This window comes from Tachysurus vachellii, chromosome 22 (assembly GCF_030014155.1).
Source record: "Tachysurus vachellii isolate PV-2020 chromosome 22, HZAU_Pvac_v1, whole genome shotgun sequence".
Taxonomy (NCBI): domain Eukaryota; kingdom Metazoa; phylum Chordata; class Actinopteri; order Siluriformes; family Bagridae; genus Tachysurus; species Tachysurus vachellii.
In genome coordinates this window covers 8,051,061-8,176,806 of record NC_083481.1, presented here as the reverse complement: position 1 = coordinate 8,176,806, position 125,746 = coordinate 8,051,061, and the positions used below count along the sequence as shown (strand labels likewise).

The 125,746-nt window shown below is 37.6% G+C and overlaps 2 protein-coding genes across 3 annotated transcripts; one reads left to right on the top strand and one right to left on the bottom strand.

The window, feature by feature from the left end:
- The first annotated feature begins 6,443 nt into the window (after positions 1–6,443).
- Positions 6,444–84,696, top strand: stab1 (stabilin 1). The gene is made up of 69 exons (XM_060857611.1): positions 6,444–6,717; positions 6,914–7,041; positions 7,805–7,920; positions 8,021–8,106; positions 8,651–8,720; positions 9,237–9,332; positions 10,522–10,632; positions 11,397–11,587; positions 11,752–11,882; positions 12,766–12,893; positions 13,041–13,111; positions 14,966–15,112; positions 15,197–15,331; positions 16,661–16,732; positions 16,867–16,980; positions 17,077–17,130; positions 19,409–19,489; positions 20,569–20,727; positions 21,333–21,395; positions 21,611–21,709; positions 22,523–22,609; positions 23,289–23,400; positions 24,836–25,022; positions 25,494–25,587; positions 25,944–26,102; positions 27,004–27,099; positions 32,070–32,165; positions 32,813–32,860; positions 32,953–33,080; positions 33,729–33,837; positions 33,931–34,008; positions 36,289–36,390; positions 38,465–38,569; positions 38,666–38,800; positions 38,900–39,028; positions 39,445–39,498; positions 41,853–41,966; positions 42,591–42,786; positions 43,747–43,842; positions 43,965–44,010; positions 44,095–44,174; positions 45,953–46,078; positions 47,184–47,257; positions 50,420–50,491; positions 51,519–51,638; positions 51,761–51,808; positions 51,914–51,994; positions 53,627–53,773; positions 53,869–54,003; positions 54,320–54,379; positions 54,623–54,799; positions 57,000–57,086; positions 57,368–57,514; positions 57,633–57,689; positions 58,144–58,318; positions 59,278–59,427; positions 62,320–62,424; positions 62,623–62,730; positions 63,572–63,765; positions 63,870–64,014; positions 67,407–67,540; positions 74,432–74,594; positions 74,700–74,806; positions 75,585–75,704; positions 77,509–77,658; positions 82,187–82,294; positions 82,755–82,910; positions 83,911–84,018; positions 84,137–84,696. Exons 1-69 carry the CDS (start codon positions 6,661–6,663, stop codon positions 84,197–84,199), a joined length of 7,677 nt encoding a protein of 2,558 aa, XP_060713594.1. The 5' UTR covers positions 6,444–6,660; the 3' UTR covers positions 84,200–84,696.
- A 12,678-nt stretch (positions 84,697–97,374) lies between these two features.
- ccdc71 (coiled-coil domain containing 71) lies at positions 97,375–121,880 on the bottom strand. Of its 2 annotated transcripts, none has more exons than XM_060858438.1 (2): positions 121,781–121,880; positions 97,375–100,377 (listed from the first exon to the last, which is right to left on the bottom strand). In XM_060858438.1, the coding sequence occupies exon 2, from the start codon at positions 100,343–100,345 to the stop codon at positions 99,299–99,301; it is 1,047 nt and encodes a 348-aa protein (XP_060714421.1). In that variant the 5' UTR covers positions 100,346–100,377; positions 121,781–121,880; the 3' UTR covers positions 97,375–99,298. The 2 variants fall into 2 exon arrangements, with proteins under 2 accessions (XP_060714421.1, XP_060714422.1); XM_060858439.1 differs by lacking the exon at positions 121,781–121,880 and adding an exon at positions 105,200–105,222.
- Positions 121,881–125,746: the final 3,866 nt, after the last annotated feature.

Here is a 125,746-nt window from a genome sequence, read left to right as displayed (position 1 = left end):
GTAAGTGCATTTAATAAACTCTAGTTCTATACCTGTATTAATACATGACAAGCTCAAATAATAATCCAGGTCTTAATCACCACAGACAAAACGCTGCTCTCGTGTTAAAATCAGATTATCCATATAATGTTGACCACAGGATGTTAATTATTTACCTGTGATTACAGGAAATGAACTCCTATTTTGGAGCAATGTCCAATCTAATCCACAAAGGGCTGGTGTGGGTGCGGGGTTTCATTCCAACCAAGCAGAAGCCACACCTGATTCCACCTGTTTAATCAGTTGTTCTTGGCTCTTAGTAGGCTCTGGTGTGGTTTCTGCTTGGTTAAAATGAAAACCTGCACCCACACCGGCCCTTTCCGTGAAAGATTGGACACCGCTGGTCTATAGATTTTCTCTGGTTACTCAGACAAGCCACATGGGTCCATTCGCCCTGATGGTGGCGCTACAGCACAACATTGTACTTTTTACTGAATATCTCAAGCAACCTGATATTCCTTGGCTAATTTGTATCGTACATTGTCGTCCATTTATTATCTTCCTGTCATTAATCTTTGCCTATTTAGATTTTAAAATACTTTTCATTTTATTCTAAATCTACTTTTGCTAGGGTTTTTGCCATATCTCTGCAAAACTGGTGACAAATGACTCAGTATTACATGTGTCTGTAGCATTTTTCTGATCTGGAGCTGATTTTTGATCAGCTGACTGAACGTCATCAGTCAGTCGGCTTTCAGCAGGCATTGATAGTGTAAACGCTCAGCTATCATCATAAAACTGGGAGGTCTAAAGTCCTGCTAGTGATTGATGTAACCACTGGGGGCACTTTTCATGTTTTTCATATGAAACAAACATCTCTTGGAACATATGGTGTACAGAGAAGACTTTTTTTGTCCCACCCACACATACTTATGGTAATTTGCATAAAATGCAAGCATGACACAATTAAGGCAAATTACTCATCAAGGCCTGAAGTGCAATGTTATCAAAAACACACTGAGACGTCTAAACAATATGACCTTTACATGCCAATCATATCTAATGAGGCGGCGCTTCGTGTGCACAAATTGCTAAAGGTTGCAGGAATATTTGCATAGATTTGCACAAAACTTGAAAAGCCAGTTTAAGTACAAGTATTGTACTGCTGCTTTGATGAACAGCCTACCTTAACAAAAACAATCCAGCTCTGTGGTCAGAAAGCGACATGTGAGCTCACAGCCGCTAAATTTGAATTAACAAGGTGAGCCAATGTGGTAAAGTGGAGCAAATAAACTGCTATCTCAGTGTAAGTAAATTGCTTTCTACATGAAAGCAAATGTGTATCAAAATCGCATTGTCTGTAATTTTTTTTATGTATTTATGCATTTATTTATTTATTTTTAAAGAGCTATAGACATGTGTGCTGCAGTTAGGCTCAATAAACATAAAATCTTCTACTCAGTATTTTAGATTGTTACCCACAAACTCGCCATTCTAATATCTACTATAAAAAAGGGACTATAAAATAAAGTGTTATGTCTGAATGCACACCAAGCATATTGGTGAACAATGCACTAACAGGATTCACTCTCGGATTATTTTGCTATTGAACTTGGAAGGAATTTTTAAAAAAGTACAAATTTATGGGAGTGAGATGTGTGATGTTGGGTGAGAAAGCAATGCTGGGCATCGTGTTCCTTTTGACCTCACTGCATCCTGTTATTCCAGGGAAGGTAGAGTGCACTGTGGTAAAGGTCAGAGCGTGGAGCAGTGTTCAGCCCTGTCACTGTGCAAATATTATTTTGGCCATTCCATTTCCTAAAACTTAAACCTGTGCCTTTCAAAGTTTTTTATTTAATAGTCATGGTCATGTGAGTGTCTCAGGAGAAGCATAAATAGCTGAATCATGCTAGGGTTAGATAAGAACTCTAAGAGCTTTTAAATAGACAGGAAGTGAATAATAAATTTATTAAGAAAATGAATGATTAATTAATGAATTAATTACATTTAAATGAGTCCGTGTACTTATCTGAGGGTCTGTGATTTAAATGTATTTTTAAATCCATGCTAAAGTGGTAATGAGCACTAGCAACTGCTAACAAAGTTATATTTGTTGTACGGGGGTGAGTCAAAGGAACTGTAGAAAAGTCAGTTGATTAAATGTGTAGTTAGAAATATAAATATAAAATATGCTCCTGATTCACTGTTCTCAAAAGCCTTAAAACCTTTGTGACACCAATTAAATAATGTTCTTTTTTATTATGCATTATAGGAAAATAATTACATTTACAGCAGACACCCTTATGCAGAGTGACTTACAATTTCTATAATTGAGGGTTAAGGACCTTGCTCAGAGGCCCAGCAGTGGCAGCTTGGTGGACCTGGAATTCAAACTAATGACCTTCCAATTAGTAGTCCAACACCTTAACCACTAGGCTAAAGCGAGGGTATCCCACATGGCATTTTTTAGCATGTTGAAGTTTTAGAAGTTGATCATTTTCTATACAAAAAAAGCTTGCCATGTATAATAGAATAGAAGCCTTTATTTTGTCACATATACATTATAGCTCAGTGAAATTCTGTCTTCACATATCCCAACTTTGGAAGTTGGGGTCAGAGCACAGGGTCAGCCATGATATAGCTCCCCCTGGAGCAGTTAGCTTTAAGGGCCTTGCTCAAGGACCCAATGGAGGCAGCTTGGCAAGACCGGGGATTGAACCCCCGATCAACAACCCAGAGTCTTAACTGCTTGAGCCACCACTGCCCCATGTTACAGAGAATTACTAGAAAACACAAAGCCCTCTGTCTGAAAAACTTTCTCATGTTAGCAAACTTTCTGTAACAAAGTGCTGACACTGGAGACTCCTTCAGTAAGATGTAAATAAACATCCTTTCAATCAATGATTATATGTCCTTTGTTAAAGAATGTCTTATAAGGTTATGTAGCATGTCCACTATGCTAACTACAGAAATAATAATGTATTAGAACAAACACATTAATATAAACCTACACTTTTAATTCAAGCTGGAACTATTGCCAAAGCTGTTAGGGAATATTAATCAACACCTTCTGAACAGATTTAAGAACAGCACAATGGCATAAAATCCTAAACAAAAAACTCCAGGGACTATTGTCAAAGTTTCTGAAAAGAATTTTCCACTGAAGCAAAGCTAAATAGCAAAACTATAGAAAATCAGTTGCCGAAATGACTGAGAAATGTCCATTTTTTTAATATATTACAAGAATTGTAACTCAGTTGTAACTCAAATTCCTGTTAATAATAGTGAACTTGTGAACTGGCCCACTTTGGCTGATGACAGCACATTTCTTACTAGCAAAGTGTTCTGTTAAAACTGGGAGCAAAACAATGTCAGGAAAGGAAAGTAATATTCTGATTACACAGCACTGGTTTATACTGCCAAGGCCGATTTTTTTTATGTTGTGTGTTGTTTTTTCCCCAACCAAATCACATATTTGTGATGCTTTTCTGACGATCATGCAGTTTACATATCTATTGTATTTCCTGTTTTCTTAATAACCATGCCTTTTCACAATTCAACTAGAATGTTCTCTGAATGTTCAGTTGCTTAAGCCTTTAGATGTTTCCATATATTCATTTATTCATTCACACTTACACTGCAAAACATTTTGCTGCAGATTTACTTTACAATCCTGCCTGCCGAATGTTATTGTACACTACTTATACAGCTCTGTTACTCAAAATTAATTATTAACTATTAACTATTATTGAAATAATAATAAGATGAAATACAGTAACATCATTTTACAGTATTAAACTATACTAGTAATATATTATATTATATATATATATATATATATATATATATATATATATATATATATATATATATATATATATATATATATTTGCAACCATTCTATAAAAGATACAGCAGGTTGCTGTTTTATGGAGAGAGTATACTGTTAGAAATAAATTTACTGTAAAGTGTTTCATTGTAGGGACTGTTTTTAAGGGAGAGTCACCGGTTCACATGCATGTGTTTGTGAGATAATAAGAAATGGAAGAAAAAAAAATTTTTTTGTGAAAAATTATTTTTTTAAGTATTAAAAAAAGGTTTTGGTTTGTAATGTTAGTGACTAAAATGTATTAACGGTGAAAATTTTCTTAATACGAAATTAAGAATTACGTAAATAACATCTCCTTCATGCCCATTTCAACGTCATGCCTTGCTCATGGTGATCACTTGATCCTTTTATCTTTGGACCAGTGACTTGGTAAAGCATGCAATTTGGTTTGATAGTATCTGAAGGATATATGGCATATATATGACACCTGGAACACATTTCCTTAAATATTTGATCAATTAAATATAGAATTAATTTTAGAATGTTTTGAAAGCTCTTTACATTTTCATGGTGGATATTTGCAGGGAATAGACTGTACATACAATGGATATAAAAAGTCTACACACTTGTTTTAAAATAGCATATTTTTGTGATCTAAAAAATAGAACCAAGATAAATCAGAACCTTTTCCACCCTTAGTGTGTAATTACAGTGTATATAAATATTAAGTGGAAAAAGTATAAGAAAAAATATATAAAATAAGAAAAAAGAATAAGAAAAAAATGACAAGAACCTAGTTACATAAGTATGCACACCGCAAGCTAATCAACGCACAATTATTGGGCTGTACAGTATATGACTGTAGAAAGGTCATTAATCATAATAATACTCTTTGGTGTTTATAACAGTTTATAATCACACCCCAAATGAGGATGATGTTCCCTTTTGAGTCCGGTTCCTCTCAAGGTTTCTTCCTCTTCCATCTAAGAGAGTTTTTCCTCACCACATTCGCCTCAGTCACCCCGGGTTTGTTCATTGGGGATAAATACAAACACAATTAAATATAAGTCTAATATTAATCTTAAACATTTGTATAATTTTAATCTTAGTATAATACATTTTTGTACTGTATTTCTTCTGTTCTGTAAAGCTGCTTTGAGACAATGTCTACTGTTAAAAGTGCTATACAAATAAATTTGAATTGAATTTGAAACGCATCCATCAAACTAATTAACTGTTCCCCTTGTGCGGAGTTTTAAGTCACCCCACAGATTTTAATTTGGATTCATTATTAAGTCATTCTCTTAATATAGGTGTATGCTTTGGGTCATTGTCATTATTCATTCATTCATTCATTTTCTACCGCTTATCCGAACTACCTCGGGTCACGGGGAGCCTGTGCCTATCTCAGGCGTCATCGGGCATCAAGGCAGGATACACCCTGGACGGAGTGCCAACCCATCGCAGGGCACACACACACACTCATTCACTCACGCAATCACACACTACGGACAATTTTCCAGAGATGCCAATCAACCTACCATGCATGTCTTTGGACCGGGGGAGGAAACCGGAGTACCCGGAGGAAACCCCCGAGGCACGGGGAGAACATGCAAACTCCACACACACAAGGCGGAGGCGGGAATCGAACCCCCAACCCTGGAGGTGTGAGGCGAACGTGCTAACCACTAAGCCACCGTGCCCCCCGTCATTGTCATTATGAAAGGTAAAATTCCTCTTATCATTATATTTTTAGCTTACTATCAGACACCAACAAGACAGGCATTTGTAGCTATTCATGAATCCCTCTAACTTGAAAAACACCCCATTTCTGGTTAAAGAAAAGCATCCCTATAGCATGATGCTGCAACCACCATGTTGGTGTACGGTGGTTCTTTGTGATTTTTGTAATTTTAGAATTATTATATCGTTTATCAGATCATAACACATTTTGCCACATGGTTTGGGGTGATTTAGCTGAGCCTGGATGTTTTTGTGTGGTTTTTGTTTGTATCCATCACCCACACACTGGAAGAATACCAGAGATTATTATCACATGTAGAGAGTAATCAGTACTTGCAAGATATTTCTGTAGCTCCTTTAATGTTACTCTAGGTCTCTCAGCACTCTCCCTGGTAAGTTTATGTCTTGTCTTTTTATATATTTTAGAGGCACATCCTGTTCTTGGTGATGCCCTGAAATATTGTTTTCAGGGAAAAAGGTTGTTTTTCACCTAATTCCATTTATAACTTCACAACTGACAATCATAGATCTTTATTTTTTTTTTTTACATAACAAAAGCCTGCTATTTTGTAGTGTATAAACTTCTCTACAAATTCACCTCATGTTGATATACATGATCAATAAATCTATGTGTGCTAGTTTTCCTGGCTTTCAAAGATTTAAAAATAAACAAGAAGTTTAAAGGTATAATCTATATAAAGATATATTGCTGGACATGTTTGAACAACGATTCGGCTAATTGTCACTGGCAGTTGGTGTTTTGCTGAACCTCTCTCAGCAGTCAGCTGACAAGTACGGATTTCCTAACAGACATAGCCGAGGAAATCCGTCCATTTTCCTGTCAGGAAGGGACGTTTAATCGTTCTCCTCTCTTTCGAAATAGTGCGTAGTCAGTTAGAGAACCTCCCTTGCTCACCAGGAACAGACTGACACCTCATTCTCCAAAAGCAAGAAGAATGTTAAAGAACTTGGTGGACATGAACGCGTGAAACTTCTCCATCAGGCCTCACAACTCATGGTTTAAGGGCGTTTCAGGTGGATTTTTTCATGCATTCTTATCTTTAAGGATTTTAGGAGTGCCCAAGTGTCCTTGATCTCAGAAAGCAGCCATGCGCTATCTCTTCATTTTAGGATTCATAGTGCTTTTATGTAGTTTACAAATCGAGGTAAGTTGTTTTGAAATAAAGTATCTGTAGTATATAAGGTTTAGGTTTTTTATATAAGTTTTTTTTTTTTTTACAGTTTCTAGTCAACATGTAGCCAGATTTTTTTTCCCTTCAAATTCTCACTGTAACCTCAGATCATAGACAGTTTTCAGTGTACTTCATGCTTCCATTATCTGATATGTTGATTTCGTTTAAGGCTACCTCGAATCGCTGTGATGAGCCACGCACTGTTCGCCAGTCCACAGTGTGCACGTCCTGCGCTGCTGCACCTGCTATAGTCTGCCCACAAGGCTTCAAGAAGACGTTGACTGATGCTGAGTGCCGGTAAGTGACAACGTCTTATTCAGCTTGTACTAGAAATCTGCAAGATTTTTGCTCCAACACTACCAGCTGTAATGCTCAGAGCTTTGCAATAAAGAAACCCTGTTTATCAAAGACACGTCATAATCTCATAACTGCAAAGTAAACATTTTGTGATTTTAAACAGCAATACAAAATGACCGTTCAGTGGTAAAGAAAATAAAAACAATATTCCTCATACTAGACATGCAGTTTGCTTCTTCTCGGTACTGTTTGTTACTCCTCTGTACGGTAGTGTGGCTAACTTTGCTAAAAAAAGTTTTAGCACAAATTAGTGCAAGCTGCATGCCTAAATCTTTACACACACACCACAAAGTGCAATAAATTGTGCAGTTATTAAACAGACACATCGTTTACCTGATTCCTGACACTCTATTGCACACATTTATCTTTAAAAAACTGTCAAAACAAGCATCACTGAGCTAAAAATAATATTAAGTTGAAGCTGGATCACTCTGAGTTACAAAGCATCAGGTAGGAATTGGAACTGTATGAAACACATCCTACAGATAATATAAAAATAAGATTTTAACAAATAACAAATGGTATTATTGAGTTAAACGATGTCTTAAGATGTAAGCGTGTGATTATTTGTGCAATGCTCGCTATCTTGAATATAGTCAAATTCATTTAGCATTTCCTATTTTAAGATTACGGTAAACCTATTCTATGATTAATAAGCCCCTTGTGTCTATCTAGTCAGAGCGTGTTGTGTCTGATTTCTCAGCTACAAGGTGCAGGTTGGTGACCGCCTGATGGAGCTTCCTGGCTGCTCTCGCTTCTGTGAGAACGTCGCTCTCATCAAGCGATGCTGTCCTGGCTTTTTTGGGTCTCTGTGTTCATGTGTGTTTGATAACTCTATATCAAATTCTGTTCCAGATATTGTCTACATTGTTCCTATTGCTACTATGGACTGTATTAAGGCACTGTTTTATCTGTTCAGCATGTCCTAGCGTGTCAGGGAAAGTGTGTAACTGGCATGGTACCTGCATGGATGGTGAATCGGGGAACGGCACCTGTGTGTGTGAGGTAATTTATAAAATGTTCTTTAGACTTACATTTACATTCTATGATGTATGATATTATGATATTCATGAGATGCCTCAATGAACACACACAAAAAAACTTTGATAGTAATAATCATAATAATCATTATGATGATGATGATGATTATTATTTGTAGTATTAGATTGCATAACTAAGAAATTACTGCTGCATTGTTTTTTTTTTTTGTTTTTTTGCCATTTTGTCAGCGTTTCCGTATCCAGGTGTTTTTCCTGATGTCAGTTTATCTGCCCTCCATACAAAATGTTAGGAGGTTAAATGTGTTACTGAAGTGAAATCTTTATGAACAGGGAAATTGGATAGATTTTTTTTTTACAGAGTGTAGTATTGAATAACTAATATAGGGTGAATTTGCTGTGTAGAATTTTGCTTGACGAATGTCATCGGAAGCGTTTTTACACCATAGCCCCTTGTATCTCTCTTCTTTCTTGTCAAGTAAAGAGCCTTCCAGGTTCCCTTGTGCTGTTTGTACTGTACAGACCATGTGTGTGACTGTGTGTATTTGCAGGAGGGCTACACTGGGTTTGCGTGTGAAAAATGTTCTAATGGGAAGACCTATGGTGAGCGCTGCAGCTCAGGTATTTGACACTTTTAATGCTAACCTCTTCTTACTGTTCTGTATTCCTCAATATGCATTTATGGTATCCTCCGATCGTGCCATTGCACTTTAGAGTTCATTATTATGTCGTACAACTAAGTGTCTCTTTACAATATAAGCATAGTCACATAATATTTTAATAAAATGCACCTCTTGTCCTAGCTATATTGTGTGTGTGTGTGTATATATATATATATATATATATATATATATATATATATATATATATATATATATATATATATATACGTATACATAACAACAGACATAACAACACTATATATATATATAGTGTTGTTATGTCTGTTGTGCCAAGATTTTTACCTTATTATTATGCTACCTTAAAACTTTGCTTTGTAACTGTATGTGAAATTAATTCAATCATTCTCACACAAACAATTACTCAACAGTATGGACATATTATTAACAGGTTCTGCTATACTTGTTGTTGTTTTTTTTTTGTATCTTTATGAGAAGTACATTATCTTTGCTTTAGTGTGCGATTGCGGGCACGGAGAATGTAATTCTGGTCCAAATGGAGACGGACGGTGTTACTGTCAACCACCATATTCAGGACCAAAGTGTGACCAAGGTGAGGTTGGTTATAGCTCTATTATAGAAAAATAAATAAGTAAATAAAATCCATGTGCATACCGAATGTAGTTAATCAACCAAAACAATTCTTTAGTTTCTGTAGTTTTGCACTAGAGCTATAACAGTATAATTTTGGAAGCAGAAACTAGCCCAAAAAGGAAAAAAACTAGCCTTTCAGTTTTTATAATGTTAACAATGAATTATTCAAATTAAACTGAAAATCACTTCTAATAACTCTACTATGTAACTCATGAGATCTCCTGCTTGTGCTTCACTCTGCCAAGGTCAACATATGCTGAATTATCAGCTTCATGATTTATACAACAGGATATACATCAATAACAAGAGTAAATAAAATGACTATTAGTTTCTTGTGAACGTGCCTTTTACAGCAACATACAGCTAACTTTGCTATATCATCATAATCAGAACGTTATAGATGAACCCAGCTAATGAAATCACTGCCTTAAGTCCTGCATAGAGCCCTTCATTAATGTAACATATTCTATTCAACCAGTTTTAGCTCAAAGCATATTTACACTGTAAAACATTGATGATTAAACTTAGAAACAAAAGTTCACCTGTTGACTTAAAAACGTGAGTAAACTCAACTTCAAGATGAGCTTTGTTTCAATTCACAGGTACTCAAAGTTACTTTAAAAGTTTCCTACATTAAAACTTATCAACTTGAGTTCATTATCCAAAGCTTTTCATGATAATTGGAGTAAAAGAGATATAGTGCAGTACAAACAAAAATTAAGCAATAGCAATTCTGGTTTCCGCTTGCAAAAGTTGAAAAGAGGATTTATTCAAAGCTCGATGATTTGTTGTAATGTGACATGCTTATACTATTATGTAGTTAACTGACAATGATCAGAGATATGTTTAGGACCGAGCTGGAACAGGAAGTAGAACAGAAAGCAAAACAAAGGAAAAAAGAAGGCAAACGAATAAAGCAGAATGTACACAGAAAATCTGTGATCATTGTTCAGCGTATAGCATATGCAAAGATTTTACTGAATTTGTCAATTAGTGATGTAAATCGCAGCATCTACTCAGCATGAGAATATGGGTCTGTTAACAAATTACCTGAACATGATTGTCATCATATTTTTATATCTTGACATGGGTAGTTATGGAAGATAAATAAATGTATAATCGTATCTGTTGTGTCTTTCATTATGCAGTTACGTCCTCCTGTTCAGATTGCAGTCCCTACTCATATTGTAAAGGAGAGGGTCCGAGTGCTCAGTGCGAATGTCTTCCATCATTTTCAAAAGTTGGACGCACCTGTGTAGGTGGGTCTCTTTTACACGATAGACATTTTAAATTACGCATTGCATGTCATATTTGTGAAAATACATATATATTTTTTAATAGATTATTTGGTTGACAAAATATAGTGATGAGTAATGTGATCCAATTCTTCCGTATTAAGATTACAGATATTTTAATAGTAAACAATAAACATAAGTTGGTAATTAATCCCACCATAGATTTTTTCCCAAGCTTTATGATATTTTGATCATTTAGATTGCTGATGTGTTATTGTCTAAATCTATGCTTACTAGATCCAGCCATCTATAAACAATGCCAACAGGCTTCACAATTGGATGATATATCATAGCCTAAAACTGGATAAACTTTGTGTTTGAGTGAAGCAGTAGGACAATAGTCACACTATGACATTTTGATATTCACAATACCTCGATTAATGAATTCTATCTAGATTTAGAAATTTGGGAACAGCAAGTGAAAGCCAAAAATATCCATTATATGTCTACCTGAACTGCACACCCAGTCAGTGGACGAGGGAATAAAACTGACAAGTACTTCTTTCTGGTGGTATTAAAGGCAATGGAAGGGGGTCACCAACTACTAGCAGAATCAAGCTTATGAAAACATATCTCTGTAGTTTATTTGATCTACAAACATAGAAAAACCCTAAAAATATATTTTTAGTTTGTTACATTCAACCGATTTTGCTTCCTAGTGTACAGACTAGACAACCCTGATTATAGAATATTGTTCATGATATTGAACCGCTTCCATCCAATTTCAGGTGTTTGCACGAAGGATGTTTGCGACATAAATGCAGATTGTTCGTATAAGGGTGCAGGGCAATTTCAGTGCACATGCAAAACTGGCTTCGAGGGAGATGGCAAATTCTGCACCCCGATCAACTCTTGTTCTGGGGATAATGGAGGCTGTCCGACAAACTCCACTATTTGTGAAAACACAGGACCAGGCCAAGTGAGCACTGGCTTTATATACATATTTAAATATTATAAATTTTTACATCAGCACGTAAATATTCTTATAGATTCATTTATACACAATACATTTATGATCTTATTTCGACCTTTGGTCATGGCCTGTTAGTTTTCTGATAAATATGTGTATGTCTGGCTTGTCAGTCAATATGTGTATGTAAGAGCGGGATGGAAGGAAAAGACCCTCGTGCTGGCTGTAAGCTGAAATCTGCCTATAAGGAAAACACATGCCACAGGACTGCACGAGCTGAAACTGGCCAGGATGGAACAGTCAGGTCTGCTGTAGTTCTTTACTCTCTCCAATTTAGTGGCATTTCCAATTTCTGCAAATTCCCAATATTGACGAAACTTGAGATTAGTACAAGGCAATTTATTGCTAAAAAAATAATTAGACTTTTGTAGGGTAACTGCAAATTCAATATTTTTTCACAAATCAGAAAGAAAACAGATAAATCTAGTATCTACTAGTTTTTTGTGTCACCACTTTTTTTTAAAAAAATAATTTTAATACATCATCTTGGGTTCGATAATAAGCTATGGCCCAAATTTACTAAGATTCCAAATAACAAGTTATAATTTGTGTTGTAGGAAAAAAAAAGATTGATTTGCCTTGACATCATTCCATATTTTGTGGCTTTAGGAATGCAAAATGACCCAAAAACTAATACATTAACAGCCAAAAAAAACTCATAAAAAAATGAAAAAAGGTTCAAATAAAAAAATGATTTAAGTTACCTCTACTTTTACTCACTTATGATGTATGCACTGGAATGAAGGCTCTAAATGCTTGCTTAGAATGAGAATTTGCATTCTAAAGTGACTTTCAGGCTTAATAAAATAATTGTGGGTGTAAAATAAATTGATTTGCATTGACACCATTCTGTAATTTGCACTATTGGACCCAAATAGTATATTCAGATACTGAAAAATGCCCTGTCTTGCAAAATGCTTGGTTAAGATTAGATTTCTCCATTGATGGACAGGGTAGAAGTGCATGAGACACACATAGGCAGTCAGAAATGGTACATATATACTGGTGCTATTACTTATTTGGGTCCTTATCATTGAAGAAACTGGATTAACATTCAAAATCCTCAGTGATTCATGAGACATGTTCCTATGTATTTGTAAAATTTTAAACCACTGCTGTTTTTTTAGATGTATTTGCAATCCTGGACAGATCGGCGATGGGTGGCGCTGTTATGGAGATATCATGGAGCGTGTTTTGGAACTGGATCGGGAAGGCCTCCAGGCAGGAAACCTCACCGGAAGCATTGCATTGTTCGGTATTTCTGCTGACGTTATGCACAGATTGTCTCTTCTCTATAGAACTTATTCACTTCTATATATTCACTTATATATATTCACTCTATAGAACTTATATATTTTTAATCATAGCTAATGTAATTATCACAAATGTTTTGTTTTTATAGAGAGAGGATGTAATCTCATTCTGAGCAAACATGGGCCATTTACAGCTTTTATCCCAGTGGACACATCACAAGTGAGTAAAATTAGTAGTAAATTTAGTTGATTTTCATTTAAATTTGAGTTTGGTTTTGGCTGTTTATTACTAATATATACATGTACTTTTAGATTTAGTCATTCGGCTAATAGTCATTTATATATATATAAAGGGCCATGTAGGCCATTTTATTTTCCCTTAATAATAAAAACCTTCATTTAAAAAATGAATAATATAATAAATAATATTATTTTAATAAAATAATAAAAACCTTCATCTGCATGTTGTGTTTACTTTTGTTATATTTGACTAATATTTAAATTTGTTTGATGATCTGAAACATTAAAGTGTGAAAAATATGCAAAAATAAATACTGTACATATATATATATTTTTTGGCAGTTGTGCAATTTTATGGTCACAGTTTTTATTTTAAGGCAGGTTTTACGAAAAAGTGTAAAAAAAAATAATATGAAAAATATATACAGTGATACCTCGAGATACAAGTGCTTGGACATACGAATTTATGTAAATTAATGTAAAGAAAACAGAAATTGTAGCAATTAAGTTCATCACATTAGTTCTGGCATGCCATGTCGCTTCGCTGCTGCTGCGATTTAAACTCCCTCCTCCAACCCCGACTCCACCATGCCGGAACCTGTGTTCGTTGTACCAGTTTACGTCATAAATCTCCACATATTTTTCTCTCTCTCCCCCTCTCTCTCTAATTATTTAATTATTTATTTATTCATTTATTATTTTACTTTCCTATTTTTAACTCTATGCATGATTAATGGTTCTGTTATACGGGGGTCTATTCTATTTTCTAGTTGCTGCTCTCCCCGCTCTAAATGAAGCTTAGTTAAGTTCCATTTAAGTGTAAAGTAGCATTAAGAGAACGAAAGTGAAAGTGTAATTCCTCCTAACTCCTCCGCCTGTTTACTCCTCCCTCGACCTCCGTGCGCATCTTCCGTAAAGTAAAACCAGTTTATTTTTTTAACATTCTCATTTATTACTGTATGTTTTTATACAATATTTGTCATTTATAAATACAGGTACTGTACATTTTTCATATTCAAAACACAAACAAAACAACTGGAGTGGAATTTTGCGAGCTGGAACGGATTAATGGGATTTCAATTAATTTAAACGGGGAAATTTGCTTTGAGATACGGGCAATTTGAGATACGAGCAAGGTCATGGAACGAATTAAACTCGTATCTCGAGGTATCACTGTATTTTTATTGTTTATTTTAACAATTTACAAAATGCAAAATATGAGCGAACAGAAGAAAAATCTAAATCAATATTTGGTGTGACCACACTATGGCTTCAAACCAGCATCAGTTCTTACACTTGCACACCTCTGACATGGAAACAGGGTTAAGTGACTCAATGAGTCTGATGAGTCAAGACATATTTGACATATTAGGCGGTAGCAGGAGGCAGTTTTTGAGGTACAATGATGATTGTCTGCAGGCAACATCTGACTGGCACCAAAATTATTCAGCAGAAGGACAACAACTCTAAACATACACCCAATGTCATTAAGAACTACCTTCAGTGTTAAGAAGAACATTTAGTCCTGGAAGTGATGGTTTGGCCCATAGAGTCCTGATTTCAGCATCATCGAGTCTTTCTGGGATTACATGAAATGACAGAAGGATTATAGACAGCCTACATCCACAGAAGCTCTGTGGTTAGTTCTCCAAATGTTTGGAACACCTGCCGAGTTCCTTTAAAAACTGTGTGCAAGTGGACTGAAGAATTGATTTGAATTGTTTTGCTAGCTAAGGGTGGTCACACAAAATTGATTTGAATTGGATATCTTTTCTGTTTATTTACTTTCCATTTTTTAATTGATTGTGTTTGTGTGTGTGTTGATTGTTTAAAGATATCTATTGGCAAACTTAATCAGCCAAGAAGAGCAGAAGCCATCTGCAAACACCACCTCATTCTCGGCCAACGTCTTTACAAAGATTTGGAAGGTCGAGATTTATGGACATATGGAGGGGAACTTATGAGATTTAAACCAAACAAGGTGAATTACCATTATAAAATTATTATTTTCTTCTACATATAATTGTCTGTGTCTATTCACAGCATTTTTATTTGTTCTTTGCAGAAGTTTATTTCAAAAAATGATCCTGATACACTGTTCACCATAATCAAAAGTGACATACCTGCATCCAATGGAATTATCCATATAGTGGACAAAGTGTTTACTTTTGCAACTGTTGACACCTCAGACAGCGTTGAGGTAAAACAATGAGCGATATTATGTTTTAAAGAACACACATGACTCCCCTTACTCCAAATGTATTTGATCAGCCGGGACATTTTTGGTTCCTGACATTAGCATTTTTTTCAGTTTGCAAATAGTAGGCTAACAAATAAGACTTAGCGGTTAGCATTGCGCAAAGTAAACCATCATGCACTTGCTGTAATCTGTGCTGGATTCTTGAAAAACTAAATAATAAAGGATGATAGGGTGCACTGATAAATGAAAACTGTCATCAACTGTGTGATATGATCACCATGAAATTTATGTCTCTTACACCACTAGAATTGAAAAGTTAACAATTATTATTTATTAAAGAACGACATAATGTTTTTATGCTTTTAAAGTTATGCATAATGTACAAAAAGTGTTTTATAAACAGTTGTACTCTCAACAGCTTCTATATTATATCTATCTTGAGGATTCAATTCAATTTGATTTTATTTGTATAGCACGTTTAACAAAGGACATTGTCTCGAATGACAAAATTAAAAATTAAATTCATATCTATCCATAATAAACAAGCTTGAGGCAATTGTGGCAAGAAAAATCCTCCATGAGACGATATGAAGACAAAATTCTGAGATTAACCAGACTCAAAAGGGAACCTGTCATCATCTGGGTGACACCAGGTAGTGTGATTATAAATTAGTCAAGTGGAGTTGTGTAACCTGGATCTTTGGAGTAACATAGAAATCAGTGTCATTTCTGAGTTCTTTATGAATTTAATACTAATTTAATACTAATTTCTTCCTGCTGAAGCCATCAAATGTTCTAGATAATCAGACAAAAATTGCAGCTTGTCATGTTACCAAAAAAAGTCCCAATTTCCCGTGTCAGAAAACTGACAGCTACAAAAATTACAGCTGTCCCTCTGAGTGCTGCTATTGCTGACACTGGAGAAAAAAGTGCTGTTTTCACATAAAAAGATGCCATGGAGTATTTTTAAAATCTGTTTTATCTAAAGTGCCTACCATAGAAGTTTCTGTGAAGGTGCTACTATAAAAACGATAACGTATTTGAACAACCGCATTAATATAATCTTGCGCTTTGCCTTGTGACAGGAACTACTGTCAGCCAGGCTGTTATAGCAAAAAACTGTTTTCAGGGAATCTAATAAATGGACAAAAAGTCACAGAAAAAAATCTGAGTCAGGCTGAAATAGAAAGTTTAACCCAAAATAAAAGATGATTACTTTATCTTGGCTGACCAACTACATTTGAGTTACAATGTGCATTGTATCATTCCTTTCATTAATCATTAAGTGGCTTATATTGTTTTCTAACTCATATTGTTATGCAACTACAGTTTTCTTCAAAAACCATCGGCGACATTCTTGCAGAAGATGCCAGATTCAATAGATTTGTATCTCTGATAGATGTGAGTGTTCTTTCCATTTTTTTCTGAATGATCGGGATATTTATCGTCTTCAAATACAATAAGATGTGTGTTCTTCAGGCTTTTCCTACTGTAAGTCATTTGAAGCTTCCACCTGATTTGAGTTTGTGTTATAGAACTGTGGAGCTCCAATGCCACTCCAAGGTCCAGGGCCACTCACACTGTTTGTCCCAACCAATAAAGCTGTGGACAGATCTAGGGATGGTAGTATTATATACATGCTAAAGGATGTAAGTGTTGGATGTGAATATCTAATAATTTTTGTTTTAGTTCAAGTCAGTATTCAAATAATTTTATTGCTCAACATATATGCATTTCTTCCAAAGGCCAAGCACAAACTTCAGGAGCTTCTGAGGCACCATATGTTCTCTCAGGCAGCAGTAAGGCTCGGTTTGCATTTTAGCTATTAATATTGTAGGTTAATTTTTTTTTAATTGAACCCAAATGAATTCTAGATGAAATGCATCTCTGACGTTCATCTTCTTTAGTTCTACCCTAAAGCTTTGAATCAAATGTAGTAAACAAGCCATTTTGACAGATTAACAGATTTCTTAATAGATTTGAATTCCCAAATGTTAATATTCATGTTTCAAATGACTCCTTTGTAAAACCCCACACATAACCAGTGTGTAGTCTGTAAAGAGAAATTATTATAATCAACATAACTTCAGGCTTTCTGACAGAATTCTCCCATTAATTATCAGATCTAGTGAGCGGAATAATAATGAACTGAAGTAACCTCTGCTTGTCCATGAAGTTACGGTGTTCATCTACACAGTGAAATTTGATTTATGTTGTGTGACATTTTTGAAGAACTTGATAAGATATACTAAAAATATACTAATGTAAGCAACTTACAGTTGTGTTCAAAATTATTCAACCCCCAATGCTGTAAATGGTTTTAGGGAATTTAGTGTACATTTGTAATTGTATTCAGAATGAAATCCTACAAGGACTTCTTAAAGAACCATATGCAACTAAAATGACATCAATTAGTTTTGTAATACAGTAGTAAATGTTTCTTTTGTGAATTCTTCATTGACATAATTATTCAACCCCTTAAAGACTACCACTCTGAAGAACAGAGGTTCAATGAAGTGTTTTCAATCAGGTATTGAAAACACCTGTGGATATCAGGGAGCAGCAATAAAGCCTAATAAGCACCAATTAGGCAGCTTTAAAATGACTGTGATACTCAGCTCCTTCTAGACATTTACTGGTGTGGTTACAAACATGGTGAGGTCAAGAGAATGGTCCAGGAAGACAAGAGAACAGGTGATTACTCTTCACAGGAAGGGCAATGGCTATAAGAAGATTGCAAAGATGTTAAACATACCAAGAGACACCATAGGAAGCATCATTCGCAAATTCAAGGCAAAGGGCACTGTTGAAACGCTACCTGGTCGTGGCAGAAAGAAGATGCTGACTTCGACTGCTGTGCGCTACCTGAAGCGTAGAGTGGAGAAAAGTCCCCGTGTGACTGCTGAGGAACTGAGAAAAGATTTGTCAGATGTGGGTACTGAAGTTTCTGCTCAGACAATACGGCGCACCCTGCGTAATGAAGGCCTCCATGCCAGAACTCCCAGGCGCACCCCCTTGCTGTCCCCAAAGAATAAGAAGAGTCGACTGCAGTATGCCAAAAGTCATGTGGACAAACCACAGAAGTTTTGGGATAGTGTTCTGTGGACTGATGAAACAAAATTAGAACTGTTTGGGCCCATGGATCAACGCTATGTTTGGAGGAGGAAGAACAAGAAAAGAACACCTTGCCTACTGTGAAGCATGGCGGGGGGTCAATCATGCTTTGGGGCTGTTTTGCTTCTGCAGGTACTGGGAAGCTTCAGCGTGTGCAAGGTACCATGAATTCTCTTCAGTACCAGAAGATATTGGATGACAATGTGATGCAGTCCGTCACAAACCTGAGGCTTGGAAGACGTTGGACCTTTCAACAGGACAATGATCCCAAGCATACCTCCAAGTCCACTAGAGCATGGTTGCAGATTAAAGGCTGGAACATTTTGAAGTGGCCATCGCAGTCACCAGACTTAAATCCGATTGAGAACCTCTGGTGGGACTTAAAGAAAGCAGTTGCAGTGCGCAAGCCTAAGAATGTGACTGAACTGGAGGCTTTTGCCCATGATGAATGGGCGAAAATACCCGTAGATCGCTGCAAGACACTTGTGTCAAGCTATGCTTCACGTTTAAAAGCTGTTATAACTGTAAAAGGATGTTGTACTAAGTACTAAGATTGAATGTCACTTGGGGGTTGAATAAAACTGATAATGATGTGAGCTCAGAAAAGACATTTGTGGTTATTTCATTATAAATGTTATGTTATATTTGTCTGACCTACATGTGCCTCTTTGATTTAATTGTAAGCAGGATGACTGAATGATCATAATCAATGTCAAACCGACCAAAACAATCAATTTCAGTGGGGGTTGAATAATTTTGAACACAACTGTAAGTTGAAATAGACCTCTATTACTTGTTAGTCACTTTAGCTTCATATCTACAATGCAAAACTAGCAAATGTAAGACACCAAAGTAAAGGAAGATTTGTGTAAAATTGCTTTTATTTGCATGAAAAAATTTTGTTGGATCTTAAATGTTGCATCTTATGTACTGTATGTATGCTGCATATGTACATTTTTGTAGGTAACCGTGGACCAGTTGGCAAGCATGACAGAGATCCAAACCATGGCTAATCAAGTCATACTGATCAACGTCACTGGTGATGTAAGTCACTGCATTTGTTTAAGGTTGTTCTTGAACTACACGTGTGCTGTTTCATTATGAAATCATGATAACTGCTAAACATCTTAGCACTATATAAAACAAAGAACATATATGTTACAATTAATGCTAGTGATTGTAATCGCATTAAAAACAAATAATAAAAGCGCATGCCCTACATGTTAAAAACTGATCACACACCACAAGTCAAGTCAATCATTTGGAAAGATTTTCATTAGACTGTCAAATTAAATAAAAAACTGTAATACTTCACAACAATACTACAGTAACACATTAAAAAGCAAATAAAACCTTCCAGATACTACAGACATTATCTTAAGAATGCTGCCCAAAATAAAATGATGAGTCCTATGAATGGGGTAGTTCATTTTTTTATATACCTATAATATAGTCAAGTTAAGAATCTTTTATTTTTATTTCAACCATGTATAGCTAACACAGTACATAGCGAAATGAAAGAACGATTCTCAAGGACCATGGTGCTACGTAAAACCACAGAGGGCTACATAAGACAACACAGAGCTACATAAAATAAATCACAACACAGCTAAGGACTAAAAAGTAAAGTGCATAGTACAGTATGCAACCTAGTGCAAACAGTGCAAGACAGACAGACAGGACAGATACATATAATATAGCGCTGACCGGTGTACAATATTGGCATTGCGCAAATAGAGATTAGTAAGAGGGTTTAAACATATGTTCACTTCCAATAGCAGCATGACTTAATATGATTTACAGTATGTAATGTAAACATGCCTTGCTGCATTATTGAATGTAATGGACCTAAGAAGTGTGAGGCATTCTCATACCTCTAGGGTTGGAGGTTCAATTCTCACCTCCGCTCTGTGTTTTTATGTTCTACACATGCCTCTGGGTTTTCCTCCTGATTCTCCAGCCTCCTCCATAGTCCAAAGACATTGCTATAGAAATCGGCTACTCTAAATTGTCTGTAGTGTGTGAATGGGTGTTTGAGTGTGTGGGTGATTATTGTTCCCTGTGTAACAGTACGGAAAATGGATGTATTCCAGCATTAAGTTTTGTCTTCCTTTTCACCTCAGGGAAGAGTTTTGCTTACTGAAAAAGGAATTCACCTTGATGTGAAAGATATTGTTGCATCCAACGGAATTATTCACATGATTGATGGACTTCTTGTGCCGCCGTCCATCGTTCCGATCATGCCTCATCGGTGTGATGTTAATGAGACCACCATCATTACGGTATGTAGGTGAATTTGGGATAAAGTGATATAACATTGATAAAACCTTTATTCTCTTGTTGTAGTTGTTATCATTTGTTATAATAATATATATTATATACTATATTATATACTCATCTAAATAAAAATATACTTTTTGCAAATACCCTTTTAAAGGTGTGTATATTCATTTTTCAAGAGCAAGATGTATAAAAAGGGTACAAAATAGACTATTTTTAATAGTACTACCTGAGCTGCAAGGAAAAATACAATTTGGTAACTTTATTTCTGAGATTGTATTTAATAAAAACATCAGTAAAGCAATGGTAAGAGAAACTATATGAACTAATCACTGAACCCAGATATTTAATATATAAGCTGAAATACTTTGAACCAGGTATTGAGCCCTGAGGAACTCCTGTAGTTAGGCTGTGAGGCAATAATTATAAACCTCTTCAGGATCGTAATGATTAATATTATTTTCTTGAAGTATTAAAACTGTGATGTATTAAAATCAATGGCATTGGATTTTATGGGTATTGTTCCACTTTTAATTTTAGAGCTGATATTAAAAAAAAAATTCACATGTTCATATGTTGCTTTTAAACCCGTTTACCTTATTTGCAGAGTCCATGCGTAATGTGCAAATTCATTGCTGAGTCACACTGTCCACCTGGAAGTGAAGAACAGGTATATTTAACATGCTATAGAAGAGATATAGTGCCTCTGTAATGAATCTACTGTATTACATAGTGGTACAACAGAAGCTTTTTTATATCTCACACAAAGTCTTATACCACTTATTCAATTGTATCATTGTGGTTAGGAATAGAATTGATTATTGATTAATTAAACTGCTGGCATATGGTCCATACATGCTGACTTGCACTTTTCTGTTATAATAGACTGTCCGCTTTCATAATTGTGATCCTCTTCCTGATCCACGATGGAATGATTTTACCAGCATACGAGGGTGTGCGAAATACTGCAAAGCAAAACGAACGGTACGAGAGCAATAAGGGTTGCATAGATATGATAGATATCTTAGAGTAAAATTGCTTAGAGTAAATAAAGATTTGGGAATAACACATGAGAACAATGATTTCTTTAAAAATTCATTCATTCATTCATTCATTCATTCATTCATTCATTCATTCATTCATTCATTCATTCATTTTCTACCGCTTATCCGAACTACCTCGGGTCACAGGGAGCCTGTGCCTATCTCAGGCATCATTGGGCATCAAGGCAGGATACACCCTGGACGGAGTGCCAACCCATCGCAGGGCACACACACACACACACTCATTCACTCATGCACTACGGACAATTTACCAGAGATACCAATCAACCTACCATGCATGTCTTTGGACCGGGGGAGGAAACCGGAGTAACCGGAGGAAACCCCTGAGGCATGAGGAGAACATGCAAACTCCACACACACAAGGCAGTGGTGGGAATCGAACCCCCAACCCTGGAGGTGTGAGGCGAACGTGCTAACCACTAAGCCACCGTGCCCCCCTTCTTTAAACAAGAATACAATAACAATAACCTTGTCACATAAGTCTGTACACTCTTAGGGTGTAGAGAGAAATATAGTTAAAATTAAAATGAATCAAGAAAACAACTGCTAAAATATTTTTAAGCAATTCTGATTAAATTATCAGTTCAATAATGAGCATCAGGTTGTCACATATATTATTGTTGTGAACTTTCACCAATTTTTTAATTGAAATGTTAATTAATACTTGCTATTTAGCAAGAATATTTACTAATATAAAAAAACAACAACAACAAAAAAACATTGTGTGTTTTAGAGGGCTGAATGCTGCAAAGGCTTTTTTGGGCCTGACTGTAAACCCTGTATTGGAGGTTTCCAACACCCGTGTTATGACAAAGGCACTGTAAGTAGAATGCCTATTTTTCTTTTACAAAAATGTGTTGTTGTCCCACAACTCATCACTGAGCTTCAACTCAACAAGGTGTATAAACTTCTTCTTCTTCTTCTTCTTCTTCTTCTTCTTCTTCTTCTTCTTCTTCTTCTTCTACTTCTACTTGCTGTCTCTGACTGCACATCCAGAATATTTATTGGGTTTCTAAATGAATTTCTGGTTTATTATTTTATATACTTGCATGCTTTACACTGTTTCAATCATTTGCCATTGCTCTGCAAACACCAACATGATTTATAGTAACACAAATTCCACCCACAACCTCCCCCCACATCCTTGCCAGTTAACTGCAAATTACGATGGAGATGATAAACAGTTTCCTCAAGCTTATCTAATTAGCCAAAGAACCAATCTCAACAAAACATATCCTTTACACTGATAAAGCAGCTATTTCTCCCAGTGCCTCTGTTGATGATCTCTGATTCTGGAGCCCACTTACTCCTTTGATTCTCACATTCACTTGAAATTTCTTGCTCCTTGAATATTTTTATTTTACTTTTTTATTCGGTTAAATATTTAAATCATTAATGATTTGCTTACTCAGTGGATAAAGGTACATACAAAAACAAAACTGTTGTCGTATTGTTGATTTTATTATTATTATTATTGTTATTATTATTATTATTAACAGTGCTCTGATGGCATTTATGGAGATGGCTCATGTAAATGTAACCCAGGCTTTATGGGCATTGGGTGCCACATCTGCTCTAACCCAAAGAAACATGGAGAAAGCTGTGATGAAGGTAATAACAACTGATTCTTAATCTGTGTACTTATAACTTTGGCTGCAACATAATGGCTAAAATATTTATTTGAATTGCTTACTCATTCATGCAATTACCTCATCTGCTCAATCTGCCTCATATGCAGTGTAGTAGCAGTGCAGTGCATAAGATGTGGTAGCTCAGTGGTTAAGGTGTTGGGCTACTGATCGGAAGGTCATGGGTTTGAACCCCAGACCCACCAAGCTGCCACTGCTGGGCCCCTGAGCAAGGCCCTTAACCCTCAGTTGCTCAGTTGTAAGTCACTCTGGATAAGGTTGTCTGTTAAATGCTGTAAATGTAAGATCATATAGATCCAGGCAGCAGCTTCAGCTCATGTTCACATCAGAATGTAAACATTAGTTTGACTGTGTCATGAATGTTAGTGCAAGATGGGCTGGTTTGAGTATTTCTATAACTGCAGATATCTTCGAAATTTCAAAGTCTCTATGGTGAAAAGGATATATATCCAGTGAGCTGCATATCTTTGGATCTAATTGCGTTACTCCCATTCTTTAATATGTAATTGTGCTGAGCAGAAAAGTATCTCAGAATGTACAACACATCGAATCTTGACACGAGTTACACTTCTGTCAGCCAAGAACAGAAATCTGAGGCTGCAGTGGCAACACGCTCACAATAACTGAGCAGTTGAAGATGTAATCATAGAAAAACAGTCTTGTGTGATGAATCTTGATTTCTTTTGAGTCACAGAAATTGGTCAGAATTTGTTTTCACCAACATGAATTCATGGACTGAAACTATCTTGCACTAACAGTCTAGGGTGGTGGAGGTGGTAACAGTGTGGGGAATACGTTTTCTTGGCACACCTTGGGCTGTTAATACCAATCAATCACAGCATAAATGCCACAGCCTATTTGAGTATTGATGCTGAGCATGTACATGCTTTCATGCACACAATTTATCATCTACTGGCTACTTTCAACAAGAAATGCACCATGTCACAAAGCAAAAGTCGCCTCAGATTGGTTGCTCGAACAGAACAATGAGTTCAGTGTTGTTCAGTAATCTTCCCAGTCACTTATGAGATGCGGTAGAACAGAAAGGCTAACAGAACAAAAGTACACCTAAAAATCTGCTGGAACTGAACAATGCACTCATCTCAACATGCAACAGAATCTCAAAGGAATGTTTCCAACCTCTTGTAATTGGAACCACGCCATGAAGAATTGAGGCTGTTTTGAGAGAAGGGACACCCTACATACCATTAGTATAGTGTTCCTCTATTATAGTGTATAATAAGGGCTGCAACGATGGCTAAAATAATAATCAGTAATTAAATGCTTAAAATCTTTTGAACAGATAATTCTATATAAATCAATAATAATAAAGAATTAGTATTACTACGTGATTGTCTACGTGATTTTACTGCATTTCTCTCTGTTTGTTTTCACAGATTGCCGTTGTGTTCATGGCGTGTGTGATAACAGGCCTGGCAGTCAGGGTGTGTGTCGTAGGAACTCCTGTCAGTCTGGATACACTGGAGAGCTTTGTGATCTTACAGCCACGCCCTGTGATTCAGACGGTGCCTCTGAACACTGCCATATCCATGCTTACTGTACACGCGTTGATGGCATAAACACGTCAGTTACACTGCTGTATTTACACTATAAACTTGTTTCTTACTTTTATTTAAACTTCTGAAGTAATATGGTGCATTTATTTCTTAAAGCATCTCACATAATTTTGCAAATACTGAAATACAAAGGACATTAAGTTTACACTCTGTTAAAATTAGAGGTTTCTATTAAAAAAAGATGCATCATTATAGATCACCATGACATGATTGGTCATTGGTTTTGTTTTTACCTCACAAAAATCTACATTTATAAAGTAGGTGTGTAGACTTTTTATATCCACATATAAATATATATGTATATCCACATATCTAAATTTACACATTTTTACACATATGTTCATTCAGTACTTATTCACTGCTTATGCATACTATGAAGTTACTATCAAATGAAATGGTTTCTGAATGTGCAATCATTGTGTCTTTTCTTTGAGTACTTCTGATAATTAACACAGTAGAAGTTGATGCCCTGTTCTAGGTGTGTATGTAAGCCGGGATATGATGGCGATGGATACTCCTGCACTGAAGCCAACCTGTGCCTGAAATCCGACAGAGGAGGATGCCACATAAATGTAAGTCACAGCACTATCTTTCATTTTTCTGCTCTTTCGAAGAGTTTCTGAAGCTCTAATAGAAATGTGAGCGTCTGAAGTACATAACCATGTGAATGAGTTGTTACGGTAGAAAGGATAACATATTTAAACTATTGTAAGAGATATGCATTATAGAAAATGAATCCACACCAATGCAGATTTTTAGTACAAATAGCTTACAAATGTCCTTTATCTAAATGTGAACAAGCCCAAAATGAAGGCTTATAATGTAAACATGATTATCACTGTAGATTACTGATATCCATTGGAGACATTAAGACAAACACATGACATTTCTGGGCAGCTCAGCAGAAATGTATTTTATGTGTTTATAGGCACAGTGTGTATATGCAGGCCCTGGAAACGTGTCATGCGTGTGTAATAAGGGATGGAGGGGTGATGGTGTTGTGTGTGTGGAGATCAACAACTGTTTAACAGAGAATCGTGGAGGGTGTCATGAACAGGCTGAATGCACCCACACCGGACCTGGCCAGGTAACTTATAAAACTTATACATATATAAACCTATATATATTACACTAATTGAATAAATATAAACAAACTTGCATTGTATTAAATCATATCAGAATGTCTTATGTATTAACCAGTATTATCCTTTTTTCTTCTTCTTCTACTTTCGGGTTTTCCCGTTACGAGTCTCCACAGTGAATCATCTTTCCACCTAACTCTATCCACCAATTACCTTCATGTCCCCTTTTTACACATCTATATATATCTCCTCTTTGGCCTTCCTCTTGACCTCTCACCTGGCAGCTCCATCTCCAACATCCTTCTACCATTATAACCATCTCTGTACATGTCCAAACCATCTCAATCTAGCCTCTCTGACCTTGTCCCCAAAACAGCCAACCTGAGCTGTCCCTCTGATGTGCTCGTTCCTAATCCTGTCCATCCTCGTCACTCCTAAAGAAAACCTCAACATCCTCATCTCTACTACCTCCATCTCTACCTCATGTCTTTTCATCACTGCTAGAGTCTCTAACCAATACAGCAGAGCTGCTCTTACTACTGTCTCCTATATTATATTAAAAGATTATATAATTTTTTTTAACATTATAATCTTAACTTTTTTAAAAGTCTGTATGAAAGCAAGCTAGTTATTCATATTTAATGTTTTTATTATCTCTTTATTAATACATTATTTCTTTATAAATATATATTAATACCCCATATTAAGTTAGAATATTTAATAGCTCCTACTTTTGTAATATTAAAAGTCTAATCTTAAATAATCATTCATATTATTTGTATGCAAATTATTCTTTGTATGTAATTTTTTTCTTTTATTGATGGCCTTGTCTATCCTTCAAATATCTTTTTTTTAGACTATTTGTACATGCACTTAATTAGCGTAGTTTGCTTGTTATTTCTTCAGAGTGAATGTGCCTGTAAGGAAGGATTCATGGGAAATGGCATCATGTGTCAGATCGTTAATCCCTGTCTGACAGACAATGGAGGCTGCCACGCCATGGTTTGTATTCAGTAATACACACATTTCCCCACTGAGATCCCAGATGTGTGTATGTCAGAAACACCACTCTAATCTCTACAAACTAGGTATATCATGGGTATTTTGTATTTATCTGAGACTGCATGAATAGTTAGCAGGCTAGTGTGTAATTTGTTATAGAGACAAAATTCTTGTAATGATAGGTCGTGAGACGGAGGATCCATTTGCACGCTTTTTAATTCAAGCTCGGTTTGTCTGGATGAGCTTGGTGAAACTCAGCAGTGAGTGAGGGGTCCAGGATGTCTCGTGATCTCACCCACGACCGTTCCTCTGGGCCGTATCCCTCCCAATCGACCAGGTATTCGAGTTGGCCGCCACGGTGTCTGGAGTCTAGAAGGCTGCGAACCTGGTATGCCTCCTCATCCCCGATCAGCAAGGGCGGTGGCTCTGGCAGGTCGGCAGTCGCCTCTTGCTCCCTTCTCGGACCGTTGGCTGGCTTAAGGAGCGAGACGTGGAATGTGGGAGAGATGCGGTAATGGGGTGGAAGCGCCAGGCCGTATGACACAGGATTAACTTGTCTGAGAACCTTGAATGGACCCACGAACCTGGGGCTGAGTTTCTTGCATGGGAGATGGAGTCGCATGTCGCGGGTGGAGAGCCATACCCACTGTCCCGGTTGAAATTCTGGGTGCGGTCTATGACGCCTGTCGGCTTGGAGCTTCTGGCGGCGGATGGCTCTCTGTAGCTGGCGGTCTCCTCGCTCTTATGGAACCAGTCATCCACCGCAGGCAGATCAGAGGGTTCACCGGACCACGGGAACAGGGGTGGCTGGTATCCGAGGACACATTGAAAGGGCGTGAGACCGGTGGCTGGTTTGATGAGTGAGTTCTGTGCATACTCTGCCCACATTGGATACTTGCTCCAGTCAGTCTGGTTATCCTGGCAGTTGGAATGGAGAAAACGAGTGAGTTCTTGGTTTAGGCGCTCGGTTAGATTGTGGGTGATATCCCGAGGTAAGGCTGATGTTGATAGTTAGTCTTTTGAAGAAGGCTGCCCACACTCGGGAGGTGAACTGTGGCCCCCTGTCTGAGACGATGTCCTCAGGGATGCCATAGAAACGGAACACATAACTGCACAAGGTTTCTGTGGTCCCGAATGCCGTGGGTAGCTTGGGTAGAGCTATCAGGCGGCACGCTTTGGAGAACCGGTCTACGACTGTGAGAATGACGGTGCAGTTATCGGATTTGGGCAGATCGGTAATAAAATCGATGGCGATATGGGACCAGGGGTGCTGAGGGATAGGTAGTGGTTGTAGCAAGCCTGCTGGGAGCTGATGTGAAGATTTGGACGTGTTGCAAATGGCACACTTTTTTACGAACTCTTGGGTGTCCTGGGACAGAGAGGGCCACCAGAAAGTGTTCTGCGCCAGACGGATCGTGGCCGAGATGCCGGGATGACCGGAGCTGGGTAAAGCGTGCAACAGTTGTAGCAGGGTAGAACGTAAGTTCTTGGGCACGTAGGTTTTGGTAGCGGGGCAGTCGTTCGGAGGTGGAGAAAGCGCATTGGCCTGGGAGATCTGGGTAATGATGTCCCATTGGATGGGAGCGATAATTTGAGCCTCGGGAATGATGGGCTCTGTCTGAGAGGGCTGGTCAGGTTCATTGCCCAGGCAGGAAAGTGTGTCGGCTTTGATATTCTTTGATGTAGGTTACCGTGAAGTGAAATTGTGTGAAAAACATGGCCCATCGTGCTTGATGGGGATTCAACCGCTTGGCCGAGCGTAGGTACTCGAGGTTTTTATGGTCTGTGATAACCGTGAACGGCTGCTGAGCGCCCTCTAGCCATTATCGCCACTCCTCGAATGCCTCCTTCATGGCCAGTAGCTCACGGTCCCCTACGTCGTAATTGCGTTCAGCGGCAGATAGTTTCTTCGAGTAGTAAGCACACGGAAACAACTTGTTAGCCGGACCTTGTCGTTGAGAAAGAATCGCTCCGATGCCTGCACTGGAGGCGTCCACCTCAACTACGAACGGTCGAGCCGGATCAGGGTGGTGAAGGATGGGAGCTGTTGTGAAGCACTCCTTCAGCAGGTGAAAAGTGCTGATAGCTTCAGGTGACCATGATAGACGGGGCGATGTTTTCTTCATCAGTGATGTGAGTGGCGCAGCGACCATGCTGAACCCACGAATGAAGCGGCGATAGAAATTCGCAAAGCCGAGAAAGCGTTGTAATTCTTTGACAGTCTGGGGCTGGGGCCACTTTAACACTGCCTCTACATTGGACTCGTCCATGGCGACCCCTCCGGCGGAAATGACATAGCCCAGGAATGACATAGAGGTCCTGTGGAATTCACATTTCTCGGCTTTAGCATAGAGCTGATGTTGTATCAGTCTCTCCAGCACTGCACGTACGTGCTGGATGTGAGCCTCCATGGTTTCAGAATATATTAATATGTCGTCAATGTACACAATTACCCATCGATCCAGCATGTCTCGGAACACGTCGTTGATAAATGACTGGAACACTGACGGAATGTTAGCTAGGCCGAACTGCATGACCAAATACTCATAATGTCCGGACTTTGTGGAGAAGGCGGTCTTCCATTCATCCCTCTCTGATGCGGATAAGGTTATAAGCACTGCGTAAATCCAATTTGGTGAAGAACCTGGCTTTGCACAGCTGTTCCAGGGCTGAGGGGACCAGGGGGAGAGGGTAGTGAAATTTGACGGTAATATCTCGTCAGAGCTCGATAGTCTATGCAGGAGCATAGCCCCCCGTCTTTCCTCTTTACAAAGAAGAAGCCGGATGATGCTGGTGACACAGAATGCCGAATAAACCCCTTTTTTAGTTCCGCTTCGATATATGCATTCATGGCTTCGGTCTCCGGCTGTGACAGCGGGAAGATTCTGCCTTTTGGGGGCGTGGCGTTGGGTAGAAGTTCGATGCTGCAATCACCGGGACGGTGAGCAAGTAGCTTGGTGGCTTTGACCTTGCTAAATGCCTCTACGAGGTCGTGATATTCAGCCGGGAGGTCGGGGCTGACAGGAGTGGCCGGCGCGGTGGTCGCGGAGTATAGCGGAAGTAGAGCCTCGGAGATTTGGTTATGTGGAGCGCAGGTCTCAATCCAGGCTATAATCCGTGGCTCTTTCCAGGAACTGACCGGGTTGTGGAGCTTTAGCCAGGGTAACCCCAGGATCAGAGAATGACGAGGAGAGGTAATAATGTGGAACCGGATTGTCTCGCTGTGATATGGACCCACCAGTAGCTCGATCTCTTCGGTGACGACCCTTATCCGTCCCTCTCTGAGGGGTCGACCGTCTATCGCTTCTATGGCTGCGGGGACCTCACACTCTGTTATGAAATTTCCAGCGGCGCCGGAATCAATGAGAGCCTCCAATTCAATACCGGGCAGAACCGGGCACAGAACCGGGCACAAGTCTGAGTTCGTGATGCGAAACTGGCAACACTCACTAAAGTACTCTGCTCGTTGTGTGGTCTGATGGGACCGGAGGACAGACGATGCCCAGGCGCACCGCAGTATAAACAGAGCCGGTTATGTATGCGACGTGTTCTCTCCTCGGGGGTGAGATGAGCGTAAGCATGGTGTGTGGACTCAGCATATTCAGAGGACGGGGAGTGTGTGGGTGATCCCCGGGCTCGGATCAGATTCGGATAGACAGATCCATAAAGTCAGCTAGGTTTCTCGACCTTTACGATAGAGGAGCTTGAGGGGTATCTCCTCCCAACCTGCCTGAGCTGCGAGGGTGCGGAACGTTAATGCATATTCCGCTGCGCTGCAGCTCCCCTGGGAAATATTCAGAAGGCGCTCCTCTGCGCTCTCTCCTCCAGTGGCATGATCGAATACGCTGCGGAACTGGGCGAGGAAGTGGTTGAAGGAAGGAAAAGCTGATCCGTCCTCTCTCCATACGGCGGTGGCCCACTCTAGAGCCCTTCCGGTAAGCAGGGTGCAGACCAGTGCTATACGGCTGGCGTCCGTGGGATAGAGAGATGGTTGTTGTGTCACAAACAGTGAACACTGCATAAGAAAACCCCTGCATCTTGCCGGGTCTCCATCGAATTTCTCCGGGAAGGAAAGCCGTGGGTTAGCGATCTCGGGGATCATGCTGGAGGCTGTGGAGATACTCTGCAAGCTTTGCAGGGCTGTGACAAGTTCACCCGTGAGTGATGCGAGATGAGCCAGCTGTCGGGAGTGGTCGCTGACTGGCTGAACCTGGGAGAAGAGCTGCGAGGCAGCGGCTGGATCATATGGCGGCAAAGTCTTCTGTAATGACAGGTCGTGAGACGGAGGATCCATTTGCACGCTTTTTAATTCAAGCTCGAGGTACAACAGGCTTAGGTCAGGATCAGCAAACACAATATCGAAGATGAGGCAAAAATCAGAAACGGTAATACAGGCAGAAGGTCGGGGCAGGCGGCAGACAATCATAGAATGGAGCAAAATCAAAACAGAGTCAAAAACCAGGAATACACAGACAGACAAATGCTCGGACCGATAGCAGAGGCAAATCGAGACTTCGCAGTGAAAGGGAGTTCAAGTTCATGCTTTATAGGAAGCAGGTGATTGAAAGCAGGTGGTGGTGATAATCATGACAGGAGCGGGGGTTTGTGGGAGATGTAGTGCAGAAGCTGCTAGAACTCAGGTGAAGGTTCCCTCTGGTGGCGGTCGGGAGACAAGGCAGGTGTTTCATTCATAACAATTCAACTAATACAGATAAACCTAAAACGTAATGCTTAGTTAATAGCTTTTATGGAATGAATGGTAATTCAAAATAGTAACTGAAAAGAATTCGTAACTAGCTTGCTGGTTAAGTATTCATGGCATCATGGGTATTTTGTACTCTTTTGAACCGATATAGCTGATTAATGAGCTTTACTAAATAATTTATCTAACAATATCTGAATATCTGACTCACATTACTATCCTCAATAAAATACATTTATATACAAAAAATACCTTTTTCCACCCACAGGCAAAATGTTTGTTTAATAACAGCGGCATACACGAGTGTGTTTGTCCAGAAGATCATGCAGGAGATGGCTTAACATGCTATGGGAACATACTGATGGTAAGTAACTTTCTCAGAATAATGTATTATTTAATAAAAGTTAAATCCCTGACTTTGTGCTAGACTTCTGATAAGATTTAAGAAGGTTCTTTTAATCTAAAAAGTTATAAGTTATAAATGTGCAGTTAACAGTTTAAACTATTATCATATTTTTTAAAAACTTTTCTACAAACTAAATAATTGTTCAATAATTCTAAGAAAATTGATAAGTGTACTAAATAAAAAATGTCCTAATAAATATAATTTTATCTGTGTATATGTGTTTACAATGAATTCACTTAAAAGCCTATGTAACTCAATTCATGCTCTTCCTTAACCCATTAAATAATACACATAATTTATTAAATAATTCTGTAAATTGTCAGTTACCCCAGGCAAGCTATTCTAACATACGTTAAAATGTAATTAAATAATATTGCTAATTCTTGTTTCTTTCATGACTAAAAATAAGTCCACATCCATCATTAGTTTACTCAAGGAAATAATTAGTGTAAATAATTGACTAATAAAATAAAAATCAGAAACTAGTTTACATTTAAATGGCGTAAGTGCTTTAAAAAATATATTTTTTAAATGCTATCTAATTAATAAACATCTGATTAATTAATGTTAATTTCATAACCATACTATTTTCCCACTCTTTCCAGGAAATAGATGGAAACTCAGATTTCTACACTTTCAACCGCTATTTACAAGTTTGTACAGTTTTATTATGTATATAAACCAGTTACAAAATATCTACTGTTTTGCAAAGCAAGTAACGTGTGTTTTGTCCTTCAACCTTTAGAGACACCCAGTGATCAGTGCTGAGAGCAATGTGACTGCTTTAGTTCCATCCAGGGATGCATTTAATAATCTGACTGATGCAGAAGAGCTGTTTTGGACCGATATGTACCGTCTTCCTTACCTCCTGCAGTATGCTATGATTTTTCTTATACGTCCATGCTGAAGTGATTGTTTCTGTACCTATTCAACTACAAACACATTTCCCACAGTTAGAATTATTGCTGCTTAGTTAAGGGTTGGTAATGTTGTGTTAAATGATTCTTTTGGAATGAATGGTAAGGCATATTAGAGGCTATGAATTCATAACTAGCTAGATAGCTTAAACTTATTAATATAGCTAGCTTTGGGAGGTAAAGAAGACGCATGAATTGGTATCTAAGAAAAAAAGAGAAGAAAACTCAAGCTGTTTGAGATTTTTGAGTACAAAAAGAAAAAGCAGGGAGTAAAACATATCTCATATATGTATTTGATTAAGTATTTAGTTTTTGAGAAAATTACAAATCATCTGAAATAATACTCAGTAACAAATATCAATTACCCAAAATTCTTTATCCATTTCCTATTCCTTAAAAGAATGAATGAATGTAAATGGATCTAAGTGCAAGATATTTTGTGCTTGAATCTTTGAATTTCCTTGTTTTCTCTGAAACAATTGGTGTTAAAGTTTAATTATTAAAGTGTTCAGTAATCTTTAGACACTGAAGCACTGTACACTTTTCCAACAGTCTTTTTATTTTAGTGTGTGTGCGTGTGTGTGTGTGTGTATGTGTTTTTCAGAGCTCACTTCTTGGATGGCATTTACACCTATGATGACTTGACGAAGCAGGTCAATAAAACAGTCCCAACTAAATCCAAGACAAAATGGGAGATCACGATTAACAATGGGGTAACAACTGATACATCTTTCTGATATGTAGGTTTTTGTGTATTTACTTTCTTTTCTCATTGCAATGTGTGAAACTGTGGTTTTCTTCTTCAGGAGCTTATGATTGATAATGCTGCTATTCTTGTCCCTGATCTCCAAGCAACCAATGGGTTCATTCACATCATCAATACAGTAATTATACATTTTAATTTCATGTAACAGTCCTTTTGGTTGAGTCCACCAACCTAAGACGCCTTGATTTGGCATTTTTATTCCACTTATCTTTGCAAAAATGCTCCAGATCTATTAAATTGCTAGGGGATCTTCATGTGCACCCTGCTCTGCATGTCATATCACAGAGTTTTGATAGGATTTATATCTGGGCTGTGACTGGGCCGTTTGAAGACGTTGATCTTTTTCTTCTGAAGCCATTCCCTTATTGACTTGGATTTGTGCTTTGGATACTTATATATTGTTATGCTGGAAGGCTAACATGTTGTCAGGGATGGCAGGCGATTTCAAATTAAGAGTCTTTAATGTAAGCAGGCTCGAAACAGGGGAGGAACAGTTCAATAAAACAGACAGTCCAATAATCATAGATCCAGGCGAACAGGGCAATGCACAGCAAGCAGCTAACAAAGACATGAACAGTACAGTAGTCAAAAGTACAGGCAAACACAGCAATGTGGAGCAGGCAGAAAACGGGGTCATATCAGTTCAATAATCCAAGCAACAGGATAAAGGGGCAATGTAGAGCAGGCACAGAAAGCAGGGTCAAAAACTGTCAATAAATCGGATACACTAGCACATGGGGTAATGCAGGGCAGGCAGTAATCCAAGGGTGATGAGACAGGGTGATGCAGAGTAGGCAGAATCAGGATCCAGGAATAGGCAGGGTCAAACCAAGAGAGAAGAAACATGAGGCAAGGCAGACTGATGAGACCATCTGTTGAGGAACAATGTTTCAGCAGAGTGCTTACATAGTGCAGGGCTGCATAAAATGGCCAACGACCCGGACGTGAAAATCCAAGATGGCTGCCGACCCAGAAGTGACGTCAATAAAACGTGGAAGTAAATGTCGTAAACCCGGAAGTGCACAGAAATTTGCTGACACGTTTTCTTAATCTACAGTTGTCAATTTGAGGCCTGCAGGTTTTGTGGCAAAATGGTCTGGTCTTTGGAGCTATCCATGGTTCCCTCATTTCTCACTAGAGCTCCAGTCCTTGCTTCACCATTGGTACGGTGATCTTTGTTTGATAAGCTAGCATGTTTTTGCACCATATATCTACTACCTTGACCTCATCGAACCAGAACAGATTTTGCAATATGATTTGGAGTTATGTGTGTTTTATCAAAACATACATACAAAATGCAGGGCTTAAATAATTTTGCCAAGGTACTCCATAGCCCATAATACAAACAATACCAATACAAGAGATTGTTGTCACATCTAGGGAGTGACCAGTACTTGCCAGATATTCCTGTAGCTCCTATGTTGCTGTACACTTCTCAGCAGCTTTCTTTTTGTCCTTCTGACTATTTTGGAATGACGTTCTCGTTCTAACATCAGTGTAATGCCCAATTTTCTTAACTTGTTCAAAGCCATCAATGTGTTCCAGTGTTTTGAAAACTCCTGATGAATTCCTGATCAATACTTTCCAAATTCTTGTATTGAAACAACAGGATGCAAGGAAAATGAACACATACTTCACTGAAACTGGTGCACTGTGTGTGTGTGTGTGTGTGTGTGTGTGTGTGTGTGTGTTTGTGAGAGAGTGTGAGAGAGTGTGAGATAGTGAGAGTGAGTGTGAGAGAGGGAGAGTGTGAGAGGGAGAGTGTGAGAGGGAGAGAGAGGGAGAGGGAGAGAGAAATGCGATCAGGAGTCCAGCGACTGTGGTCTAAGAGCAGGTGTGTTATGAGACATAGAATCTGATGTGGCCATGTTTGTAGACTGTAGTGTGTGATAAGAACACAGATGGAGTTTAGTAATCTGACGACCTGTTTTTATTTTATTTTGCCACCTGAAGTTATTTGCTTGTTAATAGAAATTGATAGGGGTCACCCAAATGTCATTTAGGCCCTGATAAAAACTTGAAGTACGGTGTAAACCCTTCATTCCTCCCACGATACATGTGCAATCAGGTTATTGTAAAATACTTCTGTTTGCTTTTAATTAAATATATCAAATTAAAGGCACAAACAGATCCGACAAGATTTATATTGGTTTCATAATACACATCAGAAAATACTGCAGTTTTAACAATGTGTATAGACTTTGTATATCCACTATATCCACTGTGTTATTGTTCTTATTGTAACTCCTGCCTTCATTTTATATATATCACTTTAATGCAAATACTATTACATTTAGCAAATTATATTGCATTTTTTTCAGTCTAAATCTAGTACTGAATTGTATTTTTGGTTTGCTGTGATATGGTTCCTTGAAGAAAGCACTGTGTTTTGTGTCAGGTTCTGAAACCACCCCTTTCGGACATCCCCCCTCCTCCCCCTGACCTGATGGAGGTCCTCAATAAGACTCCCTCATTCAGCCTGTTCAGAGAAGCAGCACTGGTAAACACACACATGCACGCGCACACACACACACAAACCAGTCTCTACATGCACTAAACTAAACACGTAACTAAAACATAAACCAGTCTATATACAGTAAATTAAACACAAACACATACACACACCAGTCAACACACTAAAGTAAACACAAACACTCCAGTCTGTACACACACACACACACACACACACACACACACATAATTACACCCCCCACACACCAGTATATATGCAATAACCGAAATATGAGCCAGTCTATTTACAGTAAACTATATACACACACACAACCACACACACATACACACACCAGTCAACACACACACTGTGCCTAACAAACACGCATCAGTTTTTTACATACAGTGAACAAAAGTACTCCAGTTTATACACACTATCCAAAACACACCACAATACAAACCAGTCAATTAACACTGTTATAAACACACACACACAAATTAAAATAAATATTTGGATATGTTTTTGATATCCTGACATGCTGACATACAAATTTTGTTTACCTCTGTTAAACAAACTAGCATTGTGACTCCAATCACATACCCAATTCACTCAAATCAATCACTGTACTATTCAAGAACTTTTTGTTGAATACTACTGATAGTTAAATTTTCATATAAAAACTGTCATGTGGGTCTGTTTGTGCTCATGACAACAATCAGTGATGACAGCAGAAATGTTTAAGTATGACAAGAGCTCATCATTGTGTTTAATGCTAAAAAAAGCTAAATATGTTACAGTTAGACTTGGAAACCTGATGGACTGGGATGCTTTGTCTTTGATGTGCCATCTAATGAATGTTGCTTTTCAAAATCTTCTGCAATAAATGCAGCGAGTGAATAACAATGCTGCTTGCATTATTGCTGCTTCCATATACATGCAGAATAATACAGCACACATAAACCATGCTGCATCATGTCAGACTGTAGCACACCAACCCAGCATGGATTATATACATGATAATACTGTCCAGTGTCACCCAAATGAGAATGGGTTTCCTTTTGAACCTGGTTCCTCTAAAAGGTTTCTTATATCTTCTCGGAGTTTTTCCTTACCACCATTGCCTCTGGCTTGCTCATTATAGTAGCTTAAATTTAAACTTTAAAATTTTTATTCTGTTTCTATGTCTCTGTAAAGCTGCTTTAAGACAATGCCACTCATTAAAAGCGCTTTACAAAGAGATTGAAATTGAGTTGAAATAATTTTCCTATAACAAACTTAAGACTTCCTTCTAGACTTTGCCCGTACTTGCACTATAAATCCAATACACCCTAATTCAGTACATACACACGTTAGCCCACATGCTAACTACCAACATACGCAACAACTGACACACATTACCAGTGTATACACTAACTCTTACAAACACACACCAGTCCATACACATGCTAGCATATAATCACTACTGCTAAACACACCAAAATGTCACACTACCAAAAAACTACATTATATAGACTAGTGCACTTATTATCCATAATGTTCTCTTCTCTGTTTAGTTTAGATTCTTATATTTTTATGTTTTTTTCTTATATTTTTTTATTTTTATGTTAATCAGTGAAAGATCTTTTGACACATTAAAAACCAGACTGTTTCTTTCAGTCTGAGAAACCTAAACGAAAAGTTAGCAGGTAAACACAAGCTAGTTAGCTCTATAACTCCACAAATGGATGCATGTAGGGTCAGTGTTTGTGCTGTTGAGTTTATTTTTGTGTGTGTAATGTAGTAGGTTTAAAAACATGATCATTAGTGTATTAGATATTTATCCCCCCAATCCTTACAGTTCCAGAGAGTCTATGGAGCAACAGAAATAAGAATAATGATTCATATTATAGATATTGATTTATTTTTTGTTAAATCGCAGTAATGGTCTCAAGTGATTTGTTGGTGATTTTCATCATTATATAATCATTAATAAATAAATTAGAAATGGCTCTGCATGTGGTGGACAATAGGCATGGATTTGTTAAACAGATTTAATGAATCTTTGAAAAATTAACAATCAGGATTACTGGCTGCTTCACTGATGTGATTTTAAAGTAAGGACACAATTCTCTTTTTTTATTAGCTGTACAATTTAACAGAAAACATCTCAACGAGGTACTTCACTATCTTTGTTCCATCTGACAGAGCAGTGAAGGAGTACTTGGAGAAAACTAATTCTACATGTCTGGTGAGCTATCCAACAATTTGGTCCTTCACATGTCCTTCTCTACGACAATGTTTTTACTCAGTAATTTTGACATTAATTTGTTTCGTCTTCTAATAGGAGGAAAACGTTGTGAAATATCATGTCATTACGAAAGAGCAGCTTTTCCCTGAACACTTGACTGATGGGACGTTAAAAAATACCCTTCTTGGAAATGACTATCAAGTCATGATTCACTTAAACAGTGAAAATAAGGTATGTAAAGTATAACATTATTATATATTACACTCTTTGCATTATAAACTCAAATGTAGAAATATTAAAACGTTACTGAATATCATTTTCTTTTCTTAGACACTCATTAATGATGTAGCATTGGATGGGAACTTCACCGAGATAAGACTCGGTGTCCTTATCAGCATCTCCCAGGTTTTAACGATTCACAAAAACTACTGCAGCAAAGACATGTACATGAAAACCTTTGTAAGTCTTACGGAGAATCCAAACTCATTGGCAGTTTTTTATTTAATGCAAATTTCTAACAATATACACAAGATTAAGTTTAGGGTTATGGGTGAAGTTAGTACTAGTGCCTTCTCTTCCAACTTAATTTGTATAAAACTGAATAAAATACACCACCAGCAGCATCTTTAATTATATATATTTTATTTTTTAAATTTTAAAATTTTTTTTAAATTGTTTTTTTCATAATAATCAATTAAGTGTACCAAAGTACAGTTAAAACAAAGTACAGTTACGTATTATTCACCTCTGCAACTATGTATTCTCCACATGCTCCAGTTGTCCTCATATTGTTGCCTTAGAAATTGTCATTAATTAAAAATTCACGAATAATTTAAATAAAAATATCTAAAGTTATTTACAATCTTCTCACACAGGGACGGTGTTCTGCGTGTGACACGGCTCCCAAATGCTCGTATGGCAGCAGGCCTGTAAGATAACACCCTTCTGTTCCACATCACATGCTTCATTTGATATATACATGGCTTTTGTTCTCAGTTCTTAGGGGACTGTGTGCTTCTTACCACTCTCTCTGTCTCAACACACCTGCGTCTGCTGCTAATTATCAGGCCTTCATGGATGGAATCAGGCAGATTAGTAAAAGGAACACACAGTTCAGCAGTCCCAGAGGACAGAAACTGAACACTTTACACAGCTGAGTCATTATAGGCTTCTTCTGCCTCAGTAGCTAGGTGCTGTTCATGTGTGATTATTCATTTATTTAGTAAATAACATCATCTATACTCTGTGATTATACTTTATCAAAAATGCATACGCAGTTTACCTCTGATTCCATAACAATACACACTTAGCACTTACACTCACTGTCCTACTATTTATATGTACTGCCACATCAATCAGTGGAAAAAGAAGCGTCATGAGACCACCAATAAGCAGATATTATTTATGTGGTGATTATTTGTGTGGTTATTTGTGCAAGACTGTCCATAGATATTGCCTATTTTGCTCAACCTGAAGGTTGAGTAATACAATCCACAACTACAGCCTTAACCACAGAGCCACCTTGTCTCATATGCAGTGTTGTTATTACCTCATTGTTAACTCAACTCCAAGTACGCAGCTATATGCATGAAAAAAAAAAATAGCTATAGTCTCTAACTGCACACCTTGAGTATGGAAAAACAAGCTATGTCCAGCAATACTGCTGTGCCTGATACCCCAGCACACCTGCACCTCATACATGAATATATGCAGAAAGATATTTTAGAGTCCTAGATAGCTGACAGAGAATGGTCTTTACATATAGATACAGATAACAGTCTTGAATGCATTTTTTATCTTCTAATTATAAGATACACTCACCAACCACTTTATTAGCACCTGTACACCTGCACATTTATTTATCCCAGGAGATCAGCAATTTCTGAAATAATCAAACCAGCCCATCACACTTTTTCTTCACTCTGATATTTGATGTGAGACGTAACTGAAGCACTAATTGGATAACTTCATAAATTAGCAGATGTACTGGTGTTTTGTTACTGTTACCTGTTAGTGTATATTTGTTTACACTTATTTGTTTACAAGAACCCAACAGTGGCAGTTTGGTGGTGCTTTGATTTGAACTCAGAACCTTTTGTTCAATTTCCCAAAAGCCTTAGCCAGTGAGATCCCTTGACATTCAGCAGAGCACATCATTATTTGCATTATATATCGTCTGGTTACAGGCAGCCTCCTAAGACAAAACAAAACAGATGCATAACCAGGTTGCTGATGACCACACAGATGTAAACCATTCTTGTTGACTTGGTCATTCTTTTAGACCTATTCTTCTTTCCACAGCTGACATATCTTTTAATTTGCACGTGAAATCACAGAACTTAAATTGTCTGTTGTTCAAAAATGTGTTTAAAAGCGGTCTTGTGGTCCATTTTCATTGCTGTTTGAAGTAAAGGGGTGTCGACAAATTAAAGAGAGATTAATTGTTTACCTACAGTGACATATATAGTAGGTGAAACTGATAAAATGGCTAATGGGTTTAGGTTTCAAGTCAAGTCAAGTCAAGAAGCTTTTATTGTCATTTCAACCATATAAAGCTGTTGCAGTACACAGTGAAATGAGACAACGTTTCTCCAGGATCATGGTGCTATATAAAACAAAGACAGGGCTAAGGACTTAGTAAGTAAGTCTTCAAGATAGATGTATGTTTAACTTATTAAACTGCTTTCTACCAGATTCCATATTATATACAGTACATTAAATCAAACAAACCTTTGTATAAAGAACATCATTTACATTTACTGTCCAGTGTCACCCAAATGAGGATGGGTTTCCTTCTGAGCCTGGTTCCTCTCAAGGTTTCTTCCTCATATCCTCTCAGGGAGTTTTTCCTTGCAACCTTCACCTCAGGCTTGCTCATTAGGGATAAATGGTAGAGATAAATAGTAACAATTGTAAACTTTCAAAATTTGATTCAGTATTTCTTTACTACTCTAAAGTTCTACTCTAAATGTCCATTGTTAAACGCGCTATCCAAATAAGTTGATTTGAAAATATCTGATTCCCTATTGGATAACTCACAATATAATGTTATACATTGTGAATTCTAGTCTATATTATCTACTGCACTTTTACTTTGTATTAAATATTGATTGCTGGTTCTGTAATTACTCAGTCTTCATCACAATGTCTTACCAAGTTGTAAATAGAAATTTTTGGATTAACCAGTCTGAATTAGCCAAAAATAATTTTCTTTCAATAAGTATGCTTATTTTGTATCATGTAATGAAATTGTATTAACATACTTATGTATTCCATTTTTAAGGTGAAGGACACGTTCCCTTTGAATATGAAGCCCAACTGTAAATACAGGAAGAGAGTAGGAAAAAGGAGAAAATCGGTGCCAGGTTGCATGATAGACTGTGTAAATAAAATAAAGGTAAGATCTTTAGTGTGAAGTGTCGGTATAATGGCAATACTAATAATTAATCAATAGTAAGGTAAAAATATTTATTGATATAATCCTCAGCATCACTTAAGACACATTGTAGGTCTGACATTTTTAGTTTTGCACTGGTATTTTTTTAGGCCAATTTAACAGGAAATCTGTCACCAGTTTAAAAAAAACTACTAAATACGTACTTAAAACTTCCAGGTGCTTGCCTGAAGTAACATCTTTAAACGATGTATTCTTTTTTCCCAGATTTTTTTCCCATTTTAATTTCAATATATAGAATTTAGAAAACGATCCTATTTAGATTTGAATTCGATTTTTTTCCTCCTCAGATCTATTCCTTTAAAATGTGTTTGCAGTGATGATAGATTTCAGCATATTAAAAACAATTGCATTTGAACTGTGTTTTGATCATCCTCTAAATATTAACTGGCTGTAGATACTTGGAGGATTCCATTCCACTTGAAAATACATTTTGCTCTCATTTATTTTGCAAACAAAACTGTGAGAAATGACATCAAACCATAGTATAAACCAGTTATATAGATATCTATATTAAGGGACAAATCACATTAACACACGTGATATGGGATCATGTGTTTTTCAAAGGATCATTCCTGCTGCCCTGGGTACTTTGGACTTAACTGTTTTAAATGTCCTGGAACTGTGGACAACTGGTGCTCGAACAACGGCAAATGCCAGGATGGCATTTTGGGCAATGGGGAGTGTCTGTGTAATGAAGGGTTTCATGGCACAGCATGTGAAATGTGTGAGCCTGGAAGATATGGCAAAGACTGCAAATCAGGTAATATCCACATTATATGATCTCACTTCAGTCTTTTTATAGACAGTTGTGTTTCCCTAGTAAACTGAAACATGTGACATTAAGTTCCAGAGAGTTCCATGGTTGTACACTTGAGTGCTTTGTAATCTTTCTTCCTTCTCCTTTTGTTGTTGATGTTTCTATTGTTGTTCTCAAGCAGAAAAGAAATGTATAAATTGTTTAGAGTTTAGCGTATAATGTTTTCCAGCTCATGTAAAGTGAGCGTATGAAGATATGGTGTAACAAATCATCCACATTGCAGTTTGAGATGTTTTTTATTGCATTACATGTGTGTGAAAAATCCGAGGAATTAAAAATTTGAGGAATATACTTCTCCTCTTCACATGGCTTTTGGCCGACCATTGATATATTTAACATTTGTGCATAAAGAGTATTTAATTAATGTGCATTGTTTAACACTAAAAAGTGTCCTATAGACTATGTAGGCCTCATGGAGGTGAATGATAAAACAGGAATGTGACCCAACCCTTCAACCCTTTGAGAAGACAACTTGTATCACACACTGCCTCTGTGCTGTGACAAAATCATACCTGCTGAACACAAACTTGTCCCGTGTCGCTAAACAGCTGTCAATATAAAAGAGCTTAACATGGATCAAAAGTGCAAATGCATTAGCAACTAATTACGTCCAAACGGGGCTTTAGGTGTCTTCTAATTCAGCATTCTTACTTTCAATTTTCATTTCTGCAAACGTCATGTATATGATATTTTCCAGTTTTATGAATAGTCTTTGATGACCTTGTCTTTGTTTGTCTGTGAGCTGACTACCAGCTTCAATATAGCCACTAACATTCAAAGAGTCTCTAGAGTAAATTTAATGCTGGGTAAAAGTACTTTAAAAAATCTGTAATGTCCTGCTTTTATAGAAATGACATTTATAAGTACAAATTAAGCAAGAAAACATATTTGTCTCATGTTTAGAATGTTATTGTGAGCATGGAAAATGTCTGGATGACATAGATGGGAATGGAAAGTGCATCTGCTACAAGGGTTGGAAAGGAGTGAACTGTTCCGTCGGTCAGTGCTGCAAATACTTTTACAATATTTAAAAAAATATATCCAGTGATTTAAATGTTGTTAGTAATGTTCCTTGTTCAACCGTGGAAAATCTCGCATAAAGTAACAATCTTATTTTTCAGAGATCGTTAATGATGAATGCGGAGGCATTTGTGATCAAAATGCCAAGTGAGTAAATAAGACAGCACACAGGATTATAATCTGTGAATAATTTGTGAACGATTTTCTGTGTCTGTTTAACTTTTCTTTCAGCTGTTTTTCTCCAAGTTCAGGAGTGAAACCAACATGTGTCTGTGCAGCAGGTTACCATGGAAACGGCACCTTCTGTCAAGGTCTTGTTTTAAAAGAAACAAAATATATATATTTTTTACTATTATGAGGAATAATGAGAACATGATTCATATATACTGGCCACTTTAATAGGACCACCTGTACCCCTGCCCATTCGTTATCAATTATGATGTAGCAGCACAATGCGGATACTGTACAGGTCAAGAGCTTGAGTTCATTTTGATTTAATGTTCACAGCAAACATTATAATGGTGGGACATGTGATCTTAGTGATACGAATGGGCAAGAGTATGTTTTTTCTGTTCTTCACTTATACAGTTTTGGTGGAACTTTATGTGGTAACTCATCCATTCACCTTTGTGGCTGACGTGTTGAATGTTCTGAGATTTTTCTGCTCATCAGCCAATTTCCACCCAGTCATGTCTTCCCTATCATATAAGCACTACCAACTGAGGATGGTGAAAGCTGCGATGCATCTTTTAACCTGCTGCTCATGCTGTGTCACTGGGCATTGTAACAGAGAAAAGTGCTATCCCCCCTTTGAATTCCCACCCTCTGTGCATGAGCTAGTAGATACCTACAATTGGCTAGTGTTGCTGTGATTAACCCAGACAGCACTCCTGGCTCTGGCATTGTCAGGATTCTAACTCACAATCACTGGACAATACAGTGAAAGCTTTTACCTCAGAGTTTCTGTCAGCTCAAACCAGCCTAAGCATTTTCCTTTGACCTGTGGAACTTTCACTCACTGGATGTTTTTTGCATCATTCTGTGTAAATTGTAGAGGCTTTTGTGTTTGATTGCTAGTTTCTGGAATCCTTAAACCACATGATTGGCTGATTGGTTAATTGCATGAATGTGGAGGTGTAGAATAAATAAGAATAAAAAGTAGGAAACAAAAAAGCTCAGATCCTGTGGGACTTTCTGGTCCAGGCAGATAACCAAGTAATAGCGACCCATCCAGACAGCCCAAGTAATAACAGATAAAGAGCAGAAAACAGCAATGGTGATAAGTGTGGCAATCCGATGTGACAGCAATATCCAAATACAAGAAATACAAGGCACTGAAAAAGGAACTAAAGAGAATATGGAAGCTGAGATCTAAGACCTTTTAGTGACAGGAGACTCAATGCCATGAATGACAGTGGTGTTCACAAAAGTGAAATCTTGGAAAATGATGGAATTATATACAAAATTTTTTTTTTTTTTTTTAATTTAGCTAACTTGCCCCATCCCCTGCCTCTTTAGACATATTTATAGCTCATTATTATTTGGCTGTTGCTATGATTACATCTCAGCAGGCTTTATCATTGCTCATTGGTTTTAATTAAAACATGCACAGTGCACTGTTGCCCATAAAAAATTTCTTTCTGCATAAGTAAATAAAGTATTTAATAAAAAATATTATTAACGTTAGTGTAGGGTGAAGAAAAGAAAACCAATCAAATAAAATGTATTAATGAAAAATATCCCACACTGAGTTTAGCACACTGAGGTTCGATTGTGTTTTTATTGTCATTTGCAGGGAATTCATTCTAAGAAGACAGCTAATGACTATTAAATGCCACTTTTCATAATTAAATGCATAAATACAAGCTGAAACTATCATTACTGTATATATCTTGATTACATTCTTGATTACAGCTTGTGATGAGATTTGACTCAGAACTGTGATTAAGGTTTTGCCTGAATCTACATTCGAAGCGTGTGGAAATGATCAATAAATGCACATCTGCAACCGGGGTGTAAATATAAAAATAAATCTCACTCATCCAGGGTTTTATATGTTTAATTTTATTTTATTTTATTTTTCCCCCAGAAACGAACTTGTGTGCCATTAATAATGGTGGCTGCTCAGAACATGCAATATGCACAAAAATCTCACCTGGAGAAAGGAGCTGCACATGCAATAAAGACTACACTGGAGATGGAACTGTGTGTCTGGGTAAGAGTTTTTTACACATCCACAATATTCAGTATACTGCACAACATGGGAAAGACCCTGAACATTCCACTGTACTTATTCCTTGTTGTAGTTGGTTGAGTATATTTTATTATCGGTTTTTAAGAAAGCATTGTTTCACATTTACACGACTTGGCAGACAACCAAGAGTGACTTACATTTATACAACAGAGTAGTTGAGGGTTAGTTGACTTGACACTCAAGTGCCCAACTAACAACCTTCCAAGCAGTAGCCTGCCATCTAAAACACTAAGCTACCGCTTCCATACAGGGTTTAATCCAGTTTATATTTTAACAGTCCTCCGACTAGCTCCTTATGTCTAATCCTAAGTCTTTACTTAAAAATGAATGGGTAAGACATTATCTCAATTGTAATCCAGCCTTAACAATTATTTAGCATGTCATTGTTATAGTTTACCCCATAAAAATGAAACAGTATTATTTTTTATTTTTTTACATGATATACATTTTGCCTGTATTTACATTAATCTTGTCCTCATATAAGACGTGTCTTTACTAAAAGTTTGTGGACATGTGACCATCACACCAACATGTGCTTTTTGAACAACCCATTCCAGATTTAGTTCCCCTTTGCTGTTATAATAACCTCCACTCTTCTGCAAAGGATTTCCTCTAAATTTAGTAGCAAGTGTTCTAGATGATCCTGAACGTGTTAAGTGGGGTTGAGTTCAGTTGTCTGTTCACCATTCGAAACTTGTAAAATCATGTCTTCATGATTTTGTACAGCATTGCAGCATTAATCATATTTGGGTCACTTGGAAATACAAAGACGTTCTTTACAATTGTGTTCAGACTTTGTGGCAACACATATGGTTGTGATAATCAGGTTTCCACATGCCTTTGGCCATATAATATATAAATGGGGTAGACAAAATAACAGAAATCCATGATAACAAAAACTGATGAAATTTCAATATCACATGATTGTTTGTTGCATACATTCCATCATAATAGTAATATAGCAGTACTATAGCCAAAATAATAAAGTTATCACTGCTGTCATATTTACTTTAATTTGGAACCAGGGTCTGCATCCTGATTATTCCTCTGTGTTTTTGTTTAACAGAGATGGACCCCTGTCTTGTTAATAACGGAGGATGTTCTGAAAATTCAGATTGCATCAAAACTGGACCAAACACAGTAAACAGTATTTCTTATAAACATCATCACTGTCATAACATTAATATTATAAACATATTAAAATGTATAAGATTTCTGAATGAAATTGACATTCAGAAATTGAAATTAAAGGTAGGGTCTCCGATTTTTGAAAGCCAATGTTGACATATAAAATCACCAAAACAAACACGCCCCTAACCCAAATGGGTCCCACCCCTGTGTTGATAGCTCCGCCCACACATACATACGTAACCCAGGCAACAAATGGAAAGAAATGTCTTTATCATAGCTGAAGAGAAGAACAATACGGTTGCAGATAAACAAATAAGTAAAAATGACACACAAGCATAATCATGCAAAGGACGGCATATTTTAGTTCTGTGTAACAAAGCAAAACCAAAGTTACTCACCTATCGAGAAGGAAAAAAGTGCCTTGGTGTCTTAAGTAAAGTTGGCCACATATTCACAGATTGGAGTTTCCCGAGTCAATAACTCCTGAGCTAAACACTGTTACTAGCAAATGCAGTTGTAGCTGCCTCTCTACATTACTACAATAGAAAAGAGGTGTTATTTGTGTTGTAACAGCATTTAGCTCAGGAGTTATTGACTCGGGGAAACTCCAATCTGTGAATATGCGGCTAACTTCCTGCTCCTTCAGATCTCTCCAGCGCTGAAAGCTGATCCTATATTAACACGGGTCCTAATTCTTGCCTTATCGTAAGCCTTTCTTCGCTTTCTTTCTTTTTATCCGCCATGTCAATGTTAAAACCGCTTTCTGCTAATGTCACACATTCGCACTGAACACACTCTCCACCCATTGTTTATGAAAAACAAAAAAAAAACATTTATGGCTTGATTTATTAGACCCAACATCACAGCTACTCCACGTGGCTGACTGGGGACCTCCTAATTTTGAATTTGACCCATCTGCATTATTGCAGTGTTTAAAATATGTAAATTTATACTTACATCATACTCGGATAATTGTATGTGAGATGAAATATGCTGAAAACGGTGAAACAGAGAATCTCAGTTACACACAATTTGATTTTTATTTCATGTCCATAAAAGATTAGAGTATGCAGGTTAAATGTAGACAATGAAAATGGGGAATACTAGCTAAGTAAAGTGAGATGTAACCATAGCAGATGACAGAGTGTCCGGATTATCCATTAAACTGTGGGTTCAGTATCTTTGGAGATGAGAACCACAGGATAGGCACAATTAGTTAATTTTCCATTCAAAATAACTTGAAAGGATAGATAATATTCATGAAATGTTTAGTGCCTTTTATTAAAGGAAAGGTGTAGAAGACAGTAGTGAGATCAGAGACTGTAGCAGTAAGGAAAAGACATGAGGCAGAGATGGAGGTAGCAGAGATGAGGATGTTGAGGTTCTCTTTAGGAGTGACGAGGATGGACAGGATTAGGAACGAGCACATCAGAGGGACGGCTCAGGTTGGCTGTTTTGGGAACAAGGTCAGAGAGGCTAGTGTCATGATGTGGGACAGAGCAGACCCAAATGCAGGATAGCTAAAACAAAAGGGATTTATTAACAAGTACACAAAACAGGAACACGGACTCGAGACAGGACTAAACAAAACTAAGACCACAGTAGATTCCACGCTGCACAAGGCAACGCGGCACAGTTAAATAGACAAAGGGTAATCACGATGGGAAACAGGTGTGTGGACAGGGAGGAGCAGACGAAGGCAGGGCAGACACGTGATGAGAAACGTAAACACATGCACGTGGCCAAAGTCCTGAGTGGCTGAGTGGCAAAGTGGCTGAGTCCTGACAGAGCCCCCCCCCAAAGCGCTAATCCGTCCCGACAGTCCCGACCGGTCCGGGAGGGGGGGAGCAAGGCACACGGCGAGGCAGGTGGGGGGAGCAAGGCACACGGCAAGGCAGGTGGGAGGAGCAAGGCACACGGCGAGGCAGGTGGGGGGAGCAAGGCACACGGCGAGGCAGATGGGGGGAGCAAGGCACACGGCGAGGCAGGTGGGGGGAGCAAGGCACACGGCGAGGCAGGTGGGGGGAGCAAGGCACACGGCGAGGCAGGTGGGGGGAGCGAGGCACACGGCGGCGCAGCCAGAGATGGCTGAGTGACGTCCACAGCCGAGCAGGGGGAACGAGCGACGTCCACAGCCGAGCAGGGGGAACGAGCGACGTCCACAGCCGAGCAGGGGGAACGAGCGACGTCCACAGCCGAGCAGGGGGAACGAGCGATGTCCACAGCCGAGCAGGGGGAACGAGCGACGTCCACAGCCGAGCTGAAGGGCGAGCGCAACCCCCGACGCACCGCGGCCAGACCCAACCCTCTCAGAAACCAGGAGAGGGGAGGGAGGGCGGGAAAAAACTCCACAGAACAGAAAAAAACCCCAAAAAAAACCTTGGTACAAAACATGGGCCTGCAACACCCCCCGCGGACAGGAAGTGGGGCGACGTCCTCCACAGAAACCAGATGTGAAGCGACGCCCCCCACCGGACAGCGGACCCAAATGCAGGATAGCTAAAACAAAAGGGATTTATTAACAAGTACACAAAACAGGAACACGGACTCGAGAGAGGACTAAACAAAACTAAGACCTCAGTAGACTCAGTGCAAAGGCAATGCGGCACAGTTAAATAGACAAAGGGTATTCACGATGGGAAACAGGTGTGTGGACAGGGAGGAGCAGACGAAGGCAGGGAAGACACGTGACGAGAAACGTAAACACATGCACGTGGCCAAAGTCCGGGCTGAGTCCTGACAGCTAGATTGTGATATGTACAGAGGAGGGAGATGGTTATATTGGTAGAAGGATGTTGGAGTCGGAGCTGCCAGGTAAGAGGTCATGAAAGAGGAGATATATAGATGTGTTAAAAGAGGACATGAAGGTAATTGGTGCGAGAGTAGAGGATGATGGAGTAAGATGGAAACAGACGATTCACTGTAGCAACCCCTAATGGGAATCTATATTTTTCACCCTGCCTCATTTCTAAATAAAAACACCTAGACCTTCAAGTGAAGCACCTACATTCTCATTTCTAGCACTTAGTAAATGTTTTAGAATTTGTCTTCATCTGGTAGAAACACCCTTCCATAAGTTTAATACTATGTCTGTTGGTCACAGTAATGTAGTCACTGTTCCCATAGTCAAAAATGTACCTTGCTGAACTACAGTATATTATCTTTTTGCAGGCTGCATGTGTTTGTAAAACGGGCTTTGCTACAAAAAGAAATTTCTGCATACCGATAAATCTCTGCCTAAAGGTGCGTGATTCAAATATATTTCAGATATAATAAAATATATAATGTATAATATTATAATATATAATAAAATTTATGTTTGGTTTTGTATTGACTGTAAAATTTGCAACTGAAGCCACCTGACACGGTACATCACAGCATCTGGTTATGATTAAACAGGGATGTTTTCAAAGAAGATATTAATATTAACTAAAGTATTAAGTATTAAAAGATGCAGTGAAAAACAGACTTGTTAATGAGAGCACTCTTAATCTGAATATTTGCCTCATGTTATCCATGATTTACTTGTCGTGATGAATTAAGAGTCAGAAGCAAATTCATTTGATAGCGGCTACTTTTGGGGTGGGGGGGTGGGGGGTATGGGGGGGGGGATCTGGAGGTGTGTGTATTTATATTTTTTTGCTATTTTCCTGAAACTAAGCCTAAAGATATGTTTTTGTGAATTCTTACCTCAGTTAGCCTTCTACAACTAATGAGGATTAAAACAAATATAGTACATAAAACCTGACTGGGCTAATCAGCTACATTTGGAGGAACAACTCTTTTTTTAATTAAAAAAAAACAATAGAATTTTTTTATTCTGTATAAGATTTTCTATATAATTTATCTTAAATAATCTGGCCCCATTTACACCTACCAAAGACAATGCTTTATTCTTATTCTTCACAATTAATGTTCAAAATCATGTCATTGGGTTATTTTTGTTTTATCTCTTTAATTAAGGAATTTATTATATAACTGTTTATAACAAGGAGGCTCATTTACGTGGATTAAGACTAAGTGAAAACATATATTGCAATATTATTATTATTATTATTATTATTATTATTATTATTATTATTATTATTATTATTATTATTAGTATTATTATTACTACAGCTATTCATATTGTCTCATGTAAGTTACAAATCTTGTAGTAGAAAGAGCAATAGAAATACCAAGAGAACCAAATGAATGCCAGTAATGTCTGCCACGTAGGTTGTCTAGGGAATGATTAATATGCCACTGAGATGTTTTAATTATTATGTAGGACAATGGAGGCTGTAGCCCCAATGCTATGTGCCAATACAGTGGCCCGGGTGAGAGGAACTGCACATGTCGATATAACTACAAAGGAAATGGTATTGAGTGTATGGGCTCTGTCAGTAGAGTGAGTATCCTCTGTTAAAGAGACAAGACAAATAGAAAACTCTGATAAATAATAAACAAGCAACAAGTCATTTGAATTTATTCATGCCACTTAAAAATTAATATCTTTATTGCTTGAGGTAGGAGCTTCTTCACAATCCGGCTGCTAATTGGTTCCGGAAAAATCTTGCAGTAAGTCTCAAAGCGTTCTATACAGTTTTTTATTTTTCCTATTTGTTTGATTAAGTAATAATGGAATTAAGGTTTGAATTATATCCAACGTCTTATTTTGTATAGCAATCAGGAGTCAAGGATTTGTACAGTAGAGGGCCTTTCACCTTGTTTGTGCCTCACACAGATTACAGTGGAAATTATTCGGTAGGTCATTTTAAAAAAAAAAAGTTCTTGCACAAGTTTGATATTTCTGATCACGTAATGTTTAAGTATTGGTTTGGGCTCCTGGTATTGTAATGCACAACTGAACTTATTTTTGTGGTGATTATTATGCTGAAAATCAGTTTTTACCCATCACAGCATGATCAATCAATGTATATTTATATTCATCATCATTCATCATATTATTAGACAACAGACATCATGTGTTAATCAGAATATTGTCTTCTAATATACCGATGCTTTGTAAATCTTAAATCTGCCTAAAATCTTAACTGAGCCTGAACTGAATTCTGCTTCATTTTAATCTCCCTATGAATCCAAACTGCTAATTTTATTGCATAGAATTCGAAATTATGGTAATAATCTCATGAATTAATACACAGAGAAATGTTAGCTCATAGTAATGCATATACACACACACACACAAATCAGGCTTTTATAAAACAACCACAAATCAACTTTGATGAGGACTTATATTGCATCATATAGAGAAAAGCTCCTAGCGCAGCCAGTTTCAGCCCCAAATCGGCTGGCTTTTTGAAAGATACCAAATATAATTGTAGGCCTCAAATGTGGCTGCTTACAGTTGCACCTGTTTTTGGTGACACTATTGGCTTCTGCTAATTCAACCATATTTTACTTTAATTATTTTGCTCTCTGCAATTTGAGACATGATTTAAGAGTATAAATGTTACATTTTCTTCTTGCTGTAGTTTAGCAGGTAGCAGCATTAACTCAGTAGCAATGCGAACCTTTTCAAGCTTGTTTTTATTCTGTTTAAAAAAAACTAATATGTCCGAACTATTAATTTGGGCTGGGGGAAATACTATATTTTTATATTGATTAGCTAACAATAACAGATGCATGTTAAGTGTGAAGCATGATTAGCCAGACAAAACTTTGTTCTTCATAATAATTAAATATGACAGAAATGTCACTTGGCAGGAAGCTTCAGATGTAATCAGGGTAAATCACAGTAATCAGCCAGTCTGGATTTTTCAGTGGAACAAACCGACTATCCAAAAAAATACTGTAGCAAAGCTAATTAAGAAAAAAGAATCTATGGCGACTTCAGCGACAGTAATTTTCATTTATCAACATATACCAGTGTAGCTTCAGTAACTATTCACATGCAGTTATGTATATGATTTAGCTAAATCCAGCTCAGCAAACCAAAGTGTATAGCTACAGAGACAAGAGACATTAGTTTAGAAAAGATTTACAGAATTTTTTACTTTTAATTTATTTTTTAACTTCTTTTGTCTGATTAGCAATCTAAAAATGTAAAAAAAACTTAAAGATTGTTTAGATGAAATTGGAGAGAGAGGTATGCCCTTATTCCTCCTGTATTAAATTTAAATGTCCATGGTGCTAATTGAAAGTGACAATGATAACACCACTGAGATACAAAACATAACCTCTTTGAATTATTTTATACATAACCAGGAATTAATCACCGAAAGAGTTGAAATGTAATGTGATTGATATTCAGTCATAATATTGCACACCTATGCTACAGTACAAGACCTGTGTTGGTATACATTTTCCTTCAGTGTCTTTGCTTTAGATTACACATATCTGAATGATATTTGATGTTCTTTATTTTCCAAACAGCTTGATCTATGGGAGCATAAAAACCGCAGCCCAGATCTTTTGCGATACCACATTGTAGGCTGCGAAGAAATATCTGAAACACAACTTAGGTCTATCACACGTGTGGTCGCTGCTTCTGGGCATGTGTTGAATTTCAGCGTACGAGATGTAAGCCTTTAACATTTGAACCAAATTATTGTCATTTTGGCTAAAGTTATCCTTTTTAGTTTTTACTTCAAATGTATATCTTTCTTTTTTCCAAGGGTGCTGTGTACATTAACGGCAATGCAAAAATAGTCATTAGTGACTATGAATGTTCCAATGGAGTCATACATTTCATAGATAAAGTGCTTATCCCATATGAACTGAAGAACAAAACTGAAGGGGTTGCAGAATCTGTATGTATTTTTCTCTTATTTATTTGTATGAAAGATTGTATGAAGAAACTTTTATATATAATTTATTACAAGCAAACCAAACATCTAGCTACTTAAAGATTTTATAGTGATACAATGTGCCAGCAACTGACCAGAAGTGAATTCAAAATGGTTGTTAGGAGATCGACAGAATCTAAAGGACATCAGTGAAAACTAAATAATTGATGTTTATTAAAAAAGAAAAGAAAAAGAAAAAGAAAATAAAAAAAAATATATAAACCTTCATTACTTCAGTTTATAATGAATATCAGGATTTCTGTTTATTTTTATATTTCAGTTGAATGTCACCAGTGCATCAGAAGCATTTGGATATACTGTGTTTAGCAAGTTATTACAGGTATGTGCTTGAAGTACACTTGCTAAGTCATAAATGCCTTCTTTTAAAAAAAAAAACATAGTCTGTATTTTAAATGAGATGGAAATTTTAAATATATATTACATAGTATCACCCATTCAAAAGCAATTAGTCATTTACAATTTTTGTAAGCTAAATAGTCACACTGTACATATCTTTGATTTGTATTAAATAATGATATTGTATTTGCTTACATAACTGATTTGAACTTTTGTTTGGTGTCAGAAAGCCAACTTGATGGATATGCTGCAGCATAAAGCATTTCAGCCTTTCACCATGTTCTGGCCTACTGACAAAGCATTCAATAGTCTACCACAGGAGCAGAAGAACTGGCTGTATAGTAAAGATCATCTTGACAAACTGCAGGCCTACTTGAAATTTCACATAATTCGTGACCAGCGAGTAAGTGATTAAATAAGTTACGTACACCAACTGGGTATTGATTGGAAGATATTGATATGAATATACATGTTGATTTATTAAAGGAAGAATTCAACAAGGTATTTAATCTGTAGTTAAAATTTGTTGATCACGAAAAACATGTTTGGTGTTTTGCTCTAGAGATGAGTGTAATGTAGCTAATAAACTCAAGAAATATGTCACACCCAAATTTTTTCTATAGATACATTCACAAATTGTCATATTCAACATTGATAAGCTTTGTAATTTCATAGAAAGTATTTTCTTAAATACAGCATTGGTCTTTACAGCTATTTTAAATACAGCTATTGGTCTTTAAAGTATATTAAGATTCTTTATACAATTAATATAGACATTCAAATAATTTGTGCATACATTAATTTGATGGCTGTAACGTTAGAACATTTCAAAGCTTTACAAAAATGTTTTTATTTCAGCATTATCATTGTAGCACTAATGTAAAACTTATAAAGCAATCATATCTTGGCTGGGCCAGAAGTGAACAAGTGGAAAATTCTATACAGTTTTGTTCATGTTGGAGTTAGAGTTAGAGAAGAAAAGCATACTCACTGACCCGATAGTGTTTTTAAGCAGATCACAGCTAATTTCATTAACCAATTAATGAAGATTAATTAGATTAGATTCAACTTTATTATCATTACACATGTTCAAGTACAAGGCAATGAAATGCAGTTTGGCATCTAACCAGAAGTGGAATAACCAGCAAGTGCAAGATGTACAGTATTTACAGAATGAGTACAGTATTTACAGTATGAACAGGATAATATACAAATGAATATGCTATGGACAAGATATATAGGTTAAGTGCTATGATATACAATGGGTTATATATTATAGACATAATATACAGGGGTGGGTGGTCACCGGGAGGCAAAGTTCAGTAAGGAGACGGGTCTAGGGAAAAAGCTGTTCCTCAGTCTACTGGTTTTTGTCCGGAGGCTCCTACCGGAGGAAAGGGGGCAAACAGTCTACGGGCAGGGTGACAGGAGTCTTTTTAAGAATGCTTCGAACTTGACGCAGACAGTGTTCCTTTGGATGTCCTTAATGGCTAGTTGTTTTATTATTTATTTAATTAATTAGTTTATTTTTTATGTATTTTATGTAGTGTAATTAATTATGTATTCATTAAGATTTCAATTATATGCTTAAATCATTGAGTTAGGGGAGAAAATGATCTCATACACATGAGTTGATGTGCATTAACCTGACAAGTACTCTGTCAGGGTTGTCGGGTTGGATTTGTAATATCATCATGCTCCATTTTCATATGTACAGAGTAGCTGGCAGGAAGATTTGCTTCCAATTTTATCCTAGGTTTGATGATTCTTCCTCATGTACCACAGCACAAAAATATCATGTTACACTTAAGGTTTATTGTTTATTGTTAAAAGGATCCCCATTAGCTGTCACCAAAGTGAGAGCTAGTCTTCCTGGGGTCCACAAAATAAATAAATCACATACAACAATGTAACAACAATAAAACATTGTAATCATCATTATAACCATCATCAGAAATTATTCAGAATAAATTATTACAGTATTACACTCATTATTACATTCATACATTCCCTACTCACAATTTAAATAGTACATTCTCAGATGATACTTGAAAGAGACTTTGCCATTCATTTTACGTATATATTCAACGGGCAATTATTCCAGTAATTGATGGCACGATAAATAACTGTTCTCTTTAAAGCATTTGAATTTGGACGTGGTAATATTAGCTGGCCATCATCAGCTGACCTAGTCAAATGAGAATGAACCTGATCACACCTAACAATTTGGTTACAGTATATAAGAACACTGGTTGAGAAAAAAGATAGTTTTACTAAAAAATTTAGTTGTATTGAAAACCAGCCTTTTCTCCACCGTTAACCATGAGAGTCGACGTTGCATACTGATAGTATTTGTTCTTATCGGACAATGTAATACTAACCTGGCAGCTCTGTTTTGGGCAGTTTGTAATTTCTTTAGTTGACCTTTAGATGTAGATGACCATACAGGGGCACAATAATCCAGATGACATAAAATTAAAGATTTAGCCACCTGTCCCACGATGTGTGTAGGTACATAAGAAAGACATTTCCTCACCATTGCGATACCACAACCCATCCCAAGGTATTATTACATAATGTTTTCATACTTCGTGTCATTATAGACGGTTGCTATTGCCCTGCCGACAGAAAAATCTGCCCGATCGATGTATGGAGCATCGCTGACTTTCAGTTGTAGCCAAGATTTAACTGTGAGTTTTAGCTTTTTCTTATTTGATAAGTGAATTTCTTTGATACTCATACTAGGTTCAAAATTACTTTGACCAAGCACAGTGTGATTTTACTCATACTGGTTGTTTTCATCATTTACAGATTGTAATCATAATACTGTATTCTGCCTCGACTTGAAAGTGTGATTAGAATTCAGTACGATATATGCTATATGTATTGATGTATTCATTGATAGAAACTGTAAATGTAAATGTAAATATAAATGTATGTGGAATTCTTAATTTACTGACCTTTTTATTAGGGAGAAATTTTAATCAATGGAAATGATGCCAAGATTGTCCAACGCCATCTGCAATTCCTTTCGGGAATGGCCCATGGGATTGACAAGGTCCTAGAGCCCCCAAATATAGGGGCGCACTGTGATAACTTTACATCATTGGAGATTAAAGTAAGAGATCATTGTTAAAAAAATAGCTCTTTAAATCTTATTGTATTAATTCAAATTGTATAAAGAATTACAATTCAGACATTCAAGTAATTTGTATTATTTTGATTATATGTAATAGGGTCGCTGTGGGTCTTGTAGATATCCACCACCTTGCCCCTATGGCACTGTGTTCACTGTAAGTATCCATTCGATTGTCGTTAGTGTGGTTTTTTGTTCACATTTTATTTTATTCTTCAAATATAACAAACATACAGTTCAGCATGGCTTATTTGTCATTTTCAAAAACCGTACTGTGTGCAAGTCTCTTAGCTTATAAAAAGAAAGAATGCATGCAAAACAAAGAAAAGCTGACATGAACACTAAAAATCTTGAATGGGAAGAATGCATGTTATATATACTATAGAAGAAAATTTAAATTAGATATTTATGTCTCTATTAATATAAATTACCTTTTAATAATCATCTAGATTATTAAGTGATAAAGACTACATTTGTGGTTCACAGAATTCAATTCCTGGAGACATTCCTTAGGGTAGCTAGTGTACAACTTTAAACAGAACAACATCAAATTCTAGTGTGTTTTTTTGTAGTCTGAAATGTTGTTTATTAATGTCTATCTCTCTCCATAGAACAAAACCAGTACGTGTAGTGGAACATGGAGTCCTTACAGACGCCATTATTTTTATGATGATTTCGATTTTTCTGCCACTTTTCCTTTTCGTTCTTTTGGCTGTAGCCGAATGTGCTCAAAAATGTCATGGGTTTCAAAGTGTTGTAAGAACCACTATGGACAAAACTGTCAAGGTAAAACTGAATCTGTAGGTAGTAGAATTCCACAGATCTGTAAAACTTTTCACTTCCAAATGCTATATAAAGCAAATAATTCTTTCTAGCACCTTACGCTTATACAGAAATAATAATTTGCTTTATAAATGAAATCTACTGGATATGACGTATGTGTGTAATTATCACAAACAATAATTAGCCTGTTTGAAACCTGTAATGTAAATCTAAGGGCAGCTGTTGAAGTATGTCAGTAAACATCTGAACAAAATGTGCGTCTGAGATGACACACGAATATAACAAATAAACTCAAATTATTTTTTTTATTGCACTGCACCAGTGCTGGAAAGACTAGAAGTGTCGAAAAAATTAGAAGAATATTTAATTTATTTTCTATTTAAACTTCCAGTATATGTGAGCTATGTGTAAACAGGCTTCTATTGTTTACTATTTTGTGTATAGTAATCTACTACAGATCTCAGATACACTATGTGGTCAGTAATACATTTTATGGATGAAGGTTTGTGGAAACCTATCCAACACACCCATGTATGTTTGCATGAAGACATGGTTGGAGCAGAAAAACTTGAGTAGAGTCCACAGAGCTGTGATCTCAACCTGTGATGAATTGAATTTTCTTGTACATTGTCAGTGCCCACCCTCAGTAATGCTGTTATGGCTGAATGAGAAAATCCTCACAGCAATGGTCAAAAATCTAGTGAAAAGTCTTCATAGAAGGGTGGAGTATATTACAGCAGCAAAAGAACAACTCGATATAAATTATTTTGGAATGGGATGCTCAAAAAGCACATACTGTTTGGGTGTGATACTTGTGTCCCCATACTTTTGATTATATAAGTATATATGCTACTTGTAGAGACAACAAAATATATATTCGTTTAAAACACAACGCCAGGGGTCTAAGAAAATATCAGAACAACTTCATCAGTGTGGCTTATTAAAATGTGTGTCTGTTCTAGTCTGTCCTGGGGGCTTGGAGGCACCTTGTGGAGTCCATGGTGATTGTAATGATGGGCGATATGGGACAGGGACTTGTAAATGTCACAAAGGTTTTAATGGGACAGCATGCGAGCTGTGTGAGAAGAACCATTATGGCTTTAACTGTACAGGTAAGTTCTGAGGGTCTGAGATATATGATTCTAATTAGATATATAGCAGCTGATTCCATTCATCAGCAATCTTCGTTTTAAATCTTTTGTCACATTTGTTTACAGTTTACAATATCTTATACTTCATAATATAAAATGTAATATATCAACATCATAATGGACAAGATTTTTACAATTTCATATGAATTCCTTAAGTCGACTTTGAAGTGTAGCTGCAATTGTATACCCTGTATGTGTAATAATTGACAGCATGGGTGAGATTTAGACACCAAAAGGTGATGTTTATTGGTTAAACAATGATTGGATTCAAAATTAGTTAATTAGTCAAGTGTAATAACAGCAGTGAAAGTAAATGGTTAAATAATGTAAATGTACATTTTGGCAGAAAATGACTCACCCATGTTGATCTCTCAGCAAAGAATGAGATGTTTACCAGACACAGGAGGTAGAGAAATCCAGAAGGATGGGAACCAAGGACACCAATTTTTAATATTCTTGATTATAATGAGGCTTGATTATAATGATGATATTGTTTTTTAATGAATGAAAGATAATGGTGTTGGAGGCAGATAGTTTGTTTTAGATAAACAGTTTTTGCCTACATTTTTTATACCACAACGTCTTTCACTTGGCTAACAAAATTTATTTATTTATTTTATTTTGCTGTTTATTAAAATAAACAGCAAAATTCATTCTGTTGGGCAGTAACTAAGAAACGATGAGTGTAAAAAAATCAGAACACCAGAGAGCTGACAAAAATTAAATGAAAAGTGATGACAGACAACTGGTTTTGGTAACACTTTATTTGAAGTGTATCTACACTGGATCTTCATGACATAACTAAACCTTAAAGCAAAACTTAATTCTTTTTATGATGGTAGATCTTTAATACTAGATCTTTATACTAAAGGTTTTATGTATTATAAAATGAACAGATTATTATTATTATTATTATTATTATTATTATTATTATTATTATTATATGCCTATTGTTTCTTTTGTGCAAGGACAACATGCATAAACGAATGGAATAATAAAATTCCCAAATCTAGATGTGCTAAATCGGACCAAGTGAAAAGAAAAAAAAAATCTGTAGGCGATTTAAAAAAGCATTAGTTAAAATGTGTGTTCACTTGTACAACCAGGTTATTATCACCCCAAGCTTTTCAATTTGTTTTCCACTTGAAACAAACTGACATGATTAACCTTGACTTTATTTATTTTTATCCACTGTATGAATTTATCATGAAAGCTCAGTGTAGGTTCTCTTCAAACAAACTGTATTTTGTGCATGACGTCCTGCCACATAGTTCTACAGTACATCTCATTTCTTCCACATGGACTTTAAAATGAAGGAGAAGTCCAATCTTATAACATTGGAAATGAATGTGTTCTTTTTGCTCCCCATAAAAATGAATAATTTACCCCTTGTTAATTAGTATTACTGATTTAGACTAGGTGTGATTAGGCTAAAAAAGCAGCTAACATTAACATTATTTAATGCTAGATAGCAGGAATACAGGTTCTGTCTAGCATACACAGAAATTGCATAACCAATACTAATCATGTACTTGTAAAGCACAGGCAGTACAATATAAAATAAAAATGCTTTGTTTTTTTTCCTTTGGAGATAAAAAGGGTTAAAAGTAATAAAGTTTCTCATTGCTGTAGGAGCTTTACATTGTGATCACTAATTCTCTAAACATACATTAAGAGAGTTCACTTTTAGTGGCTTTTTGCCTGTCTGACATTACCCTCTATTCTGTCCTTGATACGTCACCCTGTCTTCTGCTGATATGTCATGTTGTGCTTTTTTAGTTCTTAGTAGTACATGTATATTATCCTAGAAGTACCCTTGGGTGTGCCAAAACAGTGCATTTGTTCTCTGTTCGCTATCACTTTGTTTTATTCTTTGTACCTTTTTTAACGGGTTCATGTAACAGACAGGCCACTCTCCCTAGCCTTCATACTCTATGTACCTATGCATTTTTTTCATTGATTAATGGGACTTGTAATCTAGTCCTGTGACTAAACTTTAAAGGTCAGTGTGCAAAAACACGTAATCACATGGCCAGCTATTTCCCAGAGCTATTTTTATCGCCTTTTTATTATCTTACTCAACAGATGAAATGCATCCCAAGCTTGACTGAACCAAATGTAGGCAATTCTGCTAGTCAGTAATATGGCCTTCAATTATAACTTACTGAACACTCAACACAATGCTTTTGTATGGCACATACGTAGATGTAATCTTTCCAGACTTTATGCAACAGGCAAAAAATAATTTAAAAAAACCTAACCACTAATGATTCAAATAATTTTTAATTAAAATAAAAAAAAAAATCTAAATCTTAACAATCTGTTTAATAATTTATGGTTTGATTCTTTTACTATTGTAATTTTTTCATATTTTCATCATGGCTATATATAATGTTTTATATATGATTTGTTCTGATTGTACTGGCACTTATATTTAGTATATATAAATATTGAGGAACTTATTATTGCTTCTTGAAACATTTAAAAACTAAAACTAAAAATATAAGTTTATAGCATTATAATCTATATAATATACAGTAGGTCCCTCTGGAAGACCAAATATTTTTTCTGTATCTAACACTTACAATGGAGGTTTTACATTTCAGTAAGTGCTTCAAGCAGAACTCCTTTAGAAAGCACTAGCTATCTAAAATACACTTAAAGATCCAGGTTTTTTTTCTAAACGTATAGGTGCAAGAAGGAATATTTAAACATTTCTGTTAGAATCTGACTTTTTTATGTAAACATTGCATTGTTTTTGTGTGAAAATCCTTCAGTAATTTAGTGTTCATTAAATTCCTCATGTAGCTTTAATTGAACAAATGCACTGTATTAACTCACCTTTGCCTGCAGCCTGTACATGTACCGTTAATGGGAAGTGTTACGATGGCATAGATGGTGATGGCAGCTGTTTCTGCAAGGAGGGCTGGACAGGAGTGATGTGCGAGTCCAAAATTGGTAAAAAGAATATTTTATTTTATTTTATTTTATTAAGACAATGAAATGGATACATACATTAATTTAAAAAAATGGGTGAAGGTGACTGAACATCAGGAAAGATGAACTGTAACTGTCCAGTTGTCTTGACTTATGATTATTATTACACATCCTTTATAAACTTCCATCACTATCCATCTTCTTGATATTATTTAATAGTTGAGAAGCCAGTATGTTCTCCTGAGTGCCACTCTAATGCTGTGTGCCAGCCTGAGAATCAGTGCCAATGTGAACCACCATATGTAGGAAATGGCTATATTTGCACAGGTACGTCTCTACATTTTGTTGTCATTAACAGATTAAGGAATTGATCTTTTCACCAGTTGATCAGATGTGCAGTTATACAAGCATGGTAGAAGGGGAAAAATGATTTACATTATATACGTGTGTATTCTTATTAACTGACCGCAAATGACATTCAAGAAAAAGAAAATGCTTAACTATCCTAAGCTTACATTTTCAGAAGCAAGCCTCAAAGTGAAAGGCAGCCATTTATTTTTTATATACCTTTGTGAGATAGAATTGACAAAGCAACATCACAAAAAGCAACATTTGAAAGGATATTTTGTAAGTTAGGGATGAGTTCTTTGCCAAGCTAACCATTAAGCAGGTCATCTTATGTAGTAGTCAATAAAAGATAATATCTTCCATGCCAAAAAAAAAATGCATAGATTGGCATCTGGCCTTTACCTAGTTTTGCCTATGTGGTACATATAACAAATGCAGGATTTGGCTTTGTTAAAAACAACTAGGGCAAACAAACTAAAAGGTCTGGAAAATACTCAGAAAACTGTAAATGAGGCTAGTTAAAGGTCAGTCTAATTTAATATAGCCTACATTATAACATGTCTGGAAGGTGTTAATCTATATTGTTATATGGTGGTTTGGAATGACAAATCCCCTCAGAAATGTCTTTTTAATTAATTGCTGATTGCGTATTAATGACTACATGAATGTATGTTGCTGTCAATGGACATTATATCAATCATAACTTTTTAATGGCTATTGCAATGCTTTCCTTTTTTGCACATGCTAAGCTTTTATTTTTATGTTCTGTCCATAATTCTAGCTGAAAAAAGCTAATTTTCTGTCATTTCTATTTGTCCAGCTCCAGATTTGTGTAGTGAATATAATGGAGGCTGCCATGAGCAGGCTAACTGCACACAGTCTGAGGTCAATGTGATATGCACTTGTAAAGCAGGCTACACTGGAGATGGCAATATCTGCTCCCCCATCAACCCCTGTGTTGAGGAAATTAATGGTGGCTGCAGTGATTTTGCAAACTGCATTTTCACTGGGCCTGTGAGTTAATATGATTTGTTTGTGTTAAATAAATATCTTTAATTTTTATCTACAGTTACTAGACAGTATTGAACTGTACACGTTGACAATTTTACTTTTGTCAGAATGAACGGCGATGTGAATGTCATCAAGGGTACGTTGGCAATGGAGTCCAGTGCTTTGAGAAGGTGGTGCCGCCTGTCGATCGCTGTCTGGAGAACAATGGAGACTGCCATGCTAAAGCAATCTGCAAAGACTTGCATTTTCACAGTAAGTATTTCATTCAACATTTTATTTGGGACAATTTTTAGGATGACCAATTTTTTGCTCATTATGTAGGCAAGGTTATACTAGAGAATATAGAAACATTACTGTTTATAAATAACTCTCAAACTGAAGTTTAAATACCCACTAATAAATAAAAAATGAACATAGATAATCCAACAAATTAATATAGGTACATAAAGTATTTAAAAGATTTTCTCTGTATTTTGGTATTATTTAGACTATGTAATGATTGCAGAATAGATTTGTTTTATCTATTTTTACCAAAGATGGTTGTACAGGGGATGCACACATAGGATGGTGTTTTATTAAAAACAAAGGAAACCGTTTCAGTTACAAGTTGTTAAAGTTAATTTGTTGTGAGCGATATTGACTTGATAAACAAAAAGGAAACCATAACATGAACTAAAAATTGAAAGTGACAGTTTTGTGTCATCCTGTGGCTGTCATTGATAGGGCTGTAAAATCATTAGGTCGGTAATTATTAGGTTACAAAATATGCGAAATAATCACAAGTTGCTTTTTGTATCTGCCATTTCTGATAATATAATAAGAAAAATGAATTTTACTCTCTTTTGCCTGGATTTTGAAACAAAACACTCAAAGAACCATTCATGTTACAATTTCTGTTACTTGCCCAAATATACAGGATCCAGATATCAGTCACATGAGGTAACTCTTCAAATGAAAATCACTAGCTGTCAGTGGATTTATTACCAAATTAATAACTTTTCAAAAATGAAAGAGGTAATAGTGTTTCAGTTACTTTTTTGTCACCTGCTGGGAAATAAGAAGTAAAAATAAATAAGATTTATATGCAATTATTGTAAAATGATATCATTATTATTATTATTAAAAGCTCTGTTAGTTTGTTTATGCCATAGCCCTATTCTGATTCACCACATTTAGCTATTTATGTTTCATTCTTATTGGCTTTAATTCTCACAGAATGGATTCTAAACGCTGTTCTTTTTTTATTTTAATGCTTAGATATTTTTTTTTTAATTTTCTCATTGCTTGTACATTTTCATGTAACAAAATCCAACCTAGCATAACCACAGGAATAGATGCAAACCAATGATCCAAAGATAGTGTCTATCATTTGGATTGCCTACTAGGCAGCAATCCTGACTGACTACACCATACTACACCAAAACTAACCTTTTTCTGACTAAATTAGTATACTGTATAGTGTAGTCAGATTGTTTAGAAATTACCAGTGAAATTGGTACTAATGTGTGGAGTGTAATGGAATAGGTTTTTATAGTTAACCTCTAGTTAACCTGATCCATCATACATCAATAGGTGTGTGTGTGTGTGTGTGTGTGTGTGTGTGTGTAGACTAATAATCCGAACACTGTCTGTTTTTGGAAGTTACCACATTATACATGCGTTCAGGTAAACACCATATGATATCTTCTGTTGGTTTAAGTTGTTGTTATGTTAATCCAATTCTGAGTATACAGTACCTGCATTCTGAGTGTGTACATTTAGATAGTATCACAGAATTGTCTGTAATAGCATTGACATTCTTACTCTGGATTCTTTCATTTTCCAAATACGATCAGTGAGAGATTAGATGACTCAGAAGTAGTAAACACTTTATGTCTGTAGTGAATGAATGGAAACAGGACTGTTTCGTCCTAAGACTCAGGTATTGTAAAATGTGAGACAATAAAGAACAGGCAAAAGGTCAGGTTATCAGCAAACACACTAGACAGGGAAAGAAAAACAGAATAAAAAGGAACAAGATCATAATGGAGATATATAGTCACCTCCAAAATTACTGGAACAACACAACCAATTTCTTTGTTTTAGTTTCATACTGAAGACAGTTTCATTTGATCAAAAGATGAATTTGAAAATACAGATCAGAATCGCAGCTTTCATTTCCTGACATTTACATCTACAGTAGCTGTGTTAAACAACTTAGAGCATGACCTTTTCCAGGCTTGTACTGCAGCATCTTTGTGTTGTTTGTTTTGGTGGTTTTCTCTCTTCAGTCTCCTCTTTAGCATGTAAAATGCTACTCAGTTGCGTTAAGGTCTGGTGATTGACTAAAAAAAAAGACTAAAGCCTTCCAATTTTTTCCTGATGAAGTTATTTGTTGAATTGGGAATCTGGTAGTTTTGGGCCATTACCTTGCATGATGAAGTTCCTCCCTATTAGATCAATTATGTCTCTATAAATTGGAAGACAGACAGTTTTTGTAGTCTTCTTGATTCATCCTGCTGAATATGAGTTAATATCATGAGTTAATTCATCAGTAAAGATTAATGAGTCTGTTCCAATAGTGGCCATGCAAGCTCAAGTCATGACACTACCTCCAACATGCTTGACCGATGAGTTTGTATGTTTTGGATCGTGAGCAGACTCTTTCATTCATCTATGTATTTTTTATTGTTTTTTTTATATCAAATGAGGTCTTCATTACTGAAGGGTAAAAAGAATCAGAGCTTGCTTAGTGAGCATATTAAAAAATATTAATTATTTAATGTTATCTAAGCAGCAACCCATAGGCTATATTGGCCTTATGCATGCGGTGCAAAAGAAATGTGCTCATTATTCCCACCCCTCCTTCTCCTTCCCTCTCTTCCAGTATATGCTCACAAATAAAATGTAAAATATTTACAGTGTGGTTCAAAGGCCTACTAGTGAAAATGCTTCTGGTTTTCGTTGAAAATGATATGAACAAGACAAACTTAAGTGAAGTAGAAGTAGAGTAAAGAATCTGAAAAAATATTTCAGAATACTTACTATTATGTTAGATCAAATCCATTGGGGTGTCATCTGAAAAGATGCTTCATGCTTCAAAACTTGACCTTTTGTACAAAGGAGAGACAACAACATAAGTTCAAGAAGGCACCTCAGACTGTGCTTTGCAATGCTCCCTCTGCTTTGCAGCCAGTAAAATGTTCCTTCCCATTCCCTGGATTTCAAGGATTCATTATATGAGACTTTTCCAGGTTAATAGGTTCAATGTGTCCTTGGGGTGCTTATAAATCTTATCTGAACTTCAGCTTCCTCAGAGCTCATTGACCATCTGTTGTTTCCAGTGAATAAATAAATGGTTCCGTTCATGGCCAGTCTGTGCAATCTTTATAAAGTGCTAATGTTGCCTCACTATTTGAGTGAATTTGAATCTGAGAAAGTAATGTTTAGAATTAGACAAACCTGTATGCATACATTGATTGAATGTTACTGAGCTTAGGGTTATAGTTCACATTCTTTTCTTATCTGAATAATACATTTCAGACTATGGCCATGTAATCTGGCATTTAATAACATCCTTGTTTAAAAATTATATAGTAAAACACATATTACACATATACACAACACCTAGTTTTAATTGTATGCAATGAAAATCTTTTATTCAGCCAAAACAGCAGGTGTCTTCCACTTGAGATCATCAGCTGGGAAGTATAAGATGAACTACAGCACAGCAGAGGCTGCCTGCAAAGCTGATGGAGCCATGCTCGCTACTCTTAACCAACTCTCTGATGCCCAACAGGTAAACCAGCTTTACTCAAATTACTGGCACCAAATATAAAATCTTTCAACTTCTTTGTATGAAAGGTTCATGAACATTCTTTACTGGCAAAATATACAGTACCTGATCGATATACTGCATTCAGCAGTAGTCAGATATTGTCTAATAATTAAGTGAGCACATGATAACACATGACGTAGTACCATTGTGAGATTTTGCACAACAAATGTTAATTGAATTCTTTGTGCATTATTTTGATGTTTGGTCAGTGTTAATCTGAACACATAATGGATCAGCATCCATAAATTTTTAGCATTCATACATGCATTATAATACTCACAATAAATTTACATACTCAGTATATCATCATGCATACTCCTAAATGTTGCATGCATATACGTTACGTAAAATCACTTAATAATTATAGACACATAATATGCAAACTACAAAAATAACCATGTTAGTATTCAGAGAGCCTAACAGGGAATTCTGCAAGTCTAAACTATGTCTGTCTTCCAATTATCTTCTTACTCCTGGAAAGCAAGGTCACATAATCTAGCCGATTTCTCTGTTTTCACCCAGGCTCCTGGGGCCTTTAAGATAAGTAAAGCTCATTTTCTTGCACCTGCAGACATGGCAACCTTGTCTCATCAGGCTGAATAGAAACTTACAAACGTTTAAAAAAAATTGTATATGCTGAAGAAATCAGTCAGAATTGAATTGACATTATCTCTAACATCTCATCTTAAAAATACTGCCATAAAATGTTCATATTTCGTTGATGATTTTTTAGATAATAAAACAATTATACTAAATTATCAAAACCTGACTAAGCAAAAGTTCATACAATCAATAAATAAAATGTTTACAGTTAACTGGAAAAAGGAACAACTGAGATTGAATAGCAAGTTTTAGTACAGTACTTCTGATGTACAGCTCTGGAAGGAATTGAGACCACTGCAAAATGATCAGTTTCTCTGGTTTTACTATTTATTTCTTTTACAAATTCCAAACATAATAAATAAATAAATAAATAAATGTCATTTAGAGCATTTATTTGCAAAAAGAAATTGGATAAAAATAGCATGCTTAATAGCGTGTTTTCAATAGCACCACAAGTCTAATGTTTTAATATAGGAAAAGTTAAAAAAGAAACATTTGGTGGAATGACCATGATTTTCAATCACAGCTTTCATATGTTTTGTCATGCCAGTCTTTCAGGTTGATAAAAGATTTCACACAGTTCAAGCAGCCCAGCTTTGTTTGATGGCTTGTGACCATCCATCTTTATCTTGATCACATTCCAGAGGTTTTCAGTGTGGTTCAGGTCTGGAGATTGGGCTGGCTATGACCAAGGCTTGATGTGGTGGTCTTCCATCCATACCTTTTTCTAGCAGGACTAAACCTGCTGGCACAACAAAGTTGGAAGATTGTCAAAGCAGAAGGAAGCAAGCAAGTTCTTTTTCTAACTTTGCTCGGTGTTTCACTATGGGAATCGCTTTGGGCGTGACCAACTACGTCTGTCTTGGACAGACAGGTCGACCTGCGACCAGGCTCCGCCCTGCCTATATCAGCCAGGTTGACCCCTGTCTACGTCATTCGTGCTTTCTTCCTGTGGGAGACTGCAGCAAGCTCTCTCAGCACATCCCGACATGTTGATCACGCTTAACTGTTCAATAGATGGACCGTCATTGGTGTTGTGACGAGTCAAAGGGCATGAGTCGAAGACTAAGGAGGCTGTGTCCCGCCCTTGTCCATCATCATGTGGAGCTACCATCTCGGGCAGGGACCCTCATCCTATGTGCATAGTGTGTATGGGCCCGAAGCATGCTCTGACATCGCTAGCGGACTCTCAGACATGCGCTCACTGTGTGTCATTGCCGGTGAAAATCTTGGAAAGGAGGCTGAAAGTAGCTAACCAGCAGGACCCTTGCAGGACCCTTGCCTGTCTGAAGCTGCCTTGACAGCTACGGCCCATCTGCCGCGAGCTAGCAAGAGCTTGGCAGACATGATGGAAGCAGAATCCCGGACATGCCTCCGCGGTTCGATGGCTTGCTCATGCAGGTGGATGACGAACTGGGGGACGAGGACGCAGATGGCGATGCTAACTCTGACCTCCTCGATCTGGGCATGGACGACGAAGAGGAGGAAGTCAATTCCCCCTTCCCAGTCCAACAGTCTAGACCACCTAGCATGACCGATTCGCCCCCCCCTGCTGACAGCAGCCTGCATGAGGTGTGCAAACTGGCCGCGTCGAAGTTGGGCCTAGCCTGGCCAGCCTTCAAAGCTGCCGAAGGAGCTGTGAGAGACCTTTACGATGGGAAAAGGCTGCCGCCGACCCACTCAGCAGCGAGACAGCTCCTGCCTGCCATGCCTGCGTGCATGAAGGAGATGTTTCGATATTGGTCTAGCCCCTTTAAGAGCAAGCTCCCCACCAAGGGACACTTGATGTTGGAGATTCAAGGGATGGAGGAGCTGGGGTTGGCCGGACCCCCAGCAGTGGAGCCTTCAGTGGCTTATCACCTCCATCCGAACCGACAATCTGTTTCCTCCTCATCGCAGTTTTCACTGCCGAGTAAGACGAACCGTTTGACCGCCGCGACCTTTCAGAGGATGTACAAATACGTGGGGCAGTCCGTATGCTCGCTGAATGCTGTGACTTTACTGTCAGCATATCAAACGGAGATTTTGGAGGAGATGGGGCGGCAGTTGGACTCAGGTGTACCGAACCTGGCGGGGCGAAATCTGTGTCGTGAACGACCTGATTTTGCGCTCCTCACGCGGTGCAGTTCAGTGCTGTGTTCACGTAATGGGCCTGGCCGTGTCAGGTGAGAGAGCGCTGTGGTTAAACCTGTCAGGCCTGGGCAACGCTCAGAAAGCGGAGGTGATGGATGCCCCTTACGACCCGACTAAGGGTTTATTCGGGCTCGCTCTCGAGAAAATGAGAGAAACCAGCACCCTCAGAAAACAGGAGGATGAGGCTTCACCTCTGTTTGTCATGCAAGCAGGGGGCGCGACCACCCTCTCAGCCGATGCGGCAGGGCTTCGCAGCAGCCGCAGCATCGAGAGGGAGGCCAATGACCGCGAGAGCTGTGAGACCTGCTCACAGCGACCGCGTCCGGATGGCTCCGGACCTTGGGGAAAGCATAAAGATAAGGGCTCATTATGTTCTGTCTCCTCCAGTTCAGAGAAAAGAGGGAGGTCAGAGCCATGTGCAGTGTCACCAAGCACTCACACACACAGGGGAATTGATGATAAAATATGCATTATCGCAGCCAAGCCACGGGCTGAGGGCAATATGCTCCCCAGGTTCGAGAAACGTAACAATAAATGTTGCACTATCGCAGCCAGGCAAACAGCCGAGGGCGATATGTTTAAAAAACCCTGAAAAATGCAAAGACATGAAATGCGCTCCCCCAGTTCCACCGCTGGGGGCAGTGCTCACTTCCCCGTCAACGGGAGCCTGCACGGCGCATGTGATGACGTCATCACTGCGCGACGATGGCGGGGTGGAAGTATACGGGGGCCTTCTCTCTGCCCGCATAGCCAGCTGGCACGCATACACGGTTCATCAGTGGGTTTTAGCAACAGTTTCATGGGGATACAGACTCCAGTTTGCCATGAAACCGCCTCATTTCAACAGGCTGGTCATGTCAGTGGCTGAGGGAGAATCGGCTCGGGTTTTGATGGCAGAAATCGAAAAACTCCTGCACAAGCAGGCAATCAGAGTGGTACACGGGGAGGAAAGCCGTCAGGGCTTCTATTCCCGTTATTTCGTAGTTCCAAAGAAAGGCGGCACAGCCCTCCGTCCTATTTTGGATCTGCGTATATTAAACAAGCACCTCAGAAAGTATTCATTCAAAATGCTGACACACAAGGTGCTGTGTCGATCGATTCGCCCAAACGATTGGTTTGTGACGATAGATCTGGCGGGCGCATACTTCCACATAGACATTTATCCCTCTCACAGGAAATTCCTCAGGTTTGCATACCGGGGCACAGCATACGAATTTCAAACTATATCATTCGGGCTGTCGTTAGCTCCAAGGGTTTTTACCAAATGTGTGGAGGCAGCCCTGTTCCCATTGAGGGGCAAGGGCATAAGGATCTTGTCTTACATAGACGATTATCTGATATGCTCGTCATCAAGAGAGAAAGCCATAAAAGACGCAGAGATTCCCCTGAATCACCTCAGAGACCTGGGTTTCAGGATAAACATGATAAAGAGCCGGTTGGTGCCCTCTCAACATACGGAGTATTTAGGGCTCAACTTGGACTCCCTTTCGTATCAAGTCACTTTGACGGAAGAGAGAATAGCGTCTTTCACACAATGTCTTGCTCGTTTTCAGAGGGGACAAGTGGTCCCGTACAGACTGTGCTTACGAATGCTGGGGCTTATGGCTTCGGTGATCGTGGTAGTGCATTTGGGGCTACTCAAAATGAGGGATTTTCAGCGCTGGATCGCGCATTTGCGTCTGTGCTCTCGCTGGCATCTCAGCCGACTGGTGAGAGTCAATCATGCGTGCGTCAAGGCTGGAAAAGCCCTGTGACGCTCAGGTAGGGGATTCCCTTAGGGGCGGTGTCCTCGAGAGTAACTATGACAACGGACGCGTCCTTAAAGGGTTGGGGAGCAACCCTAATGGGCAGAACTGTGAACGGCGCATGGCCACCACAGCTGATGCACAAACATATAAACTATTTGGAGCTATTAGTCGTGTGGCTAGCACTGAAACATTTTCTGAGTTTTCTCAGAGGTCAGCATGTTTTAGTGAAAACAGACAACACCACAGTGGTTGCTTACATCAACAGTCAGGGGGGCACACGCTCCCTTCAGCTGCATCGGTTGGCAAAGAAGCTGATTGTGTGGAGCGACACACAGCTTCTCTCTCTCTGGGCGACTCACGTTCCGGGGATCTTGAACAGAGGAGCAGAAACTTAATACATTATGCCGGTGCACGCTCTTCAGGCGTATGTGGACAGAACAGCTGTTTTCAGAACTTGTGACCAGCTGTTTGTGTCTTGGGCTACTCCTCACACAGGGAAGCTGTTATCTCGTCAGCGGCTAACCCACTGGATTGTGGGCCCCCTAAAGGTTTGAGAGCCCACTCCACTAGGGGTATTGCCACATTGTGGGCTTTACTCAGAAGAGTTCTGTTCTGGAAATTTGCTTGGCGGCGAGTTGGGCAACGCCGCATACGTTTGTGCGATTCTATAGGCTAGACGTTTTGGAGCCGTCCTTGGCACACGCAATGCTGTGAGCCGGTACTACTGTACCCATTTGGAAACAGTAATATGGGTGCAATCCGGGAGCTGTCTATATCTCCCATAGTGAAACACCGAGCGAAGTTAGAAAAAGAACTTTGGGTTACTTACGTAACGTAACATAATCCCCGGTTCTTTGATAACAGAGTGAGGTGTTTCACCAGCACTTCCCTCCTTGCACTTGGACGGGAAGAAATCTCGTTAATGACGTAGACAGGGGTCGACCTGGCTGATATAGGCAGGGCGGAGCCTGGTCGCAGGTCGACCTGTCTGTCAAAGACAGACGTGGTGTCATAAGATCTTCTGTAGTTGGTCACGCCCAATGCGAATCCCATAGTGAAACACCGCACTCTGTTATCAAAGAACTGGTGATTACGTTAAGTAACCCAAGGTTTTCTTCCAAGACAACCTTGTATGTGGCTTGATTCATGTGCCCTTCACAAAGACAACTGTGCCTGAATCCAGCCTCACTAAAGCACCCCTAGAACACTGATCCTACACAATGGGTGCGAGACACTGTGACTTGAAGGACTCTCCTGATCTCCGTCTAACCATTAGAGGACCAGGTGTTGGGCAAAGCTGAAAATTAAACTAATCAGAGAAGACCTTACTCTAGTCCTCTACAGCCCAATCCTTATGGTCTTTTGCAAACCTCAGCCTGGCTCTTCTTTGCTTTTCCCTGATGAAGGATTTAGCTTTGCATGACTTCAGCCCTGCCTCTTGGATCCTGTTTCAAATTGTCCTCGCTGTGGACTTCACCCCAGTTGCCGTTTGCCTTCCTTTTTGCCTTTCTTTCTTCACTGAATGAATTCTACAGTTGTTGAGTGACATTCAATTGAGTTTGCAGTGATCACGGTCAATAGAGAGTCCTTTTCACCCTCTGCCGGTCTGTAGCTTTGTTCTTTCTAATGTCTGCAGATTGATTTTAAGGATAGAAGCAACCTGTCACTGGAATGGAATGGCTGCCATAAATGTAGAGATGCTGATGAAAAGATTTTTTGAGTGTTCTCTAAATTTTTTCCAGAGCTGTGTATATATACTGTAGTTCATGGTTTGTTATTGTTACTAAATGTAGGCAGTGACGTTAGTTACTGTAGAGTTATATAGTTATATAAAGTTGTACAAATAAAATACAATAAAATCCATCATTGACATAAAAAATAGAACAGTTTTTAGTTAAACCCCACTAGAAATACATACAAGCAAGAAAATAGTCACCAAATGCAATGGAATAAAAATAGGTCTTAAAAACTTGAGCCCAATGGTCAAAAACAGTGCACATTATTGCAACTTTTTACTGCATACACCCAAAAATGAATTCTAAATCACCAGTGAAGTATTCAATGAAGAAATATTAATACTCCCTATATATGTCTAAGAAACCTCTTTTTACCTTTGGATTAAAATAGAAACAAACAACAAATCTCCTAAATAAATATTACCAGGCTAGTATCTTTGTGAAAAAGCTGTGTCTGATTTTGAAAACCTTTTTTTATTTTTACAAAGAAATCTGATTTATTTTCTGACTTGTGTCAATAAATCTGTGAGACTCATGAAAATATTCTTTTTTATTATATTACTTAGTCACATAGAAACTCTTATGATTTCTACTTTTGATACCCTGACAGTTCCATCTTGTTTTCCAACTAGTTGGGTATGCACTTGTGTGTTGCTGGATGGATTGATGGGAAAAAAGTTGGTTATCCTATCCGCTTTCCATCTCTCAAATGTGGTGACAATCAGGTGGGTGTAATCCAGTACAAGGATCCTGATGTAAACACTCCTTATGATGCGTACTGCTACAGAATAAGAGGTAATTTTTAAATGTATGGCATAAATTTAATAAAGCCTGAAGTTTAAAAATTTTCATTATTAATCTTTTTAGCATTTGAAACTAATTTTCCTCTTGCTTTTCTAGAGGTAACATGTGAATGTGGATTTGGATATGTTGGCGATGGAGAATTCTGTAACGGCAATCTTGCCTCTGTCCTTGCTACCCATTCAAACTTCTCAGTGTTTTACTCCGTAAGTAATATTAACATAATATTAATTTCTTTATAGTGAATCAGTATACAGGTTTTGTGCTTTGTATTTCTTCCATTTACCATCCAAAAATAAAATGATAAGACAGACCACTGTTAAAAAGAATCCAAGATAAATAAAGTAATGGAACCAATAAATTCACGTAAAAACAAATAGAAACATTTTAGAAGGAAAAAAACACAATTAATGCAACAATGACGTGGTTTTGACACACCCTTTTATAACAGGGCATGTCACAGAAATAACCAATCACATTTGGACTTGTGTTTAAAAGTAATTATCATACAGCTGTCAGGAATAAAGTTATACTGATTAACCTACCAGCTGTAGGATTTGTTTGTAGTATTTTCTTGACACCTTATCCTGGGTCTGAAAGCAATAGGCCACAAAACATGTAAGGAATTTCTTTACTGAAAAGTATCAATCACCTACATTTTGCCAGAGCATAATGTCTTCAGAACGGTCCCTTGCTTATCGAACTGATCTACCTGGAGCTGAAAATAGTTGTAGACACTGACCAAAAAGGTCTGAATGTTGGAAAGTGCTTTAACAAGTATTAGAGTTTAAGACAGGTACACTTATGCTGCCAAGTTTTTGGTTATTTTTGTTTTTCATTTCCCGCTATAGAATTTCTATTAGTTTTTCACTTGAATTTGACAAATATCCACTGTACATTGACATGACATGACATTTTAAAAAAAATTCTCTATCTTAGAAATGCATTTTTTTTTTATTAATGTTCTATCCAACTCTCTGTCAGATGTTAGTGAAGCATGCAGAGGCGGCTGAGGAGGGGAAAAAGCTCTTGAACCTCTTGTCAACAAGTTCATCAAACACAACACTTTTTGTTCCACATAACGCTGGATTTTCTGCTAATGAGGTCAGCAGTCTTTCAGCAAACAAACTGAAATGAATTGTTATGCGGTAACAAATGTGGTTTGTGGTAACTGAAGGTGAAGAATCTTATCTGCATTGGCAGGAGGGTCCTTAATTGCCAAAATCACTTTTTTAATCCCAATTATTTCAGCAAGCATTGTCCATTATATCTAGTGTAGGATTGTAACAATTCCCTCTATCTGCAGAGGTACAGTAAGTAGTGCAGACAATGACCTTACCTGAAGCTTGCATAAGGACATAAAAATAGACATAAAAGTCACTAATCAGTGAACTATTTGAATAAGAATATGAATAAGATTTAAAAAAAAATATATATATATATATATGATTAGTGAACGCTACTCAGTACATTTATCCTTTTTGCGTACAGATGGATGTGAGCCAACACAGCAGCTTACTTTGATATTTGAGCAAAGAGGTTTTATTCTTTCATCTGGTAATCGATAACTTAAACAGTCACACTGATGTGCACAATAAAGTTATTTTAATCTAATGATTCTTTAATACTGAGAAAATGGAAGTAATTATATCCTTAGGGCTGCATCACAAACTGTTTACTGCCATACTGAATAGTGTCTGATGATTCGTGATTTAGCCATACTACTTAGCACACATGTGGTTTGGGGTGCTTCAAATTTAGCTTAAAATGTATGTTCTTGCCCTATTCATTTGCAAAGTCTAAATGTATAAATTTGTAATCTCGATTAAAGTATTTGTTTTCATTTACTAAATAAACTATATGGACAAAAGTATGTGGAAACCTGAACATCAAACATATATGTAGTTTTTTCCCAAATTGTTACGACAAATTTGAAAGCAGACAATTGTATATTGAATGTCTTTGTATGCTGTAGATTTGGGATATTCCTTTAATAGAACTAAGAGGCCCAAACCTGTTTCAGCATGACCATACCCCTGTGCTCAATGTGAGGTCCATAACAACAAAGCTGGTGTGGATGAACTCAAACCTTAACTCAACCCTACTGAACATCTTTGTAATGAACTGTAATGCAATGCATGCCAGGCCTTCTCACCTGACATCAATACCCGACCTCACTAATGGTCCTGGGGCTGAATGGGTAAATCCCCAAAGCCACTTTCTAAAATCTAGCATAAACCCTTGTCTCAGGAGAGTGGATGCTGAGGGGGACAAACCCTGGATTAAGATGTTTAACAAACTCATATGTTTGTAATGGTTGTGTCAACATGCTTTTAGCTATATATATACATATGTATATGGACATGGACAACATGTGAATGTGACACTTCAAACATAACCTCTGTGCTACATATCACCTGCCGCCCTATTCCGGCCACTATCAAGTAGTGGCCCGTGTTTACTCAAACAGTCTCTTGCCTTTGGATTAGTTATATAGTTTATGTTTGCAAGTGCTGATAGGTTGCTGGGTTCAGTGATCAGAAGGTCAGATGTCACAAGATCTAGATACTATAATAATATTTATATGTATTATTATAATAATATTTGTATTATACTGCACTTCTACTACTGCATTTACAGCAACTTACATGTATCTCATGTATACAACTGAGCAATAAAGGGTCAAGGGCCCAGTGGTGGCATCTTGGTGTTGGTCCTGTGATTTGAACTCATGACTTTCCCATCAGTAGTCCAACACCTTACCACTCTGCTACCACATCCCGGTCATAATTCCATCACTTTAGGATAGTATTTTCATACCAAACCTGATGATGCTTAATTTATGTTTATACTTCTAGTTACTTCTTCACTTAGTTACTTCTAACCTGCTTATCCACTATATTTTCAGACTCTGTCACTTAGGGATATGGAATATCACGTATCCTCAAACAACATCCTTCACTACTATGAAGATCTGAAACACAACACAGTAATCCCATCTCAGCTGGGTTATAATCTTAAAGTCGTAATAGCAACAAACAACCAAACACAAGCTGAGGTAAGTGCAAATTTAATGTTCTATATATGAACTGTAAAAAAAAAGTGTTTTACTGAAACTGCAATTATTCTGTATCAACAATTAGCAATGAGCACACAAAATTGAATGTATTTTTTTAAGTTTGTTTAAATGTTTGTGCTTTAAGAGACAGGTATCTAATGTACTTTTAACAGTAACAGTATCTAATGTACTCTTTTATATCCACTGTACAATGACAGAATTTTGATACATAAATATATATACATACATATACAGTCATGTGAAAAATTAGAACATCCCATTAAATAGTCAGTTCTTTTTTTTATGAAACGTCATCATGTCAATTTCTGATCTTTGCACCTGTAGTTGAAAGTGATGTAATTGCATATAAACAACAAAAAAATCACTATGATTTCTTTTGATTAATAAGTGAAAACAAGAAACATTAGTATTTCAACTGAGGAAAAAGTTAGGACACCTTTTTGCCCTAATAGCTAGTTCCCCCCTTTAGCTAAAATAACCTCAATGAGTCATTTCTTGTAGCCATGTACCAGTTTCTCACATCGACTTGAAAAAAGTTTCCCTCACTCCTCAATGCTGATGCTTGAGGGGTTTCTTGCATGCACAGTCCTTTTCAAATCACCTCACAGAATCTCAATAGTATTTATCTGTATATATACTATCAATAGTATAGATCTGGGCTTTGACTTGGCCATTCCAGAATTCTCCATTTTTTATTTTTCAGCCAGTCCTTGGTGGATTTACTGGTATGTTTTAGGTCATTACCATGTTTCAAGGTCCAGTTACACTTCTCACTTCTCCGGTCTCACGTGTTCCTCAAGCACCTTCTGATACAATGTAGAATTCATAGTGGATTCTATGATGGTGAGCTGGTCAGGTCCTGCTACAGTAAAGCATCCCCAAACCATAACACTTCCACCTCCATGATTCATAGTTGATATGAGGTTCTTTTCTAAAATGCTGTATTTGGTTTACACCAAATGCGCCCTCTGTTATGGTCTCCAAATAATTCAGTTTCAGACTCTGTCCAAAGTGCATGATTCCAGAAGTCTTGGTCTTTGTCTCTGTGTTCTTTGGCAAACGTCAGCCTTGACCTCAGGTTTTTCTTAGACAGCAAAGGTTTCCTCCTTGCACACCTCCCATGATAATTAAAGTTGTGAAGTCTCTTTCTGATTGTAGATTCATACCTTTTGAAAACAACTGAGGTCCCAATTTAGGGTTATTTTTAGGGTTTTAGGAGACTTCTTCTTAGGGTGAATTTGCTTGGATGGCCTGACCTGGCCATGTTGGCAGTTGTTTTAAATGTTCTCCATTTGTAGATGATTTTGTGGACAGTAGAATGGCTGATTACAAATTCTTTTGAGATCTTTTTATATCCCTTACCAGACTCATAAGCATCAACAATCTTCTGAAGCATCAAAATATCTGAGGTTTAAATAAATCAAGCCTCATTCAAAATGCTCTGTAACAATGTTCTAATACAGTGTTACTCATTGCGTGGCTCGTGAGCCTCCTGCGGCTCGCCAAGCTTTAATATGCGGCTCGCATGACAGTAAATAATATGATGATATGATCATGTGGTTAAAATGTATTTTTCATTTAAATAACATTAAAAACAATCAGGGAAGCATAGAAAAACGAATGTGCTCTATTACAAATAATAATATATATTTATATATATTATTTGACTCGTCACTGACTCACTGTGTTCTGCGCAATAGCCAGTTTTTGGCGGCCTGCCAGAAGCTAGTTTGTGCTTCATGCTAGTTAACAACTTGTGTTTACTGTACACACGGACTAAAAAATGGATCGATTGTTATCAAACAATCCCGCGCACAATATGAACAGCAACAAAGCAATGTGACAGTGACAAAAGAGGTAACTGATGGGGAGCATGCATCATCCGCAACTCGAGTAATTATTGTATTGCAATATTGTACATTGTATTTAAGCAGATAAGCTATTTAAGACTGAATAACTTGGCATACTTTGCAGTGAAAGTGGCTCTCCTATTGACTTTGTCCTATCAGTGTGGCTCACATGAAAAAAATAGTGAAGACCACTGTTCTAATAGATGTGGGGAGTCCTTACTTTTTCTCACAGGAAATTGGATTTTTTTAGTTACATTTAATAGATAATGTAAAAAATATTTGATGATTTTCATTGGTTTTATTTGTTATATTAGTTATATTACTTGAATCCTCCAATTTTTTTTTAACTATTTATTAAAAAACACAGGCTTTCATGGGGTGTCCTAATTTTTCCACATGATTGTATTGCACTATTCCACACACACACACACACACACACACACACAGATTTATATATGTATATCATAGTATACTATAGTATCTCACATCATATTGATTGGAATCATACTGCCCAAACTCGTATGTAAGCACTTGCTATACTGGTGTTGGTGCATGTGTTAGCAAAACCTGGAGTTGCTGCAGCTTGTGCCTATTTTGTCTAGTGCCAATGTATGTTTTGAAATTCACCAAGAAACTGTCTGAGATTGGAAAGTGCATAACATTAAGCAATAAAATGGGCTGTACTAAGGAGACAAATTTGGCACTGTCAGAGGATGCCACCTTTGCCACAAGTTAGTTAGTGAAATTTCTACCCTGCTAGCTCTGCCCTGGTCAATGTAAATACTATTATTGTTAAAGAAAGCCTCTAGGAGCAACAACTGCTTATCCATTAAGCGATATACCAAGCAAACTCAAAGACTGGGGCAAAGTGCTGAAGTGATCATTCACTCCAGAGTGACAAACTACCTCTGAAATATCAGCATGCATCAAGAGCTTCATAAAATGGGTCTCTATGCCCTAGCAGCTGCAAGAAAACCTAAGATCACTATGCGCAATGCCAAACATTGCCTGAAGTGGTGTAATGAAATGTGTTTTCTGGGGTGACTATCTGGCAGTCTGATGGACAAATCTGTGTTTGTCAGATGCCAAGAGAACACTACCTACAGGGATGCAAAAGAAAAGTTTGGTGAAGGAGGAATAAAGGTCTGTGACTTTGTTTTGCAGTTAAAGCCCCCCCTTTCCCTTGAAGAGTAATGTTAATGCTATAGCATACAAAGAAATTTGAAAGATTTGTATGTTCCCAACTGGCAACAGTTTGGGAAGGCCCTGTTCCACCATGACTGTGCCCCTGTGCACAAAGTAAGTTCCATACAGACATGGTTTAAATAGTTTTGGGTGAAGGCATCCCAGTTATTTGCAGAGAGCCCTGTCATGACCTCAGTGAACACCTTGAAGGGACTTGAAATGTTGATTGTAAGCCAGGACCTCTTGTCAGGCACATCAGTCTGGTACAACGCCATGGTTTTGGTTACATAATACTGTATGTCCTTCATAGTTTTGATGACTTAATAGTTAAGGCTTTAAGTTATTTTTAGTTTAATCACTGTGCAGTTCACAGGAGCCAGAGGCATTTAAACGAAAGATGTCCATAGCATGATTTAGACAGTAGTCAGACAGGGTCATCATTCACAACTCTGATGCTCAAAGTCGAATACCGGCAGGCTTAGTTCTTGAGGAAATACCAGAGCAAATGACTTAAGCATGAAGGCTGTTTCTCAGTACCAAGAATGTAAGGAATTCTGAGAGGAATGTTCTTGAAATATTATCCTGTAAGAATGCGCATGCAGGATCACAAATAATCTGGTAATTTCAAACATACAGTTTATTTAAATTTAATGCTAGCAATGTTCAGTTAAGTTGAAGTTAGCATGGGAACAAGCTTCCTTGGCTTACCTACTACTGAAAAAACAAAAAAAAATGTAGGTCTGCCTGATGTATAGCCAATGAAAATATATTACAATCTTTAGAATTTAGATTCTAAATTTAGAATCTCATTTTTCTTATTAAAAAAAACAACAATAAATAAATAAATAAATAAATAAATAAATAAATAAAAACATTGAGGAAGCATTTCTATGGGTGGAAGTTCCTTGTTAAAAAGAGAGGTCTGAAGAAAATGGACAGATTGGTTTGAGCTGCCAGGAAGGATATAGTATCTCAAATAACCACTCTTTACAGCCATGCTGAGCAGAAAACCATCTCAGCATGCACAAAATATCAATGTTTGAGGTAGACAGGCAACAACAGGTCACATTGGGTTCCATTCTTGACTAAGACTAACGATCTAGGTCTATTATCGGCACTGAGTCAACAAAACTGGACAGTTAATGAATAGAAAAAATGACTTGGTCATTTTCCAGCATGATGTTAAACATTGTGCTGCTGCCTGAATCAATAACTGCATAAATGAGGCGATGTACCAGTGTTTCAAATAAAGTGAGTGTACTGTATGTTCTCATGTTAAGAGCTGGTCTTTGTCCCACAAGCTTCCTATCTGACCTTCAGGCCCCCATGAATTTTAGTTGGGTTCTGCAGGAGTCCAATCACAATGCACAGCTGTAGTGTGAGGAAATTGGATAACCTGGATGAAAACCTAAAAAAACACTAAAAAACTGAAAGCTTTATGGTTATGGATTAATTCTGTTTTTTTTCTACAGGATTCTCCACCAGCAAAATTGGTCAATAAACGGATGATTTTAATTTGGGATATTCCAGCCACTAATGGTCTGATCCACATAATTGAGGGACCGATCAAAGCACCTCCTGTGAGTGTTCATATATTTTCTTTTAAAATGAGTTTTGGGCCAGCTATTCCAGATTTTATTGTCTATGAACTGTACAGTTATTCATTATGCAGATCCATGCAAAGCAACCTGCAAAGTGAGACAGAATCAAATTCAATCCCACAACTGAGCAGATATGGGTGAAGTGTTAAGGGCTATTAGTGATGTCCTTTACTCTTTAATGTGAAGATTTCATTAACATAAATACTAGTGGTTTTAAAACATTTGGAATAAAATGATCACATTTTACCACATGGATTTATAGATGGAATAATGATTATAATGATAGATAGATGATAGATGAAATATGATTATTTGAATCTCTCTTCATTTATCACATTATATTGGTTATTTATAAAGCCCATTTATAGTAATGGAAATAAATTGGTATTGGAATTTATTTATTTATTTATTTTTATTGGATGTTTTGATTTTTTTCCAGGTGACCCCTCCAACACCTTCAGCTGTCCACTCGCAGTCCAGCGCACCCACTGTGACTGCTGTATTGATCATTATTTTTATTGGAGGTGTTATTGCTGGTGTGGCATATTATTTCCTGAGACATAAGAATGATGCCTTTAGCTTCCAGTATTTTAAGGCAAGTGTGTTTCCATAAATGAATAAAGCAGATATCAAATACGTTATAAAAACAGTCTGAAGTAGTTTCCAGGGAAGACAAAATGAATGTTGTTGATTCAGTTGGATTTTATGCCATGCATATTTAAGGTTCATGAATAATATTTTAAATTTGTGTATATATTTAAGGAAAAATGGAGCTACAGAAACTTGCAGCTAAAATATCATTACATTTTTGGGGAATATATTGTTTCAGTATCCATAAGGTGCATCGGTGTAAATAATAATAATATGAATATTATTTACAATGTCTGAATTAATGAATGTTAACCAGATAATATTCAATCTTAATTCAGTTTCTTTCTTTTCAAGTCACATGTTACAGCCCAAACCCCTCACGATACTTTGTCATTAATAGAATGTACTAATCATGTAAGACAAGAAAGGTGCTTTTGCATAAAACTTATAATTAAGATATTAGACAGACACTGTAGGAGTGTTTATTGCTGGTTTATTGCTGTATTTCACATTTCTAAAGATCAACTGGCACTTCTGCTAAGTTAAAATGTGCTGAATTTCACAGTCCTGATTCAGCATTACTGTATATTTTGCATTGAAAAACTAGAACTGAAATAAAGAACAACACTTAAATTCTTAAGTTACTCAGTGGTGCTACATTCAACCCAGCTAACACAAATCACATCTGACTACATATAAACTGAGAAAGATGTTACGTTCAATGTTCTGGCATAAATATGCTTTTATTCATTACAGAATTGTACTTAGAAACCACAAATATGTCCACTATGTTGTTGTGTATCAAATTTTTTATTCTTTGATTATGATAGATGCCTGTCATGTGACTGGCCAACATCTGATAAGAGAAATCAAAAGGCTAAAATCAACATAAAAAGCCATGGCTGATAATATAACCTTTGATATGTTTTATTAGAAAAAGATGGTCAGATGTAGGATTTCTGTTAGATTGACTTAACTGTTTATTGTGCACTTTCTATTAACAGAATGATGATGAAGATGGTACGTCCACTAAGACCAGTGCCAATCCTGCTATTGTGTCCATCCCAAACCCTTTATACAGTGGATACAGGGCATTTGCTGAGCCATTTGGGGTATCTGCTCACACATCTTAGCACAGACTATTAAACATTTCATATAAAACACTTGATTTAAATGAAACATGAAGTTGATTAAGTTAGCCCTTACATTTGCATTTTTGTCTTTTTTTAGGAAGGAGAACAATGTGAATCACCTGCATCGGTTGCAGCAGACACACCAAACCTCTTGGACTAGCACTCAGAATTCCAATTTTTAAAATCAATGTTTTAATCAGAATTTGACAAACATTTCCTGTAAGCATGTTGTGTCTGGTATATAAGCCTTAACCTTTGCCCTTCAGCTATGTTCATTAATTAAGACACCCAAAGGTTGAAGATTTAGAACGATAGAGTTATATTACATTTAATCTGATGATCATGAGACCGAATACAGTGCAAGAACAGAGCTCAGTAGTTGATGGTTAAGCTTCTTACTCAATGGTTTCTCAGTCTTCAAACATTTTTCAAACTTTGTAAAGATTGTAAGATCTCAGCCAGTAAAAATGGTTTGAATCCAGAACCAAAAATCTGCTGCTTCCAATTATCACTGACTTTATTGGAATAGACTGGCATTATTAATAAATGGAATTATTTCATAGTCATAGAATTGTGTAAGTTATTTACAAAACTGCCAGTAATATAAAATGTCAATGCTTTAATGTTGTGATTCATTAAAAAAAAAAATCATTGCAATTAATCAGTTCACTGAATTGAATATTATTGCTACCAAAATTCTATTTAGAATGATCTCTTGTGTAGTGTAATTATTGGCTTACATTTATGGCATTTAGCAGACACCCTTATCCAGAGTGACTTACAACTGAGCAACTGAGGGTTAAGGGCCTTGCTCAGGGGCCCAGCAGTGGCAGCTTGGTGGACCTGGGGTTCGAACCCATGACCTTCCGATCAGTAGCCCAACACCTTAACCACTGAGCTACCACTTTCCATGGTAGCTGGTAGTGATGTCTTTGCTCTTGGCAGTAGGAATGTGGCCCACGTCTTAAAAAGGTTTGCTGGTTCCCAAGTCAAGTACTAGAACCATGTTGGACGTATGGTCTATAACATATTTTGGATTGGATTTCAACTCTCTGATCACTAGTGTCAATCCATACAACTAGACTGTACCATTACATTTTTAATATTCACTGCACCATTTGAAATGGAGGTTGTCACACTAACTCTGTATATAAATAGAAACAGAGGCTGCTATGTTGCATATGACTGACAAAATGAATAGAACCTTCTTCGGTTGCTGTAATAATAATTTGTCAATATACATTTGCGATGGTCACAAGAACACCATCGCCAAACATTATTATTTTAAGAACAAAGTGCCTTTAATATAACAAGGTTTCCCCTACAAAACTAGCCAGAATGTGTTTCTGAGGTTAACTTTAGAACTAATCCCGCTGTTTTGATAGTGTGTTTCGGGTGTTTCTGACTGGCAATATTAATAATCACCATTTGGCCATGTGTTACTTCATAACACTAACAGATTGCTGCCTGAAATACTTGGCTGATCCAAAATGTCACACTCCAGCTGTAATTTGAGAGCGTTAGCAGATTAGTTTGCCTGCTTGTGTATTCATTAGCATGTATCAGGGATAAAGCTTTTTGATGTTCATAAAAAAAAAAGATGCAGATAAATATAAAAACAGACTCGGGCATACTTGGACATCTGATGTAATTTACAGTAGTATATTTCCATTAGAATGATCCATTGTTTAAGGCTAGCATCTGCAGTCAGTAGGTTCTCAAAACTACGGTTCTTAAAACTACGGTTCTTAACCCTTAACTGCTCAGCTTTGTCCCCAGATGAATTTTTTGTAAGTCATTATGAATAAAATCTTCAAATGTCTGCAAAACATCTCTTAATCCAATTGAAGAATTAAAACAACAGACTCCAGTACACCTAGTGGTTTCTAATGTCCTGATTATCAAGAGTATCTAAATGCTGAAGCCACTGTTTAGCCTCATATTACACTTGTTACTTTACACTTGTTTTCGGACTTGCTTATCCGAACTATCTCGGGTCAATAGGCCTGTGCCTATCTCAGGCGTCATCAGGCATCAAGGCAGGATACACCCTGGACGGAGTGCCAACCCATCGCAGGGCACACACACACACTCTCATTCACTCACGCAATCACACACTACGGACAATTTTCCAGAGATGCCAATCAACCTACCATGCATGTCTTTGGACCGGGGGAGGAAACCGGAGTACCCGGAGGCACGAGGGGAACATGCAAACTCCACACACACACAAGGCGGAGGCAGGAATCGAACCCCCAACCCTGGAGGTGTGAGGTGAACATGCTAACCACTAAGCCACCGTGCCCCCTGTTCGAAACACATCTCACAAATAAAAAGCTCATCAGTGCATTACATCATAACACATATTCTACATGCCCTTCATCTCCATTGTACAGTGTACACCCAGTAAGTATTATTAGTAATCTGGACAAATAGTTGGTGTCCAGAATAACCAGAAAAAGAAAGATATTATAAAATATACACCTATGAAAATGGTCGGGAAAAGATGCAGGTGGTTGAAATCCTATCAAGATCTAATTAAAAAACAAGACACCTGAAACAGCTGAGAGTAAATGCATTCATTGCCTCATCGATGAAAAAGCCTTTTGTGTTTTGTATGAACTGTTACCATTCAACATAAATTCCATGTCATAACCTACAATTCAGGAGAAAAACCAGTTTACATTAGCCTTACACTCACGATCCGCTAATTATATTCTCTGCTAACTTCAGCCAAAAAGCTAAAAGCATTCATTAATGAAAAAGGTGTAATTAACACATCCTAATAAGCACAATGTAATCTGCATAATATTGATTGAGATTTCATGGTATATTATTCATATCTTGTTAGCATCCTCTAAGCAATGGTCTAGTTCTCCATTTACTGACGAACTGTTCTTTTAAGTAAACTGAACACAACTTTCTTGTAATTGGGTTGAATAAAAATCTCATTTGGTAGAAAGAGGGAAAACACTTTTGAGAAAAAGTGTATTTTTGGAAGCCAAAGCTCAAGATCGATTAATAGTGAAGCAGATTACATGCAGAAAGTGTAAGAGAAGGTGGATAGAAAGAGAAAAATGCACTCATTCCATCACCACATTCCCTTTTATCGACCTGCAAGGTCTGAAGCCCAGCTTTCAGCAGAATTAATTAACTTCATATGATTTTGGCATGTTTGCAATTTCTAGTTGCCATTTCTGTTGTATACTACATTACAGTGTGGTTTCCTGCAAATGCCTTCAATAGACAGTTATCCAAAATGAAATATATTGTTAACAAAAATAAATGTTAAATGGTCATCTGTCTAATCAGCATAGTCATTTGCTTAAAATGAATCAAATTTTGGGAATATTTGCAGTCTATCAGATTTATTCGGAGAGCATGCTAACATTTGGCTAGATGCAGACATACCCATTGGTGCAGACTTGCAACCTTCAGAATACTAGACAATGATAGCTTGCCAATGTTTCTGGATATAGGAACATTTTGCTTATGTTTAAATTCAAATGCTAATAAGTAAATGCTTATGCAAACATGTATTTGCAGTTTGTATCTTGCTGCGCACAGAAATGGAATTGCAAGTGAATTTGATTGATTACATGAGTGATTAATTTTGGACCATCAGAGAGCTAATGAAACTGAATACAGATGAGTTATCTTGATTTTCCTCTTCCAATAATGACAGATGGCCTGACCATGAAATAATCCTGCAAAGAAAAATCACAAAAATAAAATGACATTTGAAAATGAATAATAAACTATATGGGGATCAGTGGGTACATTACAAAAATCCCTAAAAATGCCATAGAGAATACAATGACTAAATATATAACTCATTTGTCATTATAAATGTTACACATAAAGATTAGCAAATCAGTGCAGGACACCCAATTTCACCTAATTTGAACTCGTAAAAAAGAAGCTCAGGGTCTTGATGCCAAATGTGCAACTGTTGAATTTAGGCCCAGAAGACCCTTATATTCAGTTTCAATATGGTTATTTTTCCAGGTGAAAATTTTCTTTGCAAAAACATCCAACTCCCTTCAGCTGTCTGCCACCGTTAGCTTCTGAGTTACGGTTTCTTTCCTGCACTCTCTTCAGTTAAATTTTTAATGCCGGCATAGTCTTAACTCTATTGTTTTAATCAGCATATTACATAATCAAAAATAAACACAATTCGTTCTCTAAAAGATTCTATAAACCCTATGGGAGACCATGCCAATTTCTGATCATACACCCTTAAAATATTTTTCAAATTTCATTCATCCCATTTAATATTTTATAGCCACTGTTTACCAGCTGTTGGAGAATTAAAGCTCTTTCCCCCTAGAATTGATTGGCATATTGCAGCCTTATTTAAAATGTTCAAGTTTTTGATTACTATTGAGGTTCATATTCTTAATGTAGTTATAATGCACCAGGAATATATGAAAAATCTATAACAAATTCCAAATTTATAACTAGTTTGTATATTATGTACATTTCGGTGAGAGGGGGTAAATGTTTCAAAAGAATAAGAAACGAAAACACGGTAGGTTTCCAATACCTTCAGTGATCCCTAATACCCCTAATAATGATGTGATTCTAACAAGAAAAAGAAACTTTTTCCTGTTAAAACCAAAAGGACGAACATTTCAGAATTGTACATTTAAGTATTAATTCCTAAAATGTTTCATTTTCTTTAAAGCAGTCCTTTATAAATGTTCTCTTTCGTAATTTGAACTAGTTTAGATTTGACCTGGTCTTAGAGTGATTCCAGACAGACGCTGTCTTACCTGTGGGTTTTTTTGTGAATTTTCTTGGCAGCAACTACTATAAGGGATAAGGGCTATCCTTTATAGAGTATGACTGCAGGGTAGATGTCTTTTTACACACATTAATACATATGATCTCACTCTGTCAAATTTAATACACTTTATAATGGTCCCTACAAGAAAGCTCCAGGCTTCTATTGTCAAACTACCTCCAAAAGTATTCGAACAGGAAATTTTTGCATGAAAGTTGTGAAAAAGAAAGAAGTCACTGGTGTACTAACTACCAGACACTGAACATGCCAGCCGAGGCAAAAACAAGAGCATTTGATTACAGAAACATTGTAAGAGCAGTAAAGAAAACCACAAAAACCGCAGTGACCACCACCACATGCCAATGATGAAGGTATCACAATCCACCATTCAAAAAAGAATGAGAAAAGAAATATAGAGGCCTTACATATAGATGAAAACTATTTCTCACTTCTCAGTAGGTTGGAATTCATAAAGAAATACAGACATCAGCTACAAAAGTTTGACCTTTTTCAAAAGTAAGACCTTTTACAAAAAAAAAAAAAAAAAAAAAAAAAAAAAAAAAAAAAAAAATCAGTTCTAGATCCAAAATATACAAGTTCTTCGGTCAAGCATGTTGGCGGTTGTGTCATAGTTTAGGTTCGCATGGCTGCTTCTGGAAATGGTTTACAATTTTTTATTAATAATATAACCTATGATAGTAACTGTATGAATTCAGGGGTCTATAGACTGAATGTCTTCCAGTTTACAGAGAAATGCATACAATCTTATTGGGAGGAACTTCATCATGTAGAAAGACAATGAAACAAAACACACTCCCAACAAATGAAACAACTTTAACTGGGAAAATGTGGATGGTTTTCGGCTGGCTCAATCACCATACCTTAACCCAACTGCGTTTCACTGCATGAAGAAGAGAACACATTAATAATGTGTTCATCAGTTACAAAATATGAAACTGTCTTCTTAATGTCTTCAATGGATTCAGGTGCTTGACCTTTATTCTGTGAGGATAAAGGATTATACAAAAGTAATTTTAACACTCAACACCTGTTTAATTTCCTTTGGATGGCTCCTTCAATATTTTGAGTTAGGCAGCTTCATTTTACACCCCATTACAAGTTGTTGATTAAAACTGTCAAAGACGCTCCCTAGGGTTTTAGGGAAATGCATCATTTTAATTAGACCTAGGATCTGGCTGGACTATTTTTTACTAGTCATTTTTACTGAATGTTTGATGCCATTGCTGGGGACCTTCATCTAGAATTACAAATAGAAATACAAATAGAAAATTGAGTTATCCAGTAAATAAGATAAATCGGGTAAGGACAGAGAAAAAATGATTTCATTTGGGTCAACTTCACTAGTTTGGATTGGAAGGGTGCACATTGGAAGGTGCACAACATTGCACAATGCAAAAATGAAGCACTTCCCATTTGTTGGTACAACACTGTTCTGATTTTCGTTTCTATAAAGTTTTTTTTTTTAAATTGATGACAGACATCTTCTTGCTTTGTATGGCAGCCATTGTTGATACTAAATACTGAGAACTACTTTATTACTCATAGTATTTTGAAGACATTTTGCCAGCTTACACAGTTATCAGAGGAACCAGAAACCTACAGTTTCGTGTAGCAGAATATTCTTTAATCCGCTCAGCCAAATTACAGATCTAGACACAGGCCATTAAATGAGGATCAGATTAAATATGGAGTTTTATATGTGGAACCTGTTTGTGATAGCTGGTGAATTTTTTTAGGGCTTTAGGACCCAGTGGTAGACAAGAAGTCAATAAATTCTATTCAGCCACGTTCTCGCGTTCTCATCCACAAATCCCTTCCCCCAGTTCTTCTGCATTTTCCCCCAAAGCACAGGAAATCCCCCAGATGAATCAACGCTGAGGAGCCAAATATTAAGCCAGCAATTCCAACAGCTTTTGGTTTACACAAGCACACTACAATCACACTGTTTTCGGCCCTGTGAAGGATTAATGATGTGTGATGAAAACAGTTACTAACAAAAATGGTGTAAAGAATTTAGACAACAAGCAAAGCATTGAAACTATTTAAGATCATACCTTCAATGCAGTTCAATGCAGCTTCTCTAGGTTAGAGATTCAAGTAATTACCCAAGAAATGTATATGCTAATAGGAAAAACATATCTAATATTGCTATAGTTATAAGTAGATAGATAGATAAGATAGACAAGATACTATATTGTCATTGTATACAACTCGCAGAAAGGAATTTAAACAAAGAAAAAATAAAGAATATACTGTAATATATATATATATAACATTAGAGTCATATTATATAAAGGGGTGATTGAGGGGTGATTGTAGATACAGGAAATGAAGCTGCACTTCATTCTATTTGCATGGGACTTGATGGCCTGTATCTTTTTCAAGATGGCAAGGGGACAAACATTCTGTGTCCTGAGTGGGTGGAGTCTTTAATGACATAATGCCTTTGTGTTTAGTCAGTATGTGTATCCAGATGTACCTAGATACACATGTATCCTGGATACACACATGTAGTCACTTGTGTGTATCCAGATTTGGGAGCTTTTGATTTGCGCTGCTGTTTTAACTACAAGTCTTTGTTTTTTCCCCTGTGAAGTTAATATAAACCATTCTAAGATATGGTATGGTTCTGTGGTAGAAATTCATAATGCAGCTGTGCAGGTAGTCTGACCTATTTAAGTTTTTGCAGAAAAAATATTTGTTGTGCTTTCTTCACCAGGTAGGAGGTGTTGACAGACCATGTGGCATCTTTTGTCATGTATACTTCAAGGAACCTTAAGTTGGTCACAGTCTCCACTTCCTCTTCATTTCTATTAGATGATATTTGAAGAGGGAGTTGGGTGGTCTTGCTAAATCTCATGAAAACTGAAATGATCTCCTTGGTTTTAGGGCATAGGGTTAGGGTTAGTTTTGAATACATAGTCAGAGAGGAAATTATGACGAAATTTCACATCGCATGGAATAGTCTTTGCATAGTCTGCATGAATAAACATGCACCTTATATGCAACGGTGTGATTGTACTTAGCCCCCAGTTCCTTTTTGTCTTACGCAACTTTATGTAGCACAAAGGTCCTGGGGGAATGTCGTTTCATTTCACTATTTACTGCATCAGCTATATATGGTTGAAATGATAATAAAAAAATTCTTGACTTTGATTCATTTCACCATTGGTGTAAAGCCTTCATTCACACTAGTTGGAACTGTATAACAGAACTAGAAGACCAATTACTTACATTTCAGTAATGATGAAATAAAGTGAAAAATCCATATAACTGGCCCCAGTAAAATGGGCTACTTGCACTCCAGTGACATTTAAGATGACAAGCTGAATTATAATGGTTATAATGCTTAAGTGTTTGTGCAAGTAGCCTACTCTTCTAACAAATCCTGACATTTTTCCAATTCTGTACTAAACAGTTTTTTCTTAGGGTTCGGTTCTTCAGACTTTTTCTGGATTTTAGAACACAAGTATATATTTTATAAAATAGACGGGTTCAGTTTGAAGCCACTGTAAAATTCTTTACATAAGCAAACATGTGACATCATCACAATAATTGATTTCTGCATTATTGGGTCAGGTTTAAACCAGTAAACCATTACATTTGTGTTATTGTTCTACCCATAGAATATCCCTATATATCCCATGTTAGGCAGTTCTCTGCAATCAAACCAAAGACTAAGTGTGTTCAATTGTTTATTGTGAATATTCTTAATAATAAATGTATTTTTTTAATTAAACACAATTACATTTTGTTTTAGTGGACCATATTACGTGCATAATTAACACTCCTGTGCAGACAGGTTTTTTAAGGCTTGGATTACTGATTTTTGTTATAAAACATTTATGCTACTGCCAATTACTTAGAACTGTGTAGCTTTTGTTTGCAAGATTATAACTGTATACTACAACAGTAAAGAAAATAATAATAAAAAAAGGCTTCACAAAACCTTATAAAGACAAATAACTATTGAAGATGCCTTGAAGAAGCCCTTATATGTACAGATGTTTGGTCACTTCCTGTTCAAAACAGAAATATTTAAATGTCATTTCTTTGTAACATCTAGCCATTCAGGATCTCTGGTGTTAAAATGGCCAGGCCAAAGTTCAGACCTCAACCCATTGAAATGCTGTGATGTTTCTTTAGAGAGCTGTGCATAAATGAATGCCTATAAGCATCACTGAACTGAAGAGTGCTCCAAAACAATGTGAAAGACATAACATTTTGAGTCTTAGTTAGACTACATTAGATAATTTTGTTCATAATTTATTTAGAAACAACTAACAACTTCATTACTCCAATGATGAAGATGGTTCTTTATGTTATTAATTTATATGCTTTAATTATTTTTTTTTACCTGACTTCTAAAGGTTGGTGTACATTTTTTGGGAAAAATGTTATGATTTTGTCACCTGGGGTTATTTGTTTGTTTATGGTGATGACCACAGTTGTTATTGAGGCTTGAATTGAGCAATGTGTCAATTAACCTATGTACAGTATCTCACAGAAGTGAGTACACCCCTCACATTTTTGTGAATACTTTATTATATATTTTCATGTGACAACACTGAAGAAATGACACCTTGCTACAATGTAAAGTAGTGAGTGTACAGTTTGTATAACAGTGTAAATTTGCTGTCCCCTTAAAATAACTAATATATATATATAACTATAAAATATCTAAACTGCTGGCCACAAAAGTGAAAATGTCCAAATTGGGCCCAAAGTGTCAATTGTGTGGCCACCATTATTTTCAGGCACTGCCTTAACCCTCTTGGGCATGGAGCTCACCAGAGCGTCACAGGTTGCCACTGGAGTCCTCTTCCACTCCTCCATGATGACATCACAGTGACCTTGCCCTCATCCACCTTCCGTTTGAGGATGTCTCACAGATGCTCAATAGGGTTTAGGTCTGGAGATATGCTTGGTCAGTCTATCACCTTTACCCTCAGCTTCTTTAGCAAGGCAGTGATCATCTTGGAGGTGTGTTTGGGGTCGTTATTATGTTGGAATACTGCCCTGCGGCTCAGTCTCAGAAGTGAGGAGATCATGCTCTGCTTCAGTACGTCACAGTACGTGTTGGCATTCATGGTTCCCTCAATGAACTGTAGCTCCCCAGTGCCGGCAGACCTTATGCAGCCCCAGACCATGACACTCCCACCACCATGCTTGACTGTAGGCAAAACACACTTTTCTTTGTACTCCTCACCTGTTTGCCACCACATACGCTTGACACCATCTGAACCGAATAAGTTTATCTTGGTCTCATCAGACCACAGGATATGGTTCCAGTAAACCATGTCCTTAGTCTGCTTGACTCCAGCAAACTGTTTGCGGGTTTTCTTGTGCATCATCTTTAGAAAAGGCTTCCTTCTGGGACGACAGTCATGCAGACCCATTTGATGCAGTGTGCTGCGTATGGTCTGAACACTTCCAGGACACTCGGTTTGAGGTGCAGAACAACATAGCAAATAGGAAGACCATCCCTCCCCCCAACGATCAGGTACTCTGTCTATCCATGGCCGAGGTGAGGAGAACTCTATGCAGAGTTATCCCACGGAAGGCTGCTAGACCAGAAAACATTCCTTGCAGGATGCTCAGGGATGTCTTCACTGACATCTTCAACATTTCCCTAAGCCACCATCGTTCCCATGCCGAAGAAGTCTAGTGTCCTGCCTCAATGAATATCGTCCTGTTGCACTCACACTCATTATCTTCCTCCCCCATCCTATGTTTTACAGAGGGACCACTGAGCATCCTGAACAGCTGCATCACTGTCTGGTTTGGGAATTGCACCATCTCAGATTTCAGCAGATCTTAAGGACAACTGAGATTATCAATGGAGTCTCTTTTCACACTTACACCACACGCTGCATCCGCAAAGCCAACAGCATTGTGAGTGACCCCACATACACCACACACACTCATCTTTCTCCTGCCATTTGGAAAAATGTACCAAAGCATTCAGGCACAGACTGTGTAACAGTTTCTTTCCACAAGCCATCAGACTCCAACAACCGAATTGAACTGTACCGAGCACAATAAACACACACGCATTGTGTAGACTGCACCAAATACACACACTTCCAATGTACATCCATGTCTACAGCACCACCCATATCAAACTGTTTACATACAGTTTTGCACACTGTATTTACGATCTTTTCACAATTAATTGCAATACCTCATATAACTGCTGCTATTAAGTGTTCATTCCAGTATTTTTGCTGTGCTTAATGTAGGACTTACATTGTGCTGTCTTTGTTCTGTGTAGCACTATGGTCCTGTGGAAAACTTCTCATTTCACTATGTACTGCATCAGCTATGTATATGTGGTTGATTTTTTGACTTGAAATGCACTTACACCTGCCTTCTGCCATTCCTGAGTAAGCTCTGCACTGGTGGTGCCGCTATCCCATAGATGACTAAACTTTAGAAGACATTTCTGTTGCTTTTCTGGGCACCCTGAAGCCTTCTTCACAACAACTGACCTCTCTGAATCACTGACATGATCTCAGCTGGTTCTTTTGTGACTGGGCTAAAATGCAGTGAAAACTTTTTTGGGTGTCATTCTCAAAATTTTTTAGCCACGGCTGTACTGCATGGCACTACCACACTACGGACATTACAGCAATATTACAGTGCAGCGACTCAACTGTGTTTCTTGGCAGGTGCAAGGATACCAGAGAATTTTAAATATAACCATAAATACTTGAAAATGTGACCTGCCACACAGTCTAAGAATAATTATATATTTCAGTTGTTTATATATAGGGGGACACAGTGGCTTAGTAGTTAGCACGGTCGCCTCACACCTCCAGGGTTGGGGGTTCGATTCCCGCCTCCGCCTTGTGTGTGTGGAGTTTTCATTTTCTCCCTGTGCCTTGGGGGTTTCCTCAGGGTACTCCGGTTTCCTTCTCTGGTCCAAAGACATGCATGGTAGGTTGATTGGTATCTCTGGAAAATTGTCCGTAGTGTGTGATTGCGTGAGTGAATGAGAGTGTGTGTGTGTGCCCTGTGATGGGTTGGCACTCCGTCCAGGGTGTATCCTGCCTTGATGCCAGATGACGCCTGAGATAGGCACAGGCTCCCCGTGACCCGAGGTAGTTCAGATAAGCGGTAGAAAGTGAGTGAGTGAGTGTTTATATATAAATATTTTATATATATTTTTATATAATATAACAGCAAATATTCAACAGAGCTTACTATAGTGACAAATATACATTCAGAATTGCTGAAATCGCCAACATTTTACACACTGACCTGAAACACAGCTGCCAGTTTACCTGTAAACTGAAGTATACCTACACCATATAAAGTTGGTTTCCAAGAGGATACATTACCATTAGTGATTAACATGCATACTACGCAATTGTTGTTTTTTGTTAGTAGGGTTGCAAAATTCCGGGAATTTTCAAGGCTGGAAACTTTCCATGGGAATTAACGGGAATATATGGGAATAAACTGGGAATTTTAAACAAATGCAGAGTTGCCTATAACAAGGAACTTAAATGTAGTTAAAAAAAATCTTGCAGCATAATTGTGTTTAAAACAACAAGATTTAATGCAATTTAAGTTGAATTTGTACCCTGCATTCTTCGGTCACTTGCACACAGCACACTGCTTACTGGATGGCCATTGAGGCCAAACCCCCTGCATGTACTTGCATTCTTCTATAACATGCACAGTAACACTTTATTTTAGGGTCATTTAACTAGTTGCTTATTAGCATGAATATTAATAGAATATTGGCTATTTATTAGTACTTATTAAGCACATATTAATGCCATATTCTGCATTACCTTATTCTATGGTACCCAATACCTAACCTTAATAACTACCTTACTAACTCTTAATAAGCAGTAAATTAGGAGTGTTACCACATGCACAGATAATTTGATGACCCCCTCACACACTCACTCCCCCCTGAAATAAAATAAAATCCTCCATATATCACTTAAGGGGGGGTTCACCTCCATTTTTCAGGCCTTGACTACCACAGAAGCAGAGACCTAATAAGCTTGAGGAAAAATGCTTCATTTTGATTGGGACTTTTTTAGAAGGGGAAGGGTGGGGGATGCTTTCATGTTACAGCAATCATAGGGAAATATGTTTATTACAATTAAGTTTATGATGTTTATTGCGAGCATAATAATGTTTATTATGATTTTGTGTTACTCAATGAAAGAATCAGTTAAAGCTCTACTTACAATTAAATCAGTCAAGAGGTCATTTTTAAAATTTGTATTACCTTGCATGAATGTCTGCTTATGACCAAACAAAATGTTTATTTATGGTTGTAAATGATATAGTTTATATACATTTCCCTATATTTCCAAATAATTCCCATAAATTCCTGTAAATTCCCGTAAATTTCCATAAATTCCGGTAAAGTTTCCAATTTGGAATATTCCCAAAATTCCCCAGTTTAAGTTCCCGTGGAAAGTTTCTGGAAATTTACTGTAAACTTTCCGCCCCGTTGCAACCCTATTTGCTAGTTATTCAAATGGTAAAGAAATGAACACAGGTCATTTTTAAATACTTTAATTCACAACTTATTAACTAAAGATACAACACTGACATTTTACAGTTCAAGGTCACAGATTCAACTGAATGAATAAGATTAGTCAGTAATAAAAGATGAAGTTGTTCTGGATGTCTCAGCACTGATTTCTGTTGCAGACTTAAATAGCCTTAAAAAGGTGTTTTGTGGCTTCCGGCATAATGTCCTTCTCCCAACACAAAATTTTCCATTAACAAAGTCAAGAAAAAAGACTGAACGGTCTTTTGAAACGATTTAACTGTGTACACAGGTTAAGTTCTGTAAGAACTGCAGTATTTAAGAGTTTACAGTTAAATTCTGCAGAAAATCATGAACATTTGCTGACATATACACTGCAATAGTTTTGAAAAATACATCCATATCTAAGCTCAAGCTATGTAATATAGAGAATCATTAGAGGAAAAAAGATATGTATATACGACCTCAAAATGAGCAGTGTAGCCAGTATCTTTTGGTTAAAAACTTTGTTGCTTGGTTGGTGGGTTGTCACCATGACAATATGGAGGACACAAAGTTATAGTGAACAGAATCGCTTTTAAGCCCAAACATTTTGCTGACTGGAGGCTGAAGGAGATGCCAAGCTCAACTACCGTCATCAGCCATTAGACAAGACATGAAAACGGGAACCAGAAGAATGTACCTTAATATGGTTAAGGAAAGTTAAAAGCCATCAATGCCAGCAGTTTTAACATCTGTGGATGCTAGTGAATCATTGAAGCACCAAAATACCAGTGTTGTCTCATTTTAAAAATGGAGTGAAATCTACAGAATAAAATACTTGGTCACATAAAAAAAAAAAAAAAAAAAAAAAAAAGAAAAGAAAAAAAGTAAAGGCCATATTCTTTGCCTGTAATACAATTAAACTACAATAGTGCTCCTGGTCTATAAAATGGTACAAGGGGTAAGGATTTCTGATTAACTTGCACTGCCAACTCCTGACCAGGCCTGCACTATTTCCAGATCTCATAGATGAGAGTATACTATATACTCTCCCAATTCAACCTGCAGCAACACTTGGAACTTATGGTGTATGCAGACAAGGTGGAGGAGAACTGATCAGAGTCTCAGAGGAAACTTTGTCGCAGAGTTATGGTAATTAACTTAAGATTCAAATTAGCAGCAAGCTCTCACTAAATGTTATTCTTTCATTATTACAGGCAAGTTTCCAAAAAAGGTACAGCTTCAGTTCTATAAAGCAAGACCTTAGATTAGATTTTTCTCTGTGCTCCAAAGAGGGCTTGACAATTAGCTGTTTGAATTAAAACAGCTCTGTTAAAGCAGAAAGAATACCAACACAAAAAATATATAATAAATAATCATTTCCTATTTTTTGATAATGTTTGAAGAATGTTTGAAGCATGTCTGTAACTCTAGTATGAAATAAACATAATCCTTCCCCCATGTACCATTACAACTTAAACATTATACAGTCTGTGCCTACAGACTAATACAATGGACAATTAAAAACAGCCAAGGCATTTTAAAAACAATAGCAAACCGAAATCAACAAATTGTAAAAATGTCTCATCTCTCTAAAACAACCTTATATTGAGTCACACTATAAATCTGATTAATTTGTAAATTCTGTTGATCAGGAAGCCTATTAAAAAAAATGGGGGAAGAACATACGGCAACACTGCATAGTGAAACGATGTGGTTATTTCTTTTAGCTTAAGTTTATCAAATTCAAGGCAAAATTCCAATAAAAGAAACACTTACGTAACAGAAAATAAAACTAAATTCCCTCTTTGGATCACCAAAGTTGGTCATACATGTGAAATATGCATAATTAGAGACTGAAATAATCATGTTTTGATCCAAGGAACGTCCCAGTATAAGAAATTCTAATAGTATATGTGGATATAAAAGTCAGCTTTGATTTTTCAAGTCTATACAGAGTGTAGAAGTGGATGGATCTGTATCACAGGGGACAAATTGACTCGCAAGATTTTCTGAGCCTCTTTCCTCACCTCCTCATCAGTGACAGACTCGTCCACTTTGATGACTTTCCACTGAAGACTATTTCCACTCAGTTCAGACATGTCTTGGCCATTTGTGACAAGCGCTGGCTGAGACCAGCCTAAACCTTGGCAGTTCAGCCTCCTCATTGAATCACTGTCCTCACAGTTCAAACCATTTATCACACCAGATTTACCTGATATTATTTGGACCTTTTTACCCTCTTTTAGACTAATACCATTTTGACAAACAATTGGTGCAGAATCTCCAATGAGGGCATCATCCACTTTAAGTGGACAGGACAAAACTCTTTTATTGTCCAAAGCTACTACACTTGATGTTTGCGTGATGTTTTCTGAAGGAGAATGTGGTATCCCAGAGAGAGTTGGTGGGCAGTGAACACTGGAACTGATCGTGTTGTGCGAGTCCACACCAAAGTGGATTTGCAGCCTTGCAGTATGGCCACCAGTAACACCCTTTATGTTTGTTAATTTCAGGCACTGTTGCACAGAACTTGGAATCGGCACTGATGGTTTGGGTGAAACAGTCTGCTTGAGTGTATCTACTGAGAGATTGGTCAGAAGAATCTTGGGCTGGTTTTGTAAGATGGCCTTGGTGGTCGCACCAAAAACTGAGGAATTGGTATCCTTGTTCTTTATCAAAGTCTTCCGACCTCGTTTCTTACAAGGTTTTTGTACTCTCAGAGTCTTACTGCCAATCTCTGTTGTGAGTGGTTGTGTTGTGCAAGACCTGTATCCATATACATCTTTGCTTCTTAGCACCACTGGTTTACGTCCTTCATCTTTTAATGCCTGAAGAAAAGACACCATTTGCCTCTCGGTCTCTGAGAGGTCCTGGGAAATGGGATTGAAGACTTTCAGGGCCTCTTTGAGGGCAGTCTGACCAGCTGTAGCAAATCTGGACCAGGAGAGAACAGCCCTCTCCACATTTGGTTCTTCACAATTCATGGTACCCATCCAAAGATGGGATGCATAAAGGCTTCAGGTGTCTGTGAACATGAAATACACTGGGTTAGGTTAAGGCAGATCTAACAAATATAAATTGAAAGATATTCAAACAATAAAGGAACATGTGATGAATGTTGGGTCACATCACAGCTACCAGGCTGTGACATGAAAACTTTTTAGACACAATCAGCCACTCACACATGCCTCTAACGCAATACTGTAGGACAGACAAATACACGTCTGGAGATCTTATCATTGGAAAAACATTTACATAAAACTGCTCAATATTTTTTGTCTCTGTAAGAATTGAGTAGTCGAAAATGTTGCCTAACTTATACCAGACTAAGTGAATATCCTAATCAGGAGTATCACTTAACATCTAAATTGACATAGTTTAAGGTGAAGAAGGATGAATTCACCACTAATGAACTAAAACTGTTGACTGACCTGGTATGGAGCATGCAAACCAAGTTAACTGCATCTTCAGCTAAATGGATGAATTCACAAAGCAGGCACATCTAGCCAAACACATACATTATATTGCCAAACGTTTTGAGACACCCCTCCAAATCATTGAATTCCAGTGTTCTAATCACTTCCATGGCCAGAGGTGTATAAAATCAAGCACCAAGGAATGCAGATTCCTTCTACAAACATTTGTGAAAAAAATTTGTTGCTTTCCTCACTACTAAATATTCCACGGTCAACTATTAGTTGTATTATAACAAAGTGGAAGCAAATGAGAACAGCAACTCAGCCACAAAGTGACAGGCCACATAAAATCAAAGAGTGGGGTCAGTGCATGTTGAGGTGCACAGTGTGCAGAGGTCACCAACTTTCTGCAGAGTCAATAGCTACAGACCTCAAAACTTCATGTGGCCTTCAGATTAGCTCAAGAACAGTGCTTAGAGAGCTTCATGTCATGGGTTTCCATGGCTGAGCAGCTGGATCCAAGCCTTAAATCACAAATTGCAATGCAAATTATCGGATACAGTTGTGTAAGGCACACTGCCACTAGACTCTAGAGCAGTGGAGACATGTTCTTTGGAGTGACGAATCACGCTTGTATGTCTTGCACACCCAATGGACGAGTCTGGGTTTGGCTATTGCCAGGAGAATGTACTGGAAAGTGTGGTGGAAGGGGGATTATGGTGTGTGGTTGTTTTTCAGAGGTTGGGCTTGGCCCCTTAGTTCGAGTGAAAGGAACTCTTAATGCTTCAGCACACCAAAACATTTTGAATAATTTCATACTCCCAACTTTGTGGAACAATTTGTTCCAACATGACTGTGCACCAGGGCACTAAGCAATTTCCATGACCCGACCTCAACCCAACAGAACACCTTTGGGATATATTAGAGTGGAGACTGTGACCCATGCCTTCTTGTCCAAGATCAGTGCTTGACCTCACAAATGCGCTACTATAGGAATAGACAAAAATTCCCATAAACACACTTCAACTCTTCTGGGAATAATGTTTAAAAAAAAAAAAATCCAACAGAACATCCTTCAGTAAGCACCCAAATATAATCTTGCCACTAAAAAATATATAAAGTTTTTCATAAATTAAAAACACAGATCATTAGAAAATTAAACATCAAATAATCATGCCAAAGTTATCAACATAGCAACATATATACATAAAAAACTATTGGAGCACAACAGCTTCAGTGCCTGATGGGATAGATTCTACACCACATTATTTACCACATGCCACTCTGGCATCTTTATTGTCTTTCAATATGCTCAACTGTGAAATGATATATAATGCATACTAAACTAACAGAAAATATGACTGCTTTGCTCTGCATTTTATTTCTCTTGGCTTTACCAGTATTTAGAAATTTTGTGGAGTGTGGTTTGTACAATCTTTATATGATAGTCCAGGTACAAATTTAGGGTAACAAACACAAAGAAGCCCCTCAAAGACCCATCTATTTTCAGCAGCATAAACGTCCCTAACCAGCCAACATTCTAATTCCTTTAGCAATCACAGTACATTCAAGCTCTCTCAACTCCTCCTCTTTACACAAGGCTCTGTTCAAACAGGATTCTAATTTGCCAACTTTCATGTTACTCATTCTCAGTCAAAGCCATTGCACCTCAGACCTAACCAGAGCTAGTTGTTGATTTCTCCTTAAGAACATGAGCCACTTGAAATAGCTCATATACCTACTCAAAAGGAATAGCAACTCTACTCCCTCCAGAATCCCTAATACCCCTTTTCCACCGGAAAGAACCGGGTGCTGGTTCAGAGCTAGCACTGGTGCTGGTTCAAAGTTGGTTCCACTGGCGAACCTTCTAAGAACCGGTTTGCCTTTCCATCGGTTAGAGAGCCGAGTCTGACGTCACTGTATAGGGGTCACGTTACACAGCAACGTTAGCGCAGCAAACACAAACACAACAACAATGGTGGATGTTACTTTACTGCTAATTCTCATGGCTTTGCGAACCTACATTGGCATCCAAACACGGCAATCATGAAAATCCAATGTGTACGTGCAGCTCCATGTAATCTGTATAAACGGAGGTTGTAATTGAGAAAGTACATTATTTTATCATTAACACAGAAAAAAGTTAGCCTTTTCATGTAGCTACCTACTATCATATGTGCTGATAACTGATCATATTGCGGTAAAGTCAAAGTGTATTAAACATTAGTATACTTAAGGTACATTATCTAATGCGCTAACAGTAGCCCCGCCCACAGCTCCTGACAAGCGGTTCTTAAGTCTAGACCAGCAAAGTTTTGGTGCTACTTAAGAACCACTTTTCCTGGTTCAGAGCCGCAGAGTGCTTTGGCTGTCGAAAAAGAAAGAACTGGTTCTAAATTAGGCTCTGGCTCCGAACCAGCACTCAAACTGCCTTGGTGGAAAAGGGGCACAAGTGCCTCACATGATCAGAGACAGTATGAGCAACAACACACTGAGGAACCTCGTTTCTGTTACCTGTATTCATCACCACAGTTTGGAACCATAGGTGAGGTCAGAGACTTTTTAGTAGACTGAGTACCTTGTGCAAAAACCAAGCATCACCAGCGTTCACTAGCACCGACCAACTGTAACATTGCTTCCAATGACCAATATCATTTAAACATTTTCTGCTCACTTTTTCTATCACTTGTGAATAAAGTCCAAACGTATTTGGTTTTAAATGATGTGCGTGTTAAGTACCATTTGCTGCTATGTAGTTTTATAATACCATGCACTGGCCCTTGAATAGAGGACATGTCCACTTGGTTAAAAGGTTTCTCACACTAATCCATCCATCATACCAATATCAACAACCCCTGAACATGTTTGGCAGAGCTTGTAGATGGCCTTGAGTGGGCTTTGGCCTCTGAACTGTTTGCCAGAAAAAACCTGGGAAGGCCCAAAGCCATAGTTCAATGGCCTCATGTGCAAGCTTTCACCTTTGCTGCAGCCCTTCTTACTATACTCTAAATCTCTGTAGGGTTTCCCGCAGCACTTTGCAGTTCCGGCAGCCCGCCTAAGATGGGAAACCCTACCACCTTAACTAGGTCGTCCAAAAAAAAAAAATTCCGCTGCACAAAAGGCCGTCAAGTGCATCTTGGAGAATAGCGCGGACACGCTTCACACCGCGAGCAGGCACGCGCGCCACACGGCCAAAATGAGAGAAAGACGTGGTCCATCACTGTCTGGATGATAACTAGCCAGTTGATAAAACGCGTGTCCGTGAGAACTGTAAGTGGACTTATGTTTTGGGTTTATTTAAGCCTGTTATTTTATTAGTCTATAGTTCTTGCAAACTTAAATGAAGTTAGCTGGTGATTTTGTTGTTTGAGTTCTTCACCTGTTAGCTAGGTTGCACGTGCCTGTTTTTAATAATTGTTAAACGTAGTACAGAGTCTGTGGTCTATCTCACAATGAAGCCCCACCCCACCCCCGCCCAACCCTACCGCCCAACCCTACTGCCTTACCTAACAAATTTTCTGCGGGAAACCCTGTTCTGGATTGTCTCCTTCAACATTACTGCTTTCCTCACCACTAGCACATCTTAGGATTGCAGTCATGACAAGCACCACCAACCTTTTGGCCACAGCATCTTGCACATGCCTCTATGATTAAAGACTAGAATATAATCAATTAAGTACTAGTCCTCAACTTTACTTGGTACAAGGGAGATGTTTTCTAACCAAAAGTAAATCTCACTGGCATCATAAGCAAAAAATCCCCGCCATGTTGCGGTCAGTTTACAGCGTGGGACTGCTCATTACCCCAAGTATAACCCCAAGTCTATTGATACAGTTAGAACTGACAGTCAAGTCTATACAGTTATAACCCAAAGTGATCTGGTACCACAAACAGTTACAATTGACCTTGTGTAATGAGTTTGTTAATGACAAGTATTGACACATTGCAATGACAAGTTTCCTGCACAAAGGTTTAATAACATCTCCCTAACTTGGGTTTGCATCTATTTCTCCAAAGCATGGCCCTCTAAGTACAGTCAATCCTAACATTAGCATTAAATTCTAACAGTAGCATACTGTAAGAGTAGGGGGTTCCCTCCTAAGCAACTGCTCCACCTTATCGAAGAAGGTTGATTACTCTGCAATAGTGCATATACAAGATTTCTTTCCTGAGATACAAAACAGGCCCTCAGCCTGATCTGGAGAATATGCACTTGCGGTAGACACCCAGTGAAAATTCAATGTCAAGACGGCTTAAATAGAAGAGAAAATAGAATAATGCCAGGCAAACTAACATGGGATTTGCAAGCTTGCAAATAAAGTCATATTTTGGGAAATATCAGGAAACTCATAACTGTGTTAAAAAAAAGTTGAACTGCAAATTTAATTACATTTTCCAACATACTTGCTAAGGATCTGTGGAGAAGCTTACCTGGGAAAACATCACTAGGTGCTGTTTTTATTGCCATTTAACCCTTCTGCAGACCTCGTCTGCATTCCTGTGCAAATTAGGAGCGCTGAGTCAAGTTGACCTTGTCTGTTTTGACTGCTTATAAAAAATGAATATGATAGCCTTTTTTTTCACCTTTTTTGTCTAACTTGTTTACAACATATTAACACATATTTTGCAAAAAAAATTGTGATATTTGGTATAATAAACCTCATTAATATACAAAAATGCCTCATTTTCTAGTAAAAAAAAAAACAAAACAGAAAATTTGAATTATTTTCACTATAGAGGCACAAAAGTTAATGCACAATTACAGGCTGGTATATTTCAAAGCCAGGAGATTGTTTTGAAACCATTTTGACCATTTTTAATGTCAGTAAATAATAAAACCTGTTTTTTCCAGGTGAAATTGACTTGAATGCTTATAAATCAAAAATTATACAATTATCACCATTCTGTGTGATCAGCTTACATTTGTGAACATTTTACACTTATGTCTATTTTTCCCCACCAGATGCCATCTGATCACCCAAAAACGGGCTACACACACACCACTCAAAAACATGGCATAATTTCTTGTGAATAAAACTTCCTTTACACCTCTAACGCTTTTTATTATATTTAATTTATAAACAATAAACCTCATGAAATTATGCCATGTTTTTGAGTAAAATAAGCAGAAATTATTAAATATTATTTTGGATAACCACTGGCTGGTGTATGTCAAACATCCCAGGTCAAAGCTGACTGATGCAACTAAATTCATAAATAAGAGAGAGGAAACAAATATGATTTGAATATGAAAACACAACGCGTGCGTGTGTGTGTGTGTGTGTGTGTGTGTGTGTAAAGCTTGTTGGTAGAAGAAGAAGAGAAGAGAAGATATTGTCCCCACCTGGACAAATGCATATAACAAGTGTGAAATATTTACAAATGATTGTTTTTGTTTTTTGGAGGCCCAATGAATTGCAATGCCTGATGTTTGTGTGTGCGCGTGTGTGCGAGTGTGTGTGTGTGTGTAAAGCTTGTTGGTAGATCAGATTTTGCCCCCAGCTGGGCAAATGCATATAACAAGTGTGAAATATTTACAAATAAGTAGCTTTTGTTTTTTCTGGAGGCCTAATGAATTGCTATGCCCAGTGCTTGTGTGTGTGTGTGTGTGTGTGTGTGTGTGTGTGTGTGTGTGTGTGTGTAGCATCATTTCTGTAGATCATATTTTGCCCTCTGCTAGGCAAAGGTATATCAAAAGTGAGAAATATTTACAAACGTGTAGCTTTTTTTTTTCTGGAGGCCTAGTGAAATGCAATGCCCAATTTGTGTGTGTGTGTGCACGCGTGTGTGTATGTGCAATGTTCACATATGTGTAGCTTTTGTTTTGTCTGGAGGCCAACTGAAATGCAATGCCTAATGCTTTAAACAGTGTTTGACTGTGTGTGTGTGTGTGTATGTGTGTGTGTATGTGTGTATCATCATTTCGGTAGATCATATTTTGCCCTCTGCTAGGCAAAACATATCAAACGTGTGAAATATTTACAAAATGTGTGGCTTTTTTTTCTGGAGGCCTAATGAAATGCAATGCCCAATTTGTGTGTGTGTGTGTGTGTGTGGTGTGTGAGTGTGTGTTAGTGGACATTTTATGTGTGCAGTTTCTGTATCTATGTTCATTGCGCTGAAAACGTGTGACCTATTGCCCCACTAAATGTGGCCGAGTCAAATTGACTCGGGATGACTTGAGGAGAAAAGTATTTATTTTACGAGCACATAGTTCAATGAAAATAGACAAAATTAATTTTACTTGCAAAGTTCATTATTTGGAACAATCCTGGTAAATTTCAGGCAAATATGTGAAAGGAAACCAAAGTTATGACACATTAAACTTTCCAGATGAGTCAAATAGACCCCAGGTCTGCAGAAGGGTTAATATTCTGTGTTGTACCTGTTGAGGTGAGATCTGTTAGTGGGGAGACAATAATGCAGAACAAACATTACCTGAGGTTAAGATTACCAGCAGAGCAAAGACGTTAGGAGGTTATGAAGGTAACACCTACCAAAAAGATGAAAAAAAAACTATGCTTGTTCAGAGTTTTTATGGAGTAAAGTTTCTGTCTCACCATACTTGTTCTCAAACAAATCTGTAAAAGCTAACAATCCTCCTTGCCAGCTAAGCCATGCAGAGACCATTCAATCAAAGTGAATTTACAGTTCAGTAAAAGTTCAGACTTTGAAGTTACAAGAAAGCTGTCCTCCAAATTTCAATACGGACTTCTATAATGTCTACTACTTTTTTTTATTCAACACATCACTACCAACAGGAAAATACCCAAACCAAGAATACTTTTTTATTAGCATTTATTATTCATATTTCCAATAAAGGTTTTATTGGCCTTATGTTGACCATCTCATTGTGAGTCAACCCCTCAGGCCTCTGTTCATTCAGACCATCATAGGGTGGGCCACAATGAGCACCCCTCTTAACTCCAAAAGGGTCACATGGACTATGGCCACAAAGGGCTATTGCTAAACAGGGGCTGCTTAGACAGAAACGCCGTATCTCTGGTTGAGCCATCTGATCCAAACATTCTCATTGCCTAATAGATATTAAGTTTTTGCTCTAACTCTAGGTTCCCATTCCCTTTTGGACAGAGATGCATCTGAAAAGTAGGAAGTCATTTTAATCTAAATAAAAGTTCAGTTCTATATAAAAGCAGGAAGGGCTGGTTTTTAAAGATGTACCATTACACTGTTAGAATGAATACCATTCCAGGAGGTCTACAGTGATGAGTACCATCACCATGCAGGATCTACAAGGTTAACGTTGCTCTTCCAAGGGGCAGGAGTGCAATGTTCATTTGTGAATACCATTCAAAGTTGTCCTAAGATGTGTTAGTAACTCCGTCTATGACACTGTATCATGATATGCAGGTGATTCACACTAACCTTAGAGGTGAAGTATAGTTTGTTAAAAAAATAAATAAACCAAGAATAAAATGACATCAGAACCTTAGCTGTGTATCTCCTATGCAAAGCCCTCTTCTGGTAACCTCACAGATATTCAGTATGGACACTGACTCCGTTCCAAATCCTTGCTTTTGTTTTGGTAAATACAATCTTTTTATTTGGACATGTGCTTCAGGTCACTGTCATACATAAAGGTAAAACTCCTCATCTTAACATGGTTTAGATAAACATTGGTTACACTGGACCAAAAACACATTATTCCACAAGATTTTGAAAGATTATTTGCAAACTTTAGACCAACTAAAGGATGCTTGTTGTTGATGTTGAAAAGGCTTCCAACTTGCCACCCTACCCTGTAGCTATTAAGATATTAAGACAACCTGACTAGTTTTTCCTAGACTTCTTGTCAATTTTAGAGGGATCCACTGTTAGAACGCCATTGCCATATTAACTTGTTGAAGATCATCTTTAGTCATCCATGGTATATCCAAAGCCTTGGAAAGTTTTTTTTGAAAGATCATATCCTAATTTTTTCAACAATTCTGTACCCACTTTGTAAGCCCTTATGCCCCTTATCCACCGAGGCAGTTTGAGTGCTGGTTCGGAGCCAGAGCCTAATTTAGAACCAGTTCTTTCTTTTTCGACAGCCAAAGCACCGACTCTGAACCAGGAAAAGTGGTTCTTAAGTAGCACCAAAACGTTGCTGGTCTAGACTTAAAAAACGCTTTCATCAGGGGCTGGGGGTGGGGCTACTGTTAGCGCATTTGATAATGTACCTTAAGTATGCTAATGTTTAAGGCCATACTTAAAAATATTCTTGTTTGCTGTGACCCAACTGACCCTGTCAATTTAGTGACAATTTAATCGACCGTTTTTTTTTTTTTTTACTGTTACTGCAAACCAAAATATTTTTAAGGATGGCCTAATACACTTTTACTTTACAGCAATATGATCAATTATCACCACACATGATAGTAGGTAGCTACATGCTAAGGCTACCTTTTTTCTGTGTTAATGATAAAATAATGTTATCTACTTTCTCGATTACAACCTCAGTTTATACAAATTACATGGAGCTGCACGTACACGTTGGATTCGCCGAGTTTGGATGCCAATGTTGGTTCACAAAGCCATGAGCATTAACAGTAAAGCAACATCCGCCATTGTTGATGTTGTGTTTGCCGCTGCTGTGTTAACGTTGCTGTGTAACATGACACGTATACAGTGACTTCAGACTCGGCTCTGTGACGGCTCTCTAGCCGATGGAAAGGCAAACCGGTTCTTAGAAGGATCGCCAGTGGAACCAACTTTGAACCAGCACCAGTGTTCGCTCTGAATCAGCACCCGGTTCCTTCCGGTGGAAAAGGGGTATTAGTACCCATGGATTGTCCTGCTGGACAAGATAATGTAAGGAAGATCCCGATTGTACTGTATTTAGGGTTTATCAGTAACAATTTATGACAAGTGTATACTAATTAGTATTTAACAAGAGTTTGTATGTGATTGGTTAATTCTGCCACATTTTCAATTATAAAATTGCTTGCACTCTTATAGCTGTGTATTGAAGTGAAACACTATCTAATATAGTGTTGGAGGATTCATGCCTACCTACTGTATGTGTGGCCAATATTTACTTTTCACATTCCAAGAGCAGAGAGAGAAGGTTGAATTTGCAGAGCAATAGAACAGCTGTATATAAAATACTGCAATCCATACAACATAATTGGAGCCTTATAAGAGTTTAAAAGAGGACAATTTGTTGGTGGCCTGTCTCACTTTTGCATCTGACCAGGACAGCAAGTCTTTGTGGCTCATCGACAGCCACGGTATCCAAGGAAACCTTGCCATACCACAATGAAGGATGAACCACATTGTGGGAAATTTTCCTGTAAAATAATATGAAGTAGAGAGAAAAAAAGAATGAAGTAGGGAAAAGGTGAAGAAGAAAAGCATACAACATGGGAAAGTTGAACATTATATGATAAGCGGGCCATTAGGCTCATGGAGGCCTTGAAAGATCATAAGCACAGGACATTAATGAAAAGCAAACAAGAACATAGGCACAGGTCATTAATATAGAAAAGCAGTCACCAGCACACGCATACTAAGAATACAGGACTCCTACACACGTGCCCAATGTTGAGCATGGAGAAGTGGGAATGGGCCCATATGTTGAAGATAATGGAAAATTTAGACAGCAAGGTACAGACATAGTAAAACATTGACTGTTTAGAGATAATGGAAAGTTCTTGAAGGTCAGCAGAACAAGTATGTGAGCCAAATTCTGATTGGAAGGAATAAGAGGGAGTGGAAAAAGGGGTGGATATCTGAACTGTATATAAGACCACTGTAGCCAGCAGTATTTCGGTGCAAGTAGTGTCTACTGGACAAACTTGCACCCCTGGTACCAGCGGGTTGTTTGCTGTCTATATGACTGCTCTACGACTACCTCAACTGAATCCAGTCTTTGTGATTTTGGCTGAAAATGTTTTCTTTGAACTTCAACTTAGAATTATTGTTTAATCTTATAGTCCGACTGCAGGAGCTAGCCTGGGTCAATGTAGGCGAGTTATTGAACTGTCGACACAATAGGAAGCTGTCTGAAAAGGATATCTAGGTACTAACACAGATTGCATTAAAATACATAAAACAGCTGCCCAACTCATTACAGAAATAAATGTATACATTGTCTCTCCTATTTTCAGCAAAACTGTCCATCAGGAGCTCTTCATGGTCAATAATAATCAGGCTGCTATAGCCAAACCTTTGGTCAATATTACTAAGCCAAATGGCAGTTTCAATGGTGTCAGCAGAGGAAATCTTGGGCTGTGGAAAATGTGAAACATGTATTACTCTCTGATTAATCCACCTTCAGTATCCTTCCCACATCTGGGAGAGTTACAGTGTGGAGAACCCTCAAAGAAGCCTCAAATTCTTGTATGCCCAGAGCGAAGCACTGGTATGGATCAGTGATGGTTTGGGCTGCAATATCTTGGAATTCTATGGGCCCACTACTTGTGCTACATGGGTGTGTCAATGCCAAGGAGTACTGACTCATTCAAGGAGAACCATGTGCACCCAGTGGTTCAAGCATTATATCCAGAAAGTGTTGCTATGTAACAGAATGATAATGCACCAATACACACAACAAGACAGGTCACAGAGTGGTTTGATGAACATGAAGCTAAGTGAAGCTAAACATACGTGGGCTGCACAGTCACCAGAAAATGATTGAGCCACATTGTGGTGTTTTGGAGAAACAAGCCAGGAAACGTTTTCCTCCACCAGCATCATGTAACTGGTCAATGACTTCAAGAGCAATGTCTCAAAATCCGGCTGCCAGTATATTCATACTATGTAAGATGGCACGCTTAACAATATGCACATTGTAAAAATAAAAAAAGGGGTTTAGATTTAGGTGCTGTACTCAGAGATGTGTTTAACTTTTTGTGCAAACTGCGATGAGCTTAGAGCACTTCACATGCATTTACCATGCTATGTATCCACTGATCTTTAGGCACTCCAGTTTGGTAGAGGTGTGTATGTAGTTGCATATAGGGGTGTGCCATATCATACCGTCCATGATAACACCAGTGTAATTTTTTACATAATAAAAAAAGTGTCAGCTCGCAATATCAATGATATAGTGACGGCTGCGACGCGATGACGTACGGCGCATTTACGTTCCCTTGCAACAACACCTAAAAGCAAGAGCAGCATGTCAGCCTCCACTGACAAAGATTTAGTATCGAAAAGTTGAGCTATTTCAGTATGGAGTATGGAGGTGGTTTGGTTACATCAGACCTCAAACAAAGCACAAATTTTTGCAAAAAATGCAAGAAAACGATTACCGCTAAAGGTGGAAACACAATGAACTTGTTTCACCACTTGAAGCAAAAACACACCGTCGAGTACAACCAGGCTATTTAGGTACGCGAGAAGGAGATACTAGCAGCTGGTGATGTGTGGCCCAAAAGTAAACAAATGACTCAACCGAGCATTGCTGGAGCGCTCTCTTGTAGCACTCAATATGACAGGAAGTGTAAACGGTGGATGGAAATTACGGATGTGGCTACATATTGTTTGGCCAAGGATGTTGCTAATCCCAGCGGTGGAACAGGAGGGATTTTAAGCAACTGGTTAAAAAACTCAACCCAAGGTATAACATCCCAGGTAGAAAATATTTTTCAAAAGACATCCCTGCCTGTGATGTATGAAGTATGCCGCTACGCTATCGTCAATGTTTTTTTTTTTTTTTTTTGCCTCAACCAAGGATGCAGCAACTGAGAAGACAGCAGTGTCTGAGATTGAGAAAATCATAGCTGAATTACACAGCTACTTGAACTACCCACCAGCAGACAGTAGGAATGATCCCCTTATGTGGTGGAAGACACAAGAAGCATGAGGTTCTCGGATCAGCTGTTTAGCCAAGAAATACTTATGCATCCCTTCCACCTGTGCTGCCTCCAAGAGGCTATTCAGCATTGGCGGGAATATAGTAACTTGTTAAAGATCAGTTCTTAAGCCAAGGTCAGTGAATATGCTGGTGTTCTTGACAAAGAATCTAAAGCTCTGACTGTGATGTGTCTGCCACATGGATGGCTGGTTAACTCTTAAAGTGTTTACTTAGTTCCAGCACTGGCATTCTAACCTGGCTTCCATTTTCTGTTTGCACAAAGAATTAGAGGCAATGCAACGATTTCAGCACTGATAATCTACCGTTACTTACGTTTTGACTGCATTTTTATTTTATTTTTATAGGCAGTTAGTGTTTTACATTTTGAAGGTTTGTTTGGATTGCTGCTGTTTGTTTACATTTGTACTTAATTTTTTTATTATTTATATCTGGTTTTTGTATTGTTCAAAATACATCTATTGTAAACAAAAAACAATTTAAACAAAGTGTAAGCAGTAAAATGTTTCTTTATCACATCCTCTAGTCCGTTTACAGTCCATTCAAAATTTTACACACAATAGCAAGCTACAGAAGTTGATGCAAATATCATTTCATAAAAATAACTGTTTGACCAATAATTGTACACAGGTCACTCTGAAAGTTCTAGAACAGCAAGAGCAATTAACTTGTTACTATACAATGAAAATATTTGGCGTTTGAGATGAGAAGATATGTGATGATGGATCAGAACCTCAATTTCCTGACCATTTTCTCCAATTTAACATCACCCACATGATCAGCAACAAGGTGAGACTGGACTTCCTCACAGACAGACCCTAGGTAGTGAGAGTGGGACACATTAAATTCAATAAAACCCTTAACACCCGCAAGGAGCCCCACAAGGTTGAGTCCTCAGACCCCTGTTCGACACTCTCTACACACATAACTGTGTATCCCATCACAGCTTACCATACAGTGCTTATGGGCCACATCAACAACTATGGGGCTGAATACCTTGATGAGGTGGTACATCTTAATGTGGTATAGAAAAGGCAAAACCCAGGACCGCAAAGCCCTGCAGAAAGTGGCGTGCCTAGCCAAGTGCCTCTCCAAGTCTTTTCTTACCTTTCTGCATGACAGCAACAACAGATGAGGCATTATCAGAACAACTAAAATCACCAAAGACTCCACCTACCCAGGTAACTGTCCATTTATACAGTTGCAATCTGGCAACCACTTCCATAATCTGATGGCTAAAGCTGAGGAGATGCAACTAATCTCATGAGAAGATATCTCAGGAGGAGCTTCTGTAGGAGAAAACCGACTCCAACCTACATTGGCCCAGGCTAGCTCCTGCAATCTGACTATAAGTCATAACAACAGTTCTAAGTACAAATTCAAAGAAGAAATGATCGGCCAAACTCACGAAGACTGGATTCAGTTGAGGTAGGTTTACTGACAGTCGTATAGACAGCAATCAACCAGCTGGTACCAGGGATACAAGTTGTCCAGTAGACGAGACTTGCACCGAAGCACTGCTGATTACAGTAAGCTTATATACAGTTCTGACAAGCCCCCCTTTTTGCCATACCCCCTTCGTTATCCAATCATAATACCGCTCACGTACACAGTTTCGCCCGCTTAGGAAATTACCGTTATTTCCAAATTGGAATGTTTTGCCCGTACATTGGGTCAATATTTTGCCCACGCATTAGGCCATCTAAATTCCCATTATTTTCCAACCGAGGGTCCCATCCCCATAGTCCTTGGGCCTACGTCATCAGGCCATGGAGCTTGTACTGTAAGTTGGTTTTAGTGCATGTGCTTTTAGACTTATTCTCTTTTCTGGGGTCTTCTTCAACACGACTCAACAGAACACACTTGTTCATGGGTATGTATGGATTTTCTTGTACTCCAGCATTTTCTCTTCTATATGACTCAAACCTGTTCTTCTACTGTTCAGTTTCTTTGGATATGGTGTGCAGTAGTCATTGGTTTACTTATTAACCCAGTGGCCAGAGTATTGTATATGCTTGCTGAGGCTCTATTTGTAGTGTGTTCTAGCTTCAATCTCCGCATGGGTAGCACACCTTTTGGATTAAACTGACCTTTCTACACCGTCACCTACTGCTGATCTTCTCACTGAGGTCATTACTCATTATATCCAGGATATGGAGAGTCGTGGTCGACCCAGCGACACATCTGCTGTTAAGGGGGTCGATGTCTCAACACAGACTGCTACAGTTGTTACCAAGTCTACTCAGACTCCTTCAGCCTCATCCACACGCACTCAGGCTACTCAAGCTCCATGGCGTGTTAACAAAAAGACTCAATATCCTCCTCGCTATGCTGTCAAACCATTTTATATTAAGAGGTGACTCTTTATGATTTTGCATCTCCCTATTAAAACCCTTCTGCTCAGTTTTGGGCCTTAATATTGTGTGCGCACGTGTCCTTTCTGCCTCTGTGTGTGTGTGTTGGTTTCTGTGTATTCTTAGCCTATAGGGGTGGTTAATCATTTTCTACTTTTGATGGCCTACGCCTAGGACCTGCTAGCTTCTAATGGCCTGTGCACAGTATAACATTTGACTCTTGATGTATGCTTCTTCTCCCCATCTTACCTTTCCCCTAGTCCGTGGTGTATTTTTGCATTATTTTATTAAAAAATTCCCACACTTCTTCACTCAGGTCATCAGACTCCTCAATACAGACGATGTCCAATGTCCAACATACAGATTTCTCAGGCCATTTCTTCCATAAAGACTCTTCTACTCCACTGACATTACTACACGTTACTACATGTAATGCCACTACACATTTGGTACATGACTTTCTGCTCAATGCTGTTTACATACTGTACCGTTACAACATAACATAACCTCACGTCACATACTAGTGTTACTATATGCATCACATAATTGCACATCAGTTAATTTTTGCTATATTATTCTTATTTCAACTTATTATTTCTATTTATTCTTGGTTTTATTTTGGTTAACAAAATGAAGACCAAAGAGCTATGGGGAAAAAAGCAAGCAATACTGATGTGGAGAAGAGAGAGAAAATCTATCAGAGCTGGTGCAGAAACATTGTGAAAACCAACACAACAATCTGGAAGGTCCTGAAAAAAAAAGAAAGAGAAAAAAAAAAGAATAAAAGGTTCTAACAACTACATATTAAACATAGACAAATAAAACCACAGCAGTTAACAAAAACATTGTGAAGGCTATTAAGAAAAATCAACAGTCAGTGTCATCACCAAAAACCTCTGCAGGGTAACCAAAGGTACCACAACCCAACAGCTGAAAAAGACTTTGAAGGCAGAACTATAGAGACCAAACCACTACATGCAAACTGGTCATCATCAGTAAGAATATGAAGGTCAAACTGGAAAAAAAATGTTCCAGAAACACAATTTATCAAAAGGTGTGGAAAAGAAAGAAAGGATTTGCTCATGATCCAAAACATTATGATCGAGTGTAATAGGCTCACTAATGAATGATGAAGTTAGCAGCATCATGAATAAAGGAATTTAATGAAACATACTGTCTGCTAATTTACAAAAAGAAATGCATCCAATTTAACCAAAGAACTTTGTCATGTAGGAAACAAATGATAAAAACAAAAACAATAGTTGAAAGGTGCTCTAGTACAAGCCAGAAACAGCATCAGATAAGAAGAATGCAACAGTTTGTTGATGTTAGTGGGTCCCAAGATTGATGCAGTTTTTACAAGCAAATGGAAATGCAATCAAATATTAAGTGTTATTTTACTTCAATACTTATCTTTCCTAGCCTAAAATTGGGTAGGTTGATGCAAAAGATTTTATGTTCATACTGTATCTCTCAATTTACATTGAAAACAATGAAGTATGGTGGTGGCAGCATCATTCTTTGGGAGTGGTTTTCATTCTCAGTACCTGGGCTTAAGGTCAAAATTGAAAGAAGCATACGCAGACAATTTAAAAAACTGTCTGCAAATCAGTTTATTTTTAAGAGATTTGAATATTTCTAAAAGGCACTGTTTATACTTAGCATTAGCACCTCTGAGGGCATGTCATAGCAAGCTAGCTATGTTTTGTTAAAATGTGCAAATGTGCATTTGGGCTGCTAATAGCTTTATATATTTTTTTCATTCAGAGACAAATAAACAACATAAGGAGCTACTGTTCCTTCAAAAACTCAAGCCTATTAAATGCTAATTTGATATAATGGTCAGCAAGTTATCCTCCATAGGCAAATCTTCAAGACAGAGTACTTAGCACATTTAGTTCTTTGTTATAAGCAATTTTTTTGTCTCATTAACTTAAAAAAAGCAGGCTGATTGGGGTCTGTATTGGTTAAATTCACCCTTAATTGAGACATAACTCCGTCAGACTTGCTTCCTGGTTGCAGAAACTTTGTGCTAGGCTACAATAGGGTTGGGAACCAAGAACCGGTTCTTATTCAGAACTGGTTCTGTTTTTTAACAGGAACCGGAACCGCGCGGAATTTTTAAGTTTTGGCTCCAAACGTGGTTCCGATGCGATGACGGGCAAAGCGCTGGGAGCTTTCACTTTAAATAGCCATGTCTTACCTCATGAATATTCATTGTTTACACTGTTTACAGTCACGCAACCAAATTAACGCAGCTTACCACAGAAATCAGTCACTCGCGCTGCTGTGCTGAGGTACGCTTTGTGTTAAACATGTCTAAAAAACGTCTAAAGTGTGGATTCATTTCCAAAGCTACAACAATGAAGCAAATCTACCCCGTCTGAGAGGGTTTTCTCCACAGCTGGAGATACAATAAGCCAGGAAAGGTCTCATCTTCTCCCAGAGAAAGCAGACATGTTAATGTTTCTTCAGAAAAATTGCTAACTGTTTTGCCAAGTTGTAATTCTGGATGTTAAATATGATGTTGGATTTATTTCAATTTAAATTGATATGAATTGAAATGCTCTGTTTAAAATATTTAAAGAGTGATTAATAAACACAAATGGAATTGTTTCAGTATTGTGCATTATTTTTCACATTTATTTTATTATGGAATCGGAATCAGAACCAGGAATCGTAAGGCAGAACTGGAACCGGAATCGGAACCGGAAAATTTCTTTTGATACCCAACCCTAGATTACAATGATTTCTAAGAACAATGCCTGAATTTATTTTCTCAAAAGTCTTAGAGTGGTTCCATCAGAATGGGAAATGTGTTCACATTTGTTTTACAACATAGTATCCAAACACCTTTTTGGACACCTTTCCAAGCCAATTTAGGAAGGATAATTGGTTGCTGAGGAGCGCCATCTTTGCACCTCAAATTTCATCTTGGCTAAGCAGCTAGCTATTACTTCGGTACATTTGCTTTTAACAAGCTCAGCTTGCTAGTCAGCCATCATCATCTAAAATCTACTTCAAGAAACTAGCAAGATAACAATGGTTAACCAGGTTCCGATCATACTAAAGAGTTGCCTGTAACAAACACATTAGAGTTCTGGTTCTTAAGTATTTGGACAGTGACCATCTCACTGTCAGTTGTTACCTCTGTATACCACCACAAATTGTTAACAGAGCAATCAAGGTGTTCCTGAAGTGTAGGTTTTCAGCTTTAACTCAACGGGTTCAATAAAAATATTGTATTAACCATATAGACATTAAGGCCAATTTTTTTACCTAGCGTATTTTCCGCACTATAAAGCGCACCGAATTATAAGGCACAGTCTCAGTTACGGGGTCTATTTCTGTACTTAACCCATACATAAGGCGCACCGTATTATAAGGCGCATGCTAAAACATACGGTCTACAAAAAAGGTAACAGAAGCAAAACAGTGAGTTTAGTTGAACTTTATTCTACTATTTAACAATACACACACATTATTTTTTAATCAATCTTCTCCCACAAATCCATCAAAGTCCTCATCTACTGTGTCTTCTTAACTTGGTGCAGTTCATTTTCTTGCTTCCTCCAATTCCGAACCATAGATTCATTGATGTCGAAATCTTTCGCAGCTGCTCTATTCCCATTTACAACCTCGTAACTGATAGCCTGTAGTTTGAATTGTGCCTCGTAAGCATGTCTCTTCACTGGTGCCATTTTCAGTTTTAGTCAAACAAATGTTGTCTTCTTCTGATTTTTACTGGTGGATGGCAAACCAACTTAAGGTGCATTTAACGCCACATACTGGACTGGAGTGTGGAGCGCATAATGGTTAGGTAGAAACAAATGTTGTTTTGCAACATACCGGTAGTATACCTACCGGAGGCGTGGCGGAGGTAAGCGTATGTACTGTACGCATTATGTAATGTTCTCCAATTGGTTTATCGCTGTCAGCGTACGTAGTGTATGTATTATGTACCTGTGTCAGCAGGAAATGGTCCGACAGTCAATCAAGCGGAGCGCTTACCAAAGTCGCACAACAACATTTTTTTACAGATTTTTGGAACTCAGTGCACACTTAAGGCGCACCGGATTATTAGGCGCACGGCCAATTTTTGAGAAAATTTAAGGCTCTTAGGTACACCTTATAGTGCGGAAAATACAGTAGTCCCTCCAATTACCAGGCTCCAAAGGGGCAGCTTCATCAGAAAGATCAACAATGTCATACATTCTTAAAAAAAAAAAAAAGAATTGCACTGAGAAGCTCAGCTACACCTTATACCCTGGAGGACTATGGACCACAACCAAAATGGATATTCAGAGAATGTTTCCTTGTTCAAGATAAAACCCCTTCACAATATCTAGCCATGTCAAGAACGTTCTTGAGGAGGCAGACATATTGTCAATGTCTACACTCGAGACACCTTCATGAATGTAAATACAGAGCATTACCTTAAAGCCAAACCACAGGTAACACTCAGAAACAGAAAGGCCAGATAAGACATTGCTTTATCTTTATTTATATAAAAAAAACCCTGCCCATGATTCTTTGGACAGAATAAAACAACATTAACTTGTACCAGAATGATGGGAAGAGAAGAGTGAAGAATGAAAGAAAAGGCATCCAAAACATACCACATTATTTGCAAAACATAGCAGAGGCAGTGTAATGGCATGGGCAACAACTGCCAATAGAAATGGGTTACTGGTGGTGTTTATTGATGATTTGGCTGCTAATAGAAGTATCAGGATGAATTCTGAATTGTATAGAGCTATTTAATCTGCTCACATGCTACCAAATGCTGCACAACTGATAGGACAGTGTTTCGCAGTTACACAAATGGATACTGACCCAAAACATAGGTAAGAGAGTTCTTTAGGTAAGAGAAATTGAAAATGTTTTTCCCTTACTGAAAACGAAACAAGTCAAAAAGACCCACAAACAAGCTGCAAATGAAGGTGATTTCAGTAAAAACGTGGCAAAGTATCTATGGGAGAAAATCCAGCTTTTGGTGATATCCAGGCTTCAAGCAGACATTGACAGCAAATGATTTGTCATTAATACTACTTTGTCCAATTACCTTTGAGCCTGTGAAAAAGGACAGATTAGTTATGAATGGCTATAAATGACTTATTTAATATTATCGTGCAACCTCTTGAATTAAAGTGTACAATGGCAAAAATAAGGTAACTGTGCCGCTGTTCAAATATTTAAGGATCTTATTGTAACTAGTTAACTTTGTTCAGCATATAATTTAGTTTATTGCCTCTGTTTGGGCAGAACCTTGGTATTCAGTACCTCAACGTATTTAATGTTAGAATCATAAACCATTAAGGCTTGAATACCCCCCAAAATAAAGTTAAGTGTCAACAGACTTGTCTGTCTACGTCTTCTTTGCGTCTTACCAAAGAAAAAACTTTCGTTGAAACGTATTCGTCCAGTCAGGACACCACGCCACAATTATCTTCTAAAATGACACTCTTTTAAAGCGTTAGTTCAATCAAAAACAACTCCTAGCCTTTTAGCGTTAACCGTTTATAAGCGGACAACATTTTAAATTGTTCCTAAATAAAACTCTTCATAGATTCAAGCCAGCTAAAATAACGTCAGGTTACCTGGCTACTCAAGTCAGTTCTTTGTTTACAAACACCAAAGGGGTTTTTCCTCAATTCAATTCAATTATTTGTATAGCGCTTTTTACAATTGACATTGTCTCAAAACAGCTTTACAGAACATAAACATAGAACAAAAGGTTAATATAAAGAATAATATAAAGATTAATAGAATTTTTTCCTGTGTATTCTTCCACCACATTAAAATAAAAGCCTAAACATAAGCGGTTGAAACATATATCAATCGATAATAAATCACAAAGTGTAATAAACGGCTGCGGCGCAAGCGGAATAAATCACAACCATCTGTTTCAGGCCAATCAGTGGCCACATCATACCAACCCGAGGCGGATTATTTTTCTATAACAGCACACCCAAACATAGTTTTTTTTTGGGGGTTGATTTGTACTTTTACAAAATAAGGAATAGTTTAACTGAGTAAATCTGAAAATATAGGTATTATAAAAAGACAATTCTAGGGGTGGACAGAGGGGCAGCAAAAAAGCGTCAAAACTACTTAACGCACCTTTAACTAATTTTTACCTAGACACTCTTTAATTCCTTTTGCACTGTGATCAACGTGTGAACGTTTCCCATGAAAATTGGGGAATGAAAATTGCTCTATTAATATTTACAACATCATTACAATAGAACTGACTTGGACTTGTATTGAGAACAGTTTAAAGAAGATGCATGCGTTCAATAACATAACATATAATACAACACACAATACGTTACAATATCACATCGTATCTCGTATCAAATATCAGAGGTAAGTTTTTTGGTCATATTTTCTAGGTTTTATACATCTTGTCTGGTTATAATTTCAGACAAAAGCTTGCGACAGAACACAATGCTATAGAGGATCAGGGGAAAGAGCACCACATTCGCTTTAAAACAGACGTCTAGACCTTTTTACTTGACGTACTGACTAATCTCTGCCCAACTCGTATAACAAAACACCAATTACTAATTCGGTTTGTCGTCAGTAAACTTGGGAAAACTAGCTAAAAGTGGCTAATTTTATGTGACGAGCTAACGACAAGAAAAGCCCAATCTTTGTTGATCTTAAGCTAAGATATACGGCCAGATCTGTACTGATGAGTAAACCAAGCTGTTGGTTTTTTTTTGTTGTTTATTTTATTTTTTTTTACATATGCTGGCGTCGTTTCCAAACGACATGTCGTGTATAAAAATCCGAGTAAAACCGGTGTTTAAAAAGTAACCGAAGAGCTTTTACCTTCACAGAGCCAAAGATGCATCAAATTGTAGTCAACGAAGGTTTTCAGACATGAAACAAAAATGGCTTCTTCGTTCCACCGATGGGGCGGAGACTATTGAGAAGTGGGCGGGTCTATGAAATGACGCAGGAAAGTCGGTTAGAATAGCTAGCTAGCTAAACAGGCATTTTTATTTTATAAACATGTGAGGTCAGCATTTTCTCATCATGGGTGGTTATAATATTCAGATCCTTGGGAAAGTTTAAAGAAGCAGGATATTAGGATTAGTGTCGTACACATTTTTTTATTAATGTTGTCATATTGTTTAAAACACTGTTGAATATGTTTTACTTAGAAATCGACGCTATGTGCGACATGTACGTGTAGTGTAAATAACAAAAATAAACATGACATGACATGCGGTTAAAGGAGTATAATTACAGTCGGCTGGCACGGTGTGGTCTGACAAGTTTTCCTACAAAAGCACACGTCGATTTCTCTGTTATGTCTGGCCTGTAAATTATTGACATTATTTGATCAATATAGTCACGTATATAGGAAACTGGATAAATGAAAGCCGAGTTTGACCGAGCTGGGTTTTGCTGCTGGAAAGAATTCGTTGTGTTTGGGATGTGGGAGCTCAGTGGTTAAGGTGTTGGACTACTGATCGGAAGGTCATGAGTTTGAATCCCAGGTCCACCAAGCTGCCATTACTGGGCCCTTGAGCAAGGCCCTTAACCCTCAGTTGTATAAATTGAAATAAATTGTAAGTCACTCAGGAAAAGGGTGTCTGCTAAATGACAGAAATGTAAATGTGTTTGTGCTACATGCCAATAGATAGATTGGCTATGCTAAATTACTCCTAGGTATGAATTGATATGAGTGTATGTCTGCACAGCACCCTGTGAAGGACTGGAGTTCTGTCAAGGGTGTAGTCTTGCCCCACAACAAGTATCCACAATGCCCCAGACCAGGTTCCAGTGGTTATTAAAAATGAATGAATGAATGAATAAATTATGCAGTGGAATGCTTGGTGCAGTACACTACTGAATAGAGTCTTTCTTGCTGGACAGTAGTGACCAACCTCTGTGCTATTGTGGCAGAATTGGCACAGATTGCCACAATCCAAAACGGAAAGCCAGCTAGCAACAAAGAAGGGACCAATATTAATATATACACATGATTTGGTAATGGGATGTTCATAGGTCACCTGTCCACATACTTTTGGTCAAATAATGCATACTATATGTATTTTTTCTTTGATCTTTTTAGAGTAAAAACAGATAAAATATACAGCAACACAGGAGTTTTGTATTACACATTACATTTATTGTACTATAGTCATGTGAAATTATTTTATTGTTCATTACCATAAAAAATAACCTTGGGGTAAACAACATGCAACACATTTAAGTATGTATTCCCTTAGTTATATATAAAAGTAAAGTAATCCAAGATTCAGAAACCAGGCGCTAAAAAATATGTACACCTTTCCTAATTAGTCATATGCAAAAGTTTAGGAACCCCTGACAATTTCCATGATTTTCATTTATAAATATTTGGGTGTTTTGATCAGCAATTTCATTTTGATCTATCAAATAACTGAAGTACACAGTAATATTTCAGTAGTGAAATGAGGTTTATTGGATTAACAAAAAATGCATCAAAACAAAATTAGATAGGTGCATAAATTTGGGCACCCCAACGGAAAAAATCACATCAATATTTAGTAGAGCCTCCTTTAGCAGAAATAACAGCAGTGTCTGGATTCTGGATAAATGTATTTTGGACCATTCCTCCTTACAAAACATCTCCAGTTCAGTTAGGTTTCATGGTTGCCGAGCATGGACAGCCCGCTTCAAATCAGCCCACGGATGTTCAATGATATTCAGGTCTGGGGACTGGGATGGGCATTCCAGAACATTGTACTTGTTCCTCTGCATAAATGCCCACTAGATTTTGAGCAGTGTTTTGGGTCGTTGTCTTGTTGAAATATCCAGCCCCGGCGTAACTTCAACTTTGTGACTGATTCCTCAACAATATTCTCAAGAATCTGCAGATATTGAGTGGAATCCATGTGACCCTCAACTTTAACCAGATTCCCAGTACCGGCACTGGCCACACAGCCCCACAGCATGATGGAACCTCCACCAAATTTTACTGTGGGTAACAAGTGTTTTTCTTAGAATGCTGTGTTCTTTTGCCACCATGCATAACGCCCCTTTTTATGACCAAATAACTCAATCTTTGTTTCATCACTACACAACACCTTATTCCAAAATTAAGCTGGCTTGTCCAAATGTTCGTTTCCATTCCTCAAGCAACTCCGTTTGTGGCGTGTGTGCAGAAAAGGCTTCTTTCGCATCACTCTCCCGTACAGCTTCACCTTGTGTATTGTTGAACAATGCACAGTGACACCATCTGCAGCAAGTTGATGGTGTAGGTCTTTGGAGGTGGTCTGTGGGCTGTTTTTGACCGTTCTTACCATCCTTTGCCTTTGCCTCTCCAATATTTTACATGGCCTGCCACTTTTGGCCTTAACAAGAACTGTGTCTGTGGTCTTTTTCCTCACTATGTTCCTCACAGTGGACACTGACAGCTTATATCTCTGCGATAACTTTTTATAGCCTTCCCCTAAAGCATAATGTTGAACACACTTTGTTTTCAGGTCATTTGAGAGTTGTTTTGAGGCCTTCATGTTGCCACACTACAGAGGAGAGTCAAAGAGAACAACAACTTGCAATTGGCCACCTTATATACCATTTCTCATGATTGGATGCACCTGTCTGTGAAGTTCAAGGCTTAATGAGCGCACCGAACCAAATGTGTGTTCCAATTAATCAGTGCTAAGTAGTTACAGGGTATTCAAATCAACAAAATGGCAAGGGTGCCCAAATTTATGCATAAATTGCATATGTCTAATATTCAATTCAATTCAATTCAAGTTTATTTGTATAGCGCTTTTTACAATAGACATTGTTTCACAGCAGCTTTACAGAACATAAACATAGAACAGAAGGTAAACATAAGGAGTAATATAAAGAATTAACAAATTTAAAAAAATTCAAGATTATTATTAGATATCTATAGTTCGCAATGTGTTTGTATTTATCCCCAATGAGCAAGTCTGAGGTGACTCAGGCGGCAGTGGCAAGGAAAAACTCCCTTAAATTGATAAAGGAAGAAACCTTGAGAGGAACCAGACTCAGAGGGGAACCCATCCTCATATGGGTGACACTGGAAGGCGTGATTATAAATATACAGTCAAACAAATGTATTGGTGTAAGGATCACATGGAGTTCAGATCTCCTCTTTAGTATCACAGAGACCAACTGGAGCTGGTAGATCTGTAGATGTCTCAGGATTCTCACAGTCGGCCTCATCTCAGTGGAGGTCCAACATCTTCATCGCACGGAAGACGATCGGAACTGGTACAATGTCTGGGTGTCGCGGGATGGGTAGAAAGAGAGAAGCAGTGGAGAGGGATTAACATATCTGCTGTTCATAAAAAATGTGCAAGTCTGATGTAATAGTGCACAATATTATGGGATTTACAGTATTATGTGTATGCCTGACTAAAGAGATGAGTTTTTAATCTACATTTGATTTAATATGCATATGTCTAATTTCGTTTTGATGCATATTGCACATTATCAACAAACCTCATGTCACTACTGAAATATTACTGTGTCCTTCAGTTTTTTGTTAGATCAAAATGAAATTGCTGATCCAAACACCCAAATATTTATAAATGAAAATCATGGAAATTGTCAGGGGTTCCTAAACTTTTGCATACAACTGTACACGATCATTAAGAGAGTCATTAACAGCCATGTGTTACAAAAGAAATGCAAAAAGACTGTCTACCTCTTTAAAAACGTTTTGTGGTTTTGGTGTTCTGGAGCACTCAGGTTTGTGACTACATCATGCCAAGAAGAAAGGACACCAGCCCTGACCTCAGAAAAGCAATTATTGCTGCTCATCAG

Excerpts from the sequence above, each read along its gene's own strand:
- stab1 (XM_060857611.1), top strand. The coding sequence starts at position 6,661 with ATGCGCTATCTCTTCATTTTAGGATTCATAGTGCTTTTATGTAGTTTA. Across the intron at positions 19,490-20,568 it reads TGATCAACGTCACTGGTGAT|GGAAGAGTTTTGCTTACTGA; the intron begins GTAAGTCACTGC and ends TTTTCACCTCAG. Across the intron at positions 21,396-21,610 it reads CACCTGGAAGTGAAGAACAG|ACTGTCCGCTTTCATAATTG; the intron begins GTATATTTAACA and ends CTGTTATAATAG.
- ccdc71 (XM_060858438.1), bottom strand. The coding sequence starts at position 100,345 with ATGGGTACCATGAATTGTGAAGAACCAAATGTGGAGAGGGCTGTTCTC.